We start from the raw sequence: 139,056 nt of genomic DNA, 5'->3' as shown, positions 1-139,056 counted from the left end.
GGAAAATTTAGGAGCATCATCAGGATGCAAAGGAGTATCAAAAAACCAATCTTTTAAATTAATAACAGTCTAGTGCCAAACTCAGGGATCATGGTAGGAGATGGGATACCAGGCTGTAAGGCCTCCGTGTTCTCCACAGCTACATTTATCGAAAATCATGGAGTAAATTCCATTTTCCAGTTTGTTTTTTTGATAACAAACATGGGAGAATTCAAAGGATGGGTAGAAGGGACAATATGCTTTTTCTGGAAGTGTTGTTGGAGCAACACTGTTAATACATGAAGTTTTTGTAATGGTAGGGGCCCTTCATCCACCCAAACGGGTTTTCCTGTTTTCCAGGTTAAAGTGTCACGCTTCAATGGCCCCCATTAAAAATCTGATTGAATTCCAAAGCCCCATTGGGAGAGAACATCCCCCACCACAGTACCATTGACATTGGTAATACAAACAGTATGACTGAGGCACAGTGTCCCTCGGGGCCTTTGATCTGAATCAAGTGGTGGCTTTGACAGCTTCAGCTGCTTCTTTCAATGCCTGCAAATGCCTGGAGCACTTCAGCAAGGGACCACTGTGAGGGCCATTTGGCTTGAGAGATAATTGTAACTTCAGCCCCTGGGTCTATGAGGCTGTCAAATGTTCTCTTTTGTCCTTTTGATGTCAGAGTACACCAGCATGTGGGACGTTGTTCTAATATAGGTTTTACCCAGCATACTTGGGGTGTTGCAGTAGACCCAAATCCCCTTTTTCGCGTCATGTCTGTGAAAGGTATCCTCATGGTTTGGGGAAATAAAATCAATTAAACTTTTCAATTTCCTTGGGGAACACTGAAAGGCATTTGGAGTGTCCAGGCCATGATCATAATCTCATTATCAGGGTCAGAGTCTATAACCCCAGGGAGAACAAAAAGTCCCATCAAAGAGGTGGAGGACCAACCTATAAACAATGCATGCATACGCTGCCCGGGTGGTCTGAAAACTCCTGTGGGAAGCAAATGAACTGATGACTCAAGCAACGTTACTGTGATAGAGGTGGCCAGGTCCAGTCCGGCGCTCCCTGCTGTGGATGGTTGTAAATTGGCAATGGTCAGGCAAAGGCTGCTTGTGGCAGCTGGGCTGGGACTTGCTATGGTCTGCTCTGAGGCATCAGCTGGGGCATTTGTGTCTGTGTGCAGTGCCACCCTGTGCCTCAGCTCCTGTTTCTCGGTATCAAATGCTCTTCAAAATCCACAACTTGGAACATTGTTGATTAGCATAATGCCTTCCATTACAGCACCGACAGCAAATACTGGGAGCTTTGGATCTGCCTCCCCCTTTCCAAAGCACTTCTTTATTCAAATGCCCAGATTTCCTGACCCTGGAGCATGTTCAGGAGTCCCCTGGCATAGTCCTCAAAGCTGCAAAGGTGTCACTGTAGACGCGGTCACAACACAAAGCAGAGACAACAAGCAGTCTCAGATGGCAACTCTTTATTATCGAACATGGCTGAACTTTTATACACTTTCTAATTGTTTATACTACTTCTACCCTAACGGTTGGCCACAATAAATGAACATAACATCATTGGTGAAAACTTACAGTGACTTCAACTGATTATCTAAAATTACTTTGTCCAGCTGCAATGTTCTCTTCTTTCTTCAGTTCCTCACTTCTCTTGGTCTCCTTAGTTACAGCCTTGGAGAAAGCTCCTTATCAGCTTCTTCTTGCTTCTCAGCTTTCTTCTCACTCCTTTAGCTAACAGGCCCACTGTTAGCCCCTACCACAATTCCTCCTTTTTGTTTTTTTTATCTGTTAATACAGCTGCTATGGATTTTTGCAGGGCCCTTTGCAAAATTCCAAGCAGACAGGGGAAACACAAAGCAACAATCACAACCATCAACAAAATTAACATTCTCATTCTTAATACAATCGTTCCTGTCCTTCATCTATAAGTGCTTTTAAAATTCTTAACTACTTTATCCTATTAAATTATATGTCTAATACTCAAACCTTAAACTATAACCACCCCAAGTGCTCAAAAGGAGATGCAGGAATACTAGAACAAAGATTCCAAAAACCTGCATTCTCCTGATCAGTGCAAACCAAAACCACACCCTTTAATTGCTATGAATGCACATTAAAACTGATTAAATACATGTCCTGATATATGGCCTTAGCCAGTGTCATCCGCACGTTCTGCTTCAGCTGCAGAACCATCCATCGTGTCCCGTCCTGCATGCTCCAGATAAGTTTTAACACAGCGAGCAGGAGCCCATCGAGGACCACTGTCTGTCAAAACACAAGCATAACCCCTCCCCAGGTTATTAGTTCCTCTGGACAAGACCACATACAAGTAATTAAATCCTTGACCCATACCTTGACATTTCTACAGAAATCTGGTTGCTTAGAATTCAAAGAGGGAAAATTGAGATAACTGTGAGTCAGGTAGGGGATGCAAAATGTTTAACACATAAATAGCTTTATCTAATCTCACTTGAGGTGACTCCTGATACATTCCCCCTTTTTGTTTTTGAACCTGGCGTTTAAGAAGACCATGGGCCCTTTCAATGATTGCTTAGCCTGTGGAGACGTGGAATGGCTGTTGAATGCTCAATGCCCCAAGCACAAAAGAATGTTTGCATTTTCTGCGAAGCATATGCTGGGCCATTATCTGTTTTTATGTGACATGGAACACCTAGAATAGAAAAGGCATGATGAAAATGACGAATAGCATAATGAGTTTTTTCTCCTGTGAATGCTGAAACAACCATTGCATGAGAAAAGGTGTCAACTGCGACATGAATATACTTAAAGCGACCAAATTCAGGCATTTTAGTAACATCAGTTGGCCATTCCTCTAAAGCAAGAAGACCCCTAGGGCTGGTACTATAATATTGAGTGACATGAGTCATGTGACAAGTCAGGACAAGAAGAAAGAATTGATTTTGCTTCACCAGGAGACAATTTAAATTGCTGCTGTAAAGCTTGAGCACTCTGACAAAAAACTTGATGAGATAAAATTGCTTGCTGCGACACATCAGGTACAGTCTCGATTGCAGCAGCAGTTACTGGAGAATCTACATAGGCCTTGCCTTCAAAAAAAATCCAGGTAATGGCGTATGGCTACAAATACGCATGATGAAGTAAGGATATTTTTGACCACTAATAACTGTCCATAACTTCACTAACATGATAAATAATGGTTTCTCTTGAATATTATACAACACTTCTTGACCTAAGTGCAGAACCTAATCGGCAACATAAATGGAATCTGTAACTATATTTACAGAATCAGGAAATAAAGTAAAAGTCAAAAGAACAACACAAAGTTCAACCAATTGAGGAGATCCTTGATGAATCATTGTCTCATATTAGCAGTGATCATTCTTTCTCCAAGCCACAGCTGCTTTTCCCATTTTCCCGGATCCGTCTGTAAAAACTGTTATACCTTCCACTGCAACAGGAGAACAAATTTGTTTCCCTTCAAAATGAATTTCTTTGGCCAGTTTTAGAACAGGATGAGAAGGCAAATGGTATTTTATTTGGCCTGTAAAACAAGATGAGGCAGATTGTAACTCATTATTATTTTGAAAGCACCATTCAAAATACCACTGTTTTACAGGTATCACAATGGTCACAGGGTCCTGTCCCAAAATCTCATGACAACGTCTGCGGCCTTTGATGATGATATCTGCAAAAAGCTCATAAAGTCCTGGAGCTGTTTTCTGAGATCTGAAAGATCAATATATCCACTCCAGATTATGCAGGTAATCTTCCCAATTATCACTCCATTGACACAGTATTCCACATGGTATTTCATGGTGCTTCAAAATAAACAATTGAACACCAACAGAGGTATCTATTCTGTTAACAAATTTGTGTGCTAAGGCTAATTCAATTTCTTCTAGAGTCTTTTTTGCCACTGGGGTCAACTGCCTGTCCTCAGTAGAGGAAGTGATACCTGAGAGCAAATCAAACCATGGTTGCATCTGATGATTAGTTATGCCTAAATATGATCTAATCCAACCTATTAAACCAACAAATTTCTGTACATCAGTAGCAGTTTTAACATCAATGTCTAACTTCACAGGCTGAGAACTTGAGTGTTAGTCTTAGCTTAGCTAGCCTTCTGAGAACTTTTCCTTCTATTCCTTCTTAGTATAGTTATAATGTAGAATATATATATCATAAAATAATAAATCAAGCCTTCTGAACATGAGGTCAACATTCTCGCCTCTCTCTTCACCTCCAAACCCTTGTGACCACTGTCACAACTGGTGAACCCCAAGTGACTGAGGAGGAAAAAAATCATCAATTGGTGACCCCTCGTCTGAAGAGCAAATCATCACTTGATGAGATCCCAGAGGAGCATTTGCTGCACTAGGTAAACCCCAAATGTGTGGCATTGATGGTTTCTTCACAAGTGATCACAGAAGTGGAGTCTAGCCAGGAGCTGAAGAACTGAAGATCCTGATTTGGACAGAGTTCACAGCAAGGCTAACCACAAAGAGAACCTCCTGAAAAGCCTCCAGGAGAATGGCTGGAAAGCTCAGCACCGTGCAGATGGCCTAGAGCATGCTGGACTCTTTCAAAAGGTACTGTTGGCTTTTCCCTTCCTGCTGATCCTGGCCTTTGCAGATTATGGCTGCAAAGGTGGTGGGGCATTCCCACCGGGGCCGAGGTTCCTTTCTCCCCTTCGGAGGAGAATCTTATTGCCCTCTGGCAAAAATGGGGTGAAGAGGATGGAATTAGTGGAATTTTCCTGTCAGAAAGGCATTTCTATGAGTTTTTCCAATGGGCAAAGCTTTTTGGGATTTTTACGAATGTGCTGTATGCCCTGGATGTGTTTGTATGGGGGTGCATGGAATCCATTTTCCCAGTCCTTTTGGACCGTGGATTCGGGCACCCCTGAATTTATCTAACATTTAAGGCACTCTTTCCGGTCTTGGAACGAAGAGCAGCGTTTTTTCCCTGGATTGCTAACTGCAACAGGCTCGCCCCATTTCCCCCGACTCCAGCAGGAGAAGATCCTTTGGAGGGGGACAATCTGCTGCTTCCCAGTCCCCCTGCATGGCGGGGGGGCGAAGTTTCACTTGGAGCCGAAAAGGTTTTTTTTACTGTGTCTTCAGAGCATGCTCAGATGGGGCCGTCTTTCTCCCCCCCCTTCTCTCCGGGGAATGAAGAGTGGGCAGTGCTGTCCTGGCCAGCGCCGCAAGCACGGCCCCTGGAAGCCTGACAGGCCCCCCCACGGCCGGCCTCCTGGACCCCACCCCACTCAGAGATGGGGGCGGCACCAGTCTCCAATGCCCCCTCTGCCGGGCTTGCGGGACCGCCTCCCGGAGCCGCCCCGCAGCCGCCTCCTCGGGCAGCCCTGTCCGCGCCTTCACCGGCTTCCATGCCTGCATCTGACAGCTCAGAAACACCGCTCCCTGTGGCTGCACCAATGTTGCTAGGTGACAGCGATCTGCCGGCGCCAGCCCCCTCTCCGGCCTCGTCGCCTGCGCTGCCACTCCCAGAGCCAAGCGACACAGCAGCGGTGTGTTCCTGTGCACCCCTGCCGCCTGCCGCCGAGACAGTCCCTGTTCAGGATGATGCTGAAAACGCCTCTGAACCTTCAGGACCCTCGGAGCAGCCCGCGGCGGCTCCTGCACCCAAAACGATTTCTCCCCCTGAGTTTTTTGGGCTGTCCCGAGGCTGCCCCTGCAGGGGGAGCTGGGACAGGAGAAGAGGGCGTCAGCCTCTCCTTCCATGGAGGAGGCATGTCCTGACAGCTGGGGGCGAGGGCAGCCCGGCTGCCTGTTTTCAAAATCACCATTCTTGGTGGGTTGGGGGGTGTTTGTTCGGGGATTGCCCCTTGGAGGTTGCCATCCGTCCCTCCCCTCGTGCACCCCAGCGGCGAGGGGCAGGTGGGTCCCGAAAGCTCTGCCTTTGGTCCCCAGCCCAGAGGGGGTGGTGCCATGAGGCAGATGGGAGACACACCTGTTGCATTTGCATTGCAGAGGCCGAGGGCACAGCAGGAAGCGATCATGGCTTGCTTGCTGTGAGGAACAAACAATCCTACACCCGAGATGAGGATTTCTGGGAGGGTTTCTATTCCCCTGCTGCTGGCATGCCTCAGTGATTTTGGGGAAAAGAAGTGTTTCACCATCCGTTCTGCCATTGTACTGGCAGCAGGGTGCAGGCCTGTGGCAAGGCAGAGCCTGCCTCGGGGGCTGGGCCTGGGCTGTTGGGCTTGGGTCCCTGGGCCAGGGCCACCTTCCAGCCTCCTAATGGGTTTGGGGGTTTTGCTTCACCCTTCTGGTCCTGGCCCACCTTTTTGTGGGCCCGATCTGGGGTTCCTGATCCCTCTCCATGGGCCAGGGCCTCCCAGGGCCTTTCTTGGGCTGCTCTGCAACTGCTGCTTTTTTCGAGAGAAAAAAAAAAAAAAAAAAAAAAAAAAAAAAAAAAAAAAAAATTAACTAAATCAGAAGAGTTGAAATACCTGGCAGCAGCTCTGAAGCACTGAAGGGCCAAAAATTAACTTCAGCCCAAAGTTGTTCAATAAAGGGCTGTGGTGTGGCCAGGACATTCCAGAAGTTGTTTCAAATTGTTTGAAATTGTTCTATGACTGTCAATGGACTTTTGATAACTATTGATGGACTTTTCTGCAGCAAGCCTGCAGGAGTTTCAGAGATGTCAAAGAGGAACATCTTCAGTCCATGGACTTTTTCCTGAAACTCAGCTGTTTGGACTTGGACTTTTTTGTGGTTTTTTTGCATTTTCTTATATTGTAAGATTGTTTTAGTGATTTGATAGCATTTAATTTTCTACAGGTGAAGAAATTCCCTGTTCATTCCACACCAGCACTTGACAGACATTTGGATTGGCAACAGATAACATCTCAAGTGTTTGTTCTTTCCTCTGCATGTGCACAGCAGAGAAAATTACAAACGTTTTTCTTTTTAATTTAATAAAATTAAAAGGGTGAAATGTCACAGACATCTTTTGTGAAAAATCCTTTCTTGAGATTTTTCTTCCTTCTGAGATACTGTGGCCTCTGCAACAAAGTGTAAACAATGGTTATCTGCTGCTGGGGAATGTAACAGGTGGATCCGTGATTGGTCTCCTGGGGATGTTTGGATTTACTGACCACTCCCGGCAGAGCTGGGTCTCGCTCTCTGCTGAGACACAGACCTTTGTTATTCATTCTTTTCTATTCTTAGCTTAGCTAGCCTTCTGAGAACTTTTCCTTCTATTTCTTTTTAGTATGGTTATAATGTAGAATATATATCATAAAATAATATATCAAGCCTTCTGACCATGAGATCAATATTCTCACCTCTCTTCACCTCCAAACCCTTGTGACCACTGTCACAACTGGCAGTGAGGATGCATGTCTTTTCTGGACAGTTCTCCATTACTTTCTCAGTCCAGAACACTTGAGGTACCCCTGTGGATCCAAAACTTCCTGTGCCGCAACTTTGGTCCACTGTATCCGGAACAGAACTCACAATAAGTACAAGTTGAGCAATGCAAGTTCCTTTCTGAATAGTGACAGGAGGGTCATCAATGGATACCATAGCATGAATCTGCCCTAAATAATCAGCATCAATAGGTCCTACATGCACATGAATACCTTTTAAGTGTAGTACTTGATCTTCCTATCAAAAATACACTCAATCCCCGTCCTACAGGACCATAGGCATTGAGGGGCACTTTGCACATTTCTTTTGTCAGAATGGTTACTGTGTCGGCAGTGGGTATATCAATCCCTGCAGACCCACTTGTCGCCCCTGAGTATTGTTCACAAATGGGTAGCTTTGCAGTGCTGGAAAGGACCATATTTGCTGCTGTGGTTGTTGGGGTATTTGTTTTCCCACATGCCCCTTCATGTTCCTCCTCTTGTTTCCCTGCAACAGCTGACCAATTGCATGATATTTATTCCTGCATTATTTAGCATAGTGCCCAAATTCAGCACAACAATTGCGCACAATATTGCTGTTTGCACTTGACTTAGATGTTATTTTCTGGGTATTACACTGTGCCCTTGCTGTCCACAATTATAGCATTTTGATGAAGGTCTTAGAACCACAGCAAGAGCTGCCATTTTATGCTCTACTGAACCAACTTTTGAGCAAGCAGTAATCATTTCAGGCAATGTGGGTTCCCCAAGTAAAGTGTCAATAATCTTTCTGCAGTCTGAGTTTGCATTTTCTTTAGCCAAATGTATACACAATTTGTGTTGCAAAGATTCATTATCTACATGTTTTTCAATAGCTGCAGCAAGTTCTTCCACAAATTGCAAAAATGGTACTCTTATCACTTGTTGTATAGTAATACATCTCTGTTTTGGAGCTGCCATTTCCATTGTTTTAATTAAAGCACTCATGCCAATTCTCTGAGCTTGTGCCAAAACTGAGGGATCCCACCTTGCCTGTAAATCTGGGTTAGCAAAAGGCCTAGTGCCCAGTAAGGCATCAACACCCACAGCATGAGGAGGGTTGTGTTGAGGCAACTGCATATTTGTTAGAGCTGTGTGCTCAGCCACTTGCCTCTAAGTTTCTTGAAATACACCATATTGTACTGGCTGAAATAAAATTGTAGAAAGATGCATGATGTCATAAGGTGCAAGGATAACTGCATTAATTACATGTATTAATGGCATTATCTCTGAGGAATTAATACCATACTGAGCCACTTTCGATTGGAGATCTTGCACAACCTTCCAGGCGAAGATGTGAAGACTATCATCCTGCCGTGTTTCAGGAGCTGCTTTAAAACCTGGAAAAGCCATAGGATTATCACAGGCAACATTTGCATTGGCACTGTTCTCCTGAGGTACTCTTGGAGCAACGAATCTTTCTATCATGTCCCAATTCTTTTCTTCAGCTGCTTTCTTCCTAACAAATTCCCAAAAGTCCTGAGGCTGTCAAGGAAGCCCAGTTACTTCACATGGGGGGAAAATCCATGGGGCAGTAAGGGTAGAGTTATTAGAAGGTGAACTGTCAACAGTTCCCTGCCCCAACTCAGGTTACTGCAGGCAACTCTTCACTTGATTCACTGTTGCTGTCACTGTCAGGTAACAGAGGATACAACCTTGCAGATTGTTCATGCAGCTCAAGGCGAGTGAGGGAGTAGATGGCTGGACTAGAGCAGAGGGAATCAGGGGGGCAGACGGCTGGGTTTCTCTCTCTGCTAAAAGCATTTCAGCTACCTGGTGCAGCAGTGTAGTGTATACAGACACCATCGGGAGCTGCTGTGCAGTTTGCCCAGAAGCCTTGGCAGCTTTCTCAGAAGCTTTGGCATCCAGCCCAGAAACTCTGGCAGCTTTCCCAGAAGCTTTGGTAGCCTACCTGGTAACTTGCATGGCACCTGCACCTTCTTCAAGGAGAGATTCACCAAGTTCCCCATCAGAGGCCCCCTCTGCCTCATCTCCCTCATCAGTTTCTGTTATCAACCCTGATTCTTAGTCCGCGTTCTGCTCTGCTTGTTCTTGGTCTTTTTCCCATTTTTTTAATGCCTCAAAAAGTGATCCCCAGGTAACAGCTAGATCAAAAAAAGTTTAATCTCCTGCTCAGATGACTTCCCACAGTCTGTCCACAACTTCTTTCCATGCTTTAACACTAAATGCTGTGTCAGGATCACTACGAAAATCCTGTGATTTAGCCCACAGCAATTTACTATGAAGGGCATAGTCTAAACTATTAATTCCCTTATTTCTTAACAAAACTTTCCATGTAGCAAAAACAGTCTCTTCTTCATTAGATAAATTATTTCCCATTATTACTACTTGGTGGCTTTCCTACTTCCAGGTGTCTTGATAGGAGAAAGTCAGGTCTGGACTTCCTTGTGGCTTCAACCCGCCATTCTCAGCTGCACCAAGGCCACTTCCCCCACTAGGTCCCAGTGGGTCACGGTTGCCAGTCGCTAGGACCCCGTATGGGTCCAGACCAAGTATGTTCTTAAGGGTATTGAATCACGTCGGGGTCACCATAGGACACTGTCAAGGCAGTCATGACATAAAGCAGAGACTACAAGCAGTCTCAGATGGCAACTTTATTATCGAACATGGCTGACCTTTTATACACTTTCTAATTATTTATACTTCTTCTACCCTAACTATTGGCCACAATAAATCAACATAACATCAGTGCTGAAAAGTTACAGTGACTTCAACTGACTTTCTAAAAAACACTTCATCCAGCTGCAAAGTTCTATTCTTATCTTTCTTGAATTCCTCACTTCTCATGGTCTTCTTAGTTACAGCCCTGGAGAGAGCTCCTGATCAACTTCTTGCTTCTTACCTTTCTTCTCACTCCTTTAGCTACCAGGCCTATTGTTAGCCCCTTCCACACAAAGGCATTTGCTATACCAGCCCCCACAGCTTCATAAGTAACAGTTGCCCTATGCTGAAGGTACACAGGTTACATGCCTCTATCATTTACAGCAGGGTGGGTTCCTCCTTAGACAAGGACTTCAGAAGATTTTTACACTTCTCATTAGTGTTTTCAACAGCTAATTTTGAAAGCAACATCTCTCTGGCAATGTCATTCTCAATTTGTCTTTTAAGAGATTGTTTCAAGCAGCCCTTGAATTGCATATAAGGCTCCGCCGGTCCTTGCTTTACATAAGTAAATACTTTTTGGGGGTCACAGCATCGGGAACCTTTAAATATGTGCTATCCACAGCTTCAGTAATACCCTCAAGGGCCTCTCCAGGAATGCTGGTTTGCCCAACAGGGTCTGAGTGGGTTCCCTCTCCAGCCAGGTGGTCAATCATGAGGACAGTGATATTCTGGTTTGCATGTCCCACAAATTTCACAAGCAAGGCTTCTAACCCCTTTTTCCACTGAGCATCTGTGGAGGCCAGAGGGCCTACAGAACAAAGGTCATTATAGTCCTTTGGACAGACAGACAGACCCCAAGCTGGAGAAATCTCCCCTGTTCAGGGCAACTGAGCAGAGCCTCTTCCAGGATGCTTTGTTGTATATGCAAATGTACCCAGTTCTACCTTCTTGGTTGAACTGTTGGCATCTCCCTCCATTTTTTGTTATATTTATATGTCCTAGAATGTTCTCCCTTCCCTGCATATCCATTGGCCCCATATTGCTCAGTGTCCCACCCCCTTTAACCTATTGGCTGCCACCCCATGTCTCCCCTCTGTACTGCCCTGAGCCCTCAGCCCATTGGGCCATTGGCAGATGCTGTGCTCTGCCCTCCCTTGTCCCCTGTATTTAAACCTGGACCCTCCATTGTTCTTTTTGTCTTTGTCCCTGGACCCGTTTGTGCGTGGCTGGAATAAACCTCCGCCTCAGACCTCCATAGACAGGCCCTTCCTGTTTCTTTGTCGTTGGTGATTCTACAAGAGAAGTGTGTGCTGCAGTGATTCTGTGTGTGCGCACCTGTGCCACTGAGCAGCTTCATTACTGGAGATGTTTCTGGAAGGTCACAGCTCCGCTTCCTCTCACTCCACCACCAATGGGCTTGCAGCTTGGGACAGCTGGCAGCCTGAACAGGGACCTCTTCAGAGCATTCCTGGAGGCATCTTCAGTAGCTTTCTTGCTACTCAAATTAAGCCATGTTCGGAGCAGCCAGTTCCCAGAGGATACTCCTAAGTTTTACTGGGGGAATCACACAGGTGACCGGCAACCTTCTTGAGGTGAGAAGATCGGTTGGAGCTGACGGAGCACCTGGAGAGCTTTTGCTGATTCCTTCCTGGTGAGTAATATATTTGGGGGTCACCCTTTTTTGTCTTTCCTTTGCCTTCTTTTCCTCTTGGATGTTGGGAGGAAGTGTGGGGATGGGAGCCAAACTGACCCACCCACAGAGGAAAGTTTATACCTAAGTTAAAGGAATTCTTGTTGGGGAAAATTTTCATTTTTCAAAGGGAGATTTAAAATCTTTTCTTCATTGTTTTTTCAAGTATTTTCCTGATATTATGAGGGAATCCATTCCAATGAGTTTTGGGACCATATAGAGAAAAGATTCTACGTTCTTCGAGTTAAAGGGGATCTTTCAGTGGGGAAATTTTATCCTTTGGCCTTATTGTTACATCTGTAGAAAATGTTGGGAAACATTCAGGATCCCAGTTTAACACCCCTTCTCCCCGTTCCTCCCCTTGCATCCCTAAACCCTCTTCTCTGCCTCAGGGAGGATCGGGAGATGGATCCTGCCAGCAGGCGCAGGGTTGCTACCGTCACCCTGACATCTCCCAGTGTTCTCTGTTCCCTCTCAAGGGCAGCACTGGCCATGCTGCCTTGGGCTCTCCCCTAACCCTCTTACCAATGTCCAGTTCTACCACCCCTAGTTGTTCTCCCAAATGGTGCCAGCAATGTTGCTCGCCCTGCCATCTTGTCTTCTCCCTCTCCAAGTTTTCCTGCCCTTTTTCCAAAAAATTATGCTGACCTCACAAAGGTGACGGCCATTTTGTCACCTCCCTGTCCTACCAAAAATGGCCTCTCTTACCCTCCTCCCACTTTCTCTATTCCTGTAATCGCGCCCTGCCCCTCCCTTCTCTGTCAGGAAGTGTGTCCCCGTTGGGACTTCCCCTGTCTATTGGGAATCCCCTCCTCTCTTGACTCCTCCCCTGATTGTCCTCCCCTTCCCATTCCCACAACACTGAAACCAGAAGTGGTGATGACAGTGACCAAAAGGAGGCCATATTGGCTTCCACAGCTGCCCACAAACAGGCAGATTCTGGCTGCCCCAAGAGGTCCCATGCAGTCATCAAGCACCCTCCATCCTCCTCGGGGGATGAAAGTAGGGATTCCGCAGACCTGGATTCCGGTCCTGAGTCTGAGGATCGCTGAGACAAGATGCAGAGGGAAGCTACCTGGGAGGGGTCAGAGCTTGCCAAAAAATCTTGAGCTTGTCAATTATATGTAAACACAGCAGAAGGGTGACTGCAATCAATTCCTGGGAGCCAATCCCCTATGGGGAATTGAAGGAGCTCTGCAAAGTGGCTAAGGAATATGGTCAAGGGATGCATTTCTTAAAAAACTTGCTGAAAGCTACTATGTCTGCCTGTATCTTGATCCCTCATGATATTAAAAATATCATGAACTGCCTACTCTCCCTGGCTGAGTGCATGCTGTGGGAGAGGCAGTAAAAAAGGCATCTCACATCACTGGCAGACACATATTCAAAAGATGCCAACAAACCAAATTTAACCCTTGAAAAAATGGCAGGAGAAGGTGACTTCCAGAAGCCACAAGACCAAGCAAAGGATTTACAAGAAGCTGCACTCAATGACATCGCCACTGCTGCAAAGACATCCCAGCTCCTCACTCCCAATGGCACCCTACATACACAGAGTTTCACTAACATCAAACGAGGGCAAGTGAAATTTTCATCAAATTTGTAGACGGACCTAAAGTTGCACTTGAGAGACAAATAGAAAGCCCAGAGGCCAGGAAGGAAGTTCCAAAGAAAATGGCGTTGGCAAAGGTGAACGCTGACTGCAAAACAATATTAAGAGCTCTCCCCTTTGACCCAGAACCTACAATTGACCAGATGGATGAGGCCTGTGCCAAATTGACTTCTGCTGAACACACCGTGGCAAAGGCAATTTCTAAGAGAGTAGCAGAGACCTTTTTAACATGTCAAAGACGCTGCAAAATGTTTTAATTGTGGGGAACTGGGCCATTTTATGAAGGACTGTCAAGAATACAAAATGCCTAAAGACCAGCAGCCACAAAAGGGGTGCCATTCACCACATTGTATGGATTGCAACAGACATTCTAACAACCGTTCTCAGTTTCGTAATCACCAGCAGCCTCACCACCACCACCACCATTATCAGCCAAAAAACTTCCAACAGACTGCAGGGTGGCCCCGCATGAAGACAGCAAATGGAAACTGTTTCACCGTACCCTCCCCACTATTCCAGAGGTCCAAGATGTGAAATTCCCACTGAGCTCTTCATACTCCGAACATCAGACCAGAGTCACCAAGGCTTTCCAGCAAGTTCAGGTCAGGACCTGACGCCAATTGGTGAGTGCTCTGTCCGTACTATTTGATGACTCTGCTTTCTACTGTATTCCCACCAGAAAATATGGACCCCTAGAGATGTGCTGGTAAAAGATAATTGTATTCATGGACCAAATGAAATACATATTACAGCAGCAGTACAAACTGTTGGGCCAATTGATGAAATCACAGTCACTGTCCGCTGCGCAAAACCACCACACTTCCTGCACAGAGAGACTGTGATCACCCAAGCCTTTCTATTGCCTTAAGCATAGACAATATCCCAGAGCACCCAGTGGCATTCTGGGTTGAAATCATGGGCCAAGACAAACCTCTTATAGACTGCAGTCAGTTGAATAAAGGTAATAACATCTACCTACACGGGATGGTGGACACAGGGGCTGACATTATTATGATTACACAACCTAAATGGCCCCCGAACTGGGAGCTGTGTTGCCTTCTGATGCAAGGCAAGGCGACCTGGTTCTGAGGAAACGGCACGGCGACCCAAACTCTCCAGGGGCACTCGGGCCAAGAACACACGCAGGCACCAGTATGGTGGACGGTTCAAAGACCTTTATTGTCCCGTCTCGTCAGGTTTTATACTCGGGAAAGTTTTTTCTCTACGTCAGGGGGTCTTACCTTACTGTAATTGGTTAATAAGGAGTAGAAAGTTACTAATTAGTTACTAGTTAGGGGGGACTACATTCTTGGGTGATCCCTTATCACTAGGCGTTAGGGGGAGAGGAATCCTGCTGCTTTCCATGACATCACGAGATTTTCCGAACGCCTGACCCTATCTACTACATCTCCCCCCGCTTTTTCACAAATGAACGAAGTAGTCATATACATAGGTACTGAGATGAGGCATGAGGTTGTTGACAAAGAAAGGGGTTTGGTAAACCTGGGTAGAAAATCTTGTGACTGGCAGTGTTCCCTGGTCGAATTCACAGCATTTGCTGCGGGCCTATGAACAGGATGTTGGCCCGTTCTAGGCGGGTCTGAATGAATGAAACTACCTTGTTCAGCAGGCATGGTCCGAAGGTGACAGCTAAAAGTAGCATTGCCAATGGATCTATTAGGGTAGAAATTAGGGTGGTTAGCCATGGTGATCGACTGAACCAGGACTCGAACCAACCCTGTTGGGCTTCCCTGTCTTTCTGTCTCTGAGCCAGTCTGCTTCGGAGTTCTGTCATGGAGTCTCTCACGACTCCCATGTGGTCTGCGTAGAAGCAGCACTCCTCCTTCAAGGCGGCACACAGGCCCCCTTGCTGCATGAACAGGAGGTCCAGTCCTCACCTGTTCTGCAAGACTACTTCTGAGAGTGAGGAGACTGACTTCTCTAGAAAGGAGATGGATTTCTCGATCCTCTGCAGGTCCTTGTCAATTGTTGCCTGCAGCTGTGACAGTCCTTGGTGCTGGGTCACCAAGGCTGAGACTCCTGTGGCCATTCCTGCTGCTCCTAGGCCCAGCAGCATTGCGATAGTTATACCTGTTACTATTTCTCTTTTGTGGAGCCGGCTGGGTTCCTCGAAAAGGTGATACACTTCTTCGTCTGCGTGGTACAGGACCCTAGGAACAATCAGAACTTGGACACAAAAGTTGTTAGAGTCATCAAATTTGGCAAGGAACACACAAGGACTCACTCCAGATCGCTGGCAAACCCACATCCCAGATGTGGATGGGACTACCCACTTATTGTTTTTCCCGTTGGGTTTGACAACATCGGTGCAGACGTTGCCTTTTTGCCTAGCTAGTGTTGCATTGCCAAAGCATCTGCCTCGGCCTGTGACTTGACTCAGGGTGATTCCTTTGCGAGGGGTATCCCATCTGCACTGGTGAGGGGCATTGGCTGTGGAGTAACTGAAGGGAGTGTTTAAAGCGACTCCTTCGTAAAAGGGAGGTTCGACATCGTAACAAAGCCAGCAGGATTCGGTTAGGTTAGGGTTAGATTCGTTCAGGGATAGGAAGGTAGCTTCTAACATACGAAGGATTGGGTCTAAATCTGACTTGGCTAAACGGTCTATCTGAAAGGCTTCCACATGGCCGGTCGGGATATCAGCGACCCTTGTGGGCAAGGCTTTGGGGTGGGTCGCGTTTATCCCTTTCGGCACGCTTTTAATCACTTTGTTGGGTCCGACCGCTCGGGGTGCCGACGGTTGGAGCTTAATAATTCGCGCATTCACTCTGTCTTTTGACCCTTGAAGGACTACTGTCCACGTTCTGCCTATGGCCCAGCTAGGGTGATCTGGCTGCAAAACTGTCCCTTTTTCCCACATGCCCAGCACGGTCCCCTAAATCCCCCTCGGCGTGGTGGAGCAGCTGCTGATCGGCTCCTTGGCTGGGGGCAGTTTACTGCCAAGTGGCCTGCCTGGCCACACTTAAGGGATGCCATCACACTGGTTATTGCAGTGTGAACTGCTGCTTGGGTGGGAGCAAGGTGTTCCTCCTTTGCAACGTGTCTGATCATGTCATCTATGTTAGCCCCAGGTGGCAGTGATCTTAAAATGTCCTTGGTGGCTGAGTTGCATTGCTGGCGTAGGCAGTCTGCCAGCACAGGACCCTTAGCCTCTGAGGGTAATGAAGAGGAATCTAATGTGGCCTGAAGCCTGTCCACAAACTGAGTGAAGCTCTCACTTTCGCTCTGTCTTATGGTGGACCACGGGGCAGGGTTAGCCACTACTTTGGAAACAGAACGAATGGCCTCTCGGGCAGCCCAGGTGGTTGTCATAACTTCATGGGCCCTTAATCCCTCAGCCTGGGCCTGGGGGGTGATCATAGTGGGGTCTCTACCCATCAATCTCTGTATACTGGAGCCGTGCAGTGGATGGTCATGTCCCGTTATCTGGGCTAGCTCCTTTGTGCATTGATCCTCCCACTCTTGTTTAAAAACAATCATTCCTGCCCCATCAAAAATCATTCTGCACGTCTGTTTGATGTCAAAGGGAAGCATGTCATCCCCCCCAAAAACGCCGTCAATAAGTGTGGTAACCATGGCAGAATTAATTCCCTTGTCTGCAATCGCTTTAATAATTGCCTGTACCTCTTTTGGATTCACTGGAGAATAGGTCTTTCTTTGGTTTTCGCCTGCCCTCCCCACACGGACTGGGAACACTAGCTTGGCTGAAGGGGCGTACTCGGCGCAGGCTATCTTTATTTTTCACCAGTCTGTAAGTGGGGTTCGGTCTTTCTCTGATGACCCCTTCACCCATGCGGGAGCGCTGTGACTAGAGACCTTATATGCTGCTGCTCTCTCTCTGTTAAGGCTAGTATCCGAACTGGAGCTCCCCGACTCCCTCTCAGACTCATCCCGGCTCCAGTCTGAGTCGGAGTCGGAAGTGGAATGATCAAGCACTTCCGGGCTGCTCTGCCTTTTTCTCGGGCTCCGACCCCGCCCCCTCCTGTGGGGGGCGGACCGTTCCCTCCCCCTGGGGTCTCCCTGCCTCCTGCTGTGGGAGGTTCTTGCCTTATACGGGCTTAATTTGAATAGAGCGCTCTGATTGGTCTCACCCTTCACTGTGGGGACCGCCCCCCCCTCCCCGCTCGCCCGCGCATGCGATGTTAAGCAGGCTGACTCCATTTCCGCCCTTTGTCCCCTCTTCTCTTCCGCCCTGACCACGCGGCCAGCTGCCATCTTCGAGCCCATACGGCAGCGGAGAGATTTTATCGATCCGGGCGGTTTCTGACCATCCCGCCGCTTCCCGCGCCTCCTCTGCCAGCTCCCCGCAGAAACACTGCGCCTGTTGCTCTGCCTCTTGCGTCGGGTCGGCAATCGGCGGGGGGAGACGGGTAGAGGAGCCGCGGTTTGGTCGAGAGGCTCCAAGGGGAGGCTGGGATATGGCGGGCTCCGCGGGGGGGTTGGGGGGTCTCCTGGGGGCTTTGGGCTGGGGCTCAGGGGGAGGTGGGACGCGCCTAGCCCCCGCACATCCCCGTCTGCAATCGCACATCCCCGTCTGCAATCTGATCACTTTCTGGGGTGGTCTGTGTCGCTGCCCCCACCCCTAGCTGCGGAATGGCTATTAAGCAGCTTCTGGCAGCTTTCCAGGTTTCTTGCTCTTGTCGAGCTTTTTGCAGAACCCGGATGACTCTGCCCGACGATTTTAGGGCTTTCCCCAAGCCTGAACACATGGTATCCTCGGCCAGGGTTTTCATACAATTATCCCACACCTCCGGGTGTAAAATATCCACGGGGCTTTCTATAGCCCCCAGCTTAACCAATCTCGGCAATGCGAGAGTCATATCTTTAAGCTTACATTCGATTCCCCATTGTGCATGCATTTCACTTACTACCTTTGCAATTGCTTCCATGATTCGAGGGCGTCCCCTCCACTGCACAAGGCTAGCTGTGCAGCCGCCGTCCTCTCTCCAGGCGGCTCCCCGTTCCCCGGGCACGGGTTCGATCCCGGGTGTCGGCACCAGTTGTTGCCTTCTGATGCAAGGCAAGGCGACCTGGTTCTGAGGAAATGGCACGGCGACCCAAACTCTCCAGGGTCACTCAGGCCAAGAACACACGCAGGCACCAGTATGGTGGACGGTTCAAAGACCTTTATTGTCCCATCCCATCGGGTTTTATACTCGGGAAAGTTTTTTCTCTACATCAGGAGGTCTTACCTTACTGTAATTGGTTAATAAGGAGTAGAAAGTTACTAATGTTAGGGGGGACTACATTCTTGGGTGATCCCTTATCACTAGGCATTAGGGGGAGAGGAATCCTGCTGCTTTCCATGACATCGCGAGATTTTCCGAACGCCTGACCCTATCTACTACAGAGCTGACTCCTGTCACTGGAGTAATCTCAGGGATTGGAGGAGCCTACATCTCCATGAGGAGCAAGCATACTATCACAATAGAGGGACCAGAGGGCCAAACTGCCACCATCAGGCCATTTATATTCAGGACACCCATCACCCTGTGGGCCAGGGACCTATTGTCCCAATGGGGAGCATGACTTGATATTCCACCTCCATCCCAGGATTTCTAGTTGGGGCCACTGCAGAGTGCAACACCCCACAACTCACCTGGAAGACTGACACCCCACTGTGGGTGGATCAGTGGCCCTTCTCAACAGAGAAATTATGTATTCTCGAGCTCCTTATGGAGGAGCAGCAGCTTTCCCAGGGCCACATTGTACCTACCAACAGCCCTTGGAACTCCCCTGTCTTTGTTCTTAAAAAATCTGGTAAGGACAGTTGGAAGCTCCTCCATGACCTTCATAAAATTAATGAGGTCATGGAGTGTCGCGGCATGGACTGTGCCCTGGCCAGGTGACAATGACAACAGGGGCGTGACAGATCCCCCCAAGTTCTGCAAATCCCAGCTACCAGTCCCAGTCCAGTGCAGGAACAAAAAGGCAGCAGCACGGGTCTTGGGGGTGAAACATGGGTGGCTTTATTTCATGACCAGCAGCCAAGACAAAGACTTGGGGTGAACAAGAGCTTTTATAACATCACTCAGGAGGAGGGGTTTAGGGTAGCAAACCAATAGGAGTATGGTTGGGGAGGGGTCCAAGCAGGACATTTTACACTTGAACCAGTAAGGGAGCCATAGGGAGGGACATAACTTGGGTAAACCAATTAGGGTTCTAAAAGATACAGAATAGACAGGGAATTCTCCAGAAGAAAGGGCAGGTTTGGGGGAGGATTGACATTCAGTGGGAGGGGAGAGCAAGGAGGATTCTGGGGAAAAGGGGCAAGAATAGGAAGGATTGGCAACTGGGAAGGTTGGGGATTAAACCTCGGTAGGGAGTGGATAGGTGACAAAGAAAATTATTGACATCTAACTGAACTGAATAACAATGAGGGAGTACGTCTAATTTTAGAAACACAAAATACAAAATGAGGAGCCTATGCCACTGTGAAGACAGGGGGAGGACAATACAGGGGGACTACAAGACCACAGATTAGGTAGAGAACAAAACCACAAATTCAGCAGTGAACCTGCCAAACAAAGAAAATGCGCTAAAATAATGGAGGACATGGGTCCCTTGAAGTCTGGCCTTCTCTCTCACTTCATGCTTCCCCATGATTGGAGACTGAATGGAGTCATTGATATTAAAGGCCACTTTTTTAACATCCCTCTCTATCCTCGAGATGCTCCCAGATTCGCCTTTTCCATACCCTCCCTGAACAGACAGGCATCTCTGAAGCACTACCAATGGTGAGTCCTCCCCCAAAGAATGGACAACTCGCCTTCTATGCCAGTGGTACATGGCCCATGTCCTATCTCCCATCCAAAGGACCTTCCCAGATGCCATTATCCTACATTATATGGATGACATTCTGTCTTGGTTTGAAAAGACATGTGTCTGCTAAGGAAGGCAGGAACTTCCTGTGAAATGGAAAATATAAACCCCCTCCCTCTGAATTATTATAATTTTGAAATTCAAAGGCTCTCAGGCAGAGATGTGGGAATAGGAATAACAGTTCTTTATAAGGAAAAAAAAAATACAAATGCAATAGTACAAAACAAAGGAAACTGACAGTCAGAATACGACCTGACACCCAGTGGGTCAGAGTGGTGGGAGCAGTCCTATTAAATGGTGGCTGCAGTGCTCCTGGAGTGACAGGTGTGGTTCTGTTGAAGCAGTGATCCTGTAGAAAGGTGGAGTTGTCCTCTGAAGATCCAGTGGCGGTGTAGATGGGCCTGGACTTCCTCTGGGAATCTAGTGTAGAAAAAATCTGCTTCTCTAGGATTCCAGTGGGAAAAGGCTGTCTTCATTGTTCCAAATCTCAGATTATATCCAGTTAGGAATGCTTGGCTCCTTGTTGCCCTGGTCTTCTAAGTTCTTCTAAGCCTTCTGATGTTTACATTCTTGTAATGGAGTTTCTCACGCACTTTTATGTAAATAATTGTTGTTTTTACATTCCTTTCTGGAGGAGGAGAAATCTGATGGATTGTTGGCTTGTCCAGTGTCAGTGGGGAGGTGGCAATTCCATCCTCCAATCCTCTGTCACTTTTGAAAGTCTATAAATAGTGGAATCAGAAAATAAACTTCCTTTCTTCTTACCATGGAATTCCAGTGTCCGCGTTTTATTATTTCGTGTCCAATTGAATTATCTGGTGGCCATATGTGGGACAGCCATGAGTGAGGTCGTATAGTTTTACCCCCCACTCCCTGCTTTAGCATGGTGACTGTGAGCCGTTTGGCACTTTGCCTGCAGCTCTTGTCGTAGTGGCAACCCCTGTGGTTTCTATGGAGGACTCTTTGGTTTTGGATCTCAGGAAAGGTCTCATGGAGTGGAAACAGGCTTTCATTTCCTGGAACAATTTTGAAAGATTATGTCTGTGGGCCAGAGAGCAAGGGGTTTTTTTCAGACACCGCAGAGGTGTTCTCCAGGGAGGCGTGGTCTCTCGTGGGAGAATGCCTCATGGAAGCTCTCTTTGCTGATTGTAGTATAGACGTGGGATTGTTGCTGGTGCAATGGAAAAAGTTTGACATGGTTTGGCAAGGGTTTGGGTTTTGTAGCTCTCAGAGTTCCCAGGGGGACTCTTCCATCTTGGACATGGAGGAGGGGGAATTTGAATTTCTGCATGAAGCAGAAGCTTCCCCTCTCCCTCGGGATGGTGAGCTGGGAGACGGTTCCGGCTCAGAGGGTGACGCTTGTTCCCCAAAGGTGGATTGGGCTCTCAGCCAGCTGGCTCTGAGCAGCCAGCAAGTGGGCAGAACCCCGCAGACTCCTGGGGGCCCTGTGGAGTCAGTTAAGCCAAGCCCACCCTGCCTCAGACCGTGGAGACGGCGGTGTGTGGGGGCATTGCCCTCTCTTTTTACCTTCCTGGCACTCGGGGGCTGCAGGGAGCCCCGGCTCAGCCTCCACCTCTGCTTGAGTCTGATTTGGTGACAACACTTTGTCGAAATTGTGGCGTTTCCACAAAACACCCCCTGGGCACAGCGGGAGCAGGTTCATCCACTTCAGCACTGGTCTCGTCCTCAGGGGGGCGGTATCAACCGCCTCTGAGACTGCGCAGCCTGCTGGGCATGCACAGGCGGTGGAAGCTGCTGGAGGCAGGGTGTGATCGATGCTATCTTGGGCCCCACCACGGTGGGTGGGCAGCCCACCCCACTCCACTCGGGGGGGCGGTGTCTGCTGTGGGGTTTCATGTCATGGGCAGAACTCTCATAGGGGTGGTCCTGGACACTCCTGTGCTGCCCTGCAGTTCCACGAGTCGCGTCTCTCTCTGTGCCCCATTCCTCTCCCACGCTACGTAAGGGAGCCCCAAGCAGGTCCCGCTCCGACCCACACCAGATCTACGAGTACTGCCAGGACCTGCGTCCACCGCCATGTCCTCTGCCCATAGTGCAGCAGACAGCACTGCTGGGCTGCCAACGGGCACGGGCTCTGCTGGGGCTGGAGTGGGCCCTGCAGTGGCTGGTTCGGCCCCGCCGCCCCTGCCTCCCACAGACACTGGGGCTGTGGTGCAGGAAGATGCTCTGGTGTTCACTTTAAGCGCAAATGGTGACGCGGCCGGCGTAGACCCTCCTTGATGGCCTTGTGGACAATCTCCCCGTGTCAGGTGACTGTACGTCTGAGGGAACACAGGCGGTTCTGGGGAGAAGTCAAAGCTAAGGTCGAGGAAATGGTTGATTGTGCCTTCAGGCAGCGTCTGCTGGATTGCCGAGATGGCTCCTCTGGCCGAGCTGATGCTGCAGGGGACGCGGTGTTGCGTGGTGTTGAGCTGACTCCCAGTCAGGCGTCTGCCTCTGTCCCTGTGGGGCCCAAAGGATGAGACTTGGTAGGTGCGGCCACCTTACTGGGGGGTTGCCAGGCTTTCCCTGTGCTTAGGGGTGTTACTCATAACACCTATCAGCCTTTATCATGGATAGCTATGATGGAACTCCATGATAAGGTTGGACAATATGGTCTGGGGTCTGTTGAAGTCATGCAGCTGCTTCGATGCTTGCTACTGATTTGCTGACACCTTATGACATCCACAGTTTGGCTTCTATTCTGACTGTAGAATTCGGCATTTTTGAGTCTAAATGGACTCAGTTGGCAGCCAGGGCAGTGGAGCAGAATGCTATGCTGGGTCTGCAGGATCCCAGGTGTGTGACTGGCACTGATGTGCTGTTTGGCACAGGCAATTATGCTGATCCTTATGGGTAAATTGGCTTCAATCCCCTTGTGCTTGACCAGTGCCAGACAATAGGCATGGCAGTGTACGAAAGGCGTTTTGTGCTGTTCTTGTGAACCAGCAAGGGCTTCCCGAAGATAAGGAAAGCCTTCCTCCTCGTATCTCTCTCAAGGAAGACACCAAGGCTATCCCCATGGCAACAGGATGGAAAAGAGAAAGTAAAAAGATACGGACTTTAGCTGGCTCACAGAATGATGTGGCTCCTTGTTCACCTACTGAGAACATTGTTTCTTCCTTATGACAAATGGGCAGTGGATGTGTCTGCTAAGTAAATTAAAATATCTTGAAAAACTATAAAGCCAACATGTTGTTATATTAAATCGCTCTTATACACCCTTCTGATGGAGTTGGTGCTTTGCGCTGTGTCTCGTTCTATAGCAACATCTGGTGCCAACCACCATGATTGCAACTGGACTGTAAAAAAGGAAAGCGAAAAAAGAGAGAAAAAAAGGTGAAGAGTACCCTAAAATTCAGGGAAGGCAGCACGGACGCTATGGAGGTCTGGACCTAATTCAGATGTCTGATTCAAGGTGAGTGATTTGGAAAATAATGGGAAATAATTTATCAAAAGAGGAAAAGACTGTTTTGTCTACGTGGAAAACTTTACTGAAAAGAAAAAATGTTCAAGCTTCTGATTATGCTCTTCATAGCTTACTAATATGGTGTAAATCACACGACTTTAAAGCTGATGCCGACACTGCCTTCAGTGCCAGGGCATAGAAAATGTTTGGGAAGAGACTATGGGAAGTGATATCTAAGGGAGATAAGACGGATGTCAATTTGGCTACTACCTGGAGACTGTTGTATCAAGCATTGAAGGAATGAAAAGCAGAACAAGATAGAGGGGAGGAATTGGAGGAACAGGAATTAGAGCAAGAAACTGAAGTAAATGAACAGGAGGAAGATGATGCTGAGCCCATCTGTTCCAGATTGCAATGAAAGATGTATTCTATTACCATCTGGATGGCAGTTGTCTTTTGTCAAGTGGGCAGTTTGCCTTATCTCTCTCTCTTTGAGTGACCACAATCACTCCTCCCTTGGGAGGGGACATCTGCTGATAACAGACTATTGAATGTCACTGCATGACTGATAAGAACTATAACATCCCATTGTGAGATGCTCTGCCCAGAGGGAGGAGCCAAGCATTGCTACCCAGATATAATCCAGAGGTTCTGAAACACCAACACAGCTTCTCCACTGGATTCCCCAGAGGAACAGCAGCTGCCTCTTCTTCCGCTGGATCTTTGGAGGAAGATTAAACCCTTTTCTGCAGGACCCCCTGCTTCAACAGAACCACCCCTGACACTCCAGGAGGACTGCAGCCACACTTCCAATGGGACTGCTAACAACACCCTGACTAACAGGGTGTCAGGTTGAGTTCTGACTCTGTCAGTGTTGTTCTGGTGTACTGCATTGTTTATTTTATCCTTTTATTTTTATTCCCTAATAAAGATCTGTTATTTCTTAATCTCATATTTTTTGCCTGAGAGCCTCTTAATTTAAAATTTATAGCAATTCGGATGGGTGGGGAGGGTTTACATTCTCCATTTCAGGGGAGGCTCCTGCCTTCCTTAGCAGGCACTTGTCTTTCCAAACCAAGACAGTTGTCTTTTCCCTTTTGGAATACCAGCAAGATCATCACAAATGCCACAGAAAGTATTACATGGAAAGAAACCAAAGTTCCTCTTCCATTACACACACCCATGTCAACAGCCACTATTATATAACCCATACAAATTAGGTACCTGCAGGCAAAATGGGGAAAATTATTGGATTGCAAGAAACTTAGGAAAAATGGTAATAGATTTGGAATTGAATGTCCAAAAGGAGAGAGATGGATTTGTTTTACATTTGAACTTACAGTTCAGGATTTGGTAAAAAAACAACTAGTAAACAAAAAGGTAAAACCAGCACAGCAATCTAACTCTGTATTGACCCCAAATTATCTGTTGAGTCGTATTACAAGACTCCAAGCATTTACAGAAATAGTAGCAAATAAAGCTGCCCAGGCATTAGAGTTAATATCAAGTCAGCTAAGCCAAACAAAAACTGTAGTGTATCAGAATAGGTTGGCTTTAGACTATGTATTGGCCAAAGAAGGGGGTGTTTGTGGAAAGTTGAATATATCAGATTGTTGAAAATTGATGACCACAGAAAAGTCATTCTAGAAAAAGCAAAAGAAATCGAAGAAGAAAAAATGTATGTAGATAATAACCCAGGTACCAGTCCAAAAATTAGAAAACAATGTTAAAACCTAGCTGGTGGGGTAATGTATTAGAAGAAATTAAGATTTTTCATTTTATGTGTTACAACTGATTTGATATTTCTTCCTTGCGTAATCCCCTGTTTTATTTTGCCAGCATAGTCCAGAAGATGCAAGTAGACAAGAAATATTGCTCAAACCAAATGATTTACAAAGAATAGGAGTGGGGATTGTGAAAAATGTGTATTTTATGATTGGCTTTCCACAAATATTAAAATGAATATTAGACGTGTTGTGTTAGAAAGTAATGCTGTTTTAATTCTCGTAAGTAGTGTGTTAAATATAGCTTTAGGTTATAAACAATGTTAAAGTATAAACAATGCTATGTAGGATACTTTTTTTGAAAGAAAGGACTTGCAGCAAGATAGCAGCCACAGGACACCTAAATCTTTCAGAGAAAAAAAATTTATTGCCCTCTTATCAGAAGAAACGAACATCTTCCCACCTCAAAGGCGCTGTAAAGATTCAGAGGACGAAGCTAACAATGACCAGACAGAATCCTATTTTTGAATGGAATTTATGTATCATGCATGAAGTGTATGAATATGCAACAGGCTGTTGTTTTTAAAGGTTAATCCTTTGTTAACGGGTGTCCTTTTTCAGACAGAAAATGGATACTGGAAACACACTGCCCAGAAAAAGGTACCCAGACATCTGTAACTCTTTGGTTCTATTGTGTCATATTGTCCTAATTCAAATTGTCCAAATTATTATTACTCTAATTGTGTTACTATTTTTATAACCATTTTATTACTATTAAACTTTTAAATTTTTTTTAAAAACCCAAGTGATTGGCGCTTTTCACAGCAGTTCTCAGCCGCAGTCCCAATGTAGCAGGACACATTTTCACAGCGGCCGGGGCCCGCCAGCTCCCGCACGGCGTTACACGAAGGAGCAGCTGTGCTGCTGCTCTTCCCCCTTTGCTTCTCATATTCCAACTGTTTTAGCAGGTCCATAATTGCTGACCAAGGCTTTATAACACCCATGGCTTTGTCCTCAGGATTAGAGGCTGCTGCAAATATATATTGTCCAGCTCCCTGCCAAAAGGGCAAATCTAAAACAGCCGCTTCTGATACATCCAGCTGATGGCTTTCACACCATATGAACAAAACTTGTAGGGCTCATTCATCATAATCAATCCCTCTCCTTTTAAAGAAGAAAATCAGTACCTTCATTACAGAGTTTTCTGGTGCTGACATCCAAGCTCCCATGGTCTCCTAGGTGATTCCAGTCCACAAAAACAGGGCTAGAAACCTCACAGCCCTTCCCAATATCTACTTAGCAAAGTTCTGGTTCTTCACCATGTTGCAGACATCTTTTTGTGAAAATCCTTTTCTTTAGGATTTTCCCTTCTGAGAAGCTGAGGCCTCAGAGAAAAAATATAAACAATAGTTATCTGCTGCTGTGGAATGCATGAGGTAGATTTTTGATTGGGCCATCTTGAATGTTTACAATTAATGGCCAACCACAGACCAGATAGCTTGGACTCTGTCCGAGCCACAGATCTTTGTTATTCTTTTTTTTCTATTCCTAGCTTAGCCTTCTGAGGAAACCTTTCCTTCTATTCTTTTTAGTAGAGTTATAATGTAATATATATATATCATAAAATAATCAATCAAGCCTTCTGAACATGGAGTCAACATTCTCGTCTCTTCCCTCATCCAAGAACCCTTGTGACCACGGTCACATTACCATGCTGGCTGTCCCGTCAATTCCCAGTTTTACGCTGTATTTATTCCGGTTCCCACACCGATTCCCAGCTCCTACACTGCTTGTAACCCAGTTCTCACACAGATTCCCAGTTCTTACACTGCTTGTAACCTGGTTCTACACTGATTCCCAGCTCTTACACTGCTTGTAACCCGGTTCTACACCGATTCCCAGCTTTACACTGTAATATTCCTGGTTCTAAACACCATAGCAGCTTTTTGCCATCTGTCTCCTTTGCTCTGTGCCAGGTTATGGCAGAGTCCTGATCACTTTGGAGGTCACCATGTGTTAGGGCACATGTGGGTGGACTGGTGGGCAGGTGGGGCGCACCACCCACCCCCAGTTTCATGTGGCAACAGAGGCAGTTTATTTCCCAAGCTCCCCTTAAACAGTGCATTTGAAAGATCCGGTCTGGATGCTCTCATTCGTTTGAACTCCGTGCCCCTTCAGGTCCTGGCCACTGAGATGGCTGCAGCCTTGGGAGATATTTAATTGGATAAGACCCTTTTCAATCACGGTCACACATATGTGCAGGGGCACACACACAGACAGAAACAGTCAGGGCAAGCAAGGTCCCTGTAAAAAATTCCCCTCAGAGGTCACTGAAATCCTCACTTCAGATGCTCTTGCATCTCCCACTGGGTGAAGGACGGGTGCTGTGGTGCCAGATCTCTTTGGCCCAAACGGCTCCCAGCACTGTGGGTGAGAGCGGGCTGTCCCCTGGTAGCAGTCAAACCAGGGTGCAGCCATAGGGCACAGCTGCTCTACAGCATGGGTGGACTGCATTGGGGATAGGACTGCACTGAGGTCAGGGACAAGGAACAGGGAAAGGTCTTCTGTATGTTTTGCAAAGGGGTTCATTCCCTGGACGGCCAGGGACAGAAAGACACCCAAGGCCTGGGTGATGCTGGCCTGATGTCAGGCACTCACCAAAGCCACTCTGTCCCTGCCCCCCGGCAGGTGCACAGGGGAGAGAAAATTTAACCAAGAGTTCCTGGGTCAGGATAAGATGAGAAGAGATCCCTCACTAAACACCAAAATGGGCATCACAGACACAGCCTGGGCACAGGGAGGGAATTTATTACCAACCAAATCAAATCAGGACAAGGAGAGAGGAAATAAATCTCTCCAACACCTCCCCCCCACCCAAAAAGAGTCACCCAGAATGGGCATAACCAGAGCTCTGCCCAACGGGGATCACTGGAGATCATCCAGTGTGGATCTTCCCATGGGGGATTGCTGTATTGCACTAAAGATGGAGCTGGAGCAGTGCACTAAGCTCTTCCAGCACTTCCTGGAGGAGCTCCTCTCACACTCAGGACACTCATAGGCCCTCTCCCAGATGTGGATGCACAGATGGAGTTGCAGTTAACACCGTTCCTGCAAGTGGGGCTGTGGTAGGGCCTCTCCTATGTGTGAATCTGCTCATGTAAAGGAGATGGAAGTTAGTCTGAAACCTCTTCCCACACTCAGGACACTCATAGGGCCTCTCCCTGCTGTGGATCTTTTGGTGATCGATGAGGTTGGAGCTCTGCCCAAAGCCCTTCCCACATTCCCCACACTCTTAGGGCCATTTTCTCTGTGTGGATCACGTGGTGGTGGATCAAGTCGCAGCTCCAAAGCTCCCTCTGAAGCCCTTCCCACATTCCAAGCACTTGTGGAGGTTCTCCCCATCCTGAGGCTTCTCCACCAGCTGCGAGCTCTGTCTGGATCTCCCTCTGGCCACCTTCCCGGCACATGGAGAGTCTTTCCTCCTCACAGCTCCTGGGGCTGGATTTGCAGCCTCTCCTTCTGTGGGATCTCCAGGGCTTTTCCTCCCCGTTTGGGGAAGGGGACCACAGGGAGAATGGGGCAGAGATGCCTTGGGAGGACACTTCTGTCTAATTGTCAATCAGCTGTGGTCCCCTCCCCCATTTCTAGAAGGTTCTCTGTTCCTCATTTCCCCATTGGATTGTGTTGTAAGACCACCCTTTCCCCCACTCCCATTGGTGCACCCCACTTTGACTTCTCCTCTGATCCCTCTTCCTATTGGTTGTCTGTATCCTGGCCCAACCCACCTTCTTCCTGTTATAAATCCTGGCCCCACCCTTGTTCTGGGCTCTGCCACTAGGCTCCCCTTTGGCTGTGGTCGTGTCCCTGCTCCTCTCCTCGCCTGGACCCTTCGATTCTCCTACAATAAACCAGCTGGACCCTCAGCAGTGTCTAGAGCCCTCCTTCTTCAACTGGTCGAGCACAAGATTATCCATCAGGGCCTGAGTGCAAGGTGGGCTGGGGGAGCTGCTCCCTCAAACCTTGAGGAGTCTGCTCTGACCGCACCTGCCCAGGAGCTCCCTCGCAGGGAGAAGATATCCTGCACCCGTTAGATTCCCATGCTCTGCCCTGGAGCCACTCAAAACGGCCTCTTCCATAAGGTTCTGCCATGGGGATTTGTCATCCCTGGTCTCTGTCTGCAGCTCAGTGCCTGGAATAAGGAAAGAAAAGGAGAGGAAAGAATGAAGAAGGAAGGACAGAATGAGGAGAGGAAGGAGGGTGGACAAGGAGAGGATGGGATTTGCCTCCATGCCAGAGGGAAGGGGAAGGAGATCCACCCAATGCATCCCCGGCAGCACAGCTTCATCAGCAGGGTTGTTCTGCAGCCAGGGGTGATGCTAGGCTGGGAAATGGAACAGAGGAGAGGGGAAAGGAGCAGTGACTTCCTCCTCACCTGCCTCCGTGTCCCTGCATCTTCCTTTTCCTTGCAGCCTCCTTTTCCATCTGGACAAAGTTTGGGATTGACAAATCCTGGCTTGGGGTGAGCACCTTGGTCCTTCTGATCAAGTCCAGCTCCAGAAGTCCATTCACTGTTGGTGGGCCCAGACCCTGCTCATCTCCAGCCTCCCCCACCCCTCCAGGCTGCTGGGATCCCCCAGCTCCGGGATTGCTCCTCCCTGCTCTCCCACTCCCAGTGAGCCCCAAAACTGATGTCACCCCCCTGCCCCTTCTGGTAGCAGGTAATCACCATGTGGGTCCTCCAAGATCCCTCCAAGGGGCATTTGCGGCTCAGCTGATGGGGTCTGTGAGATCCAAACATCCCCTCCCTTGCAAAAAGCCCTCCTGGACATTCTCTGAGAGATGTGGGACGAGCTGCCCCTCCCTGCTCACCTGCAGGATATGGAGGGTGGATTGATGCTGCCAGGAGCAGGGAGAGCTGCGGACTCAGTCAGTGAGTGAGGGAACCGCGTGGTTCTCCTGCTGCTCTTCCTCTTCCTGGTACTGTTCCTGTTCTTCCTTTCCCTCCTCCTTTCCTCCCCCTCATCCCTCTCTCCCTCCTCTTCCTCTTGCTCCCCCTCCCTGCCCACCCCAGACCCCCCTTTCCCTCCACCTCTCTCCCACAGCCACAGCACCACCAGCATTTGGGTGGAGGGAACCCCCCATGAACCCCCAGGGATGGGCAATGGGCTTGAGGACCCACCCAGTGGGGATCCATCCCTCCCCAGAGTTCCAGGGAAACACTTCAGGGATCAACTGGGGAACACAAAGGGATCCCCATGGAACTGCCCTTTTTCTGATCCATCCCCACCTTTTACTCCCCTCTCCCATCATTCCCCCAAACTAAAGATCCCTGGCAACTCAGTTTTGGGGTCCCATGCCTCTCCCACTCTCTTTGAATCCTCTTTTCCCCTGCTCTTCTGCCCCTTTGCCATTGTCCCTCCAGCCCCATCCCTCACCCTCGTGCTTGGTTTTGGGGGATCCAAGCCCCTCTTGGCTCTGTCTTGGGGGGGGTCACATTCCCCCTTTCCCTGAAATCTGGCAGCTCTTGGGTGCTTTTTCCTGAGAGGAATCCCTGAGTTTTGGGATTTTTGGGGTGCAGTTTTGGAGAGAGACAGCTCTCTCTGGCTTTCCCCTTCCTGCTGTGGCCTCTCAGCTGCCCCTGACACCCTGGGGGTGCTGGGATTTCCCTCCTGGGGACAAGGACGTTCATCCCCTTCCAGGAGCCCAGTGCCTGGCTGGGACTCCAGGTCAGAGGGTCCTTGAGCAGCTGCCCCAGAACCTCCCCCAGGATCTCCCAGCACAGCTGGAGCTGCTTGGCCTGGGGTCTCCAAAGGCCTCAGCAAGCCCCAGGTCCCTCCCAGGAACCCTCAACTCCCTCAAACCCAGCATCCCCCACATCCCCTGCAAGTTATCCCCATGGCACCAGCCATGGCCATGCCTCCACAGGTCACCGGCCATGTCCCACCATGTCCTCACCCATGGCTGTCTCCTCACCGTGTTTCCATCCCTGTCATTGTCCCCAACATCAGCCTCTGTGCCCCTGTGCCCCCATGTCCCCATCCCCCTCCATGTCCATGTGTCCCCTTGTCACTCCCCATGTCTGTGTCCCACCATGTCTGTGTCCACCATGACCACACCCATGTCTTAGTTCGATGTCTTTATTTTTAAAGGGATATTGTGTTGGATATTTTAAAGGGATAAAGAGATATTAAAAGAAAATCAGCCTAAAAGAAAAAGATTTCCATGTCCGTGCCTGTGAGAGTCTGTCCGAAATATCCTTCATTTTTGCCTCACAATTGTCATGAAGAAAAACCACCGAAAAGTTAAAACTGTTGAGCCAGTGGGGAGGGGAAGTCATGTGATTGTCAGCTTGTTTCCACAGGTGTTATTTGCATAACATGCCATGCTGAACACGAAGGGGGCATTCTGCCCCTTCTGAACAATGGACTCTCCCTACCTCCTGGCCTGCCTCGCTTGAGCTCTGGGTGGTCTCCCACAGAAGACCCCTCTCATCCACCCTCAGCCATTGTGACAGACAAGCAGAAATGCAAGCCTCTCCATCAAAGAACCAAGACAGGAAATCCTTGTGCAAGAAAACCCCCCTCGCACCTTCTTCCAGAGACTGGGACTGAACCCCCCCAACTCGGGGGAGGTGTGCACCAAGGGGGGAAAAGCTGCCCAGAGTAAACGCACCTGCGAGCATTGGGCCAGGAAAACAATGGTTTTTGCCTGTTGCTTGGCTAGGACTCTGTGCACCCCCTTTTCTGTTCTTTCCCCCTCCGTGGAGACCTTTGTTTCGGCTCCCCTTCCCCCCAATAAAAAATCGTATAATTGGAGCCCTGGTCAGCCGTGCTTTTCGAGATCTCCCGGACGTGACCCAGTGAGCTTTGATGGCTGGACCCCGAAGGACAAAAGCAGCATCATGTCTCGGTAGCTATAACCCATCTTCCCTCTTTTCCTCCCTCTTTCCTTATCTTCTCCCATTTTTCCCCAGTTCCCCTCACCAACACATTTCTGTTGTGGTTATTTCAATAAAACTGCATTTTGTCGATTTGTTACTGCAAATCCCCTGTGCCTTTGTTGGTTATTTTTGCACCTAAAAATCATCGCGTTACCTGTCCGCTGGGACAGATCATGACAGTGCCAGCTGAGGTTCCACCTCCTTGGGTGGGAGAGAAGAACCTTTTTTGGTGGAGTTTCTACCCTACTGTCTCCAAAATTTTGGTCTTTTCGTCACTTTTTCATCATCTGCCTGTAGAAGATGCCCTTAGGCAACAGGAAATTAAAATCATGGAATCCCTGAAGTTAGAAAAGACCTCCAAGACCATACAGAACTCATTGATGCCACCAGAAGATAGGACTGAATACAAAAGATGTTTTGGGGTTGAAAGCCAAGAAATCTGCTCTCCCCAAGGAATTCCCATTGTTGGTCTACCTCCTGATGGATGTTCTGCTCTCTGCATTCGTCCAAGTGCCCAGAGGGAGCCAGGAAGATGTGGAGCCCCCCAGCCAGGTGTCATCCCAACACACATCACCAGGGCACTGCCTAACAGAGGACACTGGGGATCATCAAACGTGGATCCTCCCATGGGGGATGGAGCTGGAGTAGCGCACAAAGCTCTTCCAACACTCGGGGCACCCACAGGGCTTCCCTCAGTGACGCCTCCGTTGGTGTTTGGTCAAGGATGAGCTCAGGGAGAAGCTCTTCCCACACTCCCCACACTCTTAGGGCCTCTCCCTGGAGTGGATGCGCTGGTGGGAGACGAGGGCGAATTTGTGGTTGAAGCCCTTCCCACAGTCAGGGCAGCAGAACGGCCTCTCGTCTGTGTGAGTGCACTCATGTCTGAGGAGAGTGGAGCTGATCTGAAACCTCTTCCCACACTCAGGACACTCGTAGGGCCTCTCCCCAGTGTGGCTGCGCTGGTGTTTTCTCAGGTCTGAGCTCCACCCATAGCTCTTCCCACATTCCAAGCAGGTGTAGGGCCGTTCCCCAGTGTGGATCCTCTGGTGCTGGATCAGGTGGGATCTCTGGTTGAAGCTCTTCCCACATTCCCCACATTCATAGGGCTTTTCGCCAGTGTGGATCATCTGGTGCCGGATCAGGTCAGAGCTGTCTCTGAAGCTCTTCCAACAATCCCCACATTTGTAGGGTCGTACCCCAGTGTGGATCACCTGGTGCTGAATTAGGCCAGAGCTCTGTCTGAAGCTCTTCCCACACTCCCCACTCTGGTAGGGCCGTTCCCCAGTGTGGATCCTTTGGTGCTGGATCAGGTTGGAGCTCTGGCTGAAAACCTTCCCACATTCCAAGCACTTGTGGGGCTTCTTCCTGCCATGAGGCTTCTCCACCAGCTCTGAGCTCGGGCTGGATCTCTGGCCATCTTCTGGGCTCAGGGGGACTCTTTCCTCCTCGCAGCTCCCTGGGCTGGGTTTGTAGCCACTCCTTGTGCGGAATCTCCAGGGCTTTTCCTCGTCCTCCATCAGGCCAAGCCTTGGGACTAAAAAATCCTGATTTGGGTTAAAAAAAAAAAAAAAGAAAAAAATAAGACGGTGCCTTGTACTGGGAGTTCCTCCTTGCCCAACTTCATCTCAGGAACTAATTGGACATCTTGTGTCTGTAAGAACCTCCAAAACACCGAGATTCAGCACAAAAATTCTTCCAACACCAAGATACAGATCAAAAACTCCCCAAACATCATGATTTAGCAAAAACCTCCTCCAAAAGATAAAGATTCAGCCCCTGCAAAAAAACAAAGCACCAACATTTAGCCCAAGAATGCTCAGAAACACCAAGATTCACCCCAGTGAAATTCGTGGATCCTCCTCCCTGGATATCTGCTGCATATGAGGGGGCAATGCTCCTGGGGCTTGGGGTAGAGCCTGCAGATACAGGGAGAGACGGAACCTTCTGAGGCTTCCTGTTTCTGCTCCTCCTCCTGTGTCTCCGCTCTTCTTCACACTCCTCTTCCTCCTGCTATTCCTCCTTCTCCTGCACAATCCCACCTTCTCCTCCCACGTGCAGCGTTTAACCAGTTTGTTCCTCAACCCTGCTTCTCCTTCCCTTCTCCTCCTGCCCCAGGCCCAGCCCCACTGCCGGCTCCCTCTTCCCCCCAAACCCACAGCATCCCACGGCAGGGGCAGGGATGGAGCTGGGGCAGGTCGGGCTGGGGCAGCGCTGGGCTCTCGGCCGCTCCCGCCCGCACTCGGTCCCCACTGCAGCCGCTCCCGCCAGGACAGCGCGGGGGGGCCCGGCCTTGGCGCTGCCCCACTCCCACCTCCCCAAATTCCCCTCGAGGGGGGCGCTGGGGCCGAGCGGGAGCGCAGATGGGGAACACTGAGAGCCGCGGGTCTGCCTGGCAACTACTGAGTCATCATCAGCATGTGCGCTGATTGGCTGAGCACTGCCTGAGGGTGGAGCTGCAGCAAGGGGGGACGCCCTGCTTCAGGGCAGATGTCCCACAAACGGGGGACTCCCATGAAAGGAAGAAGAGGAAAGTGTCGAAAGTGTCTTTACAAACAGATGCTGTGAATCTGCTCAGAGACAGAGCCAGGAACTTGTACATAAGGAAGTGACAAGAGAAGCCACCAGTTTCAGAAAATGTTATTAAATAATGACAGACTGCTGCTTAGCCAAGGTCCTGCTAAATTAATGAACTTCAAGAAGAACAAAGACTTCACAGAGCCATAAATATTGTTTGCTATACAAAAGTGGGGAGCATATTAGGAAGGGGAAGCAGTAGGTAGACTGGGATGTCTGTAGCTCTCAAGCCAATAGGGAAAGAGAAAGGGAGATGTAGACAGGAAACTTACGATGAACAGGAAGCTGTGTCCTCCAACAACTGGAGAGACTCCATAGGAAATGTCCCATGGCTTCTCACTTTTTTTTTTTTTTTTTGAATGAAATTATTTTTACAGGAGTCCTCTGTCTTCTTCCTGAACAGAAACCTCTGGTGGTGTCCATTTTTCCACACACCTTGGGACTCATCCGGAATTCCTTCCAACATCCGGGGCGGCGGGCAGCGAGTGCAGCTGAAGGTGCCTCACCCAGTTTGGGTGATCTTGGGTGACTCCCTTGGGGGGCGGCGGCACCAGGGATTGATTGGGTACCCTAGAGTGACCAGGAGACAGACGAGTGACACATCAGGGGAGTTCTGAAGAGTCAGCAGGGAGAGAGCACTGCAAATCTCATCTGTGAGTGCGCTGGGATCTTTGGGGAGTGAACATGGCAGGGCACCCATGGAGGGTAGAAAAGGGAAAGCCGAGAAGGGGTCCTGGCCAAAGGGATGCAACAGATGATGATCCCAAAATATCTCTGAAGGGTCCCTTTGGAGAAGGTTGAGGAAGAGTACACATTCCCCCAGAGGTAATTATGGACATGGATACCCAGAGGGGCAATAAGGGAAGTGGAAAAGGGATTTGGAAAACAGGGGAGGGAGGGATGGATGGATGGATGGATGGATGGATGGATGGATGGATGGATGGATGGATGGATGGATGGATGGATGGATGGATGGATGGATGGTGTTGGTGTGCTGGGAATAGACTGGGTGAAGGGGAGTGTGCAGCAATACAGTTAAGGCAAGAAGCAGCAGGAGGAATCTATGTGGGAAGAAAAAGAAAAGAGGAGGAACAGAAAAATACCAAGGATTGGGATGTTTTTCAACAGGGTCTTATCCTCAACCTTTGTCAGCTGATCATTTGTATCCCCGGTTTCCAGGAGAGGAAATCAAGGAGGTCAGGGTTTCAGGGGGTTTCTCTGTGGGCGGCAGCACCGGGCGCAGAGCTGCGGCACCGGGAGCACGGGCTGGGGGCCTGTGGGGAGCTGCGGGGCCGGGCCGGGGCTGTGGGGCAGCCGGGGCTCAGCGCCGGGCGCTGCCTGACCCCACCAGCCCCGGGCAGGGCCGGCAGCGGCCCCCGGCCCCCAGGAGGCTGCGGGACGCCCCGGCCGCTGCCCGGCCCCGTGGAGCTGCCGGCCCTGCCCGCCGGGGGCGCCTTCGGACACTGCGGCAGGACAGGGAGCGGCTCTGGGATACGGGCTGGGGAGGGCACCCTGAGCACAGGGAGGAGGAGCAAGGAACGCCTGGGAAAGGCAGATTGTACATGGAAGGATCAGGATTTTCTTTTAAGGATTTTGTTTGGGTCACTTGAGAAATGAATGATTTTGGAAAAAACTTGGCAGCTTTCAGAGGATGAGCAGCCACAGGCACTGAGGGGGGCTGCAGGAGGGGCACAAGAAGGCCCTGCAGCACTTGGGCACAAAGGCACAGCAGGTGAGTGCAAGAAGGGAGCAGCAAAAGGCCAAGCTGAAGGCAAAGGCCAGGGCACAGTTCCTACAGCCCCTGAGAGATCAACCCCAGGGCCCAAGGGGGCCCCAGCACCCAGGGCACGGCTCGGCCACAAGCACCTGGCAGAGGCATTGCCCTCCTCGGCAGGGGAGAGCCCACCCAAACAGCCCCTGGCAAGGAACCAGGGCTCCAGCTGCAGGGCACAAGGACACTGCAAGCACAGACAGCAGCACCCTCAGCACCAACAAGTCCACCCCTTGATGGACATGGATTGGCAGGGCTCTCACAGCTCCCATCACACCAGGGACCCTCCACACTGCAGCCCTTGAGAACATTCAGGGTGGGTCTGCATTGAGAGGAGGCATTTCCTGATGGACACAGGGGCCTCTCAATGCACTTTGAATCTTAGACCCAAGGGGGAAAAAATGCTAGAAATATGTTTGATTAGTGAGGAGATAAGTGGGAAAGAGCAGTGGTTTAATCAACCACTGTTAGCAGATGTGGGCAATGGGTTTGAAATGCATGAATTTTTATTTCCTCCTAATTGCTATCATGATTGACTGGGAAGGGATTTGATTCCTAAACTTGGAACGGAAATTAATTTTATAAAAGGTGATACAGAGCCTAGTTCTGTTGTAGCTCTGTGTCAGACGTCTGTCTGGGCCTGCACTGCCACAGCTGCTGGGGAACACCACGGCACAATTCCACTCTGGAGCTCAGATGCACTCACACACTGGGCTGGCTGGAATAAGATTACACCATGAGAATGTTGTTTCTAATTAATGTTACTTTGATACTGTCAGTTAGGTTTGGGCCAGGGGTGTGAGAATCAATTTTTATTCTTAGCAGAAGAAGTGGAAAAATATTTATTGCTTTGGATTCTTTTTCTCGTGGGTTCGTGTGGCTGTTGGAGATTGCAAAATTTTGGTCTGGGTTTTCTGGTGTTTACCTTCAGGCTGCATTTTGCAAAACTAGAAGAGCTTTAAAGGTGGCCCTTTAACTCATAAACAGTTAATAGAACACTCTTCAAAAAAAAACCCTAAAAATTAAAAATATCCCAAACCCTGGCTTTTGTATGGGGAGGGGGGGGGGGCATGTGTGAGTTCACCCTGGAAGAGAAGCTCCATTCCAGGCAGCCTGCAGAGGAGCTTTAGAAATGCAAATGAACACTGCTGGGCAAAGTGTGGACAATGCACGTGGGTCTCTTGCCCGGGGCAGGAATTGGGCTGATTCCCTCTGCCCCTCACCCCAAGCTCTGCCTGCTGGCACTGATGGAATTTGCACAGCTCAAGGCAGAGCCCAGGGGGAGGATATCTGACCCTGCAACAGAAACGGGTGAAGCTGCAAAGGGAAACAGCAAACAGAGAATGTTGGGAAAACTTCACTTTAAATAAATGGGGGGGGGGGGGGGGAATCATCCCTCTGCCCACTCCAACATGTGCTGTGACTGTCTGTATGTTATAGAGGATGTATTAGAGCACTAAGATGTTCTAGCTATCACAGGTTCAGGGAAATCAGTTTGGAATCAAAGTATTTGATGATTTAGAGAAAAGTGGTCAATTGATGCAGTCTTGGCTCCTGAGGCAGTGCCCAAAAATGGGGAAAAGATGAACAGCCAGCAGAACAAATCCTACAACACCATGGACCAGCCCCTGGGAACCCGAACCAATTCATATCAGGAGCCACAGAACCCATTTCTCATTTCAATGGCATCATTAGATTACAAGCTGTCCTCGGAATAACCAACCAGACAGCTCCAGCTCCTGACCTTCCTGCTGACCAATCCACTGAAACGAGGAACACAACACTTCACCATGGGATGGGATCAGATCATCTGTTAGCAGAAGGAGGAGGAATTTCTGCAAAAATCAATGACCCAAACTGCTGTTGGCAAATAGATGACAAAGGAAAAGTGGTGAAACAGATAACAAAGGAAACAAGAAAGCAGCTCATGCACCAATCCAAACGCGGAAAGGATGGGATGTGTCATAGTTTGAGAGGAAGTAAGTTTTCTGAGATATGCTGTAGTCACCAATAAGTGTTCAGATTTTTATATTAGCACCTAGTGCAGCCACTAGAGACATTAGACACGCCTCTGAGAACGCAGGGGTTAAGAGCAAAGAATTCTGGGGGGAAGATCTCTGGAATTCCAGAGGGAAGTGAAGGGGCCCAGCACAGAAGGGTGGGAGAAGCACCAGGAGGCATCGGGCAGCCCCCCCACCCAGGAGACAGAGACAGAGATAGAGCCTGTGCCCCCTTGAAATTTGATATCAAGCGCTGGCAGGCAGCCCGGCCTGCGGAGAAGGATGGGGGGTGCAGCGAGAAGGTGTCCGGCCGCTTGTGGGAGCCTTTAACCCTTTCTCAGACAATGAAAACTTTGCAGAACATTAACCTTTCCTAGAAGAGAGACAGAGATGAAATGGAAGAAAGAAGTGTGCAAGTGTGAAAGTGAAGAATCTTAAGTGAGAAGAGATGATAAAGTAGCTTAGCCAGACTCTTCTTGTTATAGCCATAGACAGAACCATGTTCCTTGTGACACAGAGACTGCATCCAGGGGGAGGCAATGGCTCAGAGCCACGAAAGTTCAGTGTTAGTACCCCTCAACCCCAAGGAGTGAAATTTGAAGAAGACAAGTGTCCCAAAGATGAGACTGTGCTCTGTTTGGAACAGGACAAAGCATCCTTAAAAAGAAAACCCTAGATCAGCTCTAGTCCATGGTCAGTGGTGAGAGCACAGACATAAAGGGAAGAGGTCACGACAGCAGATTTACTCCTGGCAGTGCCTCGAGGGACGCAGAAACACACAAAGTTTCAATGGTGTTTCCAGAAGAAGCCTATAGCACAAGAAAGACTCCTCTCCTCTTGATGAATTGACAATTGATTATCTAAAGACTAGTGATAGACCGAGAGTTGAAATTTGAGAGATAGATGTATTGGAATTTAGTAGAGAGAGGAGGAAATGTTTTTAGAAAGTTTTCATTTTCCCTGTGTATTTCTTGTTATTTAGAGTTGTAGTTTAGTTAATAAAGTTTTCTTTTCTTTATTTCTAAGTAAAAGCCTGCTTATTCCTGGTCACATCTCACAGCAGACACCAGAGAGAAACTATCTTCATAGGAGCACTAGCATTGTGCTAGCCTCTAACCATAACAGAATGGGACACGGTTTTGTGGCTCCCTGGCAGACCATGGGTTAAACAAATGCTGTTTCTCCTCTGATGTGCTACAGAGGAGAAACAGCATTTCTTTTACCATGCTCCACACCTTGAGGGTGCAGCTCATTCAGCAGCTGAGCGAGGGGATGCAGGTGGCAGCCAGGCATCCTGATCCAGAAACGGCTACAGAAGGACAGGGAATGAGAGCACTGAGAATAATCCCAAAACCAAAGAAGACCCAGGAAGAAAAAACAGAGTCAATGAGTGAATCTGCCTGTAGATAGGGCCGGAGACTTGTAGATAAGGAAGAAATGGGAGAAACCATCAGTTTTAGAAAATGTTGGAAATTGACACAGAAAGCTCCACAAAGTCCTGCTGAATTCCTGAATTTCGAGAAGAACAAAGACTTAACAGAGCCGTGAATATCGGCTGTTATGCAAAAGTGGGGATTCACACTAACGAGGACATGCTGTTGGCAGATCGGGAGGTCTGAACCTTCCAAGTACCTCAGCCAGCGGGCAAAGGGAGAGGGAGATGAGGCCGGGAAAATGGGGATAAAAAGGAGGCTGCGAACTACAACAATGGCACAGAGCGCACGGCAAATGCCCCACGGCCTCTCCCTCTGCTCAGCAATAAAGTCACTTGTACAGGACTCCTCTGTCTCCTCTGGGCACAGAAACCTCCGGCCACGGCAATTTCCCCGCACAGCCCCGGGCACGGGGCAGCCCCCTCTGTCCCAGCAACCGGGCCGAGCCAGCGCTGCTCCGGCAGCGGCTCCTGCCGAGGCAGCGGCCGCAAGGAGACCGCGGGCAGGGGATGCCCGAGAGAGGCCCCGAGCCCCTGGGAAGCCCCTGCAGAGCCATGGAAGCGGCTCCTGGCGGCTCCTGTGAGCCCGGGGCGATCCCCGCTGGAGCAGCCCGTTCCCGAGGGATGTGTCCCGTGGGAGGGACCCCAGACTGGAGCAGGACGAGGATTCCTGTCCCTGAGGGGAGGCTGTGACAGGACCGGGCTGTGACCCCCATCCCCTGCGCCTCTGGCTGGGGAGAAGGGAGGGAATGCGGGACAGATTTAAGCCCGGGAAGGAGAGAGAAGTGGGGGGAGGATATTTTCGTAGGAATTATTTCAGTTCTCATTCTCTTGCCCAGCCATGTTTGATGATAAATTCAATTAATTTCCCCAAGTAAAGTGTGAGAGGAATGATGGATTTTGCCCTTACAAACAGGCTGTGGGTCTGCTGGTAGATCAAACCAGCACTGAGAGATAAATGAAACAATGGAAAAGATTCCACTGATTGATGAATGGGAAATATTTGCTTTTACAAACAAACTTTAGGTTTGCTGATAAATGAAACTGAACACTGAAAGATGAAAGAAACACTGAGGAAAACCCTAAATTACATAAGAATTAAAAATTAAAAGGGAGGTTGTACATCAGAGGGAAATCTTAAGTATCGGGAGTACCGGGAAATTTGAACCTGTCAAGTACCTCAGCCAATGGGGAAAGAGAGAAGGGAAATGCGGCCGGGAAACGGGGATTAAAAGGGAGGCTGCGTCCTCCAAAAATTGAAGAGACCCCAGGGCAATGCCCATGGCCTCTCTCTTTATTCGAATAAAGTAAAAGGATTCCTCTGTCTCCTTTTTGGACATAAACCTCTGAGGTTTGTGGATTAATTCTCCTGACAAGTGCGTTGTGCCCGTCACCAGTGATTGAACTGTCTCACACGTTACCCAGGCCGCCGAGCCTTTCCTCACGCGCTCTGTTCCCGGCCCAGGTGGAGGAGGGAAGTGACAGAGAGGTTTCGGCCTCTCTCCAGCTTCAACTGCTCCGGCCTGGGCTCCTGCCGAGGCTGCAGGCGGGTCCCAGCTCCGTCCCGCACTCACCCCAGCTCCCAGCGCCCTCATGTCCCGGTCACGCCGAGCTCCCGGCGCTTCGGGGCAGCAGCAGCGGCTCCTTGGCCTCCTGCCCGGGCCGGGCACAGCGCCGAGGCCGCTCCTCAGCCGCGGCTGCCGGAAATGCCGGAGTTCGGGGGAAAGGGAGGCGGGGCCGTGCCGTGTGCAGAGCCCGCGCCGTGTGCAGAGCCCGCCCCTCGCTGCGATTGGCGAATTCTGCCGTCACTCCTCGAGCTCGCGCGGTGATTGGTGGGAGCGGGGCCAAGCACTGCCCATGGTACCGCCCTGAGGGCGGCCCTGGCTCGACAGAGCCGCCATTACCGGTGCCCGGTGAGGCGGCGGCGGAGCTCCGAGGCCGCGCCAGTGCAGCCTCCGGGCACGGGGCAGGCTCCACCGTCCCAGCCACAGGAACCGGCCGAGCCAGCGCTGCTCCGGCAGCGGCTCCTGCCGAGGCAGCGGCCGCAAGGAGACCGCGGGCAGCCGCTCCCGCAGCGCCCTCACGCCAGCGGCAACACGGGCCGGACACGGCACAACGAACCCGCCGGAGCCCCCTGCCGCCCCCGAGGGCCCGCAGCCAGCCCCGAGCCCCCCGCACAACCCAGCGCGGCTCCCACCTGCGCTGCGGCCCGCCTCCGAGCTCCGCCGCCGCCTCACCTGTGGGGTCCTGGTCACTCCCAGTATGTTCCAACTCACAGTAGGGTCCCAGAGGCTCCCAGTCATAATCTGTATGGTTCCTTTCACTCTCAGTCCCACTCAGTAAGAGCCCAGTGTGGCCCCAGTCACACTTCCAGTATGAACCCAGTCACACCTTACACGATGCCATGTTGTGGTCCCAGTTGCTCCCAGTATAAGTCCAGTCACCTCCAGTATGATCCCAGTTATTCCAGACACTCCCAGTACTATGCCAGTCACTCCAAATGTGACCCCATCAGTGCTAGTGTGATCCCAGTATGACCCGAGCATGGGCCAGCTGCTCCCTGCATTATTCCAGTTTCTCCTCTTCACCCCTACTACAGATCTGATCACTCCCAGTATGATTCCAGTCAGTTCCAAGATTATCCAAACCAGTCCAGTCCCTCCCAGTATATCTCAATTGTCTCCTGCATGTTCCCAGTTGCTCCCAGTTGCCCTCAGTGTGGCGCCAGCATAAGCCAGTATGATCCCTGGTGTCCCAATTCTGCTCCCAGTGAGTTCTTTTCCCAGTCTGTACCAGTCCATCCCAGTCCCTCCCCAGCAGCTGCCCCCTCCCCCACCCCCGTTCCTGGACACTGGCACCCCCCCCGCACCCCCTTATCCTGCACCAACACACCCCTGCACCCCTTTATCCTGCACCAACACCCCCCTGCACCCCCTTTCCGTGTATCCTCCCCTCCGGTCCTTGGATCCCCCGTTTCCGTGACCCCGGGGACCCCCGGGCCCCCATTCCCGGCCAGCCCGAGGCACCTCAGCCCAGCCTCCCTTTGCTGGGAAACCCAGCCTGGGCACGGGGCTCTGCGGCCGCTCTGGGATTTGTGATCCCCCAAAGGAAAGGGAGAGAACAGCACACAGAGAGAGAGAAGGAGATTGCGAATCAGGGGTCGGATCCCAGCGCCCAGCCCTGCTCCGCCGGGGGTGGGACCCGCACCCGCAGGAAAAATTGGCTCCGCTGCTCGCGGTGCTTGCCCGGCTTTGGGCCGAGCCCAGCGGGGTCCGGGCAGAGTTTGAGCGCAGGGCCGGGGAGTTCAGCACAGCCCGGCCCGGGGGTCCCGCAGGGCGCGGCCCTGGAGGGTCCCAGACGGATCCCGAGGGATCCAGAGGGCGGCCAGGAGGGGATCCAGGTGAATTCCCTGGAATTCGCCCTTTTCCCCTCCCCCCGCGCTCCTCGGGCACTTTCGCTTTCGCGTCTCTCCAGCCGCGCCACAGCCGCGATCGGGGACGGCTGCGATGGCTCCAGCGCTGGGGCTGGGGGTGCTCTTGGGGCTCCTGGGGCTCCTGGGGAACCCGGGGAGCGCGACCAAAGGTGAGTGGGACCCCCCGAAACCGGGACCCCCCCTGAACCGCAATTCACGGGCACCGGGACCCTCCTGAACTTCCATTTCCGAGCACCGGGAACCCCCTAAACCTCCATTGACGGGCAGGGGAACTCCCCTGAACGCCCATTTTGGGTCCTGTGACCCCCCTCAATCACCTTCCCCAGCACCGGGACCCCCCTGTACCCCCTCATCTGGCACCGAGACCCCCTGAACCCCCATTTCTATTCAGCAGGACCCCCCTGAACCGCAATTCCCGGGCACAGGGAACCCCCTAATCCTCCATTCGTGGGTACCAGGACCCCCCTGAACCTCCATTTTCGGTCCTGTGACCCCCCAAATACCCTTCTCCTGAACCGGGACCCCCTTGAACCCCCATTTCTGAGTACGCGGAGCCCCTTGAGCGCCCATTTCCGGTCACCTCGACCCCCCTGTACCCCCTTCGGCAGCACTGGGACCCCCCTGTACCCCCTCATCTGGCACCAGGACCCCCCTGAACCCCCATTTTCGGGCACCGGGACCTACTCGAACCCCGAATTCCGGGAAGGAAATCCCCCTGAACCCGCATTTCCCTGCACAGGAACCCCCTGAACCCCAATTTTTGGGAACTGGGACCCCCCCTGGGCCCCCCCAATTCCCCCAGGCGCTTCCTGGAAGGGGTTCCAGGGATCCCAGAGGGTCCCGCGGGGTCCCAGGGGGTGTCAGCGAGGATCCAGCGGGATCCAGATGAATTCCCTGGAATTCCCCTTTTCCCCGTCTCGCTTTCGCGTCTCCCAAGCTGCGTCCCCGGGATCCGCCCGCCTCTCCCAGCCCCAGACCCCCCTTCCTGTGACCCAGGGACCCCCTGAACCCCCATTCCTGCCTTTCCCAGCTCCCAGACCCCACTGCCCTCAATACCGGGGACCCCTGGACCCCCTTTGGTGGGCACAGGGACCCCCTGGATCCCCCATCCCGCCCCTCCCAGTCCCTTCCTTAAACTTCCATTTCCGGGCAAACCCCCCTTCCAGGGCACAGAGACCCCCTTGAACGTTCATTTCAGGGTACCGGGATCCCCCTGTGCCCCTTCCCCAGCCCCGATAACCCCTGCACCCCCTATCTGGAGCCTGGAACCCCCTGTATCCAATATCCCGGGCACGGAAACCGCCCTGAACCTCCATTTCTGGCACCGTGACCCTCCCAAAATCCCATTTCTAGGCACTGGAACTCTCCTGAATCTCAATTTTCAGGCACCAGGACCCCTTGAACCCCGGAACGGAACCCCCCTGAACCCCATTCCCTGGATACCATTATCTGGCAGCGGGCTCCCTGAATCCCCATTTCACTACACCATGACCCCCTCGAGACCCCCATTCCTGTGAACGGGGACCCCCTGCACCCCTTCCACAGCACCAGATCCCAGCCAGGCCATTATCTGGCACTGGGAACCCCGTAAACCCCGATTCCCGGGAAGGGACTCCCTCTGAATCCCGGAACCGGCACTCCCAGAACCGCAATTTTCGGGCACCGGGACCCACTAAACCTCCAGTCCCGGACACAGAAACTCCATATAGCCCCTTTTTGGGTCCTGTGACTGCCCTCAGTGTCCTTCCCCAGCATCGAGACCCCCCTGTACCCCTCATCTAGCTCTGAGATCCCCCAGTACCCCCATTCCCGAGCACGTGGACCCCCTTGAGCGCCCATTTCCAGCCACCCCGAGCCCCCTGTCCCCTCCTCAGCAGCACCGGGACCCCCCTGAACCCCCATTTCTGGTCGCCGGTGCCCCTGGAAACGCCAGTTTCAAGCACCTAAACACCCTCGAACCCCGAATTCCGGGAAGGAAATTCCCCCTGAACCTGCATTCCGTGGCATGGAAATCCCATGAACCCCCATTTTTGGGCACTAGAACCCCCCTGAACCCACATTTTTTAGCATTAGGAACCCCCTGCCCCCCCCCTAATCCGGGACTGGGCTCCCCCCGCACCCCCATCAGTGCTCCGGGACCCCCTGCACCCCCATTCCCATCCATCTCGCCCTTCCCAGACCCCAGTCCCCCCCTTTTCCTCGGCTTTTGGATCCCCAGATCTCCCAAATTTCTGCGTTCCACAGTTCTCCATTCCCGGCCCTTCCTGGAAGGGGTTCCAGGGGTCCCAGAGTGTCCCAGGGGTCCCAGGGGGTCTCAGCGAGGATCCAGTGGGATCCAGATGAATTCCCTGGAATTCCCCTTTTCCCCGTCTCACTTTCCCACCTCCCAGGCTGCGTCCCCGGGATCCGCCCGCCTCTCCCAGCCCCAGACCCCTCTTCCTGTGACCCAGGGACCCCCTGAACCCCCATTCCTGCCTTTCCCAGCTCCCAGACCCCACTGCCCTCAACACCGGGGATCCCTGGACCCCCTTTGGTGGGCACAGGGACCCCCTGGATCCCCCATCCCGCCTCTCCCAGTCCTTCCTTGAACTTCCATTTGCGGGCGAACTCCCCTTCCAGGGCACAGAGACCCCCTTGAACGCTCATTTTGGGGCATCGGGACTCCCCGTACCCCCTTCCCCAGCCCCGATAACCCCTGCACCCCCTTATCTGAAGCCTGGAACCCCCTGAATCCAATATCCCGGGCACGGAAACCACCCTGAACTCCTATTTCTGGGACCTGGGAGCCACTGCATCCCCTTATCTGGAACCAGGACCCCCTAAGGTTCTAGGCACCAGGATGCCTTTAATACCGGAACCCGGGAAGGGAACCCCCTGAACCCCATTTCCTGGGCACCGGGACCCCAGTGCATCCCCTTATGCAGCACTGGGACCCCCTGAACCCCCATTCCGCCGCACTAAGACCCCTGTGCACCCCCATATCCAGAACTGGAACCCTCCCAAACCCTCCATTCTCAGACACAGGACCCCACCCTGCACTCCCTTATGCCGCCCCAATGCCCATCCCACACCCCCTTTCCCGGCCCTCCCCCTCTCAGACACCCCAGTCCCCGCTTTTCCTTGACCCCGGCACCCCCTGGACACCCCCTCCTGCCTTCCCCAGCCCCCACCCATCACCTTCCTCAACACCGGGGATCTGCCCGTGCACCCCCTTTCCTGGGCACAGGGACCCCCTGCACCCCCCACTGCCCTCACCCCCCATCATTGACCTGGGACCACCTGAACCTCCGTTGCTGGGCAGGGAAACGCACAAAACCCCCATTTTGGGTCCTGTGACCCCCCTCAATCCCCTTCCCAGGCATCAAAACCTCCCTGTACCCCCTCATCTGACACCGAGAGCACCCTGAGCCCCCATTTCTGGTCACCGACGCCCCTGGAACCCCCACTTTCGGGCAACTGAATCCCCCCAAATCCCAAATTCTGGGCTGGAAACTCCCCCTGAACCCGCATTCCCCAGCACGGGAACCCCCCTGAACCCCCATTCTTGTGCACTGGGACGCCCCTGCCCCCCTTAATCCGGGACTGGGATCCCCACGCACCCCCATCAGTGCTCCGGGACCCCCTGCACCCTCATTCCCGGCCATCCAGCCCTTCCCAGACCCCAGTCCCCCACTTTTGCTCGGCTTTTGCACCCACAGATCTCCCAAATTCCTGCGTCTCCCCAGTTCTCCATTCCCGGCGTTTCCTGGAAGGGGTTCCAGGGGTCCCAGAGGGTCCTCCGGGGTCCCAGGGGGTCTCAGCAAGGATCCAGCGGGATCCAGATGAATTCCCTGGAATTCCCCTGGAATCTCCCCTTGGAGACTTTTCCGTCTCCCAAGCTGCGTCCCCGGGATCCGCCCGCCTCTCCCAGCCCCAGACCCCCCTTCCTGTGACCCAGGGACCCCCTGAACCCCCATTCCTGCCTTTCCCAGTTCCCAGACCCCACTGCCCTCACACCGGGGACCCCTGGACCCCTTTGGTGGGCACAGCGACCCCCTGGATCCCCCTATGCCACCTCTCCCAGTCCTTCCTTGAACCTTGGACCCTTCCCAGCTCTCCTGGTTCTCTTCGCGACCCTTGGACGCCCCCAGACCCCCCAATCTCTGCGTCCCCCCAGTTCTCCACCCCCTGCGCGTCCTGCGGGGGGTCCGGGCAGGTCCCGGGGGGTTCAGGGGAATTCCCAGGGTTTCCTCTGTCCCCTCCCCCTCCCCGCGCTGCCCCGGTCACTTTCGCGTCTCCCAAGCTGCGGCTCCGGGATCCGCCCGGGGACCGGGGACTGCCCTGGCACCGAGAGCCCCTGACCCGCAATTCCCGGGCACAGGGACCACTGAACTTCCATTTGCGGGCGAACCCCCGTTCCTGGGCACAGAGACCCCCTTAAACATTCATTTCGGAGCACTGGGACTCCCTTGTGCCCTTTCCCTCGCTCCGATAAACCCTGCACCCCTTATCTGGAGCCTAGAACCCCCTGAACCCCCATCCTCGGGCATGGAAACCGCCCTGAACCTGAATTTCTGGGCACCGGGACCCACTGCATCCCCTTATCCGGCACTGGACCCCCTGAACCTCAATTTCCTCGGCACTGGAACCACCCTGAACCTCAATTTTTCAGTCACCAGGACCCCTCTAAATCCCGGACCCGGGGGGAAGGAAACCCCCCCTGAACCCCATTTCCTGGGCATCAGGACCCCACTGCCTCACCTTATGCAGCACTGTGACCCCCTGAACCCGCATTCCTCTGCAGCCCCATATCCAGGACGGAAACCCTCCCAAACCCTCCATTCTCAGGCACAGGACCCCACCCTGCACCCCCTTATCCATCACGGGGATCCCCCTGCACGCCCTTATGCAGCCCCAATGCCCCCCCTGCACCCCCTTTCCGGCCCTCCCCCTCTCAGACACCCCAGCCCCCGCTTTTCCTTGACCCCGGCACCCCCTGAACCCCCACTCCTGCCTTCCCCAGCCCCCACCCATCACCTTCCTCAACCCCGGGTCCCGTGCACCCCCTTTCCTGGGCACAGGGACCCCCTGCACCCCCCACTGCCCTCACCCCCCATCCCCTGACCTGGGACCCCCTGAACTTCTGTTCCCGGGCATGGGACACCCTGCACCGCCTTATCCGGGACTGGGACCCCTCCTGGATCCCCTTCACGTGTTCTGGGACCCCCCGCACCCCTCCCAGGGGCTCCCGCCCTTCCCAGATCCCACACCCGCCCTTTTCCTTCACCTTTGCACCCCCAGATCTCCCAAATTTCCGGATCCCCCCAGTTCTCCACTCCCGGCGCTTCCTTAAGGGGGTCCCAGGGGTTCCCAGGTGGTTCTCAGAGGGCTCCAGGGCGGTCGCAGCGGGATCCAGAGGGATTCTCTGCAATTCCCCCGTCCCCTCCCCCCGCCCCGCCCTCCTCGGTCCCTTTCGCTTCCGCGTCCCAACCTGCGAGACCGGGATCTGCCCGGCGACCGGTGACGTCACGGACAGGTCGGGCTACCATTGGCGGGCAGGAAATAGCGGCGCCTATGGCGGGGCCGGAGGCGGCTTTAGGGGCGGGGTCAGGTCTGTGGGCGGGGTCAGGTCTGTGGGCGGGGCCTCAGCGGAGCAGCGCCATGGCTGCAGCGCTGGGTCTGGGGCTGCTCTTGGGGCTCCTGGGGGACCCGGGGGGCGCGACCAAAGGTGAGTGGGAACCCCGAAACCGGGAACCCTCTGAACTTCCATTACCGAGCCCTGGGACCCTCCTGAACTTCCATTACCGGGCATGGGAACCCCCCGTAGCCTGTGGGGGGTTGTGACCCCCACTTGATCCCCTCCCCCAGTACCGGGACCCCCCCTGAACCGCCATTCCCGGGCATCAGAATCCACTGAGCCCCCATTCCTGAGCACGGGGACCCCTTGAGCGCCCATTTCTGGGCATAGGGACCCCCTGATCCCCCTTCCCCAGCACCGGGGGCCCCTGAATCGCCATTTCCCGACACCGAGACCCACTCGAACCCCGAATTCTGGGAAGAGAATCCTCTGAACCCCCATTCCTGGGCAGGGAAAGCTCCTGAGCCCCCATTCCTGGGCACGGGGACCTCCATGAACGTCCATTTCCTGGCGGTGCGGCTCCCCTGCACCCCCATATCTGGCCCCGGGACCCACCGGATCTCCCATTCCTGGGGTTCAGGATCCCTTTAAAACCCGAATCTCGGCACTGGAACCCCCCTGAACCCCCATTTTTGGGCACGGGGCCACCCCTGAATCTCCATTTCCGGGCACCGGGACCCCGCCCTTCACCCCCTTGTTCGAGACTGGGACATCCCGCACCCCCGTCAGTGCTCTGGGACGCCCCTGTCCCCCTTTTCGGGCATCCCTCTTTTCGCAGACCCCAGACCCGCCCTTTTCCTAGAACCTTGGATCCCCCAGATCTCCCAAGCTTTCTCTGTCCCCCCAGTTTTCCATCCCGCCGCTTCCCGAAACGGGATCCCAGAGCGTCCTGGGGGTCCCGGGGGGGTCACACTCGGGTCCAGAGGGATCCAGATGAACTCCCTGGAATTCCCCTTTCCCTCTGTCCCTTCCCCCGCGTTCCCTCGGTCTCTTTCTCTTTTCCGTCTCCCGAGCTGCGTCCCCGGGATCCGCCCGCCTCTCCCAGCCCCAGACCCCCCTTTCCGTGACCAGGGACCCCCTGAACCCCCATTCCTGCCTTTCCCAGCTCCCAGACTCCACTGCCCTCAACACCGGGGACCCCTGGACCCCCTTTGGTGGGCACAGGGACCCCCTGGATCCCCCATCCCGCCCCTCCCAGTCCCTTCCTTGAACCTTGGACCCTTCCCGGCTCTCCCGGGTCCCTTCCCGACCCTTGGACGCCCCCAGACCCCCCAATCTCTGCGTCCCCCCAGTTCTCCACCCCCTGCGCATCCTGCGGGGGTCCGGGCAGGTCCCGGGGGATTCAGGGGAATTCCCAGGGTTTCCTCTGTCCCCTCCCCCTCCCCGCGCTGCCCCGGTCACTTTCGCGTCTCCCAAGCTGCGGCTCCGGGATCCGCCCGGGGACCGGGGACTGCCCTGGCACCGAGAGCCCCTGACCCGCAATTCCCGGGCACGGGGACCACTGAACTTCCATTTGCGGGCGAACCCCCGTTCCAGGGCACAGAGACCCCCGTGAACGTTCATTTCGGGGTATCGGGACCCCCTGCACCCCCTTCCCCAGCTTCGATAACCCCTGCAGCCCCTTATCTGGAGCCTAAAACCTCCTGAACCCCCATTCCGGGCACCGAAACCGCTCTTAACCCCGATTTCTGGCACGGAGACCTCACAGAACCGCCATTTCTGGGCACTGGAACTCTCCTGAACCTCAATTTTCAGGCACCAGGACTCCTTGAACCCGGGAAACCTGGAAGGGAACCCCCCTGAACCCCATTTCCTGGGCATCCGGTTATCTGGCACCGGGCCCCCTGAACCCCCATTCCACTGCACCAGGACCCCCTCGAGCCCCCCATTCCTGTGAACGGGGACCTCCTGCACCCCTTCTACAGCACCAGATCCCAGCCAGGACCATATCTGGCACTGGGACCCCCAAACCCCGATTGGCAGGAAGGGACTTCCCCTGAACCCCATTTCCCCGGCACCGGCACTCCCAGAACCGCAATTTTCGGGCACCGGGACCCCCTAAACCTCCAGTCCCGGACAGAGAAACTCCATATAGCCACTTTTTGGGTCCTGTGACCGCCCTCAGTGTCCTTCCCCAGCATCGAGACCCCCCCTGTACCCCTCATGTTGCTCCGAGATCCCCCTGTACCCCCATTCCCGAGCACGTGGACGCCCTTGAGCGCCCATTTCCAGCCACCACGACCTCCCTGAGCCCTCCTCAGCAGCACTGGGACCCCCCTGAACCCCCATTTCTGGTCGTCGGTGCCCCTGGAAACGCCAGTTTCAAGCATCTAAACACCCTTTAACCCCGAATTCCGGGAAGGAAATTCCCCCTGAACCTGCATTCCGCAGCATGGAAATCCCATGAACCCCCATTTTTCGGCACTAGAACCCCTCTAAACCCTCATGTTTTAGCATTAGGAACCCCCTGCCCCCCCTAATCCGGGACTGGGCTCCCCCCGCAACCGCATCAGTGCTCCGGGACCCCCTGCACCCCCATTCCCGGCCATCCCAGACCCCAGTCCCCCCCTTTTCCTCGGCTTTTGCACCCCCAGATCTCCCAAATTTCTGTGTCCCCCCAGTTCTCCATTCCCGGCGCTTCCTGGAAGGGGTTCCAGGGGTCCCAGAGGGTCCTCCGGGGTCCCAGGGGGTCTCAGCGAGGATCCAGCGGGATCCAGATGAATTCCCTGGAATTCCCCTTTTCCCCGTCTCATTTTTCCGTCTCCCAAGCTGCGTCCCCGGGATCCGCCCGCCTCTCCCAGCCCCAGACCCCCCTTCCCGTGACCCAGGGACCCCCTGGAGCCCCATTCCTGCCTTTCCCAGCTCCCAGACCCCACTGCCCTCAACACCGGGGACCCCTGGACCTCCTTTGGTGGGCACAGGGACCCCCTGGATCCCCCATCCCGCCTCTCCCAGTCCCTTCCTTGAACTTCCATTTCGGGGCGAACCCCCCTTCCAGGGCACAGAGACCCCCTTGTACGCTCATTTCGGGGCACCAGGGCCCCTCTGTACCCCTTCCCCAGCCCCGATATCCCCTGCACCCCCTTATCTGGAGCCTGGAACCCCCTGAATCCTGAATCCCGTGCACGGAAACCGCCCTGAACCTCCACTTATGGGCACCGGGACCACCCCAAACCCCCATTTCTAGGCACCGGGATCCCCCTAAACCTCAATTTTCAGGCACCAGGACCCCTTGAACCCCGGATCCCAGGAAGGGAACCCCCCTGAACCCCATTTTCTTGACATCGGGACTCCAGTGCATCCCGTTATCCGGCACTGGGACCCCCTGAACCCCCATTCCACTGTACCAGGACCCTTCCAAGTTGACTGTTCCTTTGAATGGGCACCGGGGACCCCCTGCACCCCTTCCCCAGAACGGGATCCCAGCCAGGCCATTATCTGGCACCCGGACCCCCATGAATCCCGCTTTCTGGGAAGGGACTCCCCGTTCACCCCCATTTCCTGGGCACCGGGAACCCACTGCATTCCCTAATACAGCACCGGGAGCCCCTGAACCACCGTTTTCCCGACACCGAGAGCCACGTGAACCCCGAATTCTGGGAAGAGAATCTGCTGAACCCCCATTCCTGGGCAGGGAAACCCCCCTGAACCCCCATTCCTGGGCACGGGGATCCCGTGAACGTTCATTTCCTGGCAGTGGGACCCCCCTGCACCCCCTTATCTGGCTTTGGGACCCACCTGATCTCCCATTCCTGGGGTTCAGGATCCCTTTGATCCCCGAATCGAGGCAATCGAACCCCCCTGAACGCCCATTTCCGGGCACCGAGACCTCCCTGCCCCCCCTAATCCAGGACTGGGATACCCCGGACCCCCGTCAGTGCTCCGGGACCGCCTGCACCCCCATTCCCGTCCATCCCGCCCTTCCAGACCCCAGTCCCCCCCTTTTCCTCGGCTTTTGCACTCCCAGATCTCCCAAATCTCTGCGTCCCCCCAGTTCTCCCTTACCGGCGCTTCCTGGAAGGGGTTCCAGGGGTCCCAGAGGGTCCTCCGGGGTCCCAGGGGGTCTCAGTGAGGATCCAGCGGGATCCAGATGAATTCCCTGGAATTCCCCTGGAATCTCCCCTTGGGAGACTTTTCCGTCTCCCAAGCTGCGTCCCCGGGATCCGCCCGCCTCTCCCAGCCCCAGACCCCCCTTCCTGTGACCCAGGGACCCCCTGGAGCCCCATTCCTGCCTTTCCAGCTCCCAGACCCCACTGCCCTCAACACCGGGAATCCTTGGACCCCCCTTTGGTGGGCACAGGGACCCCCTGGATCCCCCATCCCGTCTCTCCCAGTCCCTTTCTTAAACTTCCATTTGTGGGCGAACCCCCCTTCCAGGGCACAGAGACCCCCTTGAACGCTCATTTTGGGGTACCGGGACCCCCCTGTGCCCCCTTCCCCAGCCGCGATAACCCCTGCACCCCCTTATCTGGAGCCTGGAACCCTCTGAACCTGATTCCCAGGCACGGAAACCCCCCGAACCTCAATTTCTGGGCGCCAGGACCCACTGCATCCCCTTATCCAGCTCCAGGATCCTCTGAATCTCAATTTCCTGGGCACTGGAACCCCCCCGGAACCCGGGAAGGGAACCCCCCCTGAACCCCATTTCCTGGGCACCGGGACCACACTGCATCCCCTTATGCAGCACTGAGACCCCCTGAAACCCCATTCCCCTGCACCAGGACCCGCGTGCACCCCCATATCCATGAGCAGAAACCTCCCAAACCCTCCATTCTCAGGCACAGGACCCCACCCTGCACCCCCTTATCCATCAGGGGATCTCCCTGCACCCCCTTATCCAGCCCCAATCCCCCCCCGCACCCCCTTTCCCGGCCCTCCCCCTCTCAGACACCCCAGTCCCCGCTTTTCCTTGACCCCGGCACCCCCCGCACCCCCACTCCTGCCTTCCCCAGCCCCCACCCATCACCTTCCTCAACCCCGGGTCCCGTGCACCCCCTTTCCTGGGCACAGGGACCCCCTGCACCCCCCACTGCCCTCACCCCCCATCCTTGAACTGGAACCCCTGAACCTCCGTTCCAGGGCATGGGGACCCCCTGAACCCCCTAATCCGGGACTGGGACCCCCTCCTGGACCCCCCTCACACCCCCCTGGGACCCCCCGCACCCCTCCCCGGCCCTCCCGCCCTTCCCAGACCCGCCCTTTTCCTTCCCCTTTGCACCCCCAGATCTCCCAAATTTCCGGGTCCCCCCAGTTCTCCGCTCCCGGCGCTTCCTTAAGGGGGTCCCAGGGGTTCCCAGGTGTTCTCAGAGGGCTCCAGGGCGGTCGCAGCGGGATCCAGAGGGATTCTCTGCAATTCCCCCGTCCCCTCCCCCCGCCCCGCCCTCCTCGGTCCCTTTCGCTTCCGCGTCCCAACCTGCGAGACCGGGATCTGCCCGGCGACCGGTGACGTCACTGACAGATCGGGCTGCCATTGGCGGGCAGGAAATAGCGAGGCCAATGGCGGGGCCGGAGGCTGCTCTGGGGGTGGGGTCAGGTCTGGGGCGGTGTCAGGTCTGCGGGGGCGGGGCCATAGCAGAGCAGCGCCATGGCTGCAGCGCTGGGTCTGGGGCTGCTCTTGGGGCTCCTGGGGGACCCGGGGGGCGCGACCAAAGGTGAGTGGGAACCCCGAAACCGGGACCCCCTGAACTTCCATTATCGGGCACCGGGACTCTCATTAACTTCCATTACCGGGCACAGGAATCCCCCATAGCCCGATTTTGGGTTCTGTGACTCCCCCCTGATCCCCTTCCCCAGCACCCGGACGCCCTGAATCGCCATTTCCAGGCATCGGGGACCCACATGGACCCCGAATTCCGGGAAGAGAATGCCCTGAGCCCCCATTTTTGGGCAGGGAAAACCCCCATTCCTGGGCACGGGGACCTCCATGAACGTCCATTTCCTGGCAGTGCGGCTCCCCTGCACCCCCTTATCTGGCCCTGAGACCCACCGCATCTCCTATTTCTGGGGTTCAGGATCCTTTTGAATCCCGAATCTCGGCACGGGAACGCCCCTGAACCCCCATTTTTGGGCACGGGGCCACCCTTGAATCTCCACTTCCGGGCACGGGGACCCCCCCTGCACCCCCTTGTTCGGGACTGGGACGTCCCGCACCCCCGTCAGTGCTCTGGGACGCCCCTGTCCCCCTTTTCGGGCATCCTGGTTTTCCCAGACCCGCCCTTTTCCTAGAGCTTTGGAACCCCAGATCTCCCAACTTTCTCTGTCCCCCCAGTTTTCCACTCCTGCCGCTTCCTGAAACGGGGTCCCAGAGCGTCCTGGGGGTCCCTGGGGGGGTCACACTCGGGTCCAGAGGGATCCAGATGAACGCCCTGGAATTCCCCCTTTCCCTCTGTCCCCTTCCCCTGCGTTCCCTCGGTCTCTTTCTCTTTTCCGTCTCCCAAGCTGCGTCCCCGGGATCCGCCCGCCTCTCCCAGCCCCAGACCCCCCTTTCCGTGACCCAGGGACTCCCTGGAGCCCCATTCCTGCCTTTCCCAGCTCCCAGACCCCCCTGCCCTCCACACTGGGGACCCCTGGACCTGCCCTGTACCCCTTTCCCCAGCCCCAATAAACCCTGCACCCCCTTATCTGAAGCATGTAACACCCTGAACCCACATTCCGGCCCAATTTCTGGGGACCGGGACCCCTCTGAACCTCAATTTTCAGGCAGCAGGACCCCCTGAACCTGTGAACCCGGGAAGGGAACCCCCTGAAACCCATTTCCTGGGCACCGGGACAGCAGTGCATCCTGTTACCTGGCACCAGCACCCCCTACACCCCCATGCCGCTGCACCAGGACCCCTCGAGACCCCCATTTCTGTGACCAGAGACCCCCTGCACCCGTTCCACAGCACCACAGCTCAGCCAGGACCATATCTGGCACTGGGACCCCCCAAACCCCGATTTGCAGGAAGGGATTCCCTCTGAACCCCATTTCCTGGTCATCGGCACTCCCAGAACCGCATTTTTTGGGCACCGCGACCACCTAAACCTCCATTCCCGGACAGCGAAACTCCATATAGCTGCTTTTTGGGTCCTGTGACCCCCTCAGTCTCCTTCCCCAGCATCGAGACCCCCCCTGTACCCCTCATCTAGCTCCGAGAGCCCCCTGTACCCCCATTCCCGAGCACGTGGACCCCCCTGAGCTCCCATTTCCGGCCACCCCGAGCCCCCTGTCCCCTCCTCAGCAGCACTGGGACCCCCCTGAACCCTCATTTCTGGTCACCGACGCCCCTGGAAACGCCAGTTTCAAGCACCTAAACACCCTTTAACCCCGAATTCCGGGAAGGAAACTCCCCCTGAATCTGCATTCCGCAGCATGGAAATCCCATGAACCTCAATTTTTGGGCACTAGAACCCCTCTAAACTCTCATGTTTGAGCACTGGGAACCCCCTGCCCCCCCTAATCCGGAACTGGTCTCCACCCGCAACCCCATCAGTGCTCCGGGACCCCCTGCACCCCCATTCCCGTCCATCCCGCCCTTCCCAGACCCCAGTCACCCCTTTTCCTCGGCTTTTGCACCCCCAGATCTCCCAAATTTCTGCATCCCCCCAGTTCTCCATTCCCGGCGCTTCCTGGAAGGGGTTCCAGGGGTTCCAGAGGGTCCTCCGGGGTCCCAGGGGGTCTCAGCGAGGATCCAGTGGGATCCAGGTGAATTCCCTGGAATTCGCCCTTTACCCCTCCCCCTTCTCCCCTCCCCCCGCGCTCCTCGGGCACTTTCGCTTTCGCGTCTCTCCAGCCGCGCCACAGCCGCGATCGGGGACGGCTGCGATGGCTCCAGCGCTGGGGCTGGGGGTGCTCTGGGCGCTCCTGGGGCTTCTGGGGAACCCGGGGGGCGCGACCAAAGGTGAGTGGGACCCCCCGAAACCGGGACCCCCCTGAACCGCAATTCCCGGGCACCGGGAACCGTCTAAACCTCCATTGTCGGACAGGGGAACGCCTCTGAACGCCCATTTTGGGTCCTGTGACCCCCCTCAATCCCCTTCCCCAGCACCGGGACCCCCCTGTACCCCCTCATCTGGCACCAAGACCCCCTGAACCCCCATTTGTAGTCAGCAGGATCCCCCTGAACCGCAATTCCCGGGCACAGGGAACCTCCTAATCCTCCATTCCTGGGTACCAGGACCCCCCTGAACCCCCATTTTCGGTCCTGTGACCCCCCTAAATACCCTTCTCCTGAACCGGGACCCCCCTGTACGCCCTGATCTGGCACCGAGACCCCCCTGAACCCCCATTCCTGAGCACGCGGACCCCCTTGAGCGTCCATTTCCGGCCACCTCGACCCCCCTGTACCCCCTTCGGCAGCACCGGGACCCCCCTGTACCCCCTCATCTGGCACCAGGACCCCGCTGAACCCGCATTTTCGGTCACCGGCGCCCCTGAAACCCCCATTTTCGGGTACCGGGACCTCCTCGAACCCCGAATTCCGGGAAGGAAACTCCCCCTGAACCCGCATTCCCCGGCAGAGGAACCCCGTGAACCCCAGTTTTTGGGCACTGAGACCCCCCTGGGCCCCGCTAATTCCCCCAGGCGCTTTCTGGAAGGGGTTCCAGGGGTCCCAGAGGGTCCCTTGGGGTCCCAGGGGGTCTCAGCGAGGATCCAGTGGGATCCAGATGAATTCCCTGGAATTCCCCTTTTCCCCGTCTCGCTTTTCCGTCTCCCAAGCTGCGTCCCCGGGATCCGCCCGCCTCTCCCAGCCCCAGACCCCCCTTTCCGTGACCCAGGGACCCCCTGGAGCCGCATCCCTGCCTTTCCCAGCTCCCAGACCCCACTGCCCTCAACACCGGGGACCCCTGGACCCCCTTTGGTGGGCACAGGGACCCCCTGGATCCCCCATCCCGCCTCTCCCAGTCCCTTCCTTGAACCTTGGACCCTTCCCGGCTCTCCCGGTTTCCTTCCCGACCCTTGGACGCCCCCAGACCCCCCAATCTCTGCGTCCCCCCAGTTCTCCACCCCTGCGCATCCTGCGGGGGTCCGGGCAGGTCCCGGGGGGTTCAGGGGAATTCCCAGGGTTTCCTCTGTCCCCTCCCCCTCCCCGCGCTGCCCCGGTCACTTTCGCGTCTCCCAAGCTGCGGCTCCGGGATCCGCCCGGGGACCGGGGACTGCCCTGGCACCGAGAGCCCCTGACCCGCAATTCCCGGGCACGGGGACCACTGAACTTCCATTTGCGGGCGAACCCCCGTTCCAGGGCACAGAGACCCCCGTGAACGTTCACTTCGGGGCACCAGGACCCCCTTGTGCCCCTTCTCCAGCCCCGATAACCCCTGCACCGCCTTATCTGGAGCCTGGAACCCCCTATACCCCCATTGCCAGGCACGGAAACCGCCCTGAACCCAAATTTCTGGGCAACGGGTCGCCCCCGAACCCCCATTTCTGGGCACTGGAACTCTCCTGAATCTCGATTTTCTGGGCACCCGGGAAGGGAACCCTCCTGAACCCCATTTCCTGGGCATCCAGTTATCTGGCACCGGGCCCCCTGAACCCCATTTCACTGCACCAGGACCCCCCGAACCCCAATTCGCAGGAAGGGACTTCCCCTGAACCCCATTTCCCCGGCAACGGCACCCCTGGAACCGCAATTTTCGGGCACCGGGAACCCCTAAACCTCCATTCCGGGACAGGGACCTCCCACATAGCCCCTTTTTGGGTCCTGTGACCCCCCTCAGTCTCCTTCCCCAGCATCGAGACCCCCCCTGTACCCCCATTCCTGAGCACGCAGAGCCCCTTGAGCGCCCATTTCTGGCCACCCCGACCCCCCTGTACCCCCTTCGGCAGCACCGGGACCCCCCTGAACCCGCATTGCTGGTCACCGGCGCCCCTGGAAATGCCATTTCGAGTACCTAAACCACATTGAACCCCAAATTCCAGGAAGGAAATTCCCCCTGAATCTGCATTCCGCAGCATGGAAATCCCCTGAACCCAAATTTTTGGGCACTAGAACCCTTCTGAACCCCCATTTTTTAGCACTGGGACGCCCTGCCCCCACTAATCCGAGACTGGGACCCCCCAGGACTGCCGTCAGTGCTCCGGGACCCCCTGCACTCCCATTCGCGGCCGTCCCGCCCTTCCCAGACCCCAGTCCTCCCCTTTTCCTCGGCTTTTGGATCCCCAGATCTCCCAAATTTCTGCGTCCCCCCAGTTCTCCATTACCGGCGCTTCCTGGAAGGGGTTCCAGGGGTCCCGGAGGGTCCTCCGGGGTCCCAGGGGGTCTCAGCGAGGATCCAGCGGGATCCAGATGAATTCCCTGGAATTCCCCTGGAATCTCCCCTTGGGAGACTTTTCCCTCTCCCAAGCTGCATCCCCGGGATCCGCCCGCCTCTCCCAGCCCCAGACCCCCCTTCCTGTGACCCGGTGACCCCCTGAACCCCCATTCCTGCCTTTCCCAGCTCCCAGACCCCACTGCCCTCAACACCGGGGATCCTTGGACCCCCTTTGGTGGGCACAGGGACCCCCTGGATCCCCCATCCTGCCTGGGGGGGCTCCCTGAATCCCCATTTCACTACACCATGACCCCCTCGAGCTCCCCATTCCTGTGAATGGGGACCCCCATCACCCCTTCCACAGCACTGGATCCCAGCTAGGCCATTATCTGGCACTGGGAACCCCGTAAACCCCGATTCGCAGGAAGGGACTCCCCCTGATCCCCATTTCCCCGGCATCGGCACTCCCAGAACCGCAATTTTCGGGCACCGGGACCCCCTAAACCTCCATTCCCGGACAGGGACACCCCACATAGCCCCTTTTTGGGTCCTGTGACACCCCTCAGTCTCCTTCCCCAGCATCGAGACCCCCCTGTACCCCTCATCTGGAACCGGGTTCTCCCTGACCCCCCATTCCTGAGCACGCAGAGCCCCTTGAGTGCCCATTTCCAGCCACCCCGACCCCCCTGCGCCCCCTTCGGCAGCACCGGGACCCCCCTGAACCCGCATTTCTGCTCACCAGCGCCCCTGGAAATGCCATTTCGAGCACCTAAAGCCCCTCGAACCCCGAATTCCGGGAAGGAAACTCCCCCTGAATCTGCATTCCACAGCATGGAAATCCCCTGAATCCAAATTTTTGAGCACTAGAACCCCTCTGAACCCCCGTTTTTTAGCACTGGGACCCCTTGCCTTCCCTAATCCGGGACTGGGACCCCCCAGGACTGCCGTCAGTGCTCCGGGACCCCCTGCACCTCCATTCCCGGCCATCCCACCCTTCCCAGACCCCAGTCCCCCCCTTTTCCTCGGCTTTTGGATCCCCAGATCTCCCAAATTTCTGCATCCCCCCAGTTCTCCATTACCGGCGCTTCCTGGAAGGGGTTCCAGGGGTCCCAGAGGGTCCTCCGGGGTCCCAGGGGGTCTCAGCGAGGATCCAGCGGGATCCAGATGAATTCCCTGGAATTCCCCTTTTCCCCGTCTCACTTTCGAGTCTCCCGAGCTGCGTCCCCGGGATCCGCCCGCCTCTCCCAGCCCCAGACCCACCTTCCTGTGACCCAGGGACCCCCTGGAGCCCCATTCCTGCCTTTCCCAGCTCCCAGACCCCACTGCCCTCAACATCGGGGATCCTTGGACCCCCTTTGGTGGGCACAGGGACACCCTGGATCCCCCATCCCGCCTCTCCAGTCCCTTCCTTGAACTTCCATTTGCGGGCGAACCCCCCTTCAGGGCACAGAGACCCCCTTGAACACTCATTTCGGGACATGGGGACTCCTCTGTACCCCCTTCCCCAGCCCCGACATCCCCTGCACCCCCTTATCTGGAGCCTGGAACCCCCTGAATCGTGAATCCCGTGCACGGAAACCGCCCTGAACCTCCACTTACGGGCACCGGGACCACCCCAAACCCCCATTTCTAGGCACCCCCTAAACCTCAATTTTCAGGCACCGGGACCCCTTGAACCCCGGATCCCAGGAAGGGAACCCCCCTGAACCCCATTTTCTTGACATCGGGACTCCAGTGCATCCCGTTATCCGGCCCTGGGACCCCCTGAACCCTCATTCCACTGTACAGGACCCTTCCAAGTCGACTGTTCCTTTGAATGGGCACTGGGGACCCCCTGCACCCCTTCCCCAGAACGGGATCCCAGCCAGGCCATTATCTGGCACCCGGACCCCCATGAATCCCGCTTTCTGGGAAGGGACTCCCCGTTCACCCCCATTTCCTGGGCACCGGGAACCCACTGCATTCCCTAATACAGCACCGGGAAGCCCCTGAACCACCGTTTTTCCCGACACCGAGTGCCACGTGAACCCCGAATTCTGGGAAGAGAATCTGCTGAACCCCATTCCTGGGCAGGAAACCCCCCTGAACCCCCATTCCTGGGAACAAGGATCCCCGTGAACGTTCATTTCCTGGCAGTGGGACCCCCTGCACACCCTTATCTGCCTTTGGACCCACCTGATCTCCCATTCCTGGGGTTCAGGATCCCTTTGAAGCCCGAATAGAGGCACTTGAACCCCCCTGAACCCCCATTCCCAGCACAGAAACCCCCTGAACCTCAATTTCTGGGCACCAGGACCCACTGCATCCCCTTATCTGGTACTGGGACCCCTTGAATCTAAATTTCCTGGGCACTGGAACCCCCCTGAACCTCAATTTTTCAGTCATCAGGACCCCCTCTGAATCCTGGAACCCCGTAGGGAAGCCCCCTGAACCCCATTTCCTGGGCACTGGGACCCCAGTGCATCCCTTATGCAGCACTTGGACCCCCTGAACCGCCATTCTGCTGCACCTGGCCCTCTGTGCACCCCCATATCCAGGACTGGAACCCTCCCAAAGCCTCCATTCTCAGGCACAGGACCCCACCCTGCACCCCCTTATCCATCACGGGGATCTCCGTGCACCCTCCTATCCAGCCCCAATGCTCCCCCCCCGCACCCCCTTTCCGGGCCCTCCCCCTCTCAGACACCCCAGCCCCCGCTTTTCCTTCACCCCGGCACCCCCTGAACCCCCACTCCTGCCTTCCCCAGCCCCCACCCATCACCTTCCTCAACCCCGGGGATCTGCCCGTGCACCCCCTTTCCTGGGCACAGGGACCCCCTGCACCCCCCACTGCCCTCACCCCCCATCCCCTGACCTGGGACCCCCTGAACCTCCGTTCCTGGGCATGGGGACGCCCCGGCACCCCCTAATCCGGGACTGGGACCCCCTCCTGGATCCCCCTTCAAACCCCTCTGGGACCCCCCGCACCCCTCCCTGCCCTCCCGCCCTTCCCAGATCCCAGACCCGCCCTTTTCCTTCACCTTTGCACCCCCAGATCTCCCAAATTTCCGGGTCCCCCCAGTTCTCCACTCCCGGCGCTTCCTTAAGGGGGTCCCAGGGGTTCCCAGGTGGTTCTCAGAGGGCTCCAGGGCGGTCGCAGCGGGATCCAGAGGGATCCAGAGGGATTCTCTGCAATTCCCCCGTCCCCTCCCCGCCCCGCCCTCCTCGGTCGCTTTCGCTTCCGCGTCCCAACCTGCGAGACCGGGATCTGCCCGGCGACCGGTGACGTCACTGACAGCTCGGGCTGCCATTGGCGGGCAGTAAAAAGCGGCACCAATGGCGGGGCCGGAGGCTGCTCTGGGGGCGGGGCCAGGTCTGTAGGCGGGGCCTCAGCGGAGCAGCGCCATGGCTGCAGCGCTGGGTCTGGGGCTGCTCTTGGGGCTCTGGGGGACCCGGGGGCCGCGACCAAAGGTGAGTGGGAACCCCGAAACCGGGAAACCCCTGAACTTCCATTTCCGGGCACCGGGACCCTCCTTAACTTCTGTTACCGGGGTTACCGGGCCCGGAACCCCCTCCAAAGCCCCATTTTGGGTCCTGTGACCTCTCTCAATCCCCTTCCCCAGCACCGGGACCCCCATGTACCCCCTCATGTGGCACCGGGACCTCCCTGACCTTTATTCCTGAGCACGTGGACCCCCTTGAGCGCCCATTTCCAGGCACCCCGACCCCCCTGTACCCCTTTCGGCAGCACCGGGACCCCCCCTGAACCCCCATTTCTGGTCACCGGCGCCCATGGAAACGCCTGTTTCGAGCACCTAAACACTCTCGAACCCCGAATTCCAGAAGGAAACTCCCCCTGAACCTTCATTCTGTGACATGGAAATCCCCTGAACCCCAATTTTTGGGGCACAAGAACTCCTCGAACCCCCGTATTTTAGCATTGGGACCCCCTTGCCCCCCTTAATCCGGGACAGGGAACCCCCCCGCACCCCCATCAGTGCTCCGGGACCCCCCTGCACCCCCATTCCCGTCCATCCCGCCCTTCCCAGACCCCAGTCCCCCCCTTTTCCTCGGCTTTGGATCCCCAGATCTCCAAATTTCTGCGTCCCCCAGTTCTCCATTCCCGGCGCTTCCTGGAAGGGGTTCCAGGGGTCCCAGAGGGTCCTCCGGGGTCCCAGGGGGTCTCAGCGAGGATCCAGTGGGATCCAGGTGAATTCCCTGGAATTCCCCTGGAATCTCCCCTTGGGAGACTTTTCTGTCTCCCAAACTGCGTCCCCGGGATCCGCCCGCCTCTCCCAGCCCCAGACCCCCCTTCCTGTGACCCAGGGACCCCCTGAACCCCCATTCCTGCCTTTCCCAGCTCCCAGACCCCACTGCCCTCAACATCGGGGATCCTTGGACCCCCTTTGGTGGGCACAGGGACCCCCTGGATCCCCCATCCCGCCTCTCCCAGTCCCTTCATTGAACTTCCATTTGCGGGCGAACTCCCCTTCCAGGGCACAGAGACCCCCTTGAACGCTCATTTCGGGGTACTGGGACGCCCTGTATCCCCTTCCCCAGCCCCGATAACCCCTGCACCCCCTTATCTGGAGTCTGGAACCTCCTGAAACCCTATCCCCCGGGCACCAAAACCGCTCTGAACCCCGATTTCTGGCATGGAGACCCCACAGAACCGCCATTTCTCGGCACTGGAACTCTCCTGAACCTCAATTTTCAGGCACCAGGACCCCTTGAACCCCGGAAACCTGGAAGGGAACCCCCCTGAACCCCATTTCCTGGGCATCCCGTTATCTGGCACCGGGCCCCCTGAACCCCCATTTCACTGCACCAGAACTCCCTCGAGCCCCCCATTCCTGTGAATGGGGACACCCTGCATCCCTTCCACAGCCCCAGATCCCAGCCAGGCCATTATCTGGCACTGGGAACCCCCAAACCCCGATTTGCAGGAAGGGACTTCCCCTGAACCCCATTTCCCCGGCACCGGCACTCCCAGAACCTCAGTTTTTGGGCACCAGGACCCCCTAAACCTCCATTCCCAGACAGAGAAACCCCATACAGCCCATTTTTCGTTCCTGTGACCACCCTCAATCCAATTCACCAGCAGCAAGACCCCCCTGTACCCCCTTCCCCAGGCCCAATAACCCCTGCACCCCCTTATCTGGAGCCTGGAACCCCCTGAAACCCCACCCCCTTGCATGGAAACTGCCCTGAATCCCATTTTTAGGCAGTTGAACCCCCCTGAACCTCAATTTTCAGGAAATAGAAGACCTTGAATCCTGGAACCTGGGAAGGGAACTGCCCTGAAACCCATTTTCTGGGTTTCGGGACCCCACTGCATCCCCTTATCCAGCACTGGGACCCCCTGAACCCCCATTCCCCTGCACCAGGACCCGCGTGCACCCCCATATCCAGGACTGGGACCTTCCCAAACCCTCCATTCTCACACACTGGACCCCTCCTGCACCCCTTTATCCATCTGCACCCCCTTATGCAGCCCCAATGCCACCTCGCACCCCTTTTCCTGGCCCTCCCCCTCTCAGACTCCCCAGCCCCCGCTTTTCCTTGACCCTGGCACCCCCTGAACCCCCACTCCTGCCTTCCCCAGCCCCCACCCATCACCTTCCTCAACACTGGGGATCTGCCCGTGCACCCCCTTTCCTGGGCACAGGGACCCCCTGCACCCCCCACTGCCCTCACCCCCCTTCCCCTGACCTGGGACCCCCTGAACCTCCGTTCCAGGGCATGGGGACACCCTGCACCGCCTAATCCGGAACTGGGACCCCCTTCCTGGACCCCCCCTCACACCCCTCTGGGACCCCCCGCACCCCTCCCCGGCCCTCCCGCCCTTCCCAGATCCCAGACCCGCCCTTTTCCTTCACCTTTGCACCCCCAGATCTCCCAAATTTCCGGGTCCCCCCAGTTCTCCACTCCCGGCGCTTCCTTAAGGGGGTCCCAGGGGTTCCCAGGTGGTTCTCAGAGGGCTCCAGGGCGGTCGCAGCGGGATCCAGAGGGATCCAGAGGGATTCTCTGCAATTCCCCCGTCCCCTCCCCCCGCCCCGCCCTCCTCGGTCCCTTTCGCTTCCGCGTCCCAACCTGCGAGACCGAGATCTGCCCGGCGACCGGTGACGTCACTGACAGATCGGGCTGCCATTGGCGGGTAGGAAATAGCGGCGCCAATGGCGGGGCCGGAGGCGGTTCTGAGGGCGGGGCTATGACTGGGGCGGGGTCAGGTCTGTGGGCGGGGCCTCAGCGGAGCAGCGCCATGGCTGCAGCGCTGGGTCTGGGGCTGCTCTTGGGGCTCCTGGGGGACCCGGGGGGCGCGACCAAAGGTGAGTGGGAACCCCGAAACCGGGAACCCTCTGAACTTCCATTTCCGGGTACAGGAACCCCCCATAGCCCCATTTTGGGTCCTGTGATCCTTCTCGATCCCCTTCCCCAGCACCGGGACCCTCCTGAACGCCCTCATGTGGCACCGGGACCGCCCTGAACGCCATTCCCGGGCATCAGAATCCACTGAGCCCCCATTCCTGAGCACGGGGACCCCTTGAGCGCCCATTTCTGGGCATAGGGACCCCCTGATCCCCCTTCCCCAGCACCGGGAGCCCCTGAATCGCCATTTCCCGACACCGAGACCCACTTGAACCCCGAATTCTGGGAAGAGAATCCTCTGAACCCCCATTCCTGGGCAGGGAAAGCTCCTGAGCCCCCATTCCTGGGCACTGGGACCCCCCTGAACCCCATTGTCAGGGACTGGGACTCCCTGCATCCTCGTCAGTGTTCTGGGACACCCCTGCACCCCTTTTTCGGGCATCCCACATTTCCTCGACCCTTTGGATCCTTTTGTTGGCCTTTGGATCCCCCCAGATTTCCCAACTTTCTGTGTACCCCACATTTTACACTCCCACCCTTTCCCGAAATGGGGTCCCAGAGGCTCCAAGGGGGGGTCGCAGGAAGGGTCCAGAGGGATCCAGATGAACTCCCTGGAGTTTTCCCTTTCCCCGTCCCCTTCCCCCGCGTTCCCTCGGTCTCTTTGTCTTTCCCGTCTCCCGAGCTGCGTCCCCGGGATCCGCCCGCCTCTCCCAGCCCCAGACCCCCCTTCTCGTGACCCAGGGACCCCCTGAATCCCCATCCCGCCTCCCCCAGTCCCTTCCCTGAACCTTGGACCCTTCTCGACTCTCCCAGTTCCACTTCCCGATCCGTGGACGCCCCCGATCCCCCAATCTCTGCGTCCCCCCAGTTCTCCACCCCCTGTGTGTCCTGCTGGTGGAGGGGGGGCGGTTCTTGGGGGTCCAAGAGGGTCCCAGGGGGAATTCTGGGCCCTGAGGCCCCCCTGAATTTTCAGTTTTGGGCACTGGCACCCCACTGCACTCCCTTATCCAGTCCCAATTCCCCCCTGCACCCTCTTTCTCATCCATCCCGCCTTCCCCAGTCCCCAGACACCCCTATTCCTTGACCCTGATACCTCTTGGACCCCCATTTCAGCTTTTCTCAGCTCACAACTCCCTTTTCCTCTGCATAAAGGACCCTCAAGACTGCTATTCCCAGGTGCTCCCACCTTTTGACCCCTCATTCCTGGGCACGGGGATCCCCTGGAACCCCCATCCCACTTTCCCAGTCCCTGCCCCCCCCCTCCCCTTCCATAACCCTGGAACCCCCTGAGCCCCCATTTCTGGACACCAGGACCCCCTGCAGGCCCTTTCCTGTCCATCCCACCTCTCCCACCCTGCACACTCTTTCCTTGGCCCCAGGATCCCCAGACCCCTTCCCAGCTCTCCCAGTTCCCCTTTCATTGATCCGTGACCCCCTCAAGCCCCCCAAATCTCTGTGTCCCCCCAGTTCTCCACTCACTGCATTACCTGCACGTGGCGGTGTCAGAGCCCAGCCCGGGGATCCCCCAGTTCATGGCCATTGGGTTTGTGGATGGGATCCCCTTCACGCGCTACAACAGCGAGCGGGGCCGGGTGGAGCCACTGACGCAGTGGATAAAGGATGGAGTCGAGCCAGAATATTGGGAGGGACAGACCCAGATTGGTGTGAACAACCAGCACGTGCATGCCAGGAGCCTGGAGAACCTGCGGGAGCGGTACAACCAGAGCAGGGGTGAGTGGGGGAATCTGTGGGGCTGGGATGGGGTGGGATCTGTAGGGCTGGGATGGGGATCCATGGGGCTGAAATGGGATCCATAGGTCTCAGATGTGGACTCACAGGGCTCCAAGGGGCTGAAAATGGGGATCCATTAGGCTGGGATGGGATATTTTGTGATCCACGGGTTGGAATATTGGTCCATGGGGCTGGGATGAGATCCGTGGGGCTGGGTTGGGATCTATGGGGTTGGGATGGAATCTGTGGGGCTGGAATGGGATCTGTGGGGCTGGGATTGGATCCATGGGGCTGGGATGTGAAATCATAGGGCTGGGATGGGATCCATGAGGCTGGGTTGGGATCCATAGGGTTGGGATGGGGATCCATGGGGCTGGAATCGGATCTGTAAGGGCTGGGGTGAGGGTCCATGGAGCTGGGATGGGATCTGTAAGTCTCAGGTGTGGACTCATGGGATTCCAAGGGGGTGAAATGAGAATTCATTACGCTGGGATGGAATATCTCGTGATCCATGGGTTGGGATATGAATGCATAAGGCTGGGATGGGATTTGTGGGGCTGGGTTTAGATCCATGGGGTTGGGATACAAATCCATGAGGCTGGGATGGGATTTGTGCGGCTGGAATAGGAACTGTAGGGCTAGGATGGGGTCTGCAGGTCTCCAGTTGTGGACTCACAGGACTCCAAGGGGCTGAAATTGGGATCCATTAGGCTGGTATGGGATATCTTGTGATCCATGGGGCTGGGATGGGATCTGTGGGGCTGGGTTGGGATCCGTGGGGTTGGGATGTGGATCCATGGGGCTCCAAGGGGCTGGGATGAGGCTCTGTGGGTCTCCCTCAGACTTTGGGGCTCCATGGGGCTGGAATGGGTCTCTGTGGGGCTGGGACGCAATTCCATGGGTCTCTGTGGGTACAATTCCTTCAGGTCTCCACACATGGTTGCGAGTTTCTGGCTGTGAGCTCCTGTCCGATGGGAGCGTCCGTGGATCCGAGCGGTACAGCTACGATGGGCGGGATTTCATCTCCTTTGATCTGGAATCAGGGAGATTTGTGGCGGCTGACAGCGGTGCTGAGATCACCAGGAGATTCTGGGAACAGGAAGAGGTGGCTGAGAGGTGGACGAATTACCTGAAGAACGTCTGCCCGGAATGGCTCCAGAAATACATCAGATACGGGCAGAAGGAGCTGGAGCGCAAAGGTGGAAGCAGAATTCCTGTGAGGGATATGGGAATGGAGGACTTGGGAACACAGTAATTCCTGTGGGAATTCTATGGATAGATCTCATCTCCATCCCATTCCCATGGAATTCCATGGTCAGATTTCACTCCCATCCCATTCCCATGGAATTCCATGGTCAGATCTCCCCTCCATCCCATTCCAGTGGGAATTCTATGGTCAGATCTCCCCTCCATCCCATTCAAGTAGGAATTCCATGGTCAGATCTCACCCCAGACCCATTCCAGTGGGAATTCCATGGATGTCTATCACCATTATCCCATTCCAGAGCCCCCTGATGTCCACGTGTCCGGAAGAGAGGAACATGGGACGCTGATCCTGTCCTGCCATGCGTACGGATTCTACCCCAAACCCATTGCAGTCAGCTGGATGAAGGGGGGTGAAACCTTGGATCAGGAGACGCAGTGGGGCGGGATCGTTCCCAACAGCGACGGCACCTTCCACACCTGGGCCAGGATCGAGGCGCTGCCGGAGGAGCGGGAGCAGTACCGGTGCAGGGTGGAGCATCCCGGACTGCCAGAGCCTGGGATCTTTGCTTGGGGTGAGGCTGGGAATGCGGGGATTGGGAATTTGGAATTTCTAAATGGGGATCCCCCTCACCCTCCTCACTATCCCGCGTTTCCCAGAGCCGACATCTGGCAGGAATCTCACTGTGATGGTCGCTGTGTCCGTCATCGCCGCCATCCTCATCCTCATCGTCCTCATCGGATTCGGCGTCTGGAAGCTCCAATCCGGTAACACACGGGATGGGGGTTGGGAAGGGACACGGATCCACCCGGCACCGTTCTGGGAATCCTGTGCAACTGACACTGATCCCACTTTGTTTCCATAGGGAGGAGGGACAGGAATGGATACAACCCGGCAGCCGGTGAGTTCCAGTGGTGGATCCAGCTCTGGATCCCCTCTGTGTGGATCCCAGGATGGATCCTGGGGCTAATCCCACTGTGTGATCCATGCTGGAATCTCATGGATCTTCTCTTTCTGCAGGAAAAGATGTGGGAACCAATGGCTTGAGCACAGGTATGGAGCAGGATCAGGGAGAGATTCCAGAGGGGGATCGGGGCCGGATGGACAGACTGGGATCGGGGAGGGATTTCTGATCAGAGCAGGGTCCAGAATGGGATCAGGTGGAATTGTAGAGTGGGATTGGGGCTGGATTCTGGTGTGGGATCAGGAGGGATGGATGGAGCAGGGTTGGTGTGGGAGGGATGGAGCAGTGTTGTGGCAGAGTGGATGGAGTGGGATTGGGTGGGATGGATGGAGCAGGGTTGTAGCAGAGTGGATGGAGTGGGATTGGGTGGGATGGATGGAGCAGGATTGGAGCAGGATTGAGGTGGGATCACGTGGGATTCTGGAGCAGCTCCTGCTCTCCATGGGCTCCAGCCAGGTCCATCGTGTGGAATGGGGACAGGGACAGGGTGACACCATGACTCTCTCTCATCCTGGCAGGAATCACCGCCTGAGCAATCCATGGAGTTGGATCTGGTCCGTTCCCTCTTCCCTGGAAAGCTGAGAGCTGCCAGCAGAGCTCATCCTGCTGCTCCCACCCACCCCACAGCTCTTGCTAACAGATCCATTTCCCATTTTCCAATGCTTTAAAGGCAAGAACCACAAATATTCACAATGCTTCGCTTCTGGTGTGAAGCTATCCTGCTTTGGGCAATAAATCTGGGTTCCCTCCTCCAGTGTCTGGCAGTTCATCTCTGGGAGCCAGGAATGGGAATGGGGTCACTGGAGCAGGGATGGGGACACCAGGAGCAGGATGGGAACACCAGGAGCAGGATGGGGAGATCAGGAGCTGGACTGGAACAATAGGAGCAGCCACACCAGCTCCATCTCCCGGGATTAATTTCCAGCTCCGTGTCCCATGTCTGAGGTGTCCCCAGGAGGGTTTGGCCACGCTGGGCTCCTGGAGGGACAGTCGGATGGGGGGAGGGGTCAGGCCAGGTGTTGCTGTCCCCAGAGGTCCTTGAGTGTCCCAAAATCAGGGCTCAGGATCTCAGAGAGGTTCCCTGGCCATGACCACGGCCATGACATGAGCATGAGATGGCCGTGAGAATGACCATGAGTGACACAACCCTGAGATGACCATGACCATGGGATGACCGTGACTGTGACCATGAGCATGACACAACCACAACCCTGACCATGAGATGATTTGGACCAAGAGATGACCGTGGGTTGGCCATGGCACAACTGTGGCCTTGAGGTGACCCTGATGTGATCGTGGCCATGAAGTGACAATGACATGATCATGAGATGACCATTACAGTGAGATACCCTGAGCATAAGATGATGGTGATCAGCAAATGAGCATGACCATGTGATGGCCATGACTGTGTTCATGAGATAACCACAACCATGACCCAACCATAGCCCAGAGATGACCATGATAATATTGTGGCAAATGAGTTGAACGTGAGATGATCATAAAATGACCATGACAATGCAATGATCATGACCGTGACCATGACACAACCATGATCATTATGGTCATTACAAAGAGATGACCATGAGCATGTGATTATTCTGACCAAGAGATGACCAAGAGATGATCACAAGACACCATGGCCATGTGTGATCATGAGGTGACTGTGAGCTTACCATTACAGTGAGATAACCATGAGCTTAAGATGATGGTCATCAGGAAATGATCATCATCCTGAGGTGGACATGAGATGACCGTGACCATGAGATGATTGCGACCAAGACATGACCACAATGCAACCATGGCTGTGTGGTCACCGTCATCAAGGCCATGAGATCACCGTGACTCTGATCATAATGCAACCACAACCATGCAATGATCATGACAAGATTCTGACCATGAGTTGACCAAGAGATAACCATGACCATGACACAACCACAGATGTAAGATGACCATGATGTGATTGTGGCTATGAGCTGACCATGAGGTAACAATGAGATGACCATGACCATGACTCTGAGATGACCATGACATGACTGTGAGCATGTGATAGCTGAAACCAACAGATGACCATGACATGACCATGACCCTAATGTGATCCTGACCATGAGATGACCATGAGCATGAGATGATGGTGATCAGGAGATGACCATCGCCATGATATGACTGTCACCTTGAGATGATTCTGACCATAACACAACCATGGCTGTGAGATGACTGTAATACGATTATGGCCATGAGTTGACCCTGGGATGACCATGAGATGAACATGTGCTGACCACGACCCGGCCATGGTCTGGAGCTCCCCAGACCCCATCACTGCCCTCAGCTCCAGGTTCATCCCGAGCTGAAATTTTTCATTTCCCATAGATAGTACTAAAATCTGAGCACGGCGCAGCCAATGGAACGCCGAGAAATCAGGGACGTCACAGGTTGCCAGGCAGAACAGATTTCCCCTTCCCGCCCTTGGCGCGGCAGCCAATGGGAGGCTGCGTGTTGGGTGACGTCACCGCGCTAATGCGGAAGTGGCGAGCGCGGGGGGTGCCGGGATCAGGGCGGCTGTCGCGGATCGCGATCGGCTCCGATCGATCCCGATTGATCCCGATTGATCCCCATCGATCCTGATTGATCCCCATCGATCCTGATTGATCCCCATCGATCCCCGGCCCTCCCCGCCGCGATGTTCTTCACCTGCGGCCCCAACGAGGCCATGGTGGTGTCGGGTGAGTTCGGGGGGCCCGGGGGCTCCTGGGGTCCCTCAGAACTCCCGGGAACCCCCAAATCCCCTCAGAATTTCCCGGGAACCCTCAGAATTAGCCAAAAACTGCCGAGAAAACCCAGAATCCCCCCAAAATTTCCGTGGACCTCCAAAATTGGTGCAAAACTCCCGGGAACCCCCCGAATTCCCCCCAAAACTCTTCCAGGACCCCCGCCCTTCAATCTCCTGGGAACCGCCGGAATTCCCCAAAACCTCCCGGGAACCCCCAGAATCTCTCCCCTCGAAATCTCCTGGGAACCTGCAAAATCCCCCCAAAACTCTCAAAAGTACCTCCAGAATTATCCCCAAAACTCCTGGGAACCCGCCCCAGACCCCCCAAACCCACCCTGGGACTCCTTGGACCCCTCCCAACTCCCCCAAACCCCTCCCTGAGGGTCCCCCCCATCCAGTTCGCCCCCAAGGACTCCTGGCAACCCCTCCCAAATTATCCCCCAATTTTGTCCCCCAAATTCCCCCCTTCAAAACCTCTGGGGTCCCCCCTGACCCACCCAGCCACCCCCAAACTCCTCCTGGGACCCCCCCCCAACCCCTCCCGGGGATTCCCGGGGGTGTCCCTGTGTCCCCCCGGGTTTTGGGGTCCCTCCGGGGTTTCAGGATCCCCCAGCTCTCGGTGCCCCCCAGGTTTCTGCCGCAGCCCCCCGGTGATGGTGGCCGGGGGCCGGGTGTTGGTGATCCCGTGCCTGCAGAAGATCCAGCGGTGAGGAGGGGCCCGGGGGGGTTTTTTGGGGCTCGAGGGGGGGCTGGGATCCTCAGAGATTTGGGGTGACCTCCCTGCCCCCCCAGGATCTCCCTGAACACGCTGACGCTGCCCGTGCGCAGTGAGAAGGTTTACACCCGCCACGGGGTGCCCATCTCCGTCACCGGCATCGCACAGGTACCCCCGGAACACCCCACTAAACATCCCAAAAATACCCCAAAACACACCAAGAATCGCTGCAAACATCCTCTCCTGGATCCTCAAAAATCCCCCATCAGAACTGCCAAAAATCCCCCAAAAATCTCCCAAAATCCCCTCCTGGGCCCTCAAAACAGCCCAAAAATACCCCCAGAATTGCTTCCTGTGCTCCCAAAAATCCCTTCCTGGACTGCCAAAATACCCTAAAAATCCTCTAAAAATCCCCTCCTTGGTCCCTGAAAATCCCCCCTCTGAATCCCCAAAAATCCCCTCCTGGACCCCGAAAACCCCGTAAGAAATCTATCAAAACCCTAAAAATCCCCCCCTGGACAACCCAAAATATATTCAGAACCACGAAAATCCCCACTGGGATCCCCAAAGTGCCCCTCGGTACCCCCAACCCTCCCCGGACCCCAACACCCCACTGGGACCCCAAAACCCCCATTCAGAACTTCCTCAAAATCCCCTTAGGATTCCCCAAAATTCCCCTGGGACCCCCCCCAAATCCCCCCAGAAACCCCAAATATCCCACGCGGATGCCCCTAAAACCGCACTCTGTACCCCCGAAATCTCCTTGGAACCTCCCAAAAATGCTCCGGGACCCCCAAATTGCCCCCGGGACCCCCCAAAATCTCCCCCGGGGCTCCCCTGTCCGAACCAACCTGGGTGGCGTTGCCCTTTTAAGTGAGGTTGTAGTGGGGCCTACCTAAGCGCGTCCTTAAAGCGGCGATGATAGCGGGAGCGCAAAACAACGCGGGGGAGGGGAGGAGCCCTATAAAGGGGGTTTGGAGTGGTGGGGCCCATGGGAAGCATTTGTAGGGGTTAAAAACACTCCTAGAAAAGGCATTTAGGGATAGGGAATCCCCTAAAAGGAGCTCGAAGTTTCGGGGATCGCTAAACCCCTGGAATGGGAGGGGGAATCGTCCTTAAAAGAGGCGTGGATTGGTGGGGACCCAAAAATTCCTTAAGAGGAGGAAGAACTCTTTAAAAATCCTTTTAAAACCCTTTAAAAAACCCATTAAAAACTTTAAAAAAATGTTTAAATTCCCTTTAAACCCCCTATAAAAACGTTATAAACCAAAAAAGGTTTGTGATGGGGCAGCCTCCCTAAACCCTTCTTATAGGGGCCAAGGTCCAATTCTTGAGAGGCTTGCGGTGGTAGGGACTCCGAAATCCCACTGGAGGGTCTTGACCTCCCTTAAAAGAAGTTTTTGTTGGTGGGGACCCCTTTAAGAGGGGTAAGACCTCCCAGAAACGGGCTGGGGGTCGTGGAGACCCCAAACCCCTTCCAAGAGGATGAGACTTCATAAAAGGGCACTGTCCTGGTGGTCCCCACCCTGTCAAGCAAGCAGCCTCTTGAAAGGACAATGCCACACCTACTCCTTAAAGGGGCCACACCAATTTTGGGGGGTCCTAGGGATGGCTGGGGGGGTCCCCAGATGATGCCAGCCCTCCCACAGGTGAAGATCCAGGGGCAGAACAAGGAGATGCTCGCAGCCGCCTGCCAGATGTTCCTGGGCAAGTCAGAGAGTGAGATCGGCCAGATCGCCCTGGAGACGCTGGAGGGTCACCAACGTGCCATCATGGCCCACATGACCGTGGAGGTGGGGCTGGGGGGAGGCACGCCCTCTTTGGGGAACCCATGCCCCTCCCAAGACAGACTCACCCACTTTAAGAAATCCCAGATCTATTTGGAAAGTCCATTGGCCCAAAAGTTATGCCCCTGAGGTGTCCACACCCACCTGGATGGACACACCCCCTCAGGGGCTGGTTCCCCCACCCTTGGAGTGGGATGTGACCCTTTAGGAGACCCTGCCCCCATTTGACCCATAAGCTCCACCCCTTGAAAAGCCTCATCCCTGGAGGAGTCGACAGCACTGGTGAAGCCACACCCACAATATTCCACCCTTTTGCCAAAGCCCTGCCCACCAACACGAGACCATCTTTCCCTGGCCCCACCCCCTTTAAAGTTATGCCCACTGTGCCCTGCCCCTGCCATAAGCCCTGACCCCACCCAGTATTAGTCCCACCCCAGCTCAAAACCACACCCACCAACTCCACCCCATGACTCAAGCCATGCCCCCTGGGTCATGCCACACCCCTGACCTAATCCTGACCCCACCCCTCAATGTTAGGCCATGCCCACCCAGCTTCACCCAGTATTAATCCCACACATGGCCCCACCCCTTAAGCCACAACCACCTAGCACCACCCCCTTGCTCAAGCCATGCCCATTTTGGGTCAAGCCACACCCCCTAAGCTAAGCCACTCCTCTGACTCCTTCCTCGGGTCAAGCCACACCCACCTGGTCACACCCCTTGTTCAAGCCACGCCCCTTGTGGCTCATTCCAAGCCCCCTAAGCCTCAAGCCACACCCCCAAAACCAAGCCATGCCCACTTGGCTCCACCTCTTGGTTCAAGCCACACCCCTTGATTCAAGCCATGCCCATTTTGATCAAGCCACATCCCTCGATCAAGCCACATCCACCTGGTTCCATATCTCTGTACAAACCATGCTCCCAAACAAAGCCACACTTATCTGGCTCCTCCCATTTTCTAAAGCCACGTCCAATTGGCTCAAACCACACCTCACCTTAAGCCTGACCTCTTTCTGCTTAAGGCACACCCACAGAACCAAGCCACGCCCCTGAGATCAAAGCCACACCCCCAGCATAGCACATTGCCTGCCTGGCACATCCCATTGTCTCAAGCCACACCCCCTGGATAAACTACGCTCACCAATCCTGTGCATTTTCTCTGCTAAGGCCCACCCCAATAAGCCTGACCCAATTTAAACTCCACCCCCTTCTGCCCCACCCTGCTAAGCCCTGCCCCACTAAGTCCCAACCCTGCCCCACAATGTCCCACCCTCTTTGAGCCCCACTCTGCTAAGCCCCACCTACTTGAGCCCCACTCCTATAAACCCCGCCCCTTTGAGCCCGACTCTGCTGAGCTGTGCCTAATTTGAGCCCCACCCTACGAAGCCTTGTCCCTTTTAGCCCCACCCCAATGAGCCCTGCCCAGCTTAAACCCCACTCTCAGGCCCTGCCCAGCCAAGCCCCACCCCCATTTGAGCCCCGCCCCGCTAAGCCCCGCCCCGGCCCCGCCCAGGAGATCTACAAGGACCGGCAGAAGTTCTCGGATCAGGTTTTCCGCGTGGCCTCGTCAGATCTGGTGAACATGGGCATTTCTGTGGTCAGCTACACCCTCAAGGACGTGCACGATGAGCAGGTGATGCACCTGGGCATGGCTGGGGACAGCTGGGGACACACCTGGGCACAGCTGGGCATGGCTGGGGATACCTGGGGACACACCTGGGGACAGCTGGGGACAGCCAAGATACACCTTGAATACACCTGGAGACATCGGGGGACAGCTGGCACATACCTGGGACAGACCTGGGGGGCAGCTGGAGATACCTGGGCACACCTGGGACACACTTGGGACACAACCAAGACACTCAGGACATACTTGGGACACACTTGGAGATGCCCAGACACAAGATGGGGACACCTGGGACACACCTGGGCACAGCTGGGACTCCTGGGGATGCCTGAGACACACCTGGGATTTGTCTGGGGGGATGGGGTGACACAGGTGTGACAAAAGTCTGACACAAGTGACAGAAGTGGCATGGGTGTATCAGGGAGGTGACACAGGTGTGACAGGTGTGTCCCCATGCAGGATTACTTGCGCTCCTTTGGGAAGGGCTGGGTGGCGCAGGTCCAGGAGTGACACAGGTGGGACTCAAGTGTGACAGGGAAGAGACAGAGGTGTGACACAGGTGTGATGCAGCTGACAGGGAGGATGACACAGGTGTGACAGGTGTGTCCCCACGCAGGATTACCTGTGCTCCTTCGGGAAGGGCTGCACAGCGCAGGTCCAGGGGTGACACAGGTGTGACGGGGGGTGACACAGGTGTGACAGGTGTGTCCCCACGCAGGATTACCTGTGCTCCTTCGGGAAGGGATGCACAGCGCAGGTCCAGGGGTGACACAGGTGTGACGGGGGTGACACAGGTGTGACAGGTGTGTCCCCACGCAGGATTACCTGCGCTCCCTCGGGAAGGGCCGCACGGCGCAGGTGCAGCGCGACGCCCGCGTGGGAGAGGCTGAGGCCAAACGCGATGCTGGGATCCGCGTGAGTGACACCAGGGACACCTGGGGACATTGGGGAGACACCTGGGGGCAGCTGGGTTACCTTCCTGTCAGTCACCCCCCAGTATCCCCAGTACTCCCAGTGCTCTCCCTGTGGCCCCCAGTTCATCCCAGTGCTCCCAGTACCCCTGATAGCCCAAGTACCCCAATCCCCAGTGTCCTCCCAATGCTCCAGTGCCTTTCCAGTGCCCTCCCAGTGCCCTTCATGTTCCATTCCAGTCTGTCCCAGTCCCTCCCAGTGCCCCCAGTACCCCCTTCCCCAAACTGCCTCAGTACCCCCAGTGTTCCCAGTACTCTCCCAGTACCCCACTAATCCCACTCCAGCACCTCCCAGTTCTTGTCCAGCTCTTCCCAGTATCCTCAGTACCCCAGTCTCTCCCAGTGCTCCCAGTCTTTCTAGTCCCATTCCAGTTCCTCCCAGTCTTTTCCAGTACCCCCATTCTCCAAACTGCCCTAACACCCCCTGTGCACCCAGTGTTCCCAGTACCCCATTCCCCAGTCCTTCCCAGTCCCATCCCTGTGCACTCCCAGCCCCTTCCATCCCCTTCCAGTCCATCCCAGTTCCCTCCCAGTCCCACCCAGTCCATCTCAGTCCCTCCCAGTTCCCAGTTCCCTCACAGCCCCTTCCAGTTTCCTCCCAGTCCATCCCAGTCCCTTCCAGTTCCCTCCCAGTCCATCCTAATCCCTCCCAGTCTTTTCTAATTCCCTTCCAGTCCCATTTCAGTCCATCCTAGTTCCTCCCAGTTCACTCCCAGTCCCTTCCAATTCCCTCCCAGCCCCTCCCAGTCCCTCCCAGTCTCTCCTAGTCCATCCCAGTCCCATCCTAGCCCATTCCAGTTCACTCCCAGTCCATCCCAGTCCATCCCAGTCCCTCCCAGTTCCATCCCACTCCCATCCTAGCCCATTCGAGTCCCACCCAGTCCCTCCCAGTCCTTCCCAGTGCCGCTGTCCCTGCAGGAGGCGCGAGCGCGGCAGGAGCAGGTGTCAGCGCAGCTGCTGAGCGAGGAGGCCACGGCGCGAGCCCAGCGCGACTTCCAGGTGGCCCAGGCTGAGTGCGATGGAGCCGTCAGCGCCCGCAGGGCCACGGCTGAGCTGGCCTTCCAGCTGCAGGTGAGGACACACCTGGACACGGGACACAGCTGGGGCAGGGAACAAACACAGCTGGGACAGGTAACACTTGGGAGTGTCACAGGGCCATGGCCTCTCTGGTGTTTCAGTTACAGGTAACTCACACATCTGGAGATAGGTAACAAACACCTTGTGGGGGGGGGGGGGATGGGGGCTGGGAGCTCACCTGGAGCACCTGGAACACTCCAGAACACCTGGAACCTCCACATCCTGGGGTTACCTCCCAAATTTGGGTCTCTTGGGCCACCTGAGGACACCCCCAGGCTGCCTGAGCTCCCCCTAGAGATACCTGCCCACCCCGCCTGGTGTCATCTGTCCCCCTTGTCCTTCCCTGATGGATTTGTGACCTGTCCCCCATACCCGTGTCTGCTGTGCCCCCATCCCTGGGTCCCTGTGTCACCTGTCCCCCATGTCTCTCCCTTGATGGGTTTGTGAGCTGTCCCTGTGTCCCTTGTCCTCGTGCCCCTTCCCTAACGGATTTGTGTCCTGTCCCTATGTCCCTGTATCACTGGTTCCTGTGTCCCTCTCTGGATGGGTTTGTGACCTGTCCCTGTGTCCCTTGTGTCACCTGTCCCCCTGTCCCCGTGTTTTGCGGAGATAAACAAAACTCCACAAATTTGTGAAAGTTATAAAGCTGGTATGTTTATTACAGTGCCGAATGCATGTGGAGATTGCTCTCCTTAAAAGACATGTGTACCTCTGGGAACTCCAGGTCCTTTTTTATCCCCCTCTTAGATACATATGCATGCAATTTCAGACTAGGTTCATACATATTCATTTTTATGAATTTCGCGTGACATTTGCTGCTAGTTTTTCTTTATCAGAAAGAATTCCTAAGTCAGACTGCTCTCACAGCAGTCTCTGTCTCTCTTTATCACTCTCTGTCTACCCTCCTTATCTCTGTCCTTCACTGAAGCAGTTTCTCTGAGCCTAGGCTTTTGCAGTCAGGCTAAACAGCAATGTTTTCAAACTGCAGACCAACTCAAAGATGTACATTTCACCTAAATCAAAATGGATTTCTGCTCTGGAGAATTTCTACTCTGTCTCACCCATGTCCCTCCCCTGATGGATTTGTGTCCTGTCCCCATGTCCCCCACAGGCAGCGCGTTCCCAGCAGGCCATCGCGGCGCAGCGTGGGGAGGTGGCTCTGGTGGAGCGGGCGCAGCGGGTGCAGCTGCAGGAGCAGGAGGTCGGGCGGCGCCGCCAGGAGCTCGAGGCCACCGTGCGCAAACCGGCCGAGGCCGAGCGCTACCGGCTGGAGCGGCTGGCCGAGGCACAACGGTGAGACACCGCCCCTTTAAGGGTGACCACGCCTCTCTGGGGACGAGCCATGCCCTCCTGTGCTTGGGTGTGGTGGTGTTCTTGGGGGTTCCACCTTTTGCCCTTTTAAGAGAAGTGTTGCTCTTTTAAGAAGCAACACCCTCATTGTGGTGGGTCCCACCAGTTTGGGTCCAGTCATTGCCCCTTTAAGGAGGAGCCATCCCCTCACCCAGAGTAGACCCAGTGGCAGTTTAAGGTGTCCCATCCATTACCCTTTTAAGACAAGTATTGCCCCTTCAAGGAGAAGCCACACTTTCACAGTGGTGGGTCCCACCACCTTTGAAAAGCCGTGGCCCTTTTAAGTGAGCCGTCCCCCTTGAGAGAGAAGCCACGCCTCATCCCAGTCAGCCACCATCACAACTTGGTGGACCCCATCAGTCTGTAGCCATAACCCGTTTAAGATACACGTTGCCCCCTCTTGGTTGCTGTCACTGCCCTTTTAGGTCCCATTGCCCTTTTTAAGATAAGCCATGCCCCTTCAAACAAACCACACCCCACTGGTGGGCCCACTCATATTGCACCATTGCCCCTTTAAGAGCAGCATTGCTCCTTTGAGAGCAGTCCCGCCCCCTGACTTTGCGCCCCCTACAGGACACAGGTGCTGCTGCAGGCAGAGGCTGAGGCCGAGACCCTCAAGGTGAGTCTGGGGGTCCCAGGGGAATTTGGGGGGTCCCAGGTGAGGTTTGGGAGTCACAGGTGAGATTTAGGGGGTCCTGAGGGAATTTTGGTGGTCCCAGTTGGATTTTGTGGCCCCAAATCTGGGAATTTTTGGGTTCTCTGGGAAATTTTGGCTCTCCCAGAATTTCAGGGGGTCCTGATCTTGTTTTGGGGTTCTCAATCCCATTTTCAGGGGTCCTCCCCTCCTTTCCAGGGCCCCTATCCTGTTTTGGGGTTCTTAATCCCATTTCCCAGGTCCCCAATTCTGTTTCAGGTCCCCAATCCTGTTTCATGACTCTGATCCTGTGTTGGTATCCCTGATCCCATTTCCATTGTCCCCAATCCCGTTCCTGGGTCCCCGATCCTGTTTAAGGTCTCCAGTCCCGTTTTGGGTCCCTGATCCCCTGCTGGTGTCCCTGATCCCCTTTTGGGCCCTGATCCAATTCCTGGGTTCCTGATCCTGTTCCTGGGTCCCTGGCTCATTTTGAGTCTCTGATCTCATGTTGGGTTCCTGATCCCATTTAGGGTCCCCAATCCCATTTTGGTGTCCCCAGCCCTGTTTCATGTCCCCACAGGTGACGGACGCTGTCTGTGCCGTGGACTCTCATGCCCATGCCTGGGTTCCCAATCCCGTTTTGGGTTCCTAATCCCATTTCTGATGTCCCCATCCTCATGTCCATGTCTCCAATCCCATTTCCCATGTCCCCAGTCTCATTTCCCATGTCCCCAAACCCATTTTGGTGTCCCCAATCCCATGTTGTGTCCCTGATTCCGTTTTTGGGGGTTCTGTCCCCATTTCGTGTCCCCAGTCCTGTGTCCTTGTCCCAAATCCCATTTCCAATGTCCCCAATCCCATGTTGTGTCCCCGCAGGTGATGGGTGCTGCCCATGCCACAGCTGTGGCCTCTCACGTCCATGCCTGGGTTCCCAATCCTTTTTGGGTTCCCAATCCCCTTTCCCATGTCCCCAACCCCATGTTCATGTCCCCAACCCCATGTCCATGTCCCCAGTCCCATTTTGGTGTCTGCAATCGCATTTTGGTGTCCCCACAGGTGTCAGGTGCTGCGCGTGCCATGGCGTGGCCTCTCCTGCCCATTCCCATGTTCCCAATCCCATTTCCCATGATCCCAATCCCATTTCCAACGTCCCCAGTCCCATTTTGGTGTCCCCAATCCCATGTTGGTGTCCCTGCAGGTGACAGGCGATATCTGCGCCACGGCTGTTGTCTCTCATGCTCGTGTCTGGTTTCCCAATCCCATTTCCAATGTCCCCAATCCCATTTTGGTGCCTTAATCCTGTGTCGTGTCCCTGATCCCATTTTTGGGGGTTCTGTCCCCATTTCGTGTCCCCAGTCTCGTGTTGGTGTCCTCAATCCCATTTTCAATGTCCCCAATCCCGTTTTACATGTCCCCAATCCCATGTGGTGTCCCCACAGGTGACAGGCGCTGCCCGTGCCGCGGCCGTGGCCTCTCGTGCCCGCGCTGAGGCTGCGGCGGCTGCAGCCAAGGCCGAGGCCTTTGGGCAGTTCCAGGACGCGGCCGTGGTGGATCTGGTGCTGCAGAGGCTGCCCCAGGTGGGGACACTGGGGACAGCTGGGGATGTTTTGGGGATGTTCTGGGGATGTTACTTTAAAGACCCTTGGGGACCTTTCGTGGGGACATTTTGGGGATACTTGAGGGACATTCTCAGGATGTTTTGGGGACACTTTGAGGACTCTTGGGGACATTTTGCAAACACTTGGGGACACTTTGAGGGTGTTTTGGGGACACTGGGGACACTTTGGGAATGTTTTGGAGACACCTGGGGATCCCTGATTTTGGGATTTATTTTGGGGTTCCCCTATTTTAGGGTTGATTTTGGGGATTCCTGAACTGGGGACAGGAATTTAGGGATCCCAGGATTGTTCTGATTTTGGGGATCCCTGATTCTGGGGATCCCTGTTTTGGGATCCCTGATTTTGGGATCCCAGATTTGGGGCCAATTTCAGGGCTGATTTGGGGATCCCCATTTTGGGGCTGATTTCAGGATCCCTGATTTGGGGCTGACTTCAGTATCCCCAGTTTGGGCCTGATTTGGGGATGGCTGATTTTGGGGCTGATTTTGGTATCCTAGGTTTGGGGTGGATTTTGGGATCCCTGATTTGAGGCTGATTTTGGGATCCCTGATTTAGGGTTGATTTTGGGGCTGATTTTAGGATCCCAGGTTTGGGACTGATTTTGGGATCCTTGATTTGGGATCCCTGATTTTGGGATCCCTGACTTCAGAGTCCCAGATTTGGGACCTATTTCAGGGCTGATTTTGGGATCCCTGATTTTAGGTTCCCAGGTTTGGGGCTGATTTGGGCATCCCTGATTTGGGGGCTGATTTTTGGATCCCTGATTTTGGGATTCCTCATTTCAGGATCCCTGATTTGGGGCTGATATCAGGAACCCTGATTTGGGCCGGGACTGTTTTGGGGCTGATTTTGGGATCCCCGATTTCGGGATCCCCAATGTGGGACAAATTTCAGGGCTGATTTGGGGATCTCTGATTTGAGGATTCCTGATTTGGGTGCAATTTGGGGCTGATTTTAGGATCTCAGATTTGAGGGCAAATTTTGGGGCTGATCTGGAGATCCCTGATTTTGGGATCCCTGATTTGGGGCTGGTTTTGGGGCTGATTTTAGGATCTCAAATTTAGGGCTGATTTCAGGATCCTCAGTTTGGGGCTGATTTGGCTGCTCATTTGGGGATCCCTGACCTGGGGCTGACTTGGGGATCCTTGATTTGAGTTAATTTTGGGATCCCTGATGCGAGGCTGATTTGGGATCCCTGATTTGGGGCCAATTTGGGGGCTGATTTGAGGATCCCTCATTTTGGAATCCCAGATTTGGGGCTGATTTTGGGATTCCTGCTGTTGGGCTGATTTGAGGATCCCCAATTTGTGGCTGATTTTGGGATGCCCAATTTGGGGACAATTTTGGGGGTGATTTGGGGATCCTCAGTTTGGGGCTGATGTGGGGATCCCTGGTTGGGGGCTGATATTGGGGTTGATTTGGAGAATCCCTGACCTGGGGCTGATTTTGGGATCCCATTTGGAGCTGATTTTGGAGCTGATTTTGGGGCTGATTTTGGAGCTGATTTTGGGGTCCGTTTGGGGCAGGTAGCGGAGGCGGTGGCGCAGCCGCTGCTGGGGACGCGCCGGGTGACGCTCGTGGGCGGCTCCGGGGCCGTCGGGGTGGCCAAAATCCCCTCGGAAATCCTGGACTTGGTCACGCGGCTGCCGGGGGCCGTGGGGGCGCTGGCCAGGGGCTCCCAGGTGAGATGGGGGAATTCGGGGAATTTTGGGGTCCCAGAGAGGATTTGGGGGGTCCCAGGGTGAATTTGGGGGGTGCCAGGGGGGATTTGGGGAGTCCCAGGTGGGTATTTGGCAGATTTTGGGGGGTGCCAGGGGGGAATTTGGGCTCCCAGGTGAGCTTTAGGGGAATTAAGGGGATTTGGGGGTAGCAGGTGGATATTTGGGGGATTTTGGGGGGGTCCCAAGAGGGATTTGGGGGATTTTGGGGGGGTCCCAGGTGAGCTTTAGGGGTATTTGGGGTGTTTTGGGTTCCTGGGGGGGTTTTGGGGCTCCCCAGTGAGCTTTAGGGGAATTTGGGGAATTTTGGGGTACCAGGGAGGAATGGGTGGCCCCAGCTGGATATTTGGGGTCCCAGGTGAGCTTTAGGGGGATTTGGGGTCCATGGGGGGATTTTGGGGCTCCCAGGTGAACTCACAGGATTCAGGGGGTTTGGGGGTGAATTTGGGGGTCCCAGGTGGAGTTTGGAGCAGCCCAGGTGAATTTTGGGATGATTTTGGGGTGAATTTGGGGGATTTTGCATGGTCCTGGATGGGGTTTGGAGGTCCCAGGTAAGTCTGGGGAATCCTGGCAGGATTTTGGGGTCACAGGTGGATTTTAGGTGTCCCAGATGAGGTTTGAGGGGAATTTGGGGGATTTTGGGGGGTCCTGGAGAAATTTCAGTGGGGTCCCAGATGGATTTTAGGGTGAATTTGGGGAATTTTGGGTGGTCCTGCATGGGGTTTGGGGGTCCCAGGTGAATTTGGGGAATCCTGGAAGAAATCTGGGGGTCCCAGATGGAATTTGGGGTGAATTTGAGAGGTTTAGGGGGTCCTAGGAAGAAACCGGGGTCTCTAGTGGATTTTGGGGGGTCCCAGATGGATATTGGGGAATTTTGGGGGATCCTGGATGGGTGTAAGAAGTCCCAGATGGGGTTTGGGGAAGTCCCAGGTGAGATTTGGGGTGAATTTTGGGGTTCCCAGGTGGATTTTAGGTTGAATTTGGGGTATCTGGGAGCCCAGGGGGATTCTGGGGGGTCCCCGATGGATTTTGGAGGTCCCCCGTGAGTCTGGGGAACCCTGAGAGGATTTTGGGGTCCCAGGTGGAATTTTGGAGGTGCCAGGGGAGGTTTGGGGGTCCCATTTGGATTTTGGGGTGAATTTGGGGGAATTTTGCAGGGTCCTGGATGGGTTTGGGGGTCCCAAGTGATTTTTGAGGTGAATTTGGAGGAATTTTGGGGCCCCTGGGAGGAGGTGACACCCCCAGGTGCCCCCTGTCCCCCCTTGTCCCCTCAGGTGACCCCGACGGAGCCCGAGGGTGGCACCGGAGCCACTGAAACCTCTCAAAATTCCCCCAAAGTGTCCCTGAGTGCCACCCCCCAGTGACACCAATGTGTCCCCAAGTGCCACCACCCCCCCAGAGCCACTGGGACCCCGCTGTGTCCCCAAAGTGCCACCCAAGTGCCACCAGCCCCTGATGCCACTGCTTCCCAAAGTGCCACCGGTGGCTCCTGAGGCCACCAAGGTGCCACCGACCCCCAAGTCCCTTTGTCCCCAGAGTGCCACCATGCCTTGCATGTCCCCAAAGTGCCACTGCTGCAGTGTCAGCATGTCCCCAAATGTCATCATGTCCCCCAAGTGTCCCTGTGGTGCCACTGTCCCAACGTGCCACCTTGTCTCCTAGCTGTCCCAGAAGTGCCACCACCCTCCGGTGTCGCTTTGTCCCTTAAGTGCCATGCCCAAATGTCATCATGTCCTTGAAATGTCCCCAAGGTGCCCAAGGTGCCACCACCCCCTGTGGTGTCCCACAAGTGCCACCCCTGAATGTCAGCACGTTCTCTAAGTGTCCCCACAGTGCCACCACTACCCCTATGTCCTCTGTGTCCCCAGAGTGCCACCACTGCACTGTCACCCTGTCCCAAGTGTCCCCAAGGTGCCACCTTGTCCCTGAAGTGCTAGGTCACAGCAGTGCTAGGTCAATAGTGTCCCTATGGTGCCACCACCCTGTGTCCAGAAATTGCCAGTACCCCAAGTGTCACTATGTCAATAAAGTGTCCCCAAGGTGCCACCATAGCAGTGTTCCTGTGTCCTTTAAGTGCCACCACCCCTGCAGTGTCCCAAAGTGCCACTGTGTCCCCAAAGCGTCACTCAGGTACCACCATCCTCTTTCATCATGTCTCAAATGTGTCCCCAAGGTGCCACCACCTCCCAATGTCACCTTGTCTCCAAATGCCACCACCCCTTGCATATCCCTAGTGTCACCCTTTAACGCCATCATGTCCCCACGTCCCCAAAGTGCTGCCACCCCCCCATGTCCCCACTCCCTGTAAGTGTCCACCTTGTCCCTTGTCCCCAAGGTGTTCCCAAGTGCCACCACCCCTGGTGCCACCTGAATGTCCCCAACCAGTGACATTCTCATGCTGCCACCACTGACAAATGGACACCCTGTGGGCACTGTGGGGAGAGGAGGGGACAGGTGACATCGGGGACCCTCAAGTGACACAGGGACCTCTCAGAGACCCCAGCTGACAATGGGGACCCTGAACAGGGACGCAGGTGACATTGGGGACCTTCAGGTGGGGACATGGGACCTCCAAGGTGACAATGGGGACCCTAAAATGACCCCAGGAAATCCTAAAGTGACTCTGGGACTGTCCTGATGACCCCAAGGTGACATCGGGACCTCCAGGTGACAGAGGTGACAATGGGGACCCTCAGCTGAGGACATGGGGACACCCCAGTGACAGTGAGATCCTCAAGGTGACACAGGGACGCCCAAGTGACAGGGACACCCTCAAAGCGACACAAGGACCCCCAAGATGGACAGAGGGAACCCCAGGTGAGCCTGAAGTGACACTGGGACCCCCCAGGTGACTCCTAAGTGACCTCAGGACCTCCCATGTGACCCAGAGGTGACACCAAGACCCCTCCCAGTGACCCCAGGGGACTCCCAAAGTGACAATGAGACCTTCCAGGTGACAGTAGGTGACCCTGAAGTGACACAGGGACCTCCAGGAGAAACATGGGGACATGCAGGTGACGCCAAAGTGACAGTGAGACCCTCCATGTGACCCTAGGACCCTCAGATGACACTGGCGACCCTCGAGGTGACCCCACACCCCCCCAGGTGACCCCAAGACCTTGCAGGTGACACAGGAGGTGACACAGGAGGTGACACCCGTGGTGGCTTTTCCATCCCGAGTTTATTCCGGACCCGGGGGCGACTTTTCAATATGAAAAACAAAAGAAACGGGAAAAAAACAAAAACATCCAAAAATGGGAGAGAGCGACCGGACACCGGGAACGGCGACGGAATCAGGGAGAAACTGAGGGGAAATGGGAAAAATGGATAAAAATGGGAAAAACAAATAAAAATCGGGGAAAAACTGACAAAAATGAGGAAAAATGAATAAAAATTGAAGAAAAAATGAACAAAAATTGAGGGATATGAACCCAAAATGGAGAAAAATGGGTCAAAAACTGACTGAGCAAAAATAGGGAAAAATCAACAAAAAATTGGAAGAAAGGACCCCAAAGTTGGGAAAAAGGAATGAAATTGGGCTGAGAGTGAGTAAAAACAGGGGAAAAAAGAGCAAAAATTGGAAAAGTGGAAAAGAAGACTAAAAATTGAGCAAACTGACCAAAAACAAGGAAAATTGTTTGAAAATTATCAAGAATGTGGAGAGACTTAAATGAGAGGAGGGAAATGAACAAAAAAAAGAGGAAAAATGACAAAAAATATGGAAAAACATTCAACTTAGGAAAAATTACAAAAATATTGGGAAAGTGGAGCCAGAATGGGGCGGGGGAGGGGACAGGAGGCCGTGGTGGCAGCGGGGGAGGGGCGGAGGTGATGGTGATGATGATGAAGGTCAGCAACTCCTCCAGGATGAGGCTGAAGGTCAAGAGCTCTTGGAGGCTCTTCCATGATAAGCATGATGGTGGTCAAGGCCAAGTGACCAACCCTGATGAAGGTCAGCAACTCTTCCAGGATGAGAGTGAAGGTCAAAAACTCTTGGAGGCTCTTCCATGATGAAGGAGATTATGATGAAGGTCAAGGCCAACTGACTAGCCCCAATGAAGGCCAAGGATGATGAAGATCAAAGACTCTGCAAGGACCACAATGAAGGCCAGGAGCTCTTGGGGGCTCTGTGAGGAGGATACGAATTCTGGGGACTCTGTGAGGATGATGAAGGTTGGAGACTCCTTAACAATGATGAACCTTGTGGATCCTTCAACGATGATGGAAGTTGGAAGCTCTGACCATGATCAGGATTGGAGACTCTGCGATGATGATGAAGTCTGGAGGCTCTTCAAGAATGACCATGATGAAGGCTGGGGACTGTGAGGACAATGCTGAAGGCTGGGGACTCTTCAAAGATGATGATGATGAAGGTTGGGAACTCTTCAATGCTGATGAAAATTGGGAACTTTACAAGGATGAAGAGGACAGAAGTTGGGAGCTCTGACCATGATCAAGACTGGAGACTCTTCAAGGATGACAAAGACTAAGAACTCATTGATGATTATGACATTTGGGGACTCTTCATGATAACAATGATGAAGATTAGGAGCTCTTCAAAGATGGTGAAGCCTGGGGACCGTGAGGACAACGCTGAAGGCCGGGGACTCTTCCAGGATGACGATGATGAAGGTTGAAGACCATGAGGACAACGCTGAAGGTCGGGTGGGGACTCCGCTGCTGCCGCCGCCGATGGCCAAGGCCAACACTGACGATGATGAAGGACAATGACGATGACACCGAAGGCGCCGCCCACCGGTTGACGCCTCTCTGGGACAACACACCGGGAAAGGGAGGAGCAACACTGCCAAGGATTGGGACCTCTGGGGAAACCCCTCAGGCCTCTTCTTCGGCCTCCTCGCCGAAATCCTCCTCTTCCTCGGCCGTGGCGTCCTGGTACTGCTGGTACTCGGACACGAGGTCGTTCATGTTGCTCTCGGCCTCGGTGAACTCCATCTCGTCCATGCCCTCGCCCGTGTACCAGTGCAGGAAGGCCTTGCGCCGGAACATGGCCGTGAACTGCTCCGAGATGCGCTTGAAGAGCTCCTGGATGGCCGTGCTGTTGCCGATGAAGGTGACGGCCATCTTGAGGCCGCGCGGCGGGATGTCGCACACGGCCGTCTTCACGTTGTTGGGGATCCACTCCACGAAGTAGGAGCTGTTCTTGTTCTGCACGTTCAGCATCTGCTCGTCCACCTCCTTCATGGACATGCGCCCGCGGAAGACGGCGGCCACGGTGAGGTAGCGGCCGTGCCGCGGGTCGCAGGCGGCCATCATGTTCTTGGCGTCGAAGACCTGCTGGGTGAGCTCGGGCACGGTGAGGGCGCGGTACTGCTGGCTGCCCCGCGAGGTCAGCGGCGCGAAGCCGGGCATGAAGAAGTGCAGCCGCGGGAAGGGCACCATGTTGACGGCCAGCTTGCGCAGGTCGGCGTTGAGCTGGCCGGGGAAGCGCAGGCAGGTGGTGACGCCGCTCATGGTGGCCGACACCAGGTGGTTGAGGTCGCCGTAGGTGGGCGTGGTCAGCTTGAGGGTGCGGAAGCAGATGTCGTAGAGCGCCTCGTTGTCGATGCAGTAGGTCTCGTCCGTGTTCTCCACCAGCTGGTGCACGGACAGCGTGGCGTTGTAGGGCTCCACCACCGTGTCCGACACCTTGGGCGACGGCACCACGCTGAAGGTGTTCATGATGCGGTCGGGGTACTCCTCGCGGATCTTGGAGATGAGCAGCGTGCCCATGCCCGAGCCGGTGCCCCCGCCCAGCGAGTGGGTCAGCTGGAAGCCCTGCAGGCAGTCGCAGCTCTCGGCCTCCTTGCGCACCACGTCCAGCACCGAGTCCACCAGCTCGGCGCCCTCCGTGTAGTGACCCTTGGCCCAGTTGTTGCCAGCACCGCTTTGGCCTGGAAAAGGGGAGGAAGGGTTGGTTGAGGTCTTCAAACCACCTTGGAGAACCTTCAAACCACTTTTGAGAACCTTTACACCACCTCTGGAGACCTTTAAACCATCTTTAGGGACTTCAAGAACCTCAAAACCACCTTGGGGAGCCTCAAATCTCCTTTGAGGAACTTTGAACCAGCTTTGAGGATCTTTAGGACCCTCAAACCTGGAGACCCTCTGAGTACCTTTGGGGACCTTAGGTAGCTTCAAACCATCTTTAGGGACTCTCAACCCAACCTTGATGACCTTGACGACCCTTGAATCATCTTTGGGGATGACGAGCACATCCATTTCCATCTTGAGAATGTTCAAGTAACCTTGGGGACCTTCAAACCATCTCTGGGGACCTTTGAGACACCTCTGAGGACCCCTGATCCCCCCCAGCTCAGCCCCTCCCTGTGGTGACCCTTGGCCAGAGGCAGACAAGGACAAGTTGGGTTGTGGTCTTCAAGCTGATTTCAGGGACCCTCAAAACACCTTTGGGAACACTGAAGAATCTTTAATCACATTTGGAAACCTTCAGATTAATGCTGAAGACTTTGGGGACCCTCAAACCATTTTTGGGGGCTTTAAAGCATTTTTGAGAACCTCGGGCAACTCTTCACCACCTTGGGGACCTTCCTCCCACTCTTGGGGACCTCAAACACTTCTGTCCCCTCTTTGAGGACCTTCACATCATTCTTTAAGGGACCTCGATCCCACCTGTGGGGATCCTCAGGGACCTTCAACTCCACCCTTTGGGGATGTTCAGCCCCAACTTAGGGACCCTCAGGGACCTTGATCCTACCTGTGGGAACCTTAACCCCACTTTGGGGACCTTCATGTCACCCCTGGGGACACCTGAGGACCTCTGAACCCACCTTGGTGGGATACTTAGGGACCTTCATGTCACCCTTGGGACACCTGAAGACCTTGATTGATAACCTCTTTAGCGCCCTGCCATCCCTTGAGGCCACCCCCTGCTGTCCCAGATACATCCCAGATGTGTTCTCAGATGTGTTCCCACATGTCCCCAGCTGCCCCAAATATTGCTGCGTGTCCCCAAGTGTGTCCTGAAGTGAACCTGATGTCCCTTGAGAGTCCCCACGTGCTCCCCAAATACCCAGAGATATCCCTAGCGTCCCTCAGCAACCCCCAGGTGTGCCCAAGATGCCATCATGAGCCTTCAGGTGTCTGCAGATGTCCCCAAGACTCCCAGACATGTCCCAAAATGTCCTCAAGTGTGTCCCAGGTGTCTGCAGATGTCCTTGCCATGTGCCAAGAGTACCCAAATGTCTTGATCATCCCTAGGTGTCCCTGAGAAACTCCCAGGTGTGTCCCAGGTGTCCCCAAGATGTCCCCGAGTGCACCTGCTGGTATCTCCAGATGTCCCACAGGTGTCCTCAATGTCCCCAGGAACCTCCAGGTGGCCCAGGTGTGTCCCCAGATGGCTCAGGTGTGTACCTGATGTACTCAAGTATGCCACCAGGTGTACCCTAATGTCCCCAAGCATGTCCCAAATGTCCCCAGGTGTGCCCCTAGGTATGTTCCAGGTGTCCCTAAGTGTGTAATGTCCCCAGGAGTGCTCAAATGTCCCCAATCATGGCCAAGGTGTCCCAGATGTCCCCAGGTATATCCCAGGTGTGTCACTCACCAAAGACAAAGTTGTCAGGCCGGAAGATCTGCCCGAAGGGGCCGGAGCGCACGGAGTCCATCGTGCCGGGCTCCAGATCCACCAGGATGGCCCTGGGCACGTATTTACCCCCTGGGGACAGCAAAAATGTCACCAAAAATGCAGAGAATTCACCCCAAAACCACCAGCATGGCCGTAGGCAAAGGATTTACCCCCTGAGAAGTAACCAAACCCCAGAGAATTCAACCCAAAACCACCTGCATGACTGTAGGCAAGGATTTACTCCTTGGGGAGTGAGCAAATCCTAGAGAACTGAACATGAAACCACCCAGAATTAACCCGAAACCACCAGAATCACCCTATATACACCCAAATCACCCCATGAACACCTGGAATTACACCAAAACACCTGGAAATAGCCCAAAACAATCCAGTACTACTCAAAACCACCCCAAAACCCCCCAAACCACCAGGAAATACCCCAAAACCAACCCAAACCCACCCAGAATTATCTCAAAACCACCAAAATCACCCCAAACCCACCCAGAATTGTCCCCAAAATCCTCAGTTAGCCCAGAAATACAAAAAAATTGCTCCAGAAAATACCAAAATCACTGCTAAAATGTCCCAAACCACCCCATGTGAAAGCAAAACACCCAAAATAACCCCCAAACCACCCCCAAGTGTTCCAAATCACCCAAAACCACCTTACATGACACCAAAACTCAACCCAAAGAGCCAGAATCACTCCCAAACCACCCAGAATTACCCCATAAATAACTGGAATCACCTCAAAACCACCCCAAATCCACCTAAGTTCACCACCAAACACCCATAACCACACCCAAACAATCCCAAAATTGCCCAAAATCTCCTGGAATCAACTCCAAACCACCCAAATTCACCCCAAAGCCAGGAAAAATCACCCAAAAAATGGCTCTAAGTCCACCCAAAATGAACCCCAAAACCCCCCAAATTACTCCAAATTGTTTAAAATCATTCCCAAACCATCTAAAATCACCTCAAACCCACTTTGGAGCAAGTCTAAAATATTCAAAATCACCTAGAAGTATCCAAAAGTGCCCCAGAACACCCCAAAATGACCTAAAAATAACCCAGACCTCCCTAAGACTTAACCCTAAAGGACTTCCAAAACTCAAATTCACCCCAAATCCAGCCCTAATAACCTAAACCTCCCAAAATCACCTCAAAACCACCTCCAAAATCTCCCAAATTCAACCCCAAAACCAACAAATTAATTCCAAACCCTCTCAAAATTACCCCCAAATTATCCCGAACCAACGCCAAAATAACCCCAGCAGTGTCAAATTCACCCCAAATTCCCCAAAGCCACCCCAAAAACTCCCCCAGAGCAACCCAGGATGGGACATGGGGACAGGGAGGAGACAAATGACAATAGACAGGTGACACAGCCGCGGGGGGGGGGGGGGGGGGGGTGGGGGGATGACAAAGGGGACAGGGTGGCACACGGGTGACAAAGGACAGGTAACACTGGAGGGGTATCAGGGACAAGGTGACATGGTGGGGGGGTGACAATGGACAGGTGACACTGGAGGGATATCAAGGACAGGGTGACATGGTGGGGGGGGGGTGACAATGGACAGGTGACACTGGAGGTATGTTGGGCACAAGATGTGGGTCACAAAGAACGGTGACGGTGGGTGACAGAGGACAGGGTGACACTGGGAAGGGACAGGATGCACTGACACCAGGGGAGTCACAGGGTGACACAGGAGGTGGCAATGGACACCAGGGGATCCCCAGAATTGAAGGTGACAGGGGACAAAAAACACTGCGAGGTGACAATGGACAAGTGACACTGAGCAGTGATGGGACTGGGGGTGACACTGGGAGGTGACAGGACAAGGTGACCCCACTGGTGTGACAAAGAAGGGGACGGCACTCAGGGACACAAGAAATGAGATGACACAGGGCATGAAAAAGGACCAAGTGACACTGGGAGGTGACAGCAGGACAAAGATGACACTAAGAGAAAAGCATGGGGACACAGTGACATAGGGATGACAAAGTGGTAACACACAGAAAAGTGACATTGGGGGGGTGACAGTGGGGACACAGTGACACAGGAGGGTGACAAAGCAAGGAGTGGCAATGTGGGGGTGAGGAAGTGACACTGGAAGCGGCAAAGTGACAGCAGAGGAAAGTGACAAACAAAGAACGTGACACAGGAGAGTGACAGGGGTACAAGTGACACCAGGGAGATGACAAATGCCACCAAGTGCCACCCACACTGAGTGACACAAGACGCAATGGGGGGGGCGGGGGGAAGGGCAGAGGAGCCCCGGGGGGGGTGTGGCAGCTGTCCCCAAATGCCACCAGCTGTCCCCAGGTGTCCCCACCTGTGGCCTCGTTGTAGTAGACGCTGATGCGGTCCAGCTGCAGGTCGCTGTCCCCATGGTAGGTGCCCGTGGGGTCGATGCCGTGCTCGTCACTGATCACCTCCCAGAACTGTGGGGACAAGGGGACAGCTTGGGGACGGCTCAGGGACAGCCCAGGAGCAGGTGAGGGGCAAAACCCGGGAATTTTGGGGAAAAAACCTCAGGGATTATGGGAGGAAAAATGGGGATTTTAGAGAGAAGGGGGACTTGGGGGTTCAAAGAGGTGGGGCTGGTGGAGGAGTGAGTTCAGCTGGGCCACGCCCACTTTGTGACAAATGGAACCCAAGTTAGGAGAAAAATAAGGATTTGGAGAAGAAAAAAATTGTGATTTTAGGGGGAGAAATGGGGATATTAGGGTAGGAAATGGGGGTTTGGGGGTGTGGTCAGGGTTAAAAGGGGCAGGAGATAAAGAGGGGTATGGTCAGGTGGGCCCCGCCCACCCAGACTCAATTCTGGGGAAAAAATGAAAATGAAAAAAAAAAAAAAAAAATATCAGAATTTTAAGGTGAGAAATGGGAGTTGGGGGCTAAAAGTGGTTGAGCTTAAGGAGGGGTGAAGGCAGCTGGGCCACACTCACTTTGCTACACCGGGGACCCCATTTTGGGGGAGAAAATGGGGATTTGGAAGTAAAAAAATTCAGAAATTTTAAAAAAGGAAATCTGGATTTTAAGATACGAAATAGCAGTTGAGAAGTATCAAAAAATCTGGATTTTAAGGAAAAAAACCTGGGATTTAAAGGAAAATTGGTGGCATAGTCTGGAATAGAGGAGCAGAGCTTGTGGAGGAGAGGGGGGCCCACTTTGCTACACTCAGGATTTATTTTGGGTGCAAAAAAGGGGATGTTAGGATCTTATAGAAAGAATAGGATGTAAATCCAGCATCACCCACTGCCCCACGGCAGTGTTTTTGGAGAAAAAAAATGAAGTATTTAGGAATTTAAAGGAATTTGGGGTGTAGCCACGTGACAGGCAGGATCCACAAGACCTCCCCCACAGCCAGGACCTTTTTCTGGGGTGAAAAATGGGGAATTTGGGGGCTTTAAAAATAAATTTAGGGTGTGCTCAGGTCCTAAAAGGGTATGGCTACAACACACAGCCACTCCACGACCGTTTTTGAGGGTAAAAAGGCGATTTTTAGGATTTTTTTGGGGTTTGGAGGCGCGGGGAAGGGGAGCGGGCGGGGCTCTGTGAGGGAGGGGCGTGGCCAGGGCAGCGCGGTCCCGCTCCCCAGAAAGGGCGGGAACGGGAAAATGGCGGCAATTGTTCAAATTCAAACCAACCCCTCCAAAATCGGCTCCCTGCACCCCACGTCGGCTTTTTCATCACCCAAAATCAGGTTTTTTACACCCAAATTCGGCCCTGGGGGCTCCAAGTTTTGTATTTGAAGTTGAGATTCCACCAACGTGGGGGTTTGGGGTTAAAATGGGCCGGGGGGCGATGCAGCGTGAGGGGAAAATTAAGTGAAAAATATGATTTTGGGGTTAAAAATTAGAAATGAAGAAAAAAATGGGGATTTGGGGGCTTTGGAGAACAGAATGGCATTACAATATTTATTTGGGGTAAAAGCCTTTAATTTTGAGATTGTTAATTCAAAAAAACAGGTATAAAATGGTGATTTAAGATAAAAATGGCGGTTTGGTGATCATGAGGGGAAAACGTATTTAAAACCCCACAATTTTGGGTAATAGAAGAAAAAAGGGCTTAAAAATAATTTTGGAGTGAAACGGGGATTAAAACCCAGCAATGTAAGGTAAAAAAAACAGGCTTAAAAATGCTAATTTTGGAGATGAAGAAAGGAAGTGGATAAAATCTGGCGTTTTTAGGGGGTTGTGAGCAAAAATGGGTTAAAAAATAGGGATTTTGGGGCTGATGGGACAAATAGGCTAAAAAAGGGCAGTTTAGGGGAATGCAGGAAAGAAATACCTGCAAAAAAAGTTCATTTTGGAAAAAAATGGAGATTTTGGGCAAATGACAAAGAAAATGAGTTTAAAAAGTTCAAATTCGAATAAACAGCATTTCAGAGTAATAAACCCTGCATTTTGGGGCCTTGGGAAACACTGGATTAAAAATTATGATTTTTGAGAGAAAATGTGAGTTTGGTGCAGAATTAAGTGTTTAGTGACAGGAACATGGATTATAGGGAGAAAAGGATATCTAAAGGCAAAAAATGTGAATTTTGGGGTAAAAAAAAGGTGGATTTGGGGCTAAAACACAATTTTTGAAAGCAAATTTGACCTGGTAAATACCAGTATTTTCTGTACAGTAAAAAGCTATATTGGGCCTCAAAATCGCAATTTGGGTTCAAAACCTCTTTCCCAAAGCTAAAAAAAAATTTTAAAAATCGCTTTTTAGTGTTAAAAACTCCAATTTGAAACGTTTTGGAGAACAAAGATTTCGGTGTGGGGCAGGAAATGGAAATGTTAATTTCGGGGGCAGGAAATGCGGTCTGGAGACACAAAGAGAGGGGGTTGGGGCTGAAAAGGGCGATTTTGTGACAAAAAGTAACATTTAAAAAAGAAAAAAACTAAGAACTATTGGGTTAAAGGAGGCCGTTTTGTGGGTGAAGTGGATATTCAGAGGGAAAAAGGGATTTTTGAAGCAGTAAAAATGACATTTGTGTCTGAAAAATTGCAAATTCCGAGGCCCAAAACGCTTTTTTGGGCAAAAATCACCAGTTTGTGGGGAAAAAAAAAAAAAAAAGAGAAAAATTTAAATAAACCCCGTTAATTTTGGAGAAAAACGGTGATTTTGAGGCTAGAAAAAAGCGGATTTGGAAACACAAAGCTGCGATTCTTCCCCCGACCCTCCATTTTGGGGCTGGAAACCTCCATTTTGGGGCTGGGAGCTCCCTCCGAGCTGCAGAAAATCCCGATTTTAAGCCTAATTTCTACTTCTGGAAAATAAATCCAGTCCTTTTTCTCCTCCAGACTCCACGTTTTGGGGATAGACCCAAGATTTTGGACGGAAATGCTGTTTTGCAAAACAAAGATGCTGAGCTGGAGCTCCGAATCTCCATCTTGGGGCTGGGAAAAAAAATGTTTTGGGGCCAAAAAGCTGCATTTTACCAGCAAAAAAACCTTTCATTAATGAAAGAGACCCCTTAAATCCAAAACATTAACATTTTGAGAAATAAAATATACTTTTTTTAAAATTAAGTCATCCATATTTAAACGTAAGAAGGGCATTTCAATTTAAAAAGCTGATTCAAATTAAAAAACCCATCAATTTTGGAGATTAATATTGCAATTTAAAGACCTTAAATTTACATTTAAGGAATAAAAAAAACCTGCTTTTGTCATAAAATCCTGCAGTCTGAAAGCTTAAAAATCCTGATTTTACAGATAGAACACTCTCATTTTGGAAAAAAATTAGTAACACACCTCTTATTTAGGGAATAAAATATTTATTGTGGATATTAAGCCGCCTTTTTTTGGGGGGGGGGAAATCCTCCCATTTTCGGGTCTGACCCCTCCGGGCGTCACGCCCCGTTTGGGGGTAAAAAAATCTTAATTTTGTGGCACAAAATCCATATTTTTGATTTTAAATTAGACGGTTTTGCAGTGAAAATAAATTATTTTAGGGGCGAAAATACCTAGTTATGGGGTGAAAACAACCGATTTCAGACTGAAAAAGCAGCATTTAATGTATGGTAATATAAAAACGAAACAAATCACGTTTTAAATTTAATTATAAATATATTATTGTAAAAAAACTCATTTTGAGGTTAAATCCTTTAATTTCGGGGCTCCTCGCCGCCATTTTGGCGCCTTCCCCGCCCATCCTCAGCCAGACGCCCCTGCCCAGATTACGGGCAAAAAGCGCCATTCGCGGCCAAATCTTTGAAACAGGAACTTAATCTAAGATAAAATAGTAATATTTTTCTTTAAACACCCCCCAAAAAGGCGATTTTGGAGGCGAATTCGCCGCGGTTCGGGGCCGCCGCCCTCAGCCGCCATTTTGCGGCCGCGTGCCGGGGGGGGGGTGTGGGGGGGGCGTTCAGCCACCGAAAATCCTCATTTAGTGACAGAACCTCCCGATTTTAACCCCAAACCCGCCCCATTCAGCAAATCCCCCTTCCCTCCCAGCCGCTTCTGTGGGGGTAAAACGCCGATTTTGGGCTAAAATCGCCCTGGTTTGGGTCACCCTTTGTCTTGGCGCGCGGGGGATGGGGGGGCTCTTAAAGGGGCAACGCCGCCGCGGCGGGGGATGAAGGCGGGGCCCGCCGCGCTCACCTTGGCGCCGATCTGGTTGCCGCATTGGCCCGCCTGGATGTGGACGATCTCCCTCATGGCGGCGGTGGAGTCTGGCGGGGGGGCTCGGGCCCACCCGGACGGCGCGGAGGCGCTGGGAAAACTGAATAAAAAAACGTAAAGAGGCGGCGCGGCCCCTTTAAGCGCGGAGCGAAGGCCCGAGCGCGACGGCGGTGAAAATGGCGGCAGCCGCGGCCCCGCGCGCGCTCATATAGGACAAAGTCGGGGCGCCCATTGGTCGGCACTGCCCGCTTTCCATCCATCTATTGGTTAGTTGCGTTGTCAATCCAGCTTTCTGCGTTTCAATTGGCCTAAACTTCTCTTAAGCTCCTCCCACGGGCGCTCTGGCGCTCTCGGAGGACCACCCCGCCCCGTCCCTCTGATCTATTGATGATCGACACGCACGACAGCCAATGGAAACTGCGGATGGGCGTTGGCGCGCGGAGAGAGCGGCCAATGGGAGCGCGGGGGGCGGGGCCCGGCGGTGAAGGCGCGGGAGGGGTGAGCGGGGGGGGGAAGGGAAGCCGGGGCCGCTTTTGGGGTCCCGGAGGGAATTTTGGGGGAGTTTGGAGGTGATTTGGGGTCCGGAGGGGTTCTGGAATAACCTGGAGGGATTTGGAGGTGGTAGAGGGGATTGGAGCGGTCCTTGGTGAGGACTGAGGGCCTCGGGGGCAGTTTTGGGGAGTCCCTGAGGGAGATTGGGGGGGGTCTCTGACGGGGATTTCAGGTTTCTGAGGAAAGTTTGGAGTCTCCGAGGGAAGTTTATCGGCTTGGTTTGGCAATTTGGGGTTCCGGAGAGAATTTTTGGGGTTTATGAGGGGAGTTGAGACTTGATGATGGAATTTGGCGATCCCTGAGGGAGGTTGGATGTGTCTGAGGGAGGTTTGGGGTCCATGAGGGGAGTTGGAGCTTCCGTGAGGGAATTCAGGGTTCCTGAGGGAACTTTGGGCTCTCTGAGGGGGTTGAAGGGTCCTGAGCGGAGTTTGGGGCGCCGCTGATGTGAGTTGGGGTTTCTGTGAGGGAATTTGGGGTTCCCGAGAGACGTTTGGGTTTCCTGAGGGAAATCTGGGTCCGTGGTAGGGGTTGGTGGTTCTGTGAGAGAATTTGGGGTTCCTGAGGCGCATTGGGGATTCCATGAGAGGAGCTGGGCATTTGATGAGGGAATTTGGGCTCCCTGAGGTGTGTTGTGGATTCTGTAATGGAATCTAGGCTTGGAGGTCCCTGGGGGATTTTGGGTCATTTGGGTGCAGCTTGGGGGTCCCTGGGACATTTTGGGGGTCCCTGGGTTTGTTTCGAGTCTTTTTGGGGCAGTTTGGGAGGTCCTGGGCAGGGGTTTGGGGGCTTCTGGGGTGGTTTGGGTTCTTTGGGGGCAGCTTGGGGGTTACTGGGTGATTTTGGGGGGTTCCTTGGAGAATCTGGGGGTGTTTGGAATGGTCTTGGGGCAGTTTAGGGGGATTTTGGTGGGGAGTGGGAGTTCTGGGGGGAGTCCCTGGAACAGTTTGGGGTTGTTTTGGGACATTTTGGGGGTTCTGAGGGGGGAGGATTGGGGGTCCTTGAGGCAATTTGGGGGTCCCTGTGGGGTTTTTTGGGGTATTTGGGGCATTTTTGGAGGGTTTTGGGGCAGTTTGTGTAGTTCTGAAAGGGGCTTTTGGGGTTTTGGGGTTATTTTTGGGATCCTTGGGGGATTTTGGAGGTTCCAAACTCCTGAGCCCCCCCCAATCCCCCTTTGCAGTGCCCTGGAGGATCCAGCTGTGCCCCCAGATGTTGAGGGCCCCCCAAAACACCTTCCCTGCTCCCGAAATGCCTCAGATGTGATCGGTGAGGGGCCAGATCCAGATGTTGGGGACCTGAAAATGCCCAAAGTGGCCAAAAACACCTCAGAGGCTCCAGATGTGGCAGCAGAAACCCCAAATCCAGATGTGCTATGGGCCAGAAATGGGCACCGGACACTGCAGGTGGACAGTGACACAGATGTGGAGGAGGAGGGGCCAAACCCAGATGTTGGGCCACAAAAATGGCTTAAAATGACCCAAAATGTGCCTGAAACTCCAGATGTGAGGCTAAAAACCCAAAATCCAGATGTTCCATGGCTTAAAAGTGGGCATGGCACCCTGCTGGTGGAGAGCGACACAGATGTGGAGCAGGAGGAGGCTGATCCAGAAGTGGAGCCCTCAGAACGGCTGAAAATTACCCAGAACGTCCCAGAAACTCCAGATGTTGCAGGAAAGACCCCAAATCCAGATGTTTCAGGCCCAAAAATACGACACAGGATGGAGCTGGTGGACAGTGACACAGATGTGGACGAGGATCCAGATGTGCAGCCCCAGAAAAGGCTTAAAGTGACCCAAAACATGCCTGGAATTCCAGATGTGGAGGTGGAAACCCCAAGTCCAGCTGTGAGGGCGCCCAAAATTGGACACTGGAGAATCCTGATGGACAGCGACACAGATCTGGAGGGGGAGGAGGAGAATCCAGATGTGCAGCCCCAAAAACAACTCAGAATGCCCCAAAATGTGTCCGAAACTCCAGATGTGGCAGCAAAACCCCTGAATCCAGATGTTTCAGGCCCAAAACTCTGTTCTCGGATGCTGCTGGTGGACAGTGATACAGATGTGGAAGACGAAGTGAATCCAGATGTGCAGCCCCCTAAAAGGCTCAAAGGGACCCAAAACGTGCACAGAATTCCAGATGTGGAGGTGGCGACCCCACATCCAGCTGTGGAAAGCCCCAAAATTGGCCATCAGACACTGGTGGAGGACAGCGACACAGATGTGGAGGATGATCCAGATGTGCAGCCCCCAAAAAGGCTCAGAAGGACTCAGCATTTGCCCAAAGCTCCAGTTGTGCGATGGGGGACACAAAATCCAGATGTTTCAGGCCCCACAATCAGGAGTCAGATGCTGCTGGTGGACAGCGACACAGATGTGGAGGAGGATCCAGATGTGCAGCCCCTGAAACAGCTCAGAGCGACCCAAAACGTCCCCGAAACTCCAGATGTGGCTGCGAAGCCCCCAAATCCAGATGTTTCAGGCCCTGAAATCAGGTGCCAGGCATTCCTGGTGGACAGTGACACAGATGTGGAGGAGGAGGAGGTGAGTCCAGATGTTGAGACCCTGAAAAAGCTTGGAATGACCCAAAATGTGCCTGAAAGTCCAGATGTGGTGGCACAGACCCCAAGCCCAGATGTTGGAATGACCCAAAATGGGTGTCAGGCACTGCTGGTGGACAGTGACACAGATGTGGAGGAGGAGGAGGTGAATCCAGATGTTTGTAATTCTAAAAGATGGAAAATGCCTCAAAATGTGCCCCAAACTCCAGATGTGCCCCCACAGCCCCCAAATCCAGCTGTGAAGAGGTCACAGAGGGGTCACGGGGCGCTGCTGGATGACAGCGACACAGATGTGGAAGAGGAGGCAAATCCAGATGTTGGATCCTTAAAAAGATTGAAACCAGCCCCAAATGTGCCTGAAACTCCAGATGTGAGGCTGGAAATGCCAAATCCAGATGTTTCAGGCACAAAAATTGGGTGTGGGACGCTGCTGGTGGACAGCAAGACAGATGTGGAGGAGGATGAGACAGGTCCAGATGTTTGGCCCTCAAAAAGACTGAAAATGACCCAAAATGTGCCGGAAAGTCCAGATGTGCCCACACTGGCCTCAAGTCCAGCTGTTGGAGGCTCTGAATCCAGATGTGGAGCCTTGGTGGGGGAGAGTGACCCAGATGTGGGGGAGGATGAAGCTGATCCAGATGTTCAGCCCTCAAAAAAACAGAAGATTACCCAAAGTGTGCCTGGAACTCCAGATGTTAGGCTGAAACCCCCAAATCCAGATGTTGGGAGGCTCCAAGGGACCCAAACTGTGGCCGAGACGCCAGATGTGGAGGGAGAGGAGGAAGAGTGGGATCCAGATGTGGCCACCCAGCTGTTCCTGACCCCAAATCCAGATGTGGGGGAGGCCGAGGTGGACCCAGATGTTGGGAGCCCAGAACGACTCAAAATGACCCAGAAGCCACCGGAAATTCCAGATGTGGAGGAGGAAGAGGAGTCAGATCCAAGTGTGGCCACCCAGCTGTTCCTGCCCTCTCCTGATGTTGGGAGCCCAAAACGACCCAAAATGACCCAGAACCCTCCCAAAATTCCAGATGTGGAGGAGGAAACCCCAGATCCAGATGAGGAGGAAGAACAGGAGTCAGGTCCAGATGTGGCCACCCAGCTGTTCCTGCCTTCTCCAGATGTTGGGAGCCCAGAAAGCACCAAAATGGCCCCAAAGGACCCCAGAATTCCAGAGGTGGAGGAGAAAGAGGAGTCAGATCCAGATGTGGCCACCCAGCTGTTCCTGACTTCTCCAGATGCTGGGAGCCCAGAAGGACCCAAAACTACCCCAAAGGACCCCAAAATTCCAGATGTAGAGGGGCTGCCTTCTCTGGATCCAGATGTGGCCACACAGCTGTTCCTGCCCCCACATCCAGGTGTGGAGGACGGTCTAAATCCAGATGTTCTGGGTCCAAAACAATCCAAAATGGCCTCAAATGACCCCAAAATTCCCATTGTGAGAGTGGAGACCCCAGATCCAGATGTGGAGAGGGAGGAGGACTTGGATGTGGCCACCCAGCTGTTCCTGCCCCCTGATCCAGATGTGGAGGGGGAAGGACCCTCAGAACCAGGTATTGGGTCCCCAGACCCACCCAAAAGTCCCCTAAACCTGCCTGAAATTCCAGATGTGGACATGGAGAGCCCAAATCCAGATATGGAGGGGTCACTGAGGGGCCACAGGTCATTGCTGAGGGATGCTGATCCAGATGTGGAGGAGGCGGGCCCAAATCCAGATGTGGCAGCCTCAAAAAGACCCCAGACAGCCCCGGAAGTCCCTGACATTCCAGATGTGGAGGTGGACACCCCAAGTCCAGATGTGGAAGGGCCGGGGAGCCCTGGCCTGAATCCAGATGTGGCCACCCAGCTGTTCCTGCCCCCTGCCCCAGATGTGGAACCCCTGGAAAGCCCCGAAAGGGCCCCGCACGAGCCCCAGGTTCCAGATGTGGAGGAGGCGGCCCCAAATCCAGATGTGGAGGGTCCCCCAAGCCCCGCCCAGGAGGAAGCAGGAGCCCCGCCCACCCCGCAGGTGAATTTGGGGGTCCCGGGGGATTCTGGGGTCTCTGCTCCATTTGGGAGCCCCCCGGGGATTCAGGGAGGGCTCCAGGTGGATTTTTTGGGGTTCCCCGTGAATTCGGGGGGTCCCAGGTGGGATTTTGGGGTTCCCAGTGGGTTTTGGGAGACCCAGGGTGGTTTGGGGGGGTCTCAGGTGAATTTTTGGGGGTCCTGGGTGATTTTTGGGGGGTCCCAGGTGGAATTTGGGGTGAATTTGGGGATTTTGGGGGTGGCAGGTGGATTTTGGAGGGTCCTGGGAGGGTTTTGGGGATTCCCAGTGGAATTTGGGGTGAACTTGGGGGATTTGGGGGGTTCCCATTGGATTTTGGGGTCCCCACCACAGCCCCTCCCCCCAGGTGCGGCGCAGTCGGCGATTGGCTGTGAGTGGAGGGGGCGGAGCCTCACGTGGCCCCGCCCCCACCCTGAATGGGCACGATCAAGGCCCCAAGCCACGCCCCCAGAGGGGGCAGGACCAATCAGCAGCAGTGCTTGAAGCGGCCACACCCTCTGTGCCCATAAAAGGAAATGGGCGGGGCTCAGTCACAGCCCCGCCCCCAGAGGAGGAGGAGCCAACAGAGGGTGCCAAGTGCAGGCTCCGCCCACGAGCAGCACCAGGCTCCGCCCAGATCCGGGTAAGGACCAGTAGGGACCAGTATAGACCAGTAGGGACCAATAGGAACCAGTACAAACCAGTACAGATCAGTAGGGACCAGTACAGGCCGGTACACACCAGTACAGACCGGTACAGACCAGTACAGACCAGTACCCCCCAATGACTCTAAATTGACCCCACTACGGACCAGTGACTCCACCCAGTGCTCCCAGTATAGACCAGTATGGAGCAGTATAGAGCACTATGGACCAGTATAGACCAGTAAGGGTCAATATGGACCAGTACAGACCGGTACACACCAGTGCAGACTGGTACAGACCAGTACAGACCAGTACAGACCAGTACAGACCAGTACCCCCAGTGACTCCTAAGTGACCCCAGTACGGACCAGTGACCCACCCAGTGCTCCCAGTATAGACCAGTATGGACCAGTATGGACCAGTGCAGGCCAGATTAGAGCACTATGGACCAGTACAGACCAGTAAGGGTCAATATGGACCAGTACAGAGCAGTGTGGAACTGCAGTGACCAGTATAGACCAGTGACCCCCCCAGTGCTCCCAGTACAGACCAGTGCCCCCATCCCCCTCCCAGCTGCTGTTCTGGGGCTGGTGGCACCTGGGCATGTCCCCACAGTGTCCCCAAGGGGTCTCAGAGTCCCTCAGGATGTCCCCCAAGCTGTCCCCAATGTGTCCCAGTGTCCCCAGTTCCTGGGGATGGTGGCACCTGGGGATGTCCCCAAGGTGTCCCCGAGTCCCCCAGGGATGTCCCTGCTGTGTCCCCAACCTGTCCCAGTGTCCCCAACTCCTCAGGGATGTCCCCACAGTGTCCCTGACTCTCTTAGGGATGTCCCCAATGTGTCCTCAATGTGTCCCCAACCTGTCCCAGTGTCCCCCAGATGTCCCCACCCCCCAGTGAGGTCCCCACTGTCCCCAGGTGCTTTTCACAGGTCTGGTGGCACTCAGGGATGTACCCAGTGATGTCCCCAATGATGTCCCCAGGTGCTGTCCCGAGGCCTGGTGGCACTCAGGGATGTCCCCCTGATGTCCCCAGGTGCTGTTCACAGGCCTGGTGGCACTCAGGGATGTCCCCAATGATGTCCCCACTGTCCCCAGGTGCTGTTCACAGGCCTAGTGGCCTCCCCGGCGCTGCGGGTGGCCCTGGGGACGCTGGGTGGCACCGAGGCCACGTCAGTGCACGACTGCAGCCACCTGGTGACCGATGGCATCCGCCGGACACTGAAGTTCCTGTGTGCCCTGGGCAGGGGCGTCCCCATTGTCACCCCCCAGTGGCTGCTCGAGGTGACATCGGGGACATTGGGGACAGTCAGGGGGCTGGGGGGATTGGGGATGATGGGAGGACATTGGGGGATTGGGGACATTGGGGACAATCAGGGATTGGGGATATTTGGGACATTGTGGACATTGGGGACAATCAGGGATTTGGGGACATGGGGGACTGGGGACATTGGGGGACTTTGGGGACTGGAGACAGGCAGGAGGATTGGGAACACTGGGGACATCAGGGACATCAGGGGATGTTGGGACATTGGGGACATCAGGGACACCGAAGTTCCTCTGTGCCATCACCAGGGGTGTCCCCATTGTCATCCCCCAATGGCTGCTGCAGGTGACATCAGGGACAGTGGGGGGTTGGGGACAACTGGGGGACTTGGTGACAATGAGGGGAGTTTGGGGACAAGGAGAAGGATTTGAGGACATTGGGGACAGGGGGTGGCACTGGAGACTTTGGGGGGCATTTGGGGACATTGGGTGACCTTGGGGACAATGGGGATCTCGAGAACATTGGGGACACCTGGAGTGGCCTTGGGGACAAGGGGACACTGGGGACATGGTGGCAAGGGGGATTGGTCCTGGGGACATTTAGGGGTGGGTGGGTGACCTTGGGGACAGGGGGAACTCGGGGACAATGGGAGGGGATTTGGGGACAGTGGGGGTGGCCTTGGGGACAGTGGGGGTGGCCTTGGAGACTTTGGAGCCTTGGGGACCGGGGGTGGCCTTGGGGACAGAGGGGCTTTGGGTGCCAAGGGAGGGTGCCCTTGGGGTCAAGGGGAAGGACTTGGGGACAATCAGAGGGACTCTGGGTGGCCTCTGGTGGCCGTGTGTGACCCCCGTGTCCCCGCTGTCCCCAGAGCTCCCACAGTGGCCGCCCGCTGTCCCCAGGTCCCTTCCTGCCCCGGGACCCCCCCTGTGAGCGGCGCTTCGGCTTCCGCCTGCGCCCGGCGCTGGCCCGGGCCCGAGAGCGGCCCCTGCTGCAGGTGACACTGCCCCACCTGTCCCCACATGTCCCCAAATGCCACCTAACCCATCCCTGAGCCAGCCCCAGGCACGGCAACAGCCCCTGCTGCAGGTGACACTGCCCCACGTGTCCCCACATGTCCCCAAATGTCACCTCATGTCACCTAACCCATCCCTGAGCCAACCCCAGGCCCGGCAACAGCCCTGATGCAGGTGACAGTGACAGCAGTGTCCCCAATGTCCCCGGGCTCAGGAATGGCCCCTGCTGCAGGTGACACTGCCCCACCTGTCCCTAAATGCCACCTAACCCATCCCTGAGCCAGCCCCAGGTATGGCAATGGCCCCTGCTGCAGGTGACACTGCCCCACGTGTCCCCACATGTCCCCAAATGCCACCTCATGTCCCCACATGCCACCTAACCCATCCCTGAGCCAGCCCCAGGCACGGCAACAGCCCCTGCAGCAGGTGACACTGCCCCACATGTCCCCACATGTCCCCACATGTCCCCACATGTCCCCACATGCCACCTAACCCATCCCTGAGCCAGCCCCAGGCACAGCAATGGCTCCTGCTGCAGGTGACAGTGACAGCAGTGTCCCCAAATGTTACCCCATCCATGTGCCAACCCCGGGCCCAGGTATGGCCCCTGCTGCAGGTGACGCTGTCCCCAAATGTCCTCAAATGTCACCTCATGTCACCTAAACCCATCCCCAAGCCAGCCCCAGGCATGGCAATGGCCCCTGTTGCAGGAGACAGTCACAGCAGTGTCCTCAACGTCCCCAAATGTCACCTAAATCCAGCCTTGAGCCAGGACACAGGGCCTGCTGCAGGTGACAGTGACAGCAGTGTCCTCAGTGTCCCCAGGCCCAGGAATGGCCCCTGCTGCAGGTGACACTGTCCCCACATGTCCCCAAATGTCACCTAACCCATCCCTGAGCCAGCCCCGGGCATGGTGGCACCCCGTCCTGCAGGTGATGATGACGTTAATGTCCCCAACTGTCCCCAGCTTCTCCAATGTCCCCAATGCCCCAATCTCCTGAATCCCTCAATGTCCCCCACCTGCTTAATGTCCTCTGTGTCCCCAATGTCCCCAATACCCCAATCTCCTGAACCCCTAATGTCCCCAATCTGCCTAATGTCCCCAACATCCCCCCAGTCATCCTGATGTCCCCAATACCCCAACCCCCCCAATGTCCCCAATACCCCAATCTCCTGAACCCCTCAATGTCCCCAGCCCCTGAATGTCCCCAGTGTCCCCCTGATGTCCTCTCTGTCCCCAGGGCTACCAGGTGCACGTCACCCCCAGTGTCCAGCCGTGCCCCGAGGACATGCGGGACATTGTCACCTGCTGTGGTGGCACCTTCCTGCCACAGCTGCCCCAGGAATACGCGGTGAGGGGACAGCGGGGACAGGGGACACTGGGGACATGGAGGGGGATTGGGGACATGGAGGGGGATTGGGGACATCGGGGGCAGTGGGGGATTGAGGACGTTGGGACATCGGGGACACTGGGGACACTGGGGACATTGTGGGGACTGGGGACATTGTGGGGACATTGTGGGGATTGGGGGATTTTGGGGTTTCTCCTGAGGTATTTCAGGGGGTTTGGGGGGTACTTGGGGTTTCTCATTCAGTTTTTGGAGGTTTTGGGGTTTCTCACTGGGTTTTGGGGGGGTTTTAGGGGCTTCTCACTTTGTTTGGGGGTTTTCTCACTGGGTTTTGAGGTATTAGGGGGTTTTTGGGGATCCCAGATTGTGCTCTGGGGGGAGAACCCCCTTGGGGGTTTTAGGGGATTTCTTTGGGGTCAGAGGGTTCCTATTGGGGTTTTGGGGATTTCTCACTGGGGGTTTGGGGGGTCTTTTTGGGGTTCTTTTGGGGTGTTTGGTGTTTCTGATTGGAGTCTTGGGTTGTTTGGGGGTTTTTGGTGTTTCTAGCAGGGTTTTGGGGGTTTCTCACTGAGGTTTTGGGGGTATTTGGGGTTTCTCACGGGGTTTTGGGGTTTCTGATGGGATTCTGGGGTCCTGACCCATTTCCCCAGCTCTGGGTGCTGGTGATCTCGTGACCCCAGGACCGGGCTGGGTGGGGTTTGGGGTTCTCTCTGGGTTATTTGGGGTTCCTGACAGGGTTTTGGGGTTTTTCCCCCTGGGCTTTGTTTGTTATTTGGGATTTCTCACTGGGTTATTTGGGATTTCTGATGGGGTTTTTCCCCCAAGCCCAGTGTTCTGGTGATCTTGTGTCCCCAGGACAGGGCTGTGTGGGTTATTTGGGGCTTTCTCTTTGGGCCATTTGTGGATTTTGATGGGTTATTTGGGGGTCCTGATGGGGTATTTGGGGTTTCTCATTGTGTTTTTGGGGTTCCCTGGCCCCTTATTGGTGGTCATTTCCTGTCCCCAAGACTGGGCTGGGTGGATTATTTGGGGTTTCTCACTGAGTTATTTGGGGTTCCTGGCAGGGTTTCTGGAGTTCCTGATGGGTTATTTGGGGTTTTTGATGGGTTATATGGGGCTCCTGATGGTGTATTTGGGGTGCCTGACAGGTTTTTTGGGGTTTCTGATGGGTTATATGGGGCTCCTGATGGGGTTTTTGGGGTTTCCCCCTCAGCCTGGTGTCCTGCTGATCTCGTGTCCCCAGGACCGGGCTGTGTTTGTTATTTGGGGTTTCTCTCTGGGCCATTTGGGCTTTGTCACTGGGTTATTTGGGGTTCATCACTGTGGATTTGGGGTTTTTCCACCAGCCCCGTGTCCTGGTGATCTCGTGTCCCCAGGACCGGGCTGGATGGGGTATTTGGGGTTTCTCACTGGGCTTTGGGGGTTTTCAATGGGTTATTTGGGATTTCTCGCTGGGTTATTTGGGGTTTTTGATGGGGCATTTGGGGTTCCTCTCTGGGTTATTTGGGATTTCTCACTGGGTTATTTGGGGTTTCTGATGGGGTTTTTCCCCAGCCCTGTGTCATGGTGATCTCGTGTCCCCCAGATGGGGCTGTGTGGGTTATTTGGGGTTTCTGTCTGGGTTATTTGGGGTTGCTCACTGGGTTTTGGGGTTTCTGACTGGGTTATTTGGGATTCCTAATTGTGGTTTTGGTGTTGCCAACCCCATGTCCTGGTGATCTCATGACCCCAGGACTGGGCTGTGTGGGTTATTTGTGGTTCCTGACTGTGTTTTTGGGGTTCCTGACTGTGTTTTTGGGGTTCCTGACTGTGTTTTGGGTCCCCAGCCCTGTGTCCTGGTGATCTCGTGTCCCCAGCACCGGGCTCTGTTATTTGGGGTTTCTCGCTGGGTTATTTGGGGTTTTTGGCTGGGTTTTTGGGGTTTCTGGCTGTATTTTTGGGATTCCTGATGGGGTTTTTGGGGTTGCTGATGGGGTTTTTTGGGTTCCTGACTGTGTTTTTGGGGTTCCTGTGTTTTTTGGGGTTCTGATGGGGTTTTTTGGGGTTGCTAATGGGGTTTTGGGGGTTCCTGACTGTGTTTTTGGGGTTCCTGACTGTGTTTCTGTGGTTCCTGACTGTGTTTTTGGGGTTCCTGATGCGTTTTTTGGGGTTCCTGTGTTTTTGGGGTTCCTGATGTGTTTTTTTGGGGTTGCTAATGGGGTTTTTGGGGTTGCTGATGGGGTTTTGGGGTTCCTGATGGGGTTTTTGGGGTTCTTGACTGTGTTCTTGGGGTTCCTGACTGTGTTTTTGGGGTTCCTGACTGTGTTTTTGTGTCCCCAGCCCCGTGTCCTGGTGATCTCGTGTCCCCAGGACCGCAGGCTGTGGCCCCCGGCCGTGGCCGCGCGGCTCCCGCTGCTCTCGGCCGAGCTGCTGCTCTCGGGGGTGCTGCAGCAGCGCCTGGAGCTGGCACCGTTCCTGCTGAGCCCCTGGCAGCCCCCCGAACACACCCCTGAGCCCCCCCAAAACACCCCAAATCCCACCCAAAACCAAACAAATCCCACCCAAAACAAAAAAAATCCCACCCAAAACCAAACAAATCCCACCCAAAACCAAACAAATCCCACCCAAAAACACCCAAATCCCATCCAGAATAGCCCAGAGCCCACCCAAACCCCAAAAAATCCCGCCCCAAAACCCACCCAAAAAACCCCAAATCCCGCCCAGAAACGGAAAAATCCCCCCCGAAAAACCTCAAATCCTCCCCCAGAAACCCCAGATCCCACCCCAAAAACCCCAAATCCCCCCCAAAACCAAAAGAATCCCACCCAGAAACGCCCAAATCCCGCCCAAAGTACTCCAAACCCACCCCGAAAAACCCCAAATCCCCCCCAAAACCAAAAAAATCCTCCCCAAAAAACCCCAAATCGCCCCCAGAAACGCCCAAATCCCACCTTAAATCCCCCAATCCCACCCCAAACCCAGTCCCGGCCCCATTCGAGGGGCTCCACCCCTCCCCCGAGCCCCCCCAGGACCCGGAGTGGGCGGAGACCCCCCCAAAATCCCCCCCCAAAAACCTCAAATTCACGCAGCCACCAAAAAACCCCAAATCCACCCAAAAAATCCCCAAATCCATCCCAAAAAACCCCAAATCCACCCCAAAAAACCCTCAAACGGCCCCGGAGTCACTCAGAGGGTCCCGACCCCGATTTTGGGGTCTCAGACCCCCCACAGGAGCCCCCCAGGACCCGGAGCCGTCAGGGACCCCCCCAAAATCCCCCTCGGGACCCCCCAAATTCAGGGACATCCAAAAAAACCCCAAATCCAACCCCAAAAACCCCAAACCCGCCCCAAAAAACCCCCAAACAGCCCCGGGGTCCCCCTGAGGGTCCCAGCCCCAATTCTGGGGTCCCAAATCCCCCCCTGGAGCCCCCCCGGACCCGGAGCGGGCGCAGACCCCCCCCAAATGCAGGGAACCCCCAAAAAACCCCAAACCGGCCCCAAAAAGCCCCAAATCCCACCCCAAAACGCACCCGGGGTCCCCCCGAGGGTCCCGCCCCCAATTTTGGGGTCCCCGAGCCCCCCCCGAGCCCCCCCCGGACCCGGAGCCGCCGGGGGGCCCCAATAAAGTGAATTTGGGCAGTGGAATTTGGGATTTTGGGGGTTTTTAGGGTCAAAAATGCCAAATTTTGGGGGGGAGGAACTGGGAGGGTTTGGGGACATCCCGGGGACAGCCCTGGGGTGGCCGTGGGGGGGTTGGGGACACAATGGGGACACTTTTGGGGACATCAGAGAACCCTTGGGGACACCGGGGATCCCCTTAGGGACCCCCTGGGGACATTGGGGACCCCCCGGGGTGGCCATGGGGGGTTGGGGACATCAGAGATCCCTTGGGGACACCAGGGACTGTCTCGGGGACACTTTGGGGACACCACGTACCCTTTTGGGGACCCCCCGGGATTGTCATGGTGGCCTTGGGGACATCAGGGACCCCCGTGGAGACACTTTGAGGACACCGGGCCCCTTCTGGGGATATCGGGCCCCCCCTTGGGGACACCAAGGACCCTTTTGGGGACCCCTTGGGGACATTGGGGACACCCCGAGTTGGTCATGGTGGCCTTGGGGATATCGGGAATCCTTTTGGGGACACCAGGGACCCTCTTGGGGACGTCGAGGACCCCGTGGGTTGGTCATGCGGGGGTGGGGGGCATCAAAGGTCCCTTTGGGGACACTAAGGACCCTTTTGGGGACTGATTTGCATTTAGCCCCGCCCCCTCAATCCTCAGCCAATCAGCGCTCTCGTGGCATGGCACTGCAGCCAATGGCAGCACAGGATGGGCGGGAATTTCGCTACCATGGAAACGCCCGAGCCGGGTCACCATGGTAACGAGCTAGGACGCTTCCGGGTTCCTTCCCCGCCCCCTGCCGCTCTTAGCCAATCAGCACTCGCGGAGGGGAACAGCCAATGGCGATGCAGAAGGGGCGGGAACAGCGTTGCCATGGCAACAGGGCGGCGGGGACTGCGGCGGGAAAAGCGAGAAAAGGTAAAAAAGGGAATAAAAAGGGAAAAAACGGGAATAAAACCCGGGATTGGTGTGGGGCGGGAGAGACTGGGGGGGCTGGGGGACCGCGGGGACCCCTGGAGGATGGGCGTGGGGTGTTCGGGGACCCTGACTGACCCTGCCAGGACCCCACTCCTCCCTCAGGACTCTGATTTACCCTGCCAGGACCCCATTCCTCCTTCAGGACTCTGATTTACCCTGCCAGGACCCCATTCCCCCCTCAGGACTCTGATTGACCCTGCCAGGACCCCACTGCCCCCTCAGGATACTGACTGACCCTGCCAGGACCCCGTCTCCCCTCAGGACCCCAATTTACCCTTTCAGACCCTCATTTACCCTTCCATAGATCCCCGGACCGCATTAACCCTGCCCAAAGGCTGCACTGAGCCTTTCAGGACCCCATTTCCCCTCCTAAGACCCCATTTCCCCTTCCAGGACCCGATCCCCTCCTAGCCCGCCCATCTCTCCCAGATCCGCCCTCCCATTGTCGGAGGGGGAGGCGGGATCCGGGAGCCGCCGCATCTGATTGGCTGAGACGGGAGCGCGGGAAACCGGCGGCGGGGGCGCCTTCCGGCGTGCACAGCGCGGGGGAACTGGGAGAGACTGGGCGGGGAACTGGAAGGTACTGGGGGGAACTGGGAGGGACTGGGAGCGTGGGGAGGGGGAACTGGGAGCAGCTGGGAGGGGCTGGGAAGGGCTGAGAGCGTGGGGAGGGGCTGGGAGGCGAGTGGGACTGGGGACACGCTATACTGGTCCATACTGGAAACTGTCCCCCCACAGGTCGCCGATGGCCGAGCCCCGCCCGGGCCCTCCCAGTGCTCCCAGTGCCTCCCAATACTCCCAGTTCTCCCCTCCCAGTGCTCCCAGTGCCCCCCAATGCTCCCAGTTGCCCCCTCCCAGTGCCCCCCAGTGCTCCCAGTTGCCCCCTCCCAGTCTGGAGGGCCTCATTCCCCCCTCCCACTTTGTGCTGCGCCCCAGGTGAGGCTCCAGTGCTCCCAGTGACCTCTCAGTAACTCCCAGTGACCTCCCAGTGAACCTCCCAGTGCTCTGAGTAACCTCCCAGTAACCCCCAATAACCTCCCAGTAACCTCCCAGTAATCCCAGTTCCCCCTCCCAGTGCTCCCAGTAACCCCAGTCCCCCTCACAGGTCCCTGGGGGCAGAGCTTGAGACAGAAAGGGGGGCGTGTCCATGGATTGGAGGTGGAGCTGAAAGCACTGAAGGGGCGGAGCCATCGGCTGGAGGCGGAGCTTGAGGCAGAAAAGGGGCGGAGCCATCGGCTGGAGGCGGAGCTTGAGGCAGAAAAGGGGCGGAGCCAAGCGCTGAGGGTGGAACTCGATGCCCTGAGGGGGCGTGGCCAGCGATTGGAGGCAGAGCTGGCTGCAGAAAAGGGGCGGAGCCAAATCCTGGAGATGGAGCTGGAGACCCTCAGGGGGCGGGGCCTGGGCCCAGAGGGGGCGGAGCCAAGCCGGAGCAGGTGAGGCCTCGGTGCTGCCATTAACCCCAGTGCTCCCAGTAACTCCCAGTAATCCCAGTAACTCTCAGTTACTCTCAGTAGCTCCCAGTAACTCTGAGTCTCTCCAGTAGCTCCCAGTGCTCCCAGTAACACCCAGTGCTCCCAATACTCCCAGTAACTCCCGGTACTCCCAATGCTCCCAGTAACTCCCAGTGACTCCCAGTAACTCCCAGTTACCCCAAATAACTCCCAGTAATTCCCAATGCTTCCCAGTAACTCTCAGTCTCACCTGTCCCAGGTGTTCTGGATTTGTCTCAGGGCCGGAGCCACCCCGGGAGGGACGGGGACACTGGGGGGACAATGGGGATATTTGGGGACACTTGGGGACACACCTGAACACACCTGGAGACATTGGGGACACACCTGGGGACATTGGGGACACACCTGGGGGCACACCTGGGCCACACCGGTGGACACTGGGGAAACCTGGAGGCTCCTGGGTGCATCTGGGACATCTGAGCACACGTAAGGGACGTTGGGGACACACCTGGGGATGTTGGGGACACACCTAGGGGACATTAGGGACAAACCCTGAGGTGCCCCAGGTGTGTTTAGGGTGTTTCAAGTACATTGGAGGTGGTTCAGGTGGGGTTTTTGGGGTTCTCCAAGTGAGTTTGAGGTGTCTCAGGTGAGTTTGGAGTGCCCCAGGTGAGTTTTGGGGGTCTCAGGTGAGTTTATGGGATCTCTCAGGTGTGTTTGGGGTGTCTCAGGTGAGTTTCAGGTCTCTCACATGTATTTGGGATCTCAGGTGTATTTTTGGGATCTCTCAAGTGAGTTTTGGGGTGTTCCAGGTGAGTTTTCTGGGTCTGAGGTGTGTTTGGGGTCTCAGGTGAGTTTCGGGTCTCTCAGGTATATTTGGGGTTCTCCAGGTGAGTTTCTGGGTTCCCCAGGTGTGTTTGGGGTCTCTCAGGTGTGTTTGGGGTCTTGGGTGTGTATTTGGGGTCCCAGGTGAGCTCTTTCTCCCCAGATGTGGTTTTGGGGTCTCTCAGGTGTGTTTGGGGGTGCCCTGGGTGTATTTGGGGTCCCAGGTGAGCTCTCTCTCTCCCAGGTGCTGCTGGGCCGCTGGCGCCAGAAGGTTTTCCAGCTGCTGCTGCAGGTGAGCCTGCAACGGGGCCAGGAGCTGCGGCTGCAGGACAGGTGAGGGGACACAGGAGGGGACAGGGGACAGGGGAGAGCACACCTGTACCGGTGAGGGGACACAGGGACAGGTGAGAGCACACCTGGGACAGGTGAGAGGACACAGGGGACACACCTGGGACAGGTGAGGGGACAGGTGAGGGCCTCGCATGCCTGGGACAGGTGAGGGGACACAGGGGACACCCCCACACCTGGGGCAGGTGAGACCCTACAGGTGGGACAAACCCCACACCTGGGGGGACCCTCTGGGGTCACCTGGACACACCTGTGTCCTTCTGGGAGGGTCTGGCAGTTACCTGGGCAGGTCACCTGTGTCCCTCAGGGATGTTACCTGTGTCACACCTGTGTCCCTGTCCCAGGTGCGCTCCCTGGGTGCTGTAAGGATGTCACACCTGTGTCACACCCGTGTCACACCGTGTCACACCTGTGTCCCTGTCCCAGGTGCGCTCCTGGGTGCTGCAGTGGCCGCCGGGTCCCGCCAGGTGTCGCTGTTGGAGCTGCGGCTGCGCCAGGGGGAGCAGGAGAGACAGGTGAGGGACACCTGGGGACACACCTGGGACAGGGGAGGGACACCTGGGGACACACCTGGGACAGGGGAGGGACACCTGGGGACACACCTGGGACAGAGGAGGGACACCTGGGGACACACCTGGGGCCATTGAGGACACACCTGGGGACATTAGGGGCACACCTGGGACAGGAGAAGGACACCTGGCACCATTGGCCCCACCTGGGGACACACCTGGGGCAGGTGAGGGGACACCTTGGGGACAGCTGGGGGGTTGGGGGACACCTTGGAGCCATCTGGGGCCAGTCTGGGGACAACGTGGGGCTGTTCCGTGTCCAGGCCCTGTCCCAGGAGCGGCTCCGGGCGGAGGCGGCCGAGGAGGAACTGGGGAAACTGGGCCAGGCCCTGAGCCGGTACTGGGGGAACTGGGGGGGACTGGGGGAGACTGGACTGTCCCCATCGCTGTCCCCCAGGCTGTTGGGGACACTGGGATGAACTGGGATGAATTGGTTTGTACTGGGATGAACTGGGATGTCCCCATTGCTGTCCCCCGACTTTTGGGGACACTGGGAGTTACTGGTTTGAACTGGTTTGAACTGGTTTGTACTGGGCTGTCCCTGTTGCTGTCCCCAGGCTGTTGGGGACACTGGGCGTGGCCCTGGCCGATGTCACCGTGGCCGTCGGGGCCCTGGGGACCCTCAGTGAGCGCCTGGACGGGCCCAGCACCGACTGCAGGGTCAGTGACACTGGGGACACCTGGGGACACTGCAGGGACACTGCAGGATACTTTGGAGGCTTTGTGGGAGGACTGGGGACACTTTGGGGTCAGCTGGGCACACCTTGGGGACGCTTTGTCAGGATTGGGGACACTCTGGGCACAGTTTGGAGGTTTGGGGACACCTTGGAGGCACTGGGGATGACTGGGACACTTTGGGGATTCTGGGGACACCTTGGGGACATTGGGGTGGTGGGGACTCTTTGGGGACAATTTGGAGGTGTTGGGGATGATTGGGGATGCCTGGGAACACCTGAAGGGGGTTTGGACATTTTGGGGACATTGGGGGACACTTTGGGCCTGTTGGGGACACCTTGGGCCATTGGGAATGGTTTGGGGGGGTTGGGAACACTTTGGGAGGGGTAGGGATGCTCCTGGAGCACCTTGGGGACACTTTGGGGACATTTGGGACACCTTAGGAGGGATTGGTGACAGCTTGGGGACTGTGGGGACACTGTGAGGACACTGGGGGCACTGTGGTGGCTGTGCCACTGTCCCTGTCCCAGTGTCCCCCTCTGTGCCCAGCGCTGGTGGCCTCAGGGCGGCTCCGGTGGCGGCGGAAACCGGAGGGGACAGCAGGGGACAGCAGGTGAGTGACACTGGGGACACTGGGGGTGGCACTGGCGACATTTGGGACATCGGGGTGCGACCCTGGGGACATTTGGACATTGAGATGGCCCTGGGGACATTAGGGGTGGCCCTGGGGACAGCAGGGTGACACTGGGTACATTGGCAGGTTACTTTGGGAACACTGGGGACATTGGGGACAGTGGGTGACTGACACTGGGGACACTGGGAGTGGCACTGGGGACAGTAGGCACAGCAAGTGAGGGACACCAGGGGTGGCACTGGGGACAGTGGGGACATTGAGATGAGCCTGGGGACATTTGGGGTGACCCTGGGGACACTGAGGGGCTGGCATTGGGGATGCTGGGGACAGTGGTGACACTGGGGCCATCAGGGGTGGCCCTGGGGACAGTGGGGAGTGACACTGGGGTCACCCTGGGAACACTGGGGTGGCACAGGTGACATCAGGGGATGGCCGTGGGGACAGTGCTGAGCCCGGGGGTGACACAGCAGCTCTGTCCCCTCTGTGTCCCCAGCACGGTGGCCCCGGAGGTGACATCGGAGAAGGTGAGGGGGGTGGCACCGAGGGGACACCAGGGGTGGCTCTGTCCCCAGGGTGTCACCCCCATGTCCCCACCAGGCCACCAAGGGTGGGGACAGGACCCAGCCACACCCAGGCACAGGTGGGTGTGTCCCCACATGTCCTCAAATCTGTCCCCAGTGTCTCCAAATATGTCTCAAATGTGGCCCCAGTGTCCCCAAATGTGTCCCTGTGTTCCCAATGTCCCTAGTGTCCCCTCAGTGTCACCAGATGTCTCCCAGTGTGTTCCCAAATGTGTCCCTGAGTGTTCCCAAGTGTCCCTCAGTGTGTCCCCAAGTGTGTCCCCAGTGTCCCTAAATATCCCTTTAATGTGTCCCCAATGTCCCCAGATGTCCCTAAAAATGTCCCTGAATGTCCCCAAATGTCCTTCCCAACGTCCTCTCAATGCTCCCAAATGTGTCCCCAAATGTCCTTCAACATCCCCAATGTCTTCAGTGTCCCCTCAATGTGTCCCCAGATGTGTCCCCAGTGTCACTCCAGTGTCCCCAACGTGTCCCTGCAGTGTCCCTGGCCCCGTTGGTGACGCAGCTCCAGGCCCTTGGTGCCGCCATCCTCGGGGACACTGGGGACCCAGCAGTGCCAGCGCCCCCATGGGGACACCAGTGACGTCATCAGGGACACAGGTGACATCATCAGGGAGTGATGTCACTGCCAGGACAGAGATGATATCACTATGGAGGTGATGATGTCACTATGGTGATGTTGATGATGTCACTATGGTGATGTTGATGATGTCACTATGATGGTGATGACATCATGGCTCTGCCCCAGCCCTGGCTTGGTGTCACTTTGTCCCCACCCAGTCCCTGATGTCCCCAAAGCTGCCACAACCATCCCAGAGGGTCCCCAGAGAATCCCTGATGTCCCCAAGGAGCTTCTTTGGTGTCCCCAACCTCCCCCAAATGGCCTCCTGGTGTCCCCACATGTCCCAGGAATGTCCCCAGTTTACCCAAGGTGTCCCCAACCCCTCCCAGTGTCCCCAAAGGGGGACATGGTAACAGAAGTTCCCTTGGTTACAGAAGTCCTGCCCATCCTGTGCTGCCATTGGCTGCTGTGCTCAGGACTGAGAGCGCTGATTGGCTGGGTTTGAAGGGGGCGGGGCTAAACACAACGGGGCCTGAACCAGTACAGACTCAACTGGGAACTGGGATAAACTGGGAACTGGGCCCAAACCAGTACAGACTGAACTAGGAGTGATCCCAAACCAGTACAGGGGCTAAACTGGGAACTGGGATGAGCTGGGACCAGTGCCTGAACTGGGACCAGAACCCCAGACTGGTCTGGGAGCCACAGTGATCACTCACAGACCCATCACTGCTTCTGGTTTGTACTGGTTCATACTGGTCCATATTCCTCCATAGTGATTTATGCTGGTTTGTACTGGTTTGTACTGTTTCATACTGGTCCATACCGGTCACTGGCCATACTCCAGCCCCGCTGTGTGTTTCCTGTGCTCTCCCAGTGGTGTCTGAGCTGCAAGTGCAGGGGACAGTGGCCACAAGGGAATGGCTGCGGCCTGAGGGTCAGCCAGAATGGCTGCAGGGGAATGGCCACAGCCTGAGGGTCAGCAGGAATGGCCACAGGGGAACAGCCACAGCCCGAGGGTCAGCAGGAATGGCCACAGGGGAACAGCCACAGCCCGAGGGTCAGCAGGAATGGCCACAGGGGAATAGCCACAGCCTGAGGGTCAGCAGGAATGGCCACAGGGGAATGGCCACAGCCTGAGGGTCAGCAGGAATGGCCGCAGGGGAACAGCCACAGCCCGAGGGTTGGCGGCCTCAGGGTGAACGCCATAGCCCAGGCTCAGCCGGATGCGCCGCTCGCCCTTGGGCCGTTGCCACCGAGCGCTTCCCGTGGTCCCGGCGGTGCCCGGCCTCACGGGCGCGTGGGCCATGAGGCCACTGCGGCACAGGAGCTCGTGGCCGTGCAGGTCCACCAGTGTCCAGCTGGGCAGCAGCGGGTTGGTCAGCAGTGGGATGTCCAGTGTGGTCACTGTGGTGGTGGCTGGCTTGGGTTTGACGTAGAAGATGGCGGGCAGGTCCAGCAGCATGGCCAGAGTGGCGGCGGTGTTGTCTGGCATGATCCACACCAGGCCTTTGTCATTGTCATAGTTGTCATTGCTGTCATCATTGTCATCATCACCATCCTCCATGTGGATCTTGATCTCCTGGGATGGCAGAGACGGGGATGTCGCGGTGGCCATGCGGAGCTGGAGGAGCTCCATGGTGGTGGCGTGGGTGGCCCAGGAGGAGGAGAAGGAGGAGGAGGAGGAGAAGGAAGAGTCATTGTTACCATGGATTGTCACAATGTTGCCGTGGATTGTCACATTGTCACCATGGATTGTTCTGTCCCCACCTTGGATAGTCCTAATGTCACCATGGATAGTCCTAATGTCACCACGGATGGTCTCGATGTCACCATGGATGGTCCTGATGTCATCATGGATTGTCCCGTCCCCAACATGGATGGTGCTAATGTCACCATGGATGGTCCTGATGTCACTACAGATGGTCCTGATGTCACCATGGATTGTCACATTGTCACCATGGATTGTTCTGTCCCCACCATGGATAGTCCTAATGTCACCATGGATTGTCCCCTCACTGCCGTGGGAACCCCATGATGACAATGACGATGACAGGGGTCCTTCTCTGCGGTTGAGCCAAAGGGCCACAACAGAGGGTCCAGGAGGAGGAAGAGGAGGAGGAAGATCTTTCTCCACCATGGTTGGCACGCAATGACCCACTGGGAGCGTGGGTGGTGTGTGACAGTGACAATGGAGACTCTTCACTACCATGGACTGCCCCTGATGACAATGGAGACCCTTCATGACCGTGGTTGTCTTGTGATGATGATGACGATAAAGGCGAAGACCCATCAAGACCACGGATGGACTCATCTCCATCATGGACATTCCACAACGTTAATGACCCTTCAGGAAGATGAATGGTCCTTGGCGATGACGATGAATACCTTTCACGACCACAGACAGTCCATGATGATGATGATGAGAAAGGCAAAGACACATCCAGACCATGGATGGCTCTTGAAGATCAGGGATGGACCCGTCATGGTCATGGATAACCTTTGATGAAGACAATGACAGTGAAGACCCATCAAGGCCACGGATGGACTCACGACCATCACAGATGTTCCACAATGATGATGACCCATCAATGATGATGACCACGGATGTTCCTTTACATGGTCCCATCATGACCATGAATGTTCTGTGACAGTGCTGATGACAATGACCATGACCCATCATGACCATGAACACTCTGTGATGATGATGATGCCCCACCATGATCCCGCTGGCCCCATCCCCCTCCAGCTCCTGCAGGATCTGTCAGCATGGCTCCACCACGTGCCCCATCTGCAGCACACTGGCCACCAGCAAACCCCAGTTAGAGCCCTCCAGGACCCCCCAAATCATCCCCAGGATTTTCCAAAACCCCTCCTAGAACCTTCCAGGACCCCTCAGGAGCCCCCAAACCCCACCAAGGACCCCTCAAGGCCCTCCAGGTCCTCCCAGATCCTCTCCAGGAATTGCCAGAACCCCCAAACCCTCTTGGGACCCCTCAAATCCTCCCCAGGACCCCTCAAATCCTCCTCAGGACCCCCAACACCCCCCCTCTGAGGCCCTTTTCTGTAATGCCTCCAACTGGGAATAAAAGTTGACTTTACAGAAAGTTCCTGGAAAACTGGGAATTTGCTGGAAAATCAATGTTTTATCCCAATCTGAAGCATAAAATACAGGAATTTCCAGGAAAATAAACTTTTATTGCCAATTTGGGGCATTAAAAACTGAGAATTCCTTGGAAAAATCAACGTTTTATCCCAGTTTGGGGCATCTGGGGGGTCTTGGGTCCTGTTTTTGGGGATTTCCATGGAATTCCCAGTATTTTAGGGGCTTCCAGGGAATTCCCGGGATTTTGGCATCCTGGTCCCATTTTTTGGGGATTCACATGGAATTCCCCGGATTTTGGTGGGGGGTGTCCATCCCATTTTTGGAGTATACCTCCCCTCTTCCCCCCCAATCCATTTCAGTTTCAAGTCTCAGACCTCGCCACGGGCTTGGCCACGCCCCTTTCTTCAGCCTGACCAATCAGAGCTTGGGGCGGGGCCTAGGGGACACGGCCTGTCTGGAGGGGTAAATGAGGTCCCAGAAGGTGATTGGGGTCCTGGAAGGGGAAATGTGGCCTTGAGAGTGGGGGCTCAGAGTCCTGGCAGGGGAAATGAAGGTCCTGGGGGGGTAAATGGGGTCCTGAAAAGGTAAATGAGGGTTCTGAAGTGTTCATTGGGGTCCTACAGATGGAATTCAGGACCCTCATCTAACCTGCCAGGACCCCCATTTAACCTGCCAGGACCCCAATTTACCCCTTCAGGACCCTAAATGATCTATGTAGGATCCCATTTCCCCCCTCAGGACGCTCATTCCCCTGCAAGGACCCAGTTCACCCCCTCAAAACCCCATTTTCCCTTCCAGGACCCCATTTGTCCCCATAACCGTGGAAACAGCACCCATGAGTGACCAGGGCTTGCTGGGTTGGTTCCTGTCCCCAAATATCCCCAGTGATGTCACCCCAGGAATTCCCATCAGTATTTGGGACAATTTTAATGAAAATTCCGCAGATTTATTTCAAATCCTGTGCTGGGACAGTGGCAGGGGACAGGTGACAGCAGTGATGTCCCCAATGGTGTCACCACCCCGATGACATCACAGTGGTGACATCACTGTCCTTCTAGCAGCCTCGGGATGTCTTCAATGGCTCTTTGGCACCTCTCGGCCACCGCGTGGGCACCGGGGCCACCAGGGAGCCTGCGGATGTCCCCAAGTGTCCTCAGCAGGTGACGTGTGGCCAGGCGGCTGCTGGCCTCCCACAGCCGCTCGGCCTCGGCCACCTTGGCCACCAAGCCCTCAGGGACATCAGGGGATGCCTCATTTGTCCCCTTCAGGGCGGCCTCGATGTCCCTGAGCCAACACTGCAGCTCCCGGGGGAACGCAGTGGCTTTGTCACACGCAGCCAGCAAGCGCTCCAGCAGCCCCAGGGCTGCTTCTGCCCGCTGTCCCCTCCTGGTGGCTGCCTCCCCCTCGCTTCTGGCCACCATGGCATCTTCCATGGCCTTGGAGGCTGCCTCCGTCTCTTTGCTGGCAGCCGCCAGCCGGGCCTCGTGCGCTGCCTCCGCCGAGGCCATCTTCTCCTTGTCTGTGGCCAGTGGCAGCTGCCAGGCTTTGGCCACAAGGTTGTCCAGAGCTCTCCCCCAGTGGGTGGCCTTGTCCTGCAGGTCTCCAGCCAGGGTGGTGGCGGTGGCCGCGGTGGTGGCCTCGGCAGTGGCCGCGTCCCTGCAGGCGTCACGGAGCTCGGTAGCCTCTCGGGCCAGCCAGGCCCAGCTGTCCTCGATCATGGCCACTGACTCCCGCCAGGCACTGGCTGCGGCTGTCACATGGGCCCAGGTGGCCCCCAGGTTGGCCCTAAAGGCAGCCAGGGCCTGGCCCAGGGAGGTGACACCTTGGTGGTCCAGAGTGTCCTGGAGGTGACCGATGAAGGTCTCCAGGGCCTTGTGCAGGGACCTTGGGGACACATGCAGCAGCACATCCCTGTACGGCCCAGCCACAGTGGCTGCCAGCTCACCAAGCGTGGCCACCACGGCCACCAGCACCTCCAACAGCTGTGGAGGGGACAGGGGAGGTGGCAGGGACCTCGTGGCACTTGTGCCCTCCCGAGGTGGCCCCTGTGCCCTCCCAGTGTCCCGTTTGTCCCGTCCCTGGAGGGCTCTGCTGTCCCCTCTGTCCCTTTGTCACCCCTTCGTCCCCTCTGCCACCGTCGGTCCCCTCCAGCCCTCTGTCACCTCCCCCCTTCCTGCCACGCCCCTGTCCCCTCCTGTCCCTCCCTGTGTCCCCTCCGTTTCCCGTTTCCTCACGTCCCCTCCCCCCCCCGCCCCGCGCCGGGATTGTCGCACCTCGCGGGGCTCCATGGCCGCTGGGGACACTCCGGGGACGCTTTGGGGACACTTCGGGGACACTCCAAGGGCCGCTGGCCGGGATAGGGGGGACACGCCCGGGGACACTGGGAGCACACGCGGAACGGGCACGGCCGGATGGGGGCAGGGCAGGGTGATGTCACCGCCCCCTCCGCCCCCCCCCCCCCCCCGCGGGGCCAGGGTGGGGTCCCCAAATTACCCCCCCCATGTCCCCAACGGGTCCCAATGTCCCCAACAGGAGCCCAATGTCCCTTCATGTCCCGTTGGGGACACTGGGGACACACCGGGTCCTGTTGGGGACACTTTAGGGACATCGTGGTGACCCAAAACGGGACAGGGGACGTCAGGGTGGCCCCGGTGTCCCCAAGGGAAGGACACGGGGGTGGCACCAAGGTCCCCAATGTCCCTCGGGGTGTCCCCGTGCCCCGGCGGTGACAGTGCCACCCCTGTGTCCCCACCCTGTCCCTACCCCTGCCCCGCCAGTGCCCGCTGGGCCACCTCCAGCCTCCGCGTCACCTCCTCATGCCCCTCCCCCGAGGTCGCAAAGTCCTCCACGATGTCCCCGAGCACCCGGGCAGCGCTGGGGAAGCCCTGTCCCCGTGTCCCCCACGGTGTCACCTCCCTGTCCCGGGTGACAGCGGCCACCAACTTCTTCAGCGCCCGCGTCACCTCCTCCAGCCGCCCCAGCACATCCGCGGTGAGCTCGTTGGTGGCCGCGGTGGCCTCGGCGCTGGCCCTGGCGGCCGCCACCCGCCGGGCGCGATCCCACAGGCGCAGGGCCATGTCCCGCTGGTGGCCCGCAGCAGTGGCCAGGTGACGCCGCGATGTCTCCAAGCCCCGCCAGGCCACCTCGCAGGACACGGCCACCATGGCCAGGGCCAGCAGCAGGTGACTGTCCTCAGCCACCCCCAGGGCGGCGCGGGCTGAGTCCAGGGACACTGCGGGGACACCACACAGGTGGCATCAGGGACACAGCAGTGCCACCAGCCCAATGTCACCAACCCAGTTCCAGCCAAGTGTCCCCAGCCGTGTCCCAGTGCCACCAGCCCAATGCTCCCAGTGCCAGCCCAGTGCCACCGTCCCATTGTCCCCCTACCTATGTCACCATGCCAGTGTCACCACTACCACACATAGCACCAGACCAGTGTCACCAGTTCAATCCCAGTGTTCCCCACCCCGTCCCAGTGTCCCCAGTCCCTTCCTGATGTCCCCATCCCAGTGTCCCCTCCCAGTACCCCCAGTCCTGTCCCACTATCTCCATCCCAGTGTCCCCAGTCCTCTCCCACCGTCACCTGTTCCAGCCCAGTGCCACCAGTTCTGTCCCACTGTCACCACCCGAGTGCCACTACCCTGGTGTCACCAACCCAGTTTCAGCCCAGGATCCCCAGTCCTGTCCCAGTGCCACTGGCCCAGTGCTTCCAGTTGCAGCTCAGTGTCCCCCCCCCCCCCCCCCCACTGTCACCGTGCCAGTGTCACCACCCCAGTGTCACCAGTTCAATCCCAGTCTCCCATCCCGGGGCAGGGGAAGGTTTCTACTGGTTTGTAGGGCTCCATGCTGGTCTGTACTGGTTCCCTGCATCCCCTGCTGCCCCATGCTGTTCCATACTGGTCCATACTGGTCTATACTGGTCAGGGCAGGGGAAAGTCTCTGTTGCTCTGTAGATATTCATACTTGTCCAAACTGGTCTGAACTGGTCCCCCCTGCTCTATACTGGTTCATGCTGATCCTTACTGCTCCATAGTGCCTTATACTGGTCTGTACTGGTCTATACTGGTTTATACTGGTCAGGGCAGGGGGAGTTCTCTGCTGGTCTGTAGATATTCATACTGATCTATACTGGTCTGAACTGGTCTGAACTGGTCTGTAGTGCCTCCCACTGAGGCAGTACAGACTCACAGTACGCAATACTGCCACAGTGTGCTATGAAGGTGCATACTGGTCTGAACCGGTTTATACTGGTCTATACTGGTCTGAACTGATATACACTGGTTCAGGCAAGGGGAAGTTCTACTGGTCTGTAGATATTAATACTGGTCTATACTGGTCTGAACTGTCTCCCACTGAGGCAGCACAGACTCACAGCATACAGTACTGCCACAGTGTGCTATCAGGATGTATACTGGTCTGAACTGGTTTATACTGGTCTGAACTAGTTTATACTGGTCTGTACTGGTCCATACTGCCCCATATTAGTCCATACCATTCCACACTGGTCCATACTACTCTATACTGGTCTATACTGGTCTGTACTGGTTTATACTGGTCAGGGTGGGGGAAATTCTCTACTGGTCTGTAGATATTCATACTGGTCCATACTGGTCCATACTGCTTTATACTTGTCCATACTGGTCCATACTGGTCCATACTGGTTTTTACTCACACACAATCCCACACAGCACCATCAGCCCCATGGTCAGCCCGTGCCCAGCCCGCAGCCAGCGCTGGCACCGCCATGCCCGTCCCTCCTCGCGTTCCAGTGTCGCCGCTGCCGCCTCGGCCATGGCCCCGACCTGCCTCAGCCACTGCTTGTCCTCGTCCCCCAGGGTCCCCAGGGCCACCGCCGGGGCCACGGTGGCCTCCCGGGCCCTCTCCAGCCCCTCCCGGGCCACCCGGGCCTCTCTCAGTGCAGCCTCGGCCTCAGCCAGTGCCGTGGGGATGCTGTCCGGTGTCCCCAAGGCCTCGGCCAGGGCCACCAGGGCCGCCAGGGCCCAGTGCTGTGCGGCCACCGCCGGGGCCACCTCGGGAGGGAGGGCAGGGGGGGACACCTGGGGACAGGAAAGAGGGGTTAGGGGGATAGAGGAGGGGTTGGGGGGATTCTAGGGGGAGTTTGGGGGGTCCCAAGTGGGATTTAGGGGCTCCCAGATGAGGTTCCCCAGGGATTTGTGGCTCCCCAGCTGAGAATTCTCAAAGATTTGGGGTTTCTCAGCTGCCCAGGTGAGGATTTGGGGGAGTCCCAGGCGGCCATGTGAGGGTCTCAAGGGACTCCCAGGTGAGATTTGGGGGGTCCCAGGTGAGAATTCCCAAGGATTTGGGGTTTCCCAGGTGTCCCAGGTGAGGCTCCAGGGACGTTTTGGGGTTCCCAGGTACCCAGGTGAGATTCTGGGGGGTTCCACTTGAATCCACCCAGGAATTTGGGAGGTCCCATCCCCCTTTTCCCCCGCCCCCGGCCCCTCTGAACTCCCCAGACTCCGGAACTTTCCACTTCCCTTTTCCCTCCCAGCCGCACCCACGGCCCTGGGGATCCCCAAACTTCCCCAAATCCCCCCAAATCCCTCCCAAATCCCCCCAAATCGCCTCAGGTACCTGCTGGGGGCGACCCCAGGGTTTTGGGGTTCCCACCTTGAGCTCCATCCTGGTCCCCACCCGGAGGCTGCGGCCAGAGCTCTGAGGGCAGAGGGCGTCGAGGCTCGGAGGAGGGAGGGCCCCACGCCCTGATCCTCCCCCGAGGGGCAGAACTGGGCCTGCCAGGACCTCAGGGAACCTTTCGGGGCTGGCTTTAACCCCTCGGGGCCTGGATCCATCCATCAGGGCTCCATTTCCCTGCCAGGACCCCAGTGACCCCTCAGGGCCCCAATTTCCCCGGACAGGACCCTGATTTACCCCCATTCATCCTTTCAGGACCCCAATTACCCCTCAGGGCCTTCATTTATCTCTTCAGGAACCATTTTCCCCTCAGGACCCCATTTATCCTTCCAGGACCCCATTTACCCCCTCAGGGCCCATTTACCCCACACAGGGCTCTGATTTCCCCTGCCAGGACTCTGATTTAGAATTGGTTTTGGGGATTGTTTATGAAGATCCAGCAGGATTTGGGGTCTGGGATTTGGGATTGTTTGAGGACCCAGGATTGGAGATCTTTTAGGATCAGATTTGGGGTATCTGGCAGCATTTGGGATCTGGGATTTTCTGGGATCCAGGGTTTGGGATTTGAGAGCATTTAGAATCGGTTTTGAGTGTCCAGTAGTATTTGAGATCTGGGCTTTGGGATTGTTTGGGATCCAGGGTTTGAGGTCATTTGGGACTATTCCTTGGGATCCAGCAGGATGTAGGATCTGGAATTTAACACTTCTTGGGATCCTGGATTTGGTGTAATTTTGGAATTGCTTGGGATCCAGAATTTGAGATAATTTGGGCTCATTCCTTGGGATCCTGCAGGATTTATCATCTGGGGTTTGGGATTGTTTGGATTGGTTTTGTGTATCCATCAGCATTTAGGATCTGGGATTTTTTGGGATCCAGGATTTGGGATTTGAGAGCATTTGGGATTATTCCTTGGGATCCAGCAGGATTTGGGATCACTTGGGAACCCTGAGGCCCTCGCCCCCGATGTCCCCAAGGGGTCCCTTTTACTGCCCTTCCCACCCTCCCATTGATGGCCCCGCCCCTTTCCCACGCCCCATTAATGCCCGCACAGGCCCCGCCCAGTTTCGTTTCCTTCCAGGCCCCGCCTCTCTCCACGCCCCATTCATTGCCCGCCCCTTCCCGCACCTCAGGCCGCGCCCCCTCCGCTCCCCATTGGCTGTTGCTCCCCCTCCCCTCCTCCCCCCCAATCCCCGCCTCCCCTGCTCCGCCGCTCCCCATTGGCTGAATAATGCGGGCCCGCCCGTCTATGGGCGTGGCTACAAGACAGATCGGCGTTGATTGACAGGTTCTCCTCAGCAGCGGCCCCGGGGGGTACAGCCAACGCGGCTCGGGGGGACCGGGGAGGGGCTGGGGGCGTTTTGGGGGGGGTTCAGTCAATGTGGGGGGGCCCGGGGGTTGCCAGGGGGTCCTGATGAGTGTGGGGGAACCCATGGATTGGGGAGTCGGGGGTAGGGGGGGTCCCCTGAGTGAGGGAAGGGCGGTGAGTTGGGGGTCCTCGCACCCTGGGGGGGGGGGGTCATGGACCGGGGCGGTCCCAGCGCTCTGGGGGGGTCGGTAAAGGGGAGGGAGGCAGTGAATGGGGGGATTCCGCTGCGTGGGGGTGGTCTGGTAAATTGGCGGGAGGGGCCCTGGTGATAATGGGGGGATCCCGGCTGATAACGGAGTGGGAGACAGGACCGAGCCCCAGGGGACCATCACACTGCCATTAAATCGGCTGCACGGCGCACACATGAGCAAATAGATTATTTTGTACGAACGAGCAGCCACAAGGAATTATCAATAATCAAGTACCAGAGCAAAAGACTTGTGAAAGTATTTTTTTTGCAAAAGCCAGTACAGAATTGCAGCAGGCAATTATTAAATTGTCATTTATGACCCGGCTGTGCTGAAGGCACGGAGGAAAGCTGGAAGCTGCTGAGGGGTCTCATTCACCTGTCCCCTGTCCCTGAGTGTCCCTGAGTGTACCCGGTGACATCACCCCAGGAATTCCCATCAGGATTTGGGACAGTATCAATGAAAATTCCCAGAAAATTCCTCGGATTTGTCTTAAATCCCATGTGGGGAGGTGAGAGGGGACAGGTGACAGCAGAGATGTCCCCAATGATGTCACCGCCCTGATGAGGTCACAGCTGTGACGTCACTGTCCCTGCAGCAGATTTGGAATGTCCTCGATGGCTTTTTGGCACCGCTCAGCCACTGCACGGCTGCTGGGGCCATTGGGGCCACCACGGCCATCATAGGGACTCAAGAGGAGGTCGTGGATGTCCCCAAGTGTCCCCAGCAGGTGACGCATGAACAGGCGGGCGCTGGCATCCCAGACCCGCTCGGCCTTGGCCACCAAAGCCACAGGGACATTAGGGGGTGCCTCATTTGTCCCCTCTAGGGCATCCATGATCTTCATGAACTGCAAACTTATGTAAGTGATAAACTTGCCGGCTTCGTCGCACATGGCCACCAAGCGCTGCAGCGGCTCCAGGGCCACCTCTGCCCAATGTCTCCTCCTGATGGCCGCCCTCGCCCGCCTGGAGGCCACCACAGCCTCTCCCATGGCCTCATTGGTGGCCATTGCCACCTGGGCATCACGTGTGGCCCCCGCCGAGGCCTCCTCATCCCTGTCCAGGGCCACCATGAGCTGCTGGGCAGTGGCCGCCAGGTTGTCCCCAGCTGTCCCCCTGTGGGTGGCCTCGTCCTTGTCCTGTGGGTCCCCGGCCTGGGCATTGGCCATGTCCTCGCAGGCATTACAGAGGTGGATGGCCTCCCAGTACAGGTGGCCCCAGCTGTTCCCTAGTGCGTCCTCCAACTTCCACCAGGCTCTGTCCACAGCTCTCACATCAGCCCAGATGGCCCCCGGGGTGGCCCCAAAGGCGGTCAGGGCCTGGCCCAGGGAGGGGACACCAGGGTGGCCCAGGGAGGTGACATCACTGTGGTCCAGGGTCTCACGGAGGCTCCAGGTGAAGTTCCTCAGGGCTGTGTGCAGGAACTCTGGGGACATACACTGCTGCTCGTCCCTGTGTGACCCGGTCACGGCGGCCGCCACCTCGCCCAGGGTGGCCACCACGGCCACCAGCGCCTCCAGCACCTGGAAAGAGGACAGGGGAGGTGTCAGTGACCTGGTGGCATTTGTGGCCGCCTGCAGTGGCCCCTGTGCCCTCCTAGGGTCCCCTTTTCCCCTCCCTGAGGGCTCTGCTGCCCCTCTGTCCCTTTGTCAGCTCCCTGTCCCCTGTGCCACCCCACCCCTCCCCCCCTCCCCCCCACTGCACCGGGACTGTCGCACCTCTTGGGGCTCCATGGCAGCTGGGGACACTCCAGGGACACTCTGAGGACACTGGTGGGGGGCGAACACACCCAGGTGACAGTTGGGGCGTGCGGGAAGGCAGCGCAGCCGGAGAGGGGAAGCAGGAAGAGCTAAAGTCACCGCCCCCGGCCAGGGCGGGGTCCCCAATGTCCCCCCCGATTTCCTCAATGGGACCTCGATGTCCCCTCAGGGTCCCCAACAAGAACCAAGTGTCCCCTGATGTCCTGTTGGGGACACTTGGGACACACCAGGGTCCTGTTGGTGACACTGTGGGGACATCTGGGACATCGTGGTGAGCCAAAACGGGACAGGGGGGATCAGGGCGGCCCCGATGTCACCAAGAGAAGGGCACAGGGGTGTCCCCAAGGTCCCCAATAGGACCCCAGTGTATCCCCAGTGTCCCCAGATGGACATTGTGGCACATTTGGGCCTTGTGGGGGACATCAGGGCAACACCAGGGCCATGCGAGGCACTCGGGGGACATTGGGGTCCCATTGGGAACACTGGGGGGACATTGAGGACCCTGGCCTGGCCCCACAGGTGGGGGAAGGGCAGGGGGGACAGTGACATCATCGTCACCTCTTCCTACTACCTCCATCCAGTCGTGCCACATTCCTGTGTGTCCCCAACTGTCACCTGGGTGTGTTTGCCCCCTAGAGTGTCCCTGGAGTGTCTCCAGCGGCCATGGAGACCCATGAGTTGTGACAATCCCAGTGGGGGAGGCAGGGGGAGGTGACAGGGGGCACACAGGGGTGACAGAGGGGACAGGAGGGCGTGGCAGGAAGAGGGGAGGTGACAGAGGGGTAGAGGGGACTGAGGGTGACAGAGGGCTGCCAGAGGTGACAGTGGGGGGTGGCAGGGGGTGGCAGAGGGGACAAGGGGGCAACAAAGGGACAGAGGGAACAGCAGAGCCCTCCAGGGAGGGGACAAAGGGACCCCGGGAGGGCAAAGGGGCCACCACAGGAGGCCACAAGTGCCACCAGATCCCTGACACCTCCCCTCCTGTCCCCTTCCCAGCTGCTGGAGCTGCTGGTGGCCACAGTGGCCACCCTGGGCAAGGTGGCGGCCACCGTGACCGGGTCACACAGGGACGTGCGGCAGCGCGTGTCACCAAAGTTCCTGCCCGCGGCCCTGAGGAGATTCACCCAGAGCCTCCGTGAGACCCTGGACCACGGCGATGTCGCCTCCATGGGCCACCGTGGTGTCCCCTCCCTGGGCCAGGCCCTGGCCGCCCTCTGGGCCACCCCTGGGACCAACTGGGCCGATGTGAGAGCCGCGGCCAAGGCCTGGCAGGAGTTGGTGGCCACGCTCAGGGAGAGATGGGACCGGCTGGCCATGGATGCACTGAGCCCTATGGAGCCTGCACGCACACGGGCTTCACCATGGCCATCGCCCGGGCCACCGACCTGCAGAACGAGGCAACCCGCCAGGATTGGGATATGGGTTTGGAAGACCTGCAGGCCATAGTCCGGTTGCTGCCAGTGGCCCTGGGCATGGATGAGGGGGCCTGGGCAGGGACTGGGCACGAGGCCCAGGGGGCTGCGGCCACCAACGAGGCCATGGGAGAGGCCGTGGTGCCCGCCAGCTTGATAAGGGCGGCCACCAGGAGGGGAAATTGGGCAGAGGAGGGCCTGGGGCTGCTGGAGCGCTTGATAGAAGAGTGTGGCAGCGTCAGTTCGTTCTTCCAGGAGCTGCAGCGGCAGTTCAGGGCCATCAAGCCTTATCTGGAGGGGACAGAGCAGGCATCCCCCAATGTCCCCGTGGCCTTGGTGGCCAAAGTGGCCGAGTTTGAGCACCTGTGGGATGCCAGTGCTCGCCTGGCCAAGGGTCACCTGCTGGGGATACTTGAGCTCATTGACAACATCCTCTTGAATCCCTATGCTGGCCCAGGTGGCCGAGCAGTGCCACAAAGCCATCAAGGACATCTCAAGACTGATGCAGAGACAGTGATGTCACTGCTGTGACGTCATCAGGGTGATGACATCTCTGGGGTCATTGCTACTGTCACTTGTCTCTTCTCCACTCCCCACATGGGATTTGAGGCAAATTTGGGGAATTTTCTGGGAATTTTCATTGAAATTGTCCCAAATCCTGATGGGAATTCCTGGGGTGACATCACTGGGGACACTCAGGGACACTCTGGGGACACTCAGGGACATGTAGACACTCAGGGACAGGGGACCGGGGTGCATGAGTCGCTTCAGCAGCTTCCAGCTTTCCACTGTGCCTGCAGCAGAGCCAGGTTATTAATGACAATTTAATAATTGCCTTCTGCAATTCTGCATTGGCTTCTGCACAATGTTATTGAACACAAGTATTTTGCTATGGTACTTGATATTGATATTGATTATTAATAATTCCTTGTAGCTGCTTTTTGGAGCAATATAATCTATCAATTTATGTGTGCACCATATAGCCTATTTAATGCTATTTGATATTATAGCCTAGGCCTTAAAACATTCGAAATAGACAAATATTAAATAGATAAATAATAAGTGTTAAAATAGAGACTATGCAATATTAAAATGCTTTTGCATAACTGACTCAGGAGTAAAACAATTCCCTTGTTCCTCACACCTGTGGATCAGCCTCTCCAGGCAATAACAGTGACACAAACCTGAGAAGAATTTATGAATTTATCAGGGAGTGTGCAACAACAGGATGGAACCAGAAGAAGAAATAAATAATATTAATCTAATCTACAGAATGCCCTGCAGACAAGTCAGAGGTTAAAACCAAACAAGAGCTCCTGGAACATCCAAACCTCCTGGGGATGTTTGAATAATGTTTAAACTAAGGAATGTGTTTGTAGCCCTGCAGTGGAACCGGATCTGGAAAACAGTGGGTTAAGTTTCGGAGGAGTTCCTTGGCCAACTGCTACAATCCTTTTATAGCCCTTATCAAACTTTTACAATTTTCAAGGAGAGAACTTCGTTTCTCACACCCGGCTGCGATCTGGGGGGGCCCCGTTGCTGAGCACTGACCCCGCCCCGGGTGTCGCTGGAACCCCCAAAAACTGCAGCCACCACCAGCCCTTGTTGGGGGTTGGGTTTTCTCTGTTCTTTCCTTGTTGCTTGTGGAATTTTTTCCCATGGAGTTGCTGAGAGGCGCTGATGGCTGAGTGCTTGAGAAGGCGGGGAGGGGGAACTCCTCTGGTTTTTGGGAGTTTCCCTGGGAGGGAGGAACAGAGACAAAGGGAGAATGGGGGGCAGGGGTTGGGGGCAGCCTCTCTCTGTCGCTCTTTGGCATCGGAGGAGGGCGGCCAGGCTGTCACTGCGGAGAGAATTCAGTGGCACCGCTGGAGCTCAGCCCTGAGGGACCAATCACCGTCTGCTCGTGTGCCTTGGGAATCCTCAAATTCGTGTGCTCTGGGAATCCTGACTTCCATATGCCCCAGGAATCCTGAACTTTGCCTGTCCTGGAAATTGATTTCTGTGTGTGCCCCAGGAATCCTGAATTTTGTGTGCCCCTGGAATCCCAAACTTCGTGTGCCCCGGGAATCCTGATTTTCGTGTTGTTAAATACGAGAGCAGGCTCCAGGTGCTAAAGTGATTTCAGCATTTATGATAAGAAAAAGAAAGGCCTAAAGCAAGGGGACCCAAGGGCTGAGCAGGAGTGTTCCTGCTGAGGATGCTGCAGCGCCGGCGCTGGGGCTGCTCAGCAGCGATGTTCCCGATGTCTCAGAGGGAGCAGCACAGATTCAGTGGGTCAGAACCCCCTTTCTGTCCTGCTTTTTGTCCCTTTGGATTGGTTTCTTTTTGCATCCTTCACTTGCTTGAAGGTTTAAGGTGATTGGCCCATGACAACTCTGTCCAGGCTGGCTGGTTTTGCTTGGGGGGTGGTGCACTTTACTGAGGTGTGTTATGGTACGCTGAGTATAAATATAAAATGAGTAGTTATAAATATATATTTATATAAATAGATATATATTTTATATGTATATATATTCTATATATTTAATATATAATCTATATTTTATCTAGATATAAAAATAAACATAATAATATATAATATACAATAGATGTTTTATATATTCTATATTTAATATATTTTTATAAAAATACAAATGTTTTATGTTGATATTTATATATACATATATAAATATAGATTTATATAAATAAAAAAGAGTAGTTACAAGAAATATAACTTTTACAATATAATAGCCAAACTAACAGTACATGCTTAACCATCTATCAACTATTTACAACACTTTCTAACCTATTTTTGGCAATTCCCCCCTCTAACTATTTGATCAGGCTTCCAGCCTGCATCAACCTTCTAGAGTTCAACTTCTACTTTTCTCAGTTTCTCGTATTGTTCAAGCACATCTCTGGCATTCTGATCACCCTGTTCTTTTGTTAACGTGACTGTTTCACCATTTTTCCTTTCCACGTTCCCTTGCAGCAGGATGCTGCTGTGGACAGTGCTGATCACTATCCGGACTAGACACGGAATTGCACACAGTAGTAATATTACACTTGCTAGTGCACGCACCACAAAGAAGACCAGTTTCTTCCACCATTTACCATTCCAGGTGAACAAGCTGTCCCACCAATCGGAGTCTCCAAACAAGGGGGCCCATTTTTGTGCTCCAGCATAGGTTAGTTTTCTATATTTTGAGGAATGTTTTTAATTACATGACTGTGGTCATGGATCTCTAGGCAGCATTCTGAAGTACTAAATTTCTCACAGATGCCTCCTTCCTCTGTAGGGAGGTAGTCTGCTGCCAATGGGACCTGGTAAATTACTGATGGTGTTGGTTGTTGCTGCTGGTTTAATAGATGGATAGTCAGAGTTGTTTGACTGGACATGATTTTGAAATAAACCAGGCAGGAGATTTTTTTTCTCCTTCAATGTCTTTATTAAAAGTGATCAGCTGAAGGTTGGGAGGTTTAACGGATCCGCGGCCAGGGTGACGCAGAGAAGGAGGAATGCGCAGGTTTCTCCACTAAAGGGCAGAGCTGGGGGGCCCCTCTCACGAGAACAGCGGGAAGAGCCTCGTGTTTCAAGTTTGAGTTTTCCAGGCCTGGCCTGTTGGTTCCAGCTGATGTCTTAGCGAGGGGCGAGGGGCAACAAAGGTTCCCAGCATCTCTGCAGGCTCGGTACTCTGTTCCTCACGTCCAGACATCACTGCGATCTCTTCATTCTGTGTTTGCTCGTTGTTTTCTGAGTCCTTTCGGTAAGTTTGGTGGGGTAGCTTCCCATGGCATGCTGGTTCCGAGCTCATTTTGCATGCCCTTTGATGCCCCCTACCATGTCCCCTCCTCTCACCCTCCGGGGAGGAGGGCCATCAACCTAGCCCCAGGCAAGGCTATACCGATACAAAAGGAGCAATTAGCGAAAACGACCGGTGATTACAATAACAAACAGGTAAACTCCAGCTTGGCAGCAACTGGTTTAACTGGTTCACTCTGCAACCTTAAAAAAGAAAAAAAAAAAAAAAAAAAAAAAGGCAGATTTTTTAACTTATAACAAGCTAACCACAAACAATCCTTTTTCCCAGGTAGTGTATCTTTTCTCAGTATCTTTGAAACCATAGGAATAGAAACCAACAGGCCTTGTTGGACCCTCAGATCCTGCTACCAAATGGGTGCTGACAGCCTTGAGGAGGCAAATCCCCATTCCACCTGAAAGGGATCTGTGGGATGGACAGGGTCCAGTGCTTGGTGAGCTGTTGCTTCAAAAATCAGCAATTGCAATGTTTCCCCCAATCCCATTTCACCCCTTTGTTGAGCAAGTCATTAAGGGCAACAAATGGGTCATTCTGGTTACTAAGAAATCTATCTGGTGTTTCTACAGGAGATATAGCTACTATGGTTTTTTGAAGGAAAATTGATGTAGGTTTAAGTGTTTCTGAAAGCCCTAGAATTAAATGGGGTCATAATTTCAGGCTTTACAGGTGATTGCATTGGTAACTCATAGCTTGTAGTCGATTTTCTTTCATGCATCATTTGCAAGCAAGCAGCTTTGTGAATGTTTTCCAGGGGTTGGCCGGGGGTACCAGCTCTGGTTAAAAGGTCTCCCCTTTCCAAGGGGTTGAGGCCCCTGCCCAATGAGCTGCACACTGAGTCAGGGACCATGGGATGCGTCTGTCTCCCATTGTTAAGCACACCCCATGTTCCCAGCACCCACCGGCTGCTTGTTCTGACAAAAGAATCTGGTGTCCCCCGGTGAGAGACACTTGACATTTGTGTTCTGTTTCAGATTTGTGGGGGAGAAACCTCTACTGCTTTGCAAGTTTTGTTAATTCAGTAGCAGTGTACGCGATTTCTTTGGTGGTTATGTGCAGGTCAAGATCTTCATTATTGATATAGCTGCATTCTGTTTTAATTAGTGGTTTCGTGCTATTGTAACAACAGTGTTCCCCACAATTTTTCATCAGAGCTAATTCTGTTTGAGGGTAATTTTGATTAATGTGAGGAGTTTCCTTCTTTTCTGTCTCTTTTGAGGAATCAGCATTTTGTGAATTTTTAACATCTCTCTCGAGGCAACTCGTAATAAATTATTTTCATTTTTTTCTTCATTTAATTGTTTTTGCAAAACCTCAACTAAGTTTTGAAGGGAGTCTATTATAGCATTTTCCTCACTTTTTCACCTAAAGTGAGTTTCTATGGCTGCTGTGAGACAGGCTCCCAAAACTGAGCAGAGGAGGGTTTTATTTTTGCCCAGTTTGACTTTTGTTTCATGTTGCAAAGAACATATTCTATCAATAACATTTTCTAAATTAAACCAATTTCAGTTTGCCCATTCTCCTCCTGGAGAAGGTGTGGCATTGTATTTAGCAAGCAGAGCATCAAATTCAGCTTTACCTTTTGCTCTGAGGTTTTGAGTCATTTTGTGAAGGGACCAAAACCACAGCAGGGAGGTGCAAACTTAAGTTACAGAATCTCACAGCCTTTGCTGTGCTCCCCTTTGCTTCCCTGGGTGGGTGAAGAGACAAAATCTGCCTGGGAGGCCCTGCTTAGTTTCTTTAGGTTGTCTCTTCCTTCCCAGACAGTGCAGATGCACACACATACACACACACACACACACATACATACACACCCACAAAACAGTTATTTTGTGAAGGGACCAAAAACTACAACAGGGAAATACTGATTTAAGTTACATAACCACAACCACACAGCTCTTGCTGTTTCCCCTCACTTCCTTCCCAGACAGTGCAGATGCACACCAACACAACAGAAACAGTTCCCCCTTTTGCACGGAAAGATCTTTTGTGAAATTTTGGAGACAGAACCCTCAACAGAGTATGGGGATTGCTTTTTACCTGGGTGTGCACAGTTTGTGGGAAATTTGAATCCCACCCCTTGTGGAGTGGAACTTCCTTCCCCTGGTACAGACTGCACACAGCCCTGCAAACCCCTCTGTCTGTCAGAATCCTGTCCATGACACCAATTTAATGTCACGATCCGTCCTTACTAACGGGTTTGTGATGGTTCATGAATTGATCTCAGAGTGCAAAAAAACCCGACACGGCACAGGGGATTTGCAGTAAAAATCAAAAACCAATGCATCCTTATTGAATGATCACAGCAAAATGCATTAGGGGGAATTGGAGAAAAAGGGAAGAATAAGAAAAAAGTAGGAGGAAGAGAAAGGAAGGTATATAGCTACCAAATGAAGAGAAATGAAATCCTTCAGAGTCTTCAGTCGATGGAGTTCCCCTGGTCACGTCACAGGAGATCTCAGAGATTCTGGTCAATTCAAACTCCTATTATTGTCTTTTTAGATGGGGGAAGGGGGTGAGTCTTGAAATTGAATCGAAAGTAGAAAAGAACAGTCTACTGTAATTTCTGGGAAAAAAAAAAAGGTATTGCAGAAGGGTACAAACAGTCCATATTCTCAGCAGTGGGTGAGAGCCATTGTCTCCTTGGTCCAATGGCCACAGCTGCAGGCAAACATCTGGCTTTGGTCAGCTCACCTCCCCCCACACCTCCCCTGGTTGGGGGTTTCAGTCCCAGCCCTTGGGAGGAGGGGGAGCTTCTCCACATGGGGGTCTCATGTCTCAGCCCTTGAGGGAGAGGCTTCTCCCATCTCAGTCCGTGCCTCACGGTGGTCGTGAAGCATATTTGCGGTTTTCTGTGAGGACCACCAAAATAACCGCAGAAAAGTCCAGCCAGGCCGGGAGGTGGGGAAATTCCAGGGCCATTGTTGTGAAGCGGGTGCAAGGGAAGAAAAGGGCAAGGTGTCCCCCTTCTCCTTTTTATTGGGTTCAGTCTTCCATGGAAACAAACCTGCAAACTACAGCTGGGCAAGCCAAGGGCTTTGCTCAGGCCTCAGGGTCTTGGTGAACAACTCTCCTAAGCAAGACCAGGATTCCAACCAGGGACTTTTTCGGTGGTCCCAGTTTCTGTCCTTTTCACAATGATCCTGAGGCAGATGAGAGAAACTTCGGACAGAGACTGACACCGTCCTCAGCCACCCCTAGGGCAGTGCGGGCCAAGCCCAGGGACACTGCAGGGTCATGGGGACACCGCACAGGTGCCACCAGGGACATGGCACTGCCACCTGTCCAGTGGCACCAGTTCAATGCCAGTGTCCCTGTGCCACTGCCACCAGTCCTGTCCTGGTGTCCCCAGTTCCATCCCAGTGCCAGCAGTACAGTGCCACCAGCCCAGTGTCCCCAGGGCTGCCCCACTGTCACCACCCCAGTGTACCCAGTTCTATTCCAGTGCCACCAGTTCTGTCCCACTGTCCCCACCCAAGTGCCAACAGCCCAATGTCACCAACTCAGTGCCAGCCCAGTGTCCCCAGTTCAATCCCAGTGCCACCAGCCCAGTGCTCCCAGTGCCACCACCCCATTGTCCCCATACCAATGTCACCAGCCCAGTGCCACCAGTTTCAGCCCAGTGTCTCCAGTCTTATCCCAGTGCCCCCATCCTGTCCCAGTGTCCCTGTCACAATGTCACCAGTTGTGTCCCAGTGTCCCCATTCCAGTGTCACCAGTTGTGTTCTGGTGTCACCAGTTCCACCCCAGTGCCACCAGCCCAGTGTCCCCAATCCCTTCCTAATGTCCCCATCCCAGTGTTCCCTCCCAGTGTCCCCAGTCCTGTCCAAGTATCCCTGTCCTTGTGCCACCAGTCCCTTCCCACTGTCCCCACTTCCAGCCCAGTGTCCCTGTCCCAGTGCCATCAGCCCAGTGCTACCAGGCATGTCCTGATGTCACCACCTCAGTGTCACCAGTTCCATCCCAGTGCTACCACTTCTATCCCACTGTCGCCACCCCAGTGTCCCTAGGGCTGTCCCGGTGCCACCACCCCTGTGTCATCATTCCAGTGCCACCAACCCAGTGGCACCATTTCTGTCCCACTGTCACCAGTTTTTGGGGTTTTGGGGGATCCCAGGTGGA

The 139,056-nt window shown here is 55.1% G+C and overlaps 7 protein-coding genes, 1 long non-coding RNA gene and 1 pseudogene across 13 annotated transcripts; 4 read left to right on the top strand and 5 right to left on the bottom strand.

Moving 5' to 3' along the window:
* Positions 1–31,416: 31,416 nt before the first annotated feature.
* On the bottom strand, positions 31,417–41,682 carry LOC134432793 (zinc finger protein 250-like; annotated as a pseudogene).
* Positions 41,683–56,809: 15,127 nt separating this feature from the next.
* Positions 56,810–70,296, top strand: LOC134432750 (class I histocompatibility antigen, F10 alpha chain-like). 4 transcript variants are annotated; one of them, XM_063181651.1, is made up of 8 exons: positions 56,820–56,942; positions 67,111–67,374; positions 68,301–68,573; positions 68,880–69,152; positions 69,238–69,345; positions 69,444–69,479; positions 69,599–69,631; positions 70,061–70,296. In XM_063181651.1, exons 1-8 carry the CDS (start codon positions 56,867–56,869, stop codon positions 70,072–70,074), a joined length of 1,077 nt encoding a protein of 358 aa, XP_063037721.1. In that variant the 5' UTR covers positions 56,820–56,866; the 3' UTR covers positions 70,075–70,296. The 4 variants fall into 4 exon arrangements, with proteins under 4 accessions (XP_063037719.1, XP_063037721.1, XP_063037722.1 ...); XM_063181652.1 differs by lacking the exon at positions 56,820–56,942 and adding an exon at positions 65,510–65,603; XM_063181649.1 differs by lacking the exons at positions 69,599–69,631; positions 70,061–70,296 and having other exon boundaries at positions 56,810–56,942; positions 69,238–69,480.
* A 1,752-nt stretch (positions 70,297–72,048) lies between these two features.
* On the top strand, positions 72,049–85,820 carry LOC134432735 (flotillin-1-like). The gene is made up of 12 exons (XM_063181628.1): positions 72,049–72,262; positions 72,940–73,015; positions 73,102–73,192; positions 74,674–74,817; positions 76,325–76,444; positions 77,258–77,353; positions 78,328–78,480; positions 79,598–79,779; positions 80,410–80,455; positions 81,910–82,047; positions 83,616–83,771; positions 85,082–85,820. The coding sequence occupies exons 1-12, from the start codon at positions 72,220–72,222 to the stop codon at positions 85,169–85,171; spliced, it is 1,335 nt and encodes a 444-aa protein (XP_063037698.1). The 5' UTR covers positions 72,049–72,219; the 3' UTR covers positions 85,172–85,820.
* Positions 85,821–86,969: 1,149 nt separating this feature from the next.
* LOC134432734 (tubulin beta chain) lies at positions 86,970–98,193 on the bottom strand. The gene is made up of 4 exons (XM_063181627.1): positions 98,002–98,193; positions 93,732–93,840; positions 91,372–91,482; positions 86,970–89,701 (listed from the first exon to the last, which is right to left on the bottom strand). The coding sequence occupies exons 1-4, from the start codon at positions 98,056–98,058 to the stop codon at positions 88,644–88,646; spliced, it is 1,335 nt and encodes a 444-aa protein (XP_063037697.1). The 5' UTR covers positions 98,059–98,193; the 3' UTR covers positions 86,970–88,643.
* Positions 98,194–98,686: 493 nt separating this feature from the next.
* On the top strand, positions 98,687–111,030 carry LOC134432718 (nascent polypeptide-associated complex subunit alpha, muscle-specific form-like). Of its 3 annotated transcripts, none has more exons than XM_063181613.1 (7): positions 98,687–99,018; positions 99,752–103,136; positions 103,519–103,794; positions 104,890–105,075; positions 105,927–106,052; positions 107,313–107,423; positions 109,740–111,030. In XM_063181613.1, exons 2-7 carry the CDS (start codon positions 99,873–99,875, stop codon positions 111,027–111,029), a joined length of 5,253 nt encoding a protein of 1,750 aa, XP_063037683.1. In that variant the 5' UTR covers positions 98,687–99,018; positions 99,752–99,872; the 3' UTR covers position 111,030. The 3 variants fall into 3 exon arrangements, with proteins under 3 accessions (XP_063037683.1, XP_063037682.1, XP_063037684.1); XM_063181612.1 differs by having other exon boundaries at positions 98,687–99,198; XM_063181614.1 differs by lacking the exon at positions 109,740–111,030 and adding an exon at positions 108,767–109,340 and having other exon boundaries at positions 98,693–99,198.
* Positions 111,031–115,067: 4,037 nt separating this feature from the next.
* Positions 115,068–116,016, top strand: LOC134432849 (uncharacterized). Its single transcript, XR_010031414.1, has 3 exons — positions 115,068–115,139; positions 115,457–115,530; positions 115,751–116,016. It is a non-coding gene; the product is annotated as an uncharacterized LOC134432849 (long non-coding RNA).
* Positions 116,017–119,994: 3,978 nt separating this feature from the next.
* On the bottom strand, positions 119,995–123,195 carry LOC134432867 (uncharacterized). The gene is made up of 3 exons (XM_063181746.1): positions 123,025–123,195; positions 122,170–122,733; positions 119,995–120,033 (listed from the first exon to the last, which is right to left on the bottom strand). The coding sequence occupies exons 1-3, from the start codon at positions 123,037–123,039 to the stop codon at positions 119,995–119,997; spliced, it is 618 nt and encodes a 205-aa protein (XP_063037816.1). The 5' UTR covers positions 123,040–123,195.
* Positions 123,196–123,249: 54 nt separating this feature from the next.
* Positions 123,250–127,929, bottom strand: LOC134432866 (uncharacterized). The gene is made up of 5 exons (XM_063181744.1): positions 127,911–127,929; positions 127,409–127,665; positions 126,350–126,430; positions 125,427–125,811; positions 123,250–123,983 (listed from the first exon to the last, which is right to left on the bottom strand). The coding sequence occupies exons 1-5, from the start codon at positions 127,927–127,929 to the stop codon at positions 123,511–123,513; spliced, it is 1,215 nt and encodes a 404-aa protein (XP_063037814.1). The 3' UTR covers positions 123,250–123,510.
* A 282-nt stretch (positions 127,930–128,211) lies between these two features.
* On the bottom strand, positions 128,212–129,791 carry LOC134432769 (uncharacterized). The gene is made up of 2 exons (XM_063181679.1): positions 129,684–129,791; positions 128,212–129,488 (listed from the first exon to the last, which is right to left on the bottom strand). The coding sequence occupies exons 1-2, from the start codon at positions 129,696–129,698 to the stop codon at positions 128,547–128,549; spliced, it is 957 nt and encodes a 318-aa protein (XP_063037749.1). The 5' UTR covers positions 129,699–129,791; the 3' UTR covers positions 128,212–128,546.
* Positions 129,792–139,056: the final 9,265 nt, after the last annotated feature.

Source organism: Melospiza melodia, assembly GCF_035770615.1.
Source record: "Melospiza melodia melodia isolate bMelMel2 chromosome 7 unlocalized genomic scaffold, bMelMel2.pri SUPER_7_unloc_1, whole genome shotgun sequence".
NCBI classification, from domain to species: Eukaryota; Metazoa; Chordata; class Aves; order Passeriformes; family Passerellidae; genus Melospiza; species Melospiza melodia.
The sequence above is the reverse complement of the archived record's forward strand: the minus strand, read 5'-3'. Positions and strand labels throughout refer to the sequence as shown.

Excerpts from the sequence above, each read along its gene's own strand:
- LOC134432735 (XM_063181628.1), top strand. The coding sequence starts at position 72,220 with ATGTTCTTCACCTGCGGCCCCAACGAGGCCATGGTGGTGTCGG. Across the intron at positions 73,193-74,673 it reads CCGTCACCGGCATCGCACAG|GTGAAGATCCAGGGGCAGAA; the intron begins GTACCCCCGGAA and ends GCCCTCCCACAG. Across the intron at positions 82,048-83,615 it reads TGCTGCAGAGGCTGCCCCAG|GTAGCGGAGGCGGTGGCGCA; the intron begins GTGGGGACACTG and ends CGTTTGGGGCAG.
- LOC134432867 (XM_063181746.1), bottom strand. Across the intron at positions 120,034-122,169 it reads AGGCCATGGAAGATGCCATG|GTATTCATCGTCATCGCCAA; the intron begins GTGGCCAGAAGC and ends TGGTCGTGAAAG.
- LOC134432734 (XM_063181627.1), bottom strand. The coding sequence starts at position 98,058 with ATGAGGGAGATCGTCCACATCCAGGCGGGCCAATGCGGCAACCAGATC. Across the intron at positions 91,483-93,731 it reads CTACTACAACGAGGCCACAG|GGGGTAAATACGTGCCCAGG; the intron begins GTGGGGACACCT and ends TGCTGTCCCCAG. Across the intron at positions 89,702-91,371 it reads GCCTGACAACTTTGTCTTTG|GCCAAAGCGGTGCTGGCAAC; the intron begins GTGAGTGACACA and ends CCCCTTTTCCAG.
- LOC134432866 (XM_063181744.1), bottom strand. Across the intron at positions 125,812-126,349 it reads CCTGGGGTCGCCCCCAGCAG|GTGTCCCCCCCTGCCCTCCC; the intron begins GTACCTGAGGCG and ends TCCTGTCCCCAG. Across the intron at positions 123,984-125,426 it reads GGTGCTGTGTGGGATTGTGT|TGTCCCTGGACTCAGCCCGC; the intron begins GTGAGTAAAAAC and ends GTGTCCCCGCAG.
- LOC134432718 (XM_063181613.1), top strand. The coding sequence starts at position 99,873 with ATGCCCAAAGTGGCCAAAAACACCTCAGAGGCTCCAGATGTGGCAGCA. Across the intron at positions 103,137-103,518 it reads GAGCCCCGCCCACCCCGCAG|GTGCGGCGCAGTCGGCGATT; the intron begins GTGAATTTGGGG and ends CCCTCCCCCCAG. Across the intron at positions 106,053-107,312 it reads GAGAGCGGCCCCTGCTGCAG|GGCTACCAGGTGCACGTCAC; the intron begins GTGACACTGCCC and ends CTCTGTCCCCAG.
- LOC134432750 (XM_063181649.1), top strand. The coding sequence starts at position 56,867 with ATGGCTCCAGCGCTGGGGCTGGGGGTGCTCTGGGCGCTCCTGGGGCTT. Across the intron at positions 68,574-68,879 it reads GAAGGAGCTGGAGCGCAAAG|AGCCCCCTGATGTCCACGTG; the intron begins GTGGAAGCAGAA and ends ATCCCATTCCAG. Across the intron at positions 69,153-69,237 it reads GCCTGGGATCTTTGCTTGGG|AGCCGACATCTGGCAGGAAT; the intron begins GTGAGGCTGGGA and ends CGCGTTTCCCAG.